We start from the raw sequence: 117585 nt of genomic DNA on the forward strand, positions 1-117585 counted from the left end.
CCAGAGAGGGAAGAAGAGAAAGTAAGATACTTTTGTAATATTGGTATAATGAATGCATCATGAGTTGTATTAAATTAAATTATGCATGAGGGACAGAGATGTCACAAGCAGAGACAGCTGGGATGGTCAGGGTCAGAGGTTAGGAGGGGTAGCAATGGGGGAAGAGAGTGGAATCTCAAACAACAGGAAGAGGTCTCTCTCTCTCTCTCTCTCTCGCTCTCTCACACACACACACACACACACACACACATACACTGTGATGGTTACGTTGACCTCAGAATCTGACCGTAAGCAGGTGACAACCTCATACCTTGTGTACCTCTTAGCCTTCCATTTATCATTTTTCTTGGTCAGGGCTGCTGACCACTAAGTGTAGGACAGAAAACACACCCCAGACAGGGTTCCAGTCCATTGCAGGGCAACCACACTCACTCACTCACTTATCCACAATTAAAAGCAATAAAAGCAGCCAATTGACCTTTGCACATTTTTTGGAAAGTTTGTAGGAAACCAGCTCATGGAAATCCATCTAAAACATGCATTCTAAGACGTTCAGATTGTCATTTAATTGATTTATTTCTGAACACTGGTTATAAGCATTTATTTTACATTTCATTTTCATCAACTGATTTATCCTGGTTCCACCAGCAAGGAATATCCTGGACAGGGCACCAATCCATCTCAGTCCTTCAGCCATCACTTAAGCATAGCCAGTCATGTCTGTATAGCACTAAGATTTGAACCTGGATCTCAGCAGTGGTTGGCTAGTCTAACAGACCTATGTTTTAGAAGCCAGTGCATTGCACAGCTATGAAAAGTGTATATACATGATACGTAAAGATGTTGTGACATGTGACACCATTATTATTATTTTTTTTTTACATTTACAATTAAATATTTTATAACATTCAATCGGGGGTGTTCAAACTTTTACATATAGCCTTAGTTCTATTATTTCTTTCGTGCATAAAGCCTCTAAGTTTATAGTAACAGAAAGCACTGTTGACAGTGAACAGTGTTACCCATTTTTCAACAGCTTATAATTTACAGCAGCCCTGTTTTGGTAACCAAGTCTAAAAAATAAATTGAATAAGCCATTGGTTAAAACATATAAAATATGACCGTTTAGACAAATATTCATTCAGCATAAGCTGTTTGGATTTATTTCCGACATTAGTAAAGAGATCACTGTTCCATGTACTTTTTTTAATGAGGGCAGTCAAACAAGATTTATTCATATGGGCACAATGAAGTGACAAGCTAGTTAACTGTAAACATTAAACAGCATGATAGGTTGGCACGCTGGCTTGGTGGATAGAACTGTCGCCTCACAGCAAGAAGGTCCTGAGTTCCATTCCCAGATGGAGCGGTCTGGATCCTTTCTGTGAGGAGTTTGCATGTTCTCCCCATGTCTGTGTGGGTTTCCTCAGGGAGCTCCTGTTTCCACAGTCCAAAGACCTGCAGGTGAGGTGAATTGGAGATACCAAATTGTCCATGACTGTGTTTGACATTAAAAACTTTAACTGATGAATCTTGTGTAATGAGTAACTACCTCTTCTGTCATGAATGTAACCAAAGTGTAAAACATGAGGTTAAAATCCTAATAAATAAATAAACAGCATTATAAAACTTTCTACATCACCATATTATTAGCATATTTTTAGAAAACCCAAGTAAACAAGACTAAAAAACAAGAAATTTTTATTTAAAAGTTCTAATCATTTGAACAGTGGTCCTGATGATGTTACTGCACTGATGCATGAAATTTTGCTATAATTTAAAACACAATTTTAATAAAGTCAAAGTTCTGACAGTCGTATTGTAATTTCTTTAAAGAATTTTAGAAATGGATTTCAGGAAGCCTTTAAAAAACCTATTGTTTTAGAAATTGTGTATTGAAGGTAAAAAATTCCTGACACAGTATGGAAGTCTGCAGGTAGCCTAATTTCTTTGCCCCTTGGGTGCATGTAGGCCTCCCTAACTTCCTTAATTTTGCATTCATCCAGTTGCAGAACTGAACACTTCCTGACCCCTTTGCTACGATTCCAAACAGGAAAGGAAAGGTATCTGTATTTTATTTCCTTAAGCAAATTTAATTTCCAGAATGGCTCAACAGTGTTAACTACAAAACATCTATAATACTATAGAGTAGCATTTACCCATATGTTCTATCTACAGTATATCCATATATTGTTTAAAATAATTTATATATTATAAATAAAAATAATATACTAATATATAATATATTTATAATAAAATATAATTCATAATAAAATAATTGTATAATTCACATTACATTTTAGACTCAGAAAGTATTGAATGTGTTTTGTTATGGGTTACCATAACTTACCTAATGACCGCATTGGTATTTTGTTGGGTTGCAGCGCCCTCTACAAGCCTGATTTGTTATGACACCCTTGTTTGCACTTACAGTATGCCAAGACGTGTCATTTATAATTATTTTATATTTTGAATCCTCAAGAAAATATTAAAAACGCAGAAAAACATATCTACAACTTAATTACATTATCAGGATATATAAATATCCACGAATTTGTACTTTGTAATTACAGGTTAGCTAATGCTAATAACTTACAAACTTTATTTTCAGAAAAGTTAGACATGGTGTAAAATGTAATAAAACAAGAATATGTCATTTGTTCACTCTCTTAAACCTTTATTTAACAGACTAACGCACAAAGAAATAACTTTTATTGTTTTGGCTCACCAAGTTAATCATAGTTAAACAAAATTTGAATTAGATGCTAGTAACACTTATTTATTCAATTTATTTAATTCTTATATTTTTCATATACTTTATGTTTAGTGTTTATTTAATGTTTATTGTTGCACCATGGGTCTGAAAGTAACGTAATTTCAATCCTCTGTATGTCCTGTACATATTGCAGTGTTGACAATAAAGCAGACTTTGAGTTTTGACTTGACACTGCCAAGTTGGAACAGGGCAAAAAAGGTGAAAATTTTATAGAATATTCAACTTACACCATTTTAAAAACATTCCACAATAAGCAGGTGAATTAATAGGTAATAGGTGAGGGTATTATGATTGGGTATAAAATATGAATCCTTCAGAGGCTCACTTTGAACCAAACACCATGAGAAAATTGGCAATCAGTTGAAGAAGAATATTTCTTAATGCAAGATTGCTAATAATTTCTTGTAATTGTCTTTTACCATCTACCGTACATATATTGTGAAAAGATTTAGACAATCCGGCTAGATCTCAGTCTGTGTAAAGCAAGGCTGTAAACCACTGTTGAATTTGTGAGACATTCAAGCTCTCAGATAGCACTGCATAAAAAGTCATCATGCTACTGTGCTAAATATAACCACATGGGCTCCGAAGTACTTTGAAATGCTGTTGTCTCTTTACAGTTTACCACTTTACCACTGCCTCAAGAAATAAAACCTTAAACTTTATAATGCAAAGAGAAAGCCATATATCAATTCTGTAGAGAAACGCCACCAAATTCTCTGTGTCTGAGCTTATCTTAGATGGACCAAAAGACACTGGAAACAGTAAACAGTGTGGGGGAAATAGAGACGTCAAAAACGTAAATCACACCCAGTAATTTGGTAACATAGAACCAGTGCTTAGGTGGCTTAGTGATCTATTACGCTAGCCCACCACTGCTGTGATTTGGAATGGCCAAAGCCCTGCAATATTCCTGCCTTGTGCCCAGTGTTAAATAGTGGAATCGGACCTGTGGCATCCCTGGCCAAGATAAAGCGGTCTCAACCCATCACAACTAAAGTAGTTCAACAGAACAATTGATTCAAATTCCACAAGTTAGTCAGTAAATTGGTCTGGCAATAGGAGGCCTTAAGTACATCGACAAACGTACATTTCATACTAGCTTACTAAACAGTATTTCAGGCGCCCAGGTGCTAATTGGCCACCATATCTGCAGGGTGGGGACCGGACTATATGTGGGTGGGTGGGTCTTCATACGCTGTGTAAGGACCCTGATTGGCAGAAGAGACGCCCGTACAGGAAGCGCGGATGAGAAGAGGAGGGCTGTACACGTGTAAAGAAGCGTGGGCAGCGGTGTGCTCTCCTTGGATGCAAATCTGGAGTCTGTCAGCAGCGGAAGACAAATTGGATGCGCTATATCGGGAGGAAAATGGGAAGAAAATGCATTTTTTTTTAAAACAAAAGAAAAACCCAGTATTTCACACTATACTTGTTTCCAAAGTACTGCATTCATGTCAAATAATTTCCATGCCATTTTTATTTAGATTGAATTTAGATTTTTTTTTGTCATTTTCCTGTGTAAAAATTAAGCCAAAGTTTATTATTTTACTTAATTATTTTTCTTTGAGGTGAAAAGGGGACATTTGGTAAGTGACAACTTGGTTCAATCCTGTCTGTAGCGTTCTCTTTAACATGTTCTCTTATATCAACGTGTTTTCCTCTGAGTATGTCCTCAAAACTTATTAAAAACATGCAGAACGTGGATTGGCTAGCCTTATGTCCAGTGTTAAATAAATGAATAATAATGCATCTCTGATTTTCTGGTGCAGTTCTTAATTTCCCCCATGTGAGTCGCTGTTGAGTCAGTCTCCCAGTCATTAGGAGGCCTGTGGTACGGCTGAATACTCATACTAGCGTACTACATAGTGTGTCACGCCATAGTTTGTGTACTATTTTTCCGTAGTACTTAGTGCTTTAGCGTGAGGTTCTGTAGAATTTTCGAGCGAAATATTTACCAAAGAGATTTTAATGAGCCGCTTTAATACTTAAACCTAGGAATGTATGCGAAAAGCACGCAAAGTGAAGGATTACTAAAGCTTATTTTGCACTTGTCAGGGTAGAAACAAAGCATGCTGAATGTTCACCGAATGATTTTCATAGTAAAAGGCCATAAAGTTGAATGAACACTATCCTGTATATGTTTAATCACCCTTAACTGTTGATGGTCAATGGCTTGTGGAAAGAATAACATGGTGGACGAGTTAAGACGGTGTCGTCTCCTCCACTTCACCCCTCCCTGAAGAAAACCGGCAGGGTGCTTGGTAAACAGATAATAATCTATAATAGCATGTAAAACATGAACATGTATTACTTATTACGAGATAATTACGAGAACATTATTTGTCTCTTGCGTCTCCGTTTTGTCTGCATTACAGCACTGCTGTAGTAGGAATGTAATGTTACAGTGCAGAGTCCTGTGTTACAGTCTGTTCTGATTTACCTCATACAGCGTTTAATAAATAACATACTGTACAGCGTTATTAACTGAAAAGATGACTTTAATGGATTACATTTGAAGTATGTAGCTGTTATTTCTCGTATTTTGGGGGTAAAGATGGCTTTTAATGAGCAGAGCGCATGAACTTCTCGAGTGTGACTGCCGCCTTGAACGTTGTTAGAGATTTTAACACTTTGTGGCCTGTTTTGAAAACTGACTCCATTTTGAAGCGAGTGACAGAATAACGAATTCATTGTATGTATGCTTGGTGGACCTTTAACGTCAAGTTATCTTAATATAAAATAAAAAATAACTATATTATCATATCATTGGAAAATATAATATCTGCAGCAATAATTAAAGTGATAGCTGAGATTGAGGGATGTGTGCATAAGTAAAAACAATTGTCTTGCTGTATGTTAAAAGTGCATTAACATTAACTAAACATTTTTGCTAGTAGTTACATGATGAACAAAAAATGTAAGCCAGTACCCAAATGAGTCCACCATGTTTTCGTTTGTGAGCAGTTAAGACTGTAAAAGGTGTAAAAGACTCTTTGGTGGATATCTGTGACATAACCTGGATGCAGAATGTAAACAAGCCGGACTGGCTCTTCCGCAGGCTTGTTATAGTCCTACATTTGCTGTGATTGCACTGTTTCAACAGTTCAGTTTATGCTTTCTAAATATTCATGACTTATTTGTAACTCTAACAACAATGAACTATTGACCAGTATATCTCAAGAAGTAATTAACAGTAAAGATCTGACTATGTACAGTTAAAAGAATATGTTTATTTTTAACCAAATAAATTTATCATTAACCAAATAAATTTAACTGTAATGATGACAGAGAGAAAATGATAGTACTCATCCAACTGTGAAGCATGGTGGAGGAAGCATCATGGTTTAGGGTACTTTGCTGTACAGGGCCAAGATACCTTGCAATTATTGCATGAACAAGTAAGTACTTTCTAAAAGAGAATATCAGAATAGTGGTCCATCATTAAGCTTAATAAATGTTGTAGATGCAACATTACAACAAAAGTAAACTTCAACAAAGAGTTTCATCATAGAGAGGACATATAAAACATTAACTTTACATTTCTCCCTAGATGTAAGTGAAGAAGTCAATGTGATTGTGTGAAGCCCTGCAAAATAAATAAATAAATAAATGATGAATATTATTGTTAAATTTATAAATGCCTGTATTCTGAACAGGCTACAACAGTGTGCACTGGTTTTGAACATACATGTTTAAGCCATGATACAACTGCTACGACTGTGGCCTAGATCATCTCGTGTTGTGTACCTGCTGGAGATAAAACAGCAAAAAGCTAGCTTTACTGCCAAATGCTGGTTTATTGCTGGTTTAAACTGGGAAATGTTGGTTAAACAGCTTAATGCTATCAAAAATCAAAATGCTGGTAGCGACCAGCAAAAAACTTGGTCAAAACACAGTAAATACCGGTTGCTGCCAAGCAAAAACCAGCATAATCCTTTTTAAAACACAACAAATGATATTCACTAACCAGTCAAAGTAGTATAAACTGTTCAAAGCAACTAATATGGGTGACTAACCATTTACATTTTCGGCATTAAGCAGACGCCTTTATCCAAAGCGACTTACAGTACTGTGACAGTATACAGTCTAAGCAATTGAGGGTTAAGGGCCTTGCTCAAGGGCCCAACAGCAGCAACCTGGCAGTGGTGGGGCTTAAACTAGCGACCTTTTGATTACTAGTCCAGTTAGGGTGGCCACATTCATAGTCACAAAAAGGAGGACATTACACCCCAAAAGGAGGACGTCATACCAGGAACAGGGGGACATGATACTGCAACACACAGAATAAAACCATATCCCATATAACAGAGTTTTTGACCAATTTAAGCAAGAATTCTATAACAAATTACTGTTTTACTCACCATGTTGTGTCTACTTTTGATATTTAAGTCTGTTCCTCGCCGCCTCCAAAAGTTTACTAATTGACTCAAGTAGAGGTGTATGCAGAACAGAGCGAGCGGGTGGGCGAAATTCAACCACCCAATCACCTTCTGCGATTGGCCAGCGGTGGGTGAGCATTTGTTTTGACATGTACCTGAGACAATGACAGATAATATCGATCAAAAATGTAACCAGTTCATTCCAAAAGGAGGATTTTTAAGTGTCCGTCCTAGCGTTGCATGGGTGGAGGACTGGCAGCTGAAAAACCGGACTGTCCGACCTAAAGCCGGACGGCTGGCCACCCTAAGTCCAGTACCTTAACTGCTAGGCTACAACTGCTACAACTAACCAGTAGAAACCAGCATTAAAAAGTGAACAACTTAAGTGCTGGCTAACATTTGCTTGTCTGTCCTTGTCTGGCCTCAGTTAATAAACTGTTATAGTTTTAGGACCAAATGGTTTTGGACCATGCTCACCAGGTAACTTAGCATTAACCAGCCCAGTTTAAACTGGTCACCAGAAACCAGCTAGTGCTGCTTTGTGCTGTTTATGTCAGTTCTGAATATATTGGTAACATTTTGTATTTTGACTTTAAAAAGACTTATAATGAGCAGAATGAGCATTTCTCGAGTATGTTCACTGCTACCTGACTGCTATTAGAGATTTTAACACTTGGTGGCCTGTTTCATTGACAGACTCCATTTTGAAGCGCCCTCACAGGACCGGTGTAAACAAAGCAATAACGAATAAATATGTTGTTAAATGAATTCGTTATCGCTTTGAGTCTTCGTTCATAAAATGTATTATATGTTTAAAAATACGTTGGGTGAACAGGGTATAAACTTATAACGTGAGTTTACTAATTATTTTAATATAAAATGTAAATTTTATAGTGAAGTACAGTTTAAGCGAATGGCTGGTATGAAATGCTAGCCGGATACAATGTGTTTTAATGGATATTGAGAAGTGGAGCTCAGGCTATGCAGCGCAGTACAGAGCCGCGACGGATTGGCTGTTCACATACACACTCATACACACAGGCAGGGGCTGGAGACACAACCGGGGCAGGTCGACTCGCAACCATCACCGTTCCAATAGGGGGGAAAAGTACAAGCTTGGCGCCAAGCACCGTGTCAGTAAAACAGCACGAATTGAACCGGTTTGTCCGTGTATTAGACGTCTGGCTTTTTCTGTTTTCGTTTTGCAGCTTGTAGAAATGGGCGCTAGCCTCACTGTCAAAAATATGCTCAGGTTTCTCGGCCTAGTCCTGCTTCTGCTGCTGCTGGGATTTGCACAGGCGCTCTCATAAATTGGAAAAAAAGGCCATTTCGAATCCAAAAGTGCGACCTTCTTGGTGACCAACACCACGACCGACGCGTGAATGGTAAGATTCCACTCGCGTTTTGTAACCACATGTTTTTTTCACTGTTATAACGGAATTGACCACAGGTTGATCAAGGTAAGGCTCAGTGTGTAGGGTTGTGTGTGTATGTGTGAGGACTTGTGGGCTACAGTAGCCTGCTGATGTCTGAGAAGAACAGTACAGGCTAAACGTGTATTACAGCCAGATGTGATGTGATATCTTAACCACATCTTTATTAACTTCCTTAGAAAGATGCAAGTGTGGGAGCTGCACTCGCTTTTCAGCGTCAGCATACTCTTGTCATATATGTGCGCCTGACAGGTATGGTAGATTAGGACTTGACTTTTATAGATCCGTCTGTATGCCGATGGCTGTTGGTGAATAACACTACAGCCCAGGCGTTTCTGTGATGTTGAAACCCATCCTTCCACATCTTGTTCATTATCTAGTCTACAATTTGCAAGAAAATGTGGGGGATGAGTCGGAATTACATTGACTTTGGCATTACTTGTATTCAGCCTACAGTTGTAACAATCAATTTTACTTTCAGTTTCTTTACCCAACACATTGATTAATTTTTCACAGTCCAGACTGGAAATCGTGTAAACCTCTGTCAGGTTGTAAGAGACTGGTGTGGGTTGTTAGAGGTGCCCTGACCTTTAAAAAAAAAAAAAAACAGACCCACCCAGAGGTGTTTTTTGCCTTGATTTGTTCAATGATTGAGAAAAGGAAAAGCAAAGAAGTGTAGTCAGATAAAGCATAAAAAGAAAATTGATGTATTGTGATATGTACAAAGCAATGTTTCCATAACTTAGTGTGCACATATACATGAAGTACATATGCATACATACATGCTAGTGACTTTTCTCTTTGCATCATCAATGGCTTAGCTGCATGAATACAATAATTGTAAAGGTCGGTCGAGTAAGTGATACTTGACCTTGTTTAAATCTGCATCCGAAAGTTCTTAGACATGGGTCTGATTACTCTTGAGAAAAAGCTGTTTATGTAAATGATGCGCCAATCAGAACAAATTGTTAAGTTGCACAAAGTTGGAGACTACCATGTTTTAAAAACCAAGGCATGCATTAATCCACAAAAAGACAGTTTGTTTACAAACGATGAAGTCTTAGAAGTCTTGCAAGCAGGTGGGTGTTCTGCCAAGACTGCACCATAAACACAACATGAAATGCTAAAGAAGGAGAAAAAGAATCCAAGTCTAACGGCAGAAAGTAAACGAACAGTAGTCCTATGTAAAAGTGGATCTTTTGTTATTCTATAATGCTCAAATAAAACTGTTATAAGACCAAAAATATTAATTACTGTTTCATATGTTTAAAACAAGGTTATTCAGTGAGAGATTTAGATATACGTGTCTGTTTTTTGTGTCGCCTAAAAGAAAAATATGAAACAAAAATGGTTTTAATAAAAGGGCACCACTGCTCTCCAAAACACTGCTGTTTTGTAAAGGAAAACACAACTTCTGTTTCTGGTGGTGGGACTCCAGTGGCCTGCACAGAGCTTTGACCTTAAGCCCTAGCCTTTCCTGAAGAGTAATGGGGTTATAATTCCGTTTTAACATCCATTGATTTGGAATCAGATGTTCATGTCATCGTATGGTCAAGTGTTTACATAAGATTGGTAAATATTGTGTTTATGAGTATGCCTGACTGTGTATTTTGTCCCAGGTGCTTTGGCAGCAGTTGAAGCTTCTTACATGTACAGTCCATAAGACCTCTCATCTTATCACATGGAAAACCTCACCTGTATAGGTCAAGGCAACTGGCTTCTTCCATTGAAAGCACCAAACCAAGGCCCACTTTTTAATCTACAGTCCCTTAAAAAGTACTGAAAACCAACAGAAGAGCTACAGAAATGAGTTGACTCTGGCAGCCACCTGGTTGCCATTTTTTGTTCTTACATTTTCCTGGAAATCACAAAAAACAATGGACAGAGCTTTGCCTGACATTAGAACTGATGATAACACCTGCATGTCCCCTCCCAGTCCAGCTTTCAGCCTAGATTCATCCAGTCCGTTTGCAAATGGGTTACACTTCGAGTCCATTTTGTTTGAGGAGGAGGAAGACGAGAGTACAGACACAAGGTCTTCACTGGAAAGGCCTCGTAACAGCCCAAAAAATGACAATACTACATCTACAAATTCGAAGTTAAGTCTTAAGATTGAGAACTGTCTACCCAAAAGAGGAAAGGCCTGTAAATTAGAAGAGAAAATGGAAAACTTTAAGGTAGAGCCAGATGACCACTGCAATGCAGCCCCTCTCAAGTGTGTTCGTAGCAAGGTAACCCCAACACGTTTTCAATTTTTTATTATGTTGTAGGACAAATAGGGCTGTGAAAAAGCATTTCTTTCCCTTATTATCTCTCGACTCATTATACCACAAACATTGTTGCAAAAGGCTTAAAAGCATCAAGGTGTTTATTGGTAAATGTAAGCATGGCTTCATGTTGTTCCTGGTTACAGTGTTTTTTGCCATGCAACTATCGTTTCCCAGTCTCTTATGAATGCTGGTTTCCTGGAAAAGTCAGTGATCTTCCCTTGAAGGGGTTTCTCCTGGAGTGGCCACTTTTGGGTGGAGTCATGTTTAAAGTTTTCTCCATTTGGGCCAAAATGGCTAAGAGTAATAAAGTCTGGGTCTGTCTAGCCTAATAGACATACATAGTCTATTCAGTTTGGTGGGTTGAATAAGTAACTATAAGTAACCCAGACCAGGCAAAATCCCACCCCCACCTCCACACAGTGCTTGCTGGAAACAAGGCTCCAAACTTTGGCATTCAGTGCAGGGACTCCAAATGACAGGCATTGCAACAAGCAGGTTGGAGTACTTATTCTGTTGCGGAAGGTTGGCTGTGTTGTCAAGAAGCTTTAAGAACAAAGGAAGATTAGAGAACAGATGGATGGATCAGATCACTGAAGACTTGAGGCTAGTGAACATCATCCCCAAAGATGCTTCAGACTGCAAGAAGTAGAAGAATGTAAACGAGTGGACTCTGCAATGAGGTGGGAGACCTACTTGGAAAGAGAGAACAGTTGCTTCTTCACTTCACTAGTTTGTGTTTACTCAGTTGTCCTTGTCATATCAGATTAGGTTTAAAGATCTAAAACAATTAGAATTAACATGTGAAATAGTAGAAATCAGGAAGGTGACAGGTTTTGTTTAATGTCACTATGTTTACATGTCTTTTGCCACATTGATTTAGAAAATTGATGTCTTGATGATGTGTTTTTAACAGAAAACCAACCCAAAGTCAAGGGTTCTTCCACCAGTGAAGTACCTAGAAGGTGAAGTAATATGGGCCAAGTTCAACCGCAGGCCATGGTGGCCATGTCGGGTGACTGTCAATTCTTTGTTGGAAACATATCACAAAATACAAGGTATGTTAATGTCTTTAACAGTTAACCTTTATATTCCAGTGGCACACATGAAAATACATCATTATTTTTATTAAGTATGGATTTTGACTCCTGGCGACCATACGGATAGTATTTCTCCAGAACATCTTGTCTTCTGTTTGGCTGTTTAGGCTTCTTAATGGCTCGTTCATGGTTTTTCTTACCGAATCCACCCATTTTGTTGCTGATGGCCTCTTCCTCTATTATATGGAAATGAAAATACATAACATTAATACAAAGTTAAAATGGTTTGTCTTTGGATGTTAGAGCATTCTACCAAATTAAAATCTTCTATTTCTTTGAGGGACAAGTTATGGTCCGGGTTAGATTTAAGGTCTGTTGAAGACTGTGGAAGGTAGTTTACCAAACTATACCAAAATAGTCTGCACAGTATGTGTGGAGTTATTATTATGTGGAGTGTGCTCACCACAGGATGCACCTGATCTTGTAGGACCACTGTGTCTAATGATTGTTTTTTTATCAGGTGACTTTCTGTGTATCAAAAAGGCTGATCATTCATTTGATTTCTTCTGGGCTGTGTTTATTTTTAGAGATAAGCGATAAACTCTGCCGTCATTATTACATCAAGACTTTTGGAGAACCTGAGGAACTGGCATGGGTCTCTGAGAAAGCCACCAATATGTTTGTGGGTGGACATCAGTTTCACAGTCTCCCTGGCCCCAAGAGAGGTGTAAGTCAGAAAAATACATATGTTTGATTAACCGTAACACATTTGTAATAATTATATGAGTGTTTGTGGTTTCATGCTTGTGCCATTAGGGAATTATTCAGAGACTTAAGCTTTTACCACAGAGTTAGGCAGAAGGAGAGTGTTAGTAAAAAACCAAATTCAGGATTGTGATGAACATGCTATTATACAGCTTTGCCAGCAGATGGCGTCAATCATGTTACAGTGGTACCTTGAAACTCGACGTCAATTGGTTTTGGGAGTGGTGCTGAGTTTAAAGGCGTTGAGTTTCACGGTATTTTTTCCCATAAGGATGTATGGGAAACCACACTGCTCAAGCCAAGTGCTGAATAATACAGCAGTCGCACACACGTCGAGTTCAAGGGTACAAACTTCTCGACGAAGGGCATCAAGTTTCAAAGATTTCGAGTTCAGGGGACGTGGAGTTACAAGGTACCACTGTACTTTATTGATCTGCCAGTAAAGCTGTGAAATTGCATGTCCTTCACTTCTCATTAGTTAAGTTGCATGCTCTATTTATTGAAACATGGAGCAGCTAGGAAGCTATATGTTCACACAAACTACTCGCTTACTCGAGGCAAAAATCATTGCATTGTTGAAGCTTGACTGTATTTTGTGTTATAGTAGAAGAGTAAATTTGCAGGCTTTCTATAATAGGAAAAATTACAGAATATTTTATGCTCTATGTTATTAATGAAATACCTAAGATTCAGGTAATATTTATTGAAAAGAGATGATGCTACCGCTCAGAGGAATAAACTGTAAATCTGATATTGCCATGGCGTTTGCCATAATCAGATTCCCGAAGCACTGTACTTTAGTACTCAGGTTTTAACTTTGGTCATCAAATTATTGCTAAAATCTGATTTTCTGCAACACATGATGTTGTACTTGATGAGGTACTTTGTTTACCTCTCTTCTAGGTACCCAAGCGATTTCTGAGGTCCTGGAATTCTAGTGTGGCTAAAGCAGAGGCACTTTTCCTAGGGAAGCCCAGTAAAAGCCCATTGACATCTGAAATTACGGAAGAGAGCTCAGCTGATGAAATCACAAACACACAAGAAGAAGAGTCATCTATTATTTCATTGCCTCTAAGAACCTCTGAAGGTGGGCATCAAGTCAATGGAAAGATTTCACATAAAGGTCCGAAGACTGTGGATAAATCTAAATCCAAAAAGAAGCCACGAAAGTCATCATCCTCGCTTTTTACAAAATGTAAGACATTTTTTGGGGAAAATGCAAAGCCCAAAGATCCAATGGACAGTCCCTATTCCGACATCGACTCTGTGCCGCAGATCCGCCGATGTTCCAAAGGCTGTGACCAGCCTGCAGAGAATTTTACAGCTGATCACCCTGCAAAACAAACCACAAGTCCGAATGATAAAGAAGTCAAGAAAAACACAGATGTTCATGGTGGCCTATGGTTTAGCAAATCAGGGAAATGTCAAGCCAACGGGGTAATAAGTCGGGCAGGAATGAAATCAGTTAATTGCTCTTTTGGTAAGGTATCTTGTAAAATTAAAATGCAAGACACAGTGAGTACGAAACTAAAAGACAATCAAGTACCAGAACACCTATCCACCACCACACCAAGTCTTGAAGATCAGTCTGAACCCAAGAAAACTCTTGACAGAGGAGCGGCATGTCTTCCAGCCAGTAGTCGGTTGATGACTAGAGCTTTGAGAGCATTGGAAGAGGCTCAGCTCCAGCTACCATCTAGCCAAAATCAGGAGCAAACACAGCACATACCTGACATACGTGTCACTAGATCTGCTGAAAAGAAAAAAGCCAAAGTAAGGACTTCAGCGAGAAAGCCAGCAGATGCAAGCCCTAAGGATGTAGAAGCGAGTGAAATTCCTACAATTTCTTCAGAGCTGCCTGCATTGACAAATGATAAAGATGCTGTCAGATCAGAGGAAGCATGTTTAAAAACTTCTGAAAGTGTTAATCATGATAGATCAGAATGTAAGCAAGAAAATCATGTCACAGATGAATCAGGTCATTCCGCTGCTCCTCAGTGTCAGATCAATCTGACAGAGTTTGAAGACATGAAAGAAATAACGTTCAAGTCTTTGGAAGGGAAAATGGATGGAAAGTCTATGACATTTCGACCAGATGCAAACTATAGATTTAGCACTTACTTGATGATGTTAAAGGATATACACGACAGCAGAGAAAAAGCTGGTCGACCCTTGATAGTGGAGCCTTTACCCTCAAAGATGCTCATTAAAGATGAGCCATCCCTGCCTTTGAAAAAAAAAAAGATTGAGTTTGTCAATGTTAAAGATGAAAATAAACACTCATCATCACTAGTATTTAAAAAGTGTGGACAGGTCAAAACAAGCTTTAAATCTAAACAAAAACAGCAGAACACAAAAAAAGTTCCAAACAAGGACATTAAGATCTTCCATGAAGAAGCAACCAAAAGCTGTATAGAGCCAAAATGTGGTAAAAAACCTAGCAAAAAAAATCAACCTGTAATCAAGAACAAAGATAATAATATTCTCTTGCCTTGTGAGCAGTCAACGTCTCTATCTAACTTGAGCCATCTCCAAGAGGTCCAGGAAAGCAAATTTCTGGGCAGTGTACCTAAAAAGCGCTGGCAAAGGTTTGACCAAGACGGTGGAAAGCTGCTACATACAGAAGTCACAAGTCAGTTGGAACAGTCACAGATCCCACCTTTAAAACAGAAAAGTCTTTTAACACCTGGGACAGAAGAGACAGTTTCATTGGCACCGGGGACGGAGATAGTCACAAACACAGCAAACGGTGCTTGCGAAGATTCTAGCTCCCCCAAAGGTAAGCAGCAATGACAATGTGATTAGGTACACTAGTGAGCCCTATTCAGATTGGATTAGATTTTTACAGAGGATGCATGTAGTATAATTTTATAAGAACAGGTGTCTTAAACATTTTGGTATTGATATAAAAGCATTGTTAAGTAGGGTGACCATACGTCCTCTTTTTCCCAGACATTGGACCAAAAAAAAATGCATCTAAATCATCAAAATTGTTTGGGATTCAGCTTTTTTAGTCTGTCTGCACTAGGGCTGTCGCGGTGACAGAATTTCCCCTTGCGGTGTTCAGCCTGTCTCAATATCGCGGTATGCGGTTATATCGCCATTTTTTAAAATTTTTTTTAATTACTTAATTTATCTGGATTTTAGAGCTATATAAACAAGCTTTATTGTTAGGCTATGATTCGGTATATTATTGCTTTATAATGACAAAGATGGGACAGCTTTAAGACCAATGAAATGCGTGTTTATTGTTAAATACAGAACAGAGCAGGGATGCGCGTCTTTTCTCTATAAAAAAAAAGGTTTAAATAAGCTTCTAGCTTAGGCTAGATATACACTGTGAAACAAAAAAAAAGTGTTTAGGCTAAATATTTTAAATGCACATCTAATCAAAATATGGTAAAAAAATAGAATAAAGAATAAAGTCTGTAAGAGTTTAAACCTGCGTTATCATGCGCGCTAGACGAACCAACATGTTCACCTGATGTGTTTTAGAGAGGATCTGAGTGGGGTAGTGATGTTCCCCTCGGTACTAAAACTCTCTCTGATGGTGCTCGTTGCATTAATACACTGTAGATGTACTGTACCTGCATGCGACTTTAGAGATCAGAGAAAGTCTAGCCTGGTTATCGCGCCACTATTAACCATCTATTTAGTAGGTATAATTAATATAACAATATATACTACATTTCAAGTTATTATTCGTTTCAATAAATTTTTATTCAACAAAAAAATGCATTTAAATAATTCCAGCAAGCCAACAAGAGAGAATCTGCAGGCTGCAATGCCATATTAACTGTCAATTAAGTGTTTTAGTTCGCCAAGGCTGTTTAAATGTCGTCTAAATTACATGTATATTATTGAGTGTGAACTCAATTTAATCATTAATAAACTTGCCTATAATTCCTGTTGCGATTGTTTACATTTTAAAACACAAAGCCTGACACTCAGCAGCAACGCATGAGAACAGGTTGCGGGAAAATGTCGCTCTTAGCTAATTTTCATTATGAATTTATTTAACATTTATTACGCACGAATGTAAGCGTATAAAACAAGATGGACCCTGCAACAATAAAAAAAAAGAGAAGAAAGAAAGAAAAAACGTGAATATCGCGGTGTTGCGGTTGCTTGGCATGCCCTGCGGTTGGCTGGTCTATACCGCGATATTTCAAAATTGCGGTTAGCGCGACAGCCCTAGTGTGCACTATTCTTTTTGTGCACTGATTTCACCTTTCTCTTTAGGTCCAGCCTTCTCGCACTTCTCTTTAAAAATGCCCAAGCACAAATTAAAATTCACAGGCTAATTACAGAAAACATTCGTGCTTTTGTCTTGGTTGGGATCCTTGGGAAGCAGAATGCATGTCCTGCAAAGTGTTAAATAAAGGTACCAGTTCAGCAAAACACAAAAATGCAGCTGAAGGAAAGAGTTCGTCAGGTAAAAACCGGGTAACACAGAAGATGTTGTTACTGCTGCAGAGGGAGTTTTTGCATTTCACATCACGAAGCATCACAACAGCTGCGGATTAATGGACTGCACGTCTGTTTTGTTAAAAGGCCTGATTCTGAAAGAGCGAGAAAATTTTCAAGTGTGCATACTAAGATAGAGGTTATTGTTATAGCCATGATAGCACCACATTATTATATAATGACCTATTTTATTGTTTTTTGTTATTGTTTAGGGCTAAACGCTGAATTGAAAATAAAAAGATGATCTGACCATAAATGCATTTGTTAGTTGTCTTGTTAAAACGTAGCTGTTTATTTATTAAAGCTCAATAACATAGTTGCATTGTTATTGATGCATTTGTCAAATATTTAAAATCCTACTTTATACACATTGCCATGGTGCCACCAATTACCCCCCACCCCCGAACCAAACTTTTAACCCAGTGCAGGTATTCGTCTGGCCCATGCTGACATCCTGCCAAGTGTTCTCTGTTTTGAAATGATGTTATTCAGTTGTCAAAATGAAAATAGTACGAGGGATCTTCAAAAAGTTTCTACACTTTTATATATTTGTTGGAAGCGGTGAGGGTGAGTGGAGTAGTAATTGGTCGTGTCTGAGAGACTGGGAGAGAGCTTATAGTCCGGATTTAGCGCCATCTGATTTTCACCTTTTTGGACACTCAAAGAAGCTTTAAGGGGAAGAAGATTTTCATGTGATGATGTGAAAGCAGCGATGCATCAGTGGCTACACTCTCAACCAAAAACATTTTTTGCTGATGCCATTAAAATGCTACCACACTGGGAAAAATTCATCGCAAAGGAAGGTGACTATGTAGAAATGTGATGTCATTTGTTTTTAAAATTCTTAATAAATCGAGTTTTTAAAAGTGCTAAAACTTTTTGAAGAACGCTCGTATTTCTTATGTGCATCTGTTATGAGTACATTAACCATTTCAAACAAAGACGAACTGTCTAAATTGTAAGAACTATAAAAACCTTAATCAAAAACCTCAATACAAACCTCAATCTCAGAAACATCAAAACAGTAGGTAATATGCAGATAAAAAGCTTTGTTTTTTTGATTTGGGAAATATTCTTATTCTGAGCCCTCGGGTGAAAATATTCCAGCTGTTTTGTGCATTTTAGATGAAACTTAAGTCAGAGTAACATCTGAAAATGTTTTTTACATGCTCCAGTGTAAAACTAAGCCTGTCTGAATAGGGTCGGAGTACGTCTTGGTAGATGGTAAAATTACCCTCATATAGTCGTGTTTGTTTACAATGATTCTTATGTTGCGTTCTTATATGTGGCAGAGGGCAAACGTATCCGAAAGCCGAGCAAAAGACTCATAGAGTGGACAGAGGAATACGATCAGATATTTGCTGCCACTAAGAAGAAAGCAAAAAAGAAGCCTGAATCCTCACAGAAGGTAATTCTACACACGGGTGGGTATTTTCTCTGTGGAGTGGAATGTGGAGATTTTAACATGTGCTTTCTTGATTGCTTTTGCCAGACTATAACACACGACATTGAGAATAGCACTGATAGGTCCCCAGAGATACAGCAACATCAAGAAACAGTACCAAGCGTTCAAAACTCCATACCTGAAATCCAGAATCCTCCTCCTGAAGAAAGGTCTAAAAGTCCACCCCCGGTAGAGAATCCTCCATGTGAAGAGAGTCCGGCCATGGCTGCAGACACACCTATTCCACCTCCAGAATCAGAAACCTCCTTTTGTGCAGAAAAATGCATTGAGGAACAGCTTCTCGATAATTGTTCAGCCACTAGTAAGTAGTTTGTCCTTTTATTTTCACACTTTATCTTGGTTGGGGTCACGGTGGGTCTGACACTAACCAGAAACACTAATTTTGAGGCAGGAATACATCCTGGACGGGATGTCTGGCCATCACAGGGCATCACACACTCTTAAATTCACCCACTTCTACAAACCTCTGGGGAATTTAAAGCAGAAAACCACCAGCTGCATGTTATGGGGAGGTGGGATGGAATTGAATTGCCTGGAGGATCCACTTGAACACATCCTATTTCAAAATAATGGGCATTAATATGGAGTTGCACCCACACACACAATCACAGATGCAGCAGCCTTTACTTTTCTGGCAAGGCTTGTGCCCATTCACTCAAATTGTGAGGTCACTGATTGAACCATTAAACAACAAGAATTAGGACACAAACAACATGCAATTTTTTTTGGAGTGGGGGCATGGAAGGGGGAATTGGAAAAGAGAGGGCACACCCACCCTAAACAATAAATTAGTTCCAGGTCAGGCCTTTTCGTTCAACATCAGTGACTAAGCTCACAAAAGCTATTGTGACTAAATGTCCAAGGACACAGTCCAAAGTCTTTGCAGAATATCAGAGGCTGTCACTCTTTATTTCACCTGCCAGCAACAGACTCTCTTAGAGAGCTCTGTCCTGTACCAGTGAGGACTCTGCCATGTAGAGAAGAAGAATGCCTTTATTTGTCATATATACATATACAGATGTACAGTACAACGTAATTCTTTCTTCACGTATCCCAGCTTATTTGGAAACTAGGGTCAGAACGCAGGATCAGCCATTGTATGCCGCCCCTAAAGCAGAGAGGGTTAAGGGCCTTGCTCAAAGTCTCAACAGTGGCTGCATGGCAGAGCTGGGATTCGAACTCTCAGCCTTTCAATTGATAGCCTAAAGCTCTACCCAATAGGCTACCACTGTCCCCACTCATAGAGTCAAGCTCTGTCCCTTATAATTCATCGACCACTCTCGCAGGCACCTCGACCTCCCTCCGTCATGCCTGGCTCGCATGGCCAGGTTGATAGTATGGCTGAAACACCCATACTCCGTAGTCTGGAGTGTCTCCAAATACTTGAACTACTAAAAAGAATTGATCACATTTGTTTAGTTATTTGTTTATTAAATATATAAATGCATATGAATATAATTGCATAAATGCTTTGTTTTGCCAGACAAGACAGGTAATTCGTTTGTTTAAATGTTTGTAAATATGTGTTTTTCAGGCGATGACATCTGTTTAAGCACGAAGAGACAAAGGAAGCCGACCAAGAAAATTCTAGAGAGTTCAATAGAAGCTGAGTCGATTCCAATACCAAAAAAGAAGGTACAGAATTATTTATTTGTGAACAAAATGTAATGATGTACTACATTTATGTTATTTCTGGTGTATCATAAGTGAACAGCTGTGACTTGGCAGATTAATGAATTAATATTAGAACCTTTTATAGGTGAAGACTCAGAAAAACAGTTCATCTGGACATGCCACTAATTCAGGTTAGTCCTTTTGTACATATTTGAAATTAATGTACATGTTTTATAGACAGTACCAATGTTTTTTCTGTAGTGTCCCTTAGGCTCAGGATTGCATCCTATCCTGGGGTGTGTTATTGCATTGCACCCATTTCTTTCATGGAAACTGGACCCACCACGACTCTGCACAGGACATTGGGATTTCTGTGGTAGTGGGCTAGCGTAATTCCTGCGGCCCTGGATTTCTGTGGTTTGGGCTAGTGTACTTTACCGCTTTGCCACCCTAACAAATGAACTAATTGTATTTGAATAAGTTAAATGTAATTCCAGTTTGACAGCTGTTTTTTGTGTCACTCTACATTTTTCTTTGTGCTGAATGCAGGAATCGGACAGTCAAAAAATAAAAGCAAGCATCCTGCTGCACTCATTTCTGAAGTGAGTTCCCCAGTGCCAGAAAGCATCGATAAAGAGGCAGACGCTACCCCTACCACCCATGACCAGCTTAACCCAGAGGTCACCAAGGATGGCAAAGACAGCCAGGAATCTAAGGTCAGTCCAGGTCTCTCTCTATGAATGTTTGAGACATATGAAATGTAATAAAGTATCTAAGAAAATCCATCATGCTGAATTGCTCTTTATTTTATATGATTTTATTTACATTTCATATTTAAATTTTTTATATTTCAGTCGGTAGAGCCAAGTGTTGATGAGTCTGAGGGTAAAGATGAACCTGCTGAAGAAGTCTTGCCCAATAACAGGCAAGACTTTTCAGGGGATAAAGTTGCTGGGGCCTTAACAAAGGACAGTATATGTCGGGTAAGTTATTTATACTTTGTTCTAACAGCCACTTGGAACAACATTGTACAGGCAGTATTAATTTGTATTTGTAAAAAAAACAATGTAGCCAAAAGTATGTGGAAATGCCTTCTAATTCTTATCTTCAGGTGTTTGTTTATACATGTATAACATTAGTTTGTAGATGGTCTAGAAGTCAAGCAACGCAAACCAGGGTTTTGGTCAGATAGCACACTATCTTTAACAAGCAAGCAAGAAGCGCCTACGTCTGAGAGCGAAACGCTGAATGTGGTATCACCTTGTTGTTGCTTCAATGAGTACAACAGGTTTCTCTGTGTATGGTTATGGTTTCATGCAAGTGAAAAGAGAGCCAGATAGCTGCTAGTCTGCATCCTTCTTGTCTAGCAAGGATGTTATCCATGAGGCGTAGTTTTAAAATGCCGGCCTTCTCGCACAGCATTAAGGATTAACCGGTCCAATGCTCTTTAACTGAATGGGCACACATTCCCACAGACACACTCGGAATGTGGCTTTGGAATGTGATATTAGGTGTCCACATACTTTTGGCGGTATAGTATCTGAGAGTAACCAGATATATGAGGCTTATTTTAAAGGCATCTTGTCATATAAGTAAAGTAAATGTGAAAGTGATACAGTTCTTGTTACTGTTGACTTTTTGTAATTCAGTATAAAGATGTTTTGGTTGACTATCATGAAGACATTGTAATACTTGTGTGTTTTAGGTGTGTGAAAAGCAGGGACAGCTGTTTACCTGTGAGGGCCAGTGCTGTGGTGCTTTCCATCTACAGTGTGCTGGTCTGACAGAGCCTCCGACGAGAAAGTTTCTGTGTCAGCAGTGCACTTCAGGTGTGTATTGATTGAATTGGTGGAACAGTGATCAGTCATAAAAATAACATTATAATAATATCCAGGAGCAACCATTTGGCTCCAGAACAACTGTAATCCCTTATAGACTGCTGTCATAAAAGATGTGTGATGTTGGACCATTATTCAAGGGGAAAATCTTCTTAAAGTCTTTTAAGTGTTAAAGAAGATGGACATGCAGTATCTAGTCCAGGCTCTAAAAGCTTTTATTGTTATTAAATAATTTATAAATTGTTAATTGGGGAGGCAATGGAATGTACTTGACTTCATCCTGGTGTTCATTAAATATTTCTGGGTGGCACAGTGGTCTATTATGCTCACCACTGAAATCCGGGTATGATTCCCAGCAATGTTATTGTCCAGCCAGGTGTCTACACAGACATAAGTGGCTAGGTCTGGGGAAGGGTGATGGAGTGCAATGGATTGGCTCTCTGTCCAGGACACATTTTCTGACTCGTTTGGACCCACCACGACCCTGAACAGAATAAAGCAGTTAATTAAATATAATTTTAGCATTATGTATAAAAGCACCATGATCCTGGAATATAGAAACCTCATCAGCAAATAGTGTTTGCACCATAGGGTGCACCTGGTCCATTGGTACTGATGACTTTGAAGAAATGGCTGCTCATACGATTACAATTTTCCCTCTGTTGTGGGAGGCATAATTTGGCTTTGTATTATCATAAACTCATCCTGACCATGTTAGTTAGGGGTTCAAGTTTTTTGCTCCTTACACCACCTTGCAAGGTTTCCATTGGTCAGACATGGCTTAAATTCCAGAATTGTGAAGTTTATCATGTGCTTTTTTGTGAGGACTGTGATTTTACAGTGGTTATTTTGTGGGCTGTACATTTGGCCTATTTAGCAGCTATTTTGTCCACCCCAGTACATTTCCGGTGCATAGTAACCAAAACAAGTGTTCCTGCCTTTTAGGTGTACATGAATGCTTTGTGTGCAAGAAGCTGGGAGATGATATGAGGCGCTGCATGGTTTCTTTGTGTGGAAAGTTCTACCATGGAGAGTGCATCGCCAACCATTCCCTCATAGTGCCTCTAAACCGTGGTTTCCGCTGTTCCCTCCATGCTTGTCTCACTTGCTTCTTCGCCAACCCAAACAACCCATCAATCTCTAAAGGTAAGTACATCATACTAGCTTTGTCATTTACTTCATTTACTCAGTATTATAAAGTAAATAAGCCTTAGATTTAAAGAGACGTATACATGTACAGCAGTGTGGAAAAAGTAGATAAAAATGAAATAATAATACACACACTAAAACACAGCAAGCATATCAGAGGAGAGTTGATGTGGATGGTCATCTCTCCTTTTCCTTTTATTTATTTATTTTTTGGCAGGTCGACTGACGCACTGCGTTAGATGCCCAGTCGCCTATCACACTACTGATTACTGCATCCCTGCTGGATGTGTCGTACTGAGCAGTAGCAGTATTGTCTGTCCTAACCACTTTGTTCCACGTAAAGGATGTCGCAACCATGAGCATGTGAACGTCAGCTGGTGCTTTGTTTGCTCTGAAGGTACGTTCAAGAGTCACAACTTCTGTTTATAATAATTTCCCTTTGAGTTCTACATTTCTAAATTTCATACATTGGTATTCAGAGTGAAGATCTAGAACCTAATAGTGTCTGAACAGTTTTATGAGCAGTGTGCAGAGGCAGGGTTTTTTGAGTGTCTGAACTTTGGTCAGCCACAAAACTTCGATAGGCCGCAGCATTTAAATACTTCTCGGTTAATACTGGGATGTAGAAGAACATTCGCCCCACCATTACACCATCACCACCAACCTGAACTGTTGTACTTTGGGTCCATGGATTCAAATTCTGCCCCCGACATTAACTTAATGCAACAAAAATTGAGATTCATTTGACCAAGTGACATTTTTCCAAGCCTGAACTGTCTAGTTGAAGCAGCATGTACCCACTCTAGCCTCCTGTTTTTGGCAGATGGGAGTGAAACCCAATGCAGCCTTTTGCGGTTGCCACCCATCTGTTCTAGGTGTGGCAAGTTGTGCATTTTCAAATACACTTGTGCTCACCACAGCTTTGCTCAAACCCATCTGGTCACCTTCCACTGACCTCTCTAATCAGCAAAGCATTTTGTGCCTGGAGAACTGCTACTCACTGGATGTTTACTGTCGTGCAATAAAATAGCAGGACAATTTCTGACATACTCAGTCCAGTCTGTCCAGTTCCTAGTCACCTGTATTACATTTTTCCCTTATTATAATGTCTGAACAATTACTAAAGCTCTTGATCTGTGTTTGCATCATTTTTAACATCACACTGCTGCCAGACCATGGACATGAGACTATGAGCTTGTTGGATATCACATTCCAAACCCATGGGCAATAATATAATTCAATGCTGAGAAGAAATGTTTGAGTTTCTTTTTTTTTTTTTTGTGATTGCAGGTGGTAGTCTTCTTTGCTGTGAGTCCTGTCCTGCATCATTTCACCGTGAGTGCCTAAATATCGACATGCCCGAGGGCAGCTGGTACTGTAACGACTGTCGAGCTGGGAAGAAGCCACACTACAAGGAGGTTGTGTGGGTTAAAGTCGGTCGATACAGGTCAGCATCACATAAACAAACTCTAATGCATTTCAACATGAAATTGAAACAAAGATTTTTACTTTGCCTTACACTCTTTGTGGTAACACATGGAGTAAATAAAGAGAAATAATGTAGAAATGTTAATGTAAAAAGGTAGCTGAAAATACTCTTTTCTGCCCTGTGCTGTCAGGTGGTGGCCTGCGGAAGTTAGTAATCCTAAAGACATTCCAGAAAACATCCTGCGCATGAGACATGATGTTGGAGAGTTTCCGGTACTTTTCTTTGGTTCCAATGATTACCTTTGGACTTACCAGGCTCGTGTTTTTCCATACATGGAAGGAGATGCCAACAACAAAGAAAAAATGGGAAAAGGGGTTGACTCTGTTTACAGGAAAGGTATTATTAAATGTTATATGCTGTAGCCAGCGAAAGCAAAATTATATTATATTTATACACAATGCACTTAATAGAATCTTGCCAAGAAGAGAGATACAGCCTTTTAAGTATCATTATTGTTGTTGTTTATTTTGTCAACTGTGCTTTTACCTTGCTTGCCCTTGATCGGCCGTATTGGGAAGCCTTTCAGCTTATAAACAAAAATAATGTATTCAGTATAGTTACTTGTGTTTTATTCTTTAATTGCTTCATCCTGATTTATCATATTCTGTATAGAAGTAATATATGATCAAAGTATGCTCTTCTCATGAGTGTTAAACTGACACTCCACAACCCAGTCACTCCTATTCTGGCTAGAGCACAATCACAGGGATCTTAAGCAGTGCAGGGGTGGTACAAGCGGCAAAGAATTGGAATAGGTGAATTAGCAATTATTAGATTGGGAGGAAAATTAAGAGAAAACTTCAGCAATACAGCCAAGCCTAATACACCTGGTCATTGATGGTTAGGGGTGGTTTTATTTTATTCATCTATGGTGTAGAGGGGTATGGAAAAATTGTTCATAGCAACAGGAAGGCTACCATGAGAAATGTTGCTGTTTACTATCACCGACATTAGCTTTGACTTTAGAAGGTTAAAAGTACCCATTGGTGCACAAACAGAGACCACTAATGTCATTATATTCTCCTATAATAAAGAAGGTGCTAGAGCTGAGATTTTGTCTCTGCTTGCCCAGCCTTGGATGAAGCTGCTGTAAGATTCCGAGAACTGCAGGCAGAGAAGGAACTTCGTCAGCTTCAGGAGGACAGGCGAAATGACAAGAAACCTCCACCGTACAAGCATGTTAAGGTAGTAAGCTTCATTAGTGGACATTTATTCGGACAGATTTGGCTATACCTAAATAAACTGCTGAGAATAAATGCAAGCTAATTTTAATGGGATGGCATGTGAGCAAGGTGCTTAACCCTCATTTGCTTCAATGTAATTAGCTAGAATTGTAAGTTGCTTTGGATAAAGGCATCGTCTAAATGCCATCAATTTAAATGTCCTGTCCCTCACCAGGATAAAGCAGTGGTAAATCATGAAAAATGAAATGGCGTTTATATACATTTGTTTTTTCATGTACTGTGTATTTAACATGCTAAACTAAAATCATACATTGTTCCACATTTCGATCCTACAGGTGAACCGGCCGATCGGTAAGGTGCAGATCATCACGGCTGACCTGTCAGAGATCCCACGCTGCAACTGCAAAGCCACGGACGAGAACCCCTGTGGCATGGATTCAGAGTGCATCAACCGAATGCTGCTGTATGAATGCCATCCTCAGGTTTGCCCAGCAGGAGAGGGCTGCCAGAACCAGTGCTTTACCAAGCGGCAGTACTCACAGGTGGAAATCTTCAGAACGCTATCACGGGGCTGGGGTCTACGCTGCTGTCATGACATCAAGAAGGTAGTCTTTAGTAATGATTGCATGACATGTAACATTTATTCATGGACTTAGATGTTTCCAAAATCAGCTCATTAAAACCAGATTGAGTAGCCTTTTTCTTCAGTCATAAAATAGTATGCACTCTAGCGATAAAATGTATGCTTTGGTTTGCTTTTTTTGTTCAAATGAAGTCAAAATTTAAACGACACTGGAATAAATTTGACTAATTATTAGAATAAGTTAGACTAATTATTAACAAGTCACATGTGACTTGTTTTCTAGCTAGTGTGGGTCAAGCCTAGTGGACAGAGCTGTGGGTTACAAACTGAAAAGTTGTTTGGCTACATGGCAAAGCTGGAATTCGAACACTATTGGGCCCTTGAGCAAGGCCCTTAATCCACTCGGCTCTAAGGGTGCCATTCCAAAGAAGCTGGGATATGTGGATAAAGATCATTGTACTGTACATGGGTATATGTAAATATTACTAATCTGCCGAAGGGTGAAAGAGCAGTGGGGAATTGGATATGACTAAAGTGGGAGAAATAAATATAAGAAAATAAATTAAATTAAATTCTTTCTCATCAAACCAAATACTACTCTATTACTTGTAGAATGAAATGACCATCACCATTATCTGTGCTTATTATTTACATTAGGAGTTATTTATTTATTAGGATTTTAACGTCATGTTTTACACACTTTGGTTACATTCATGACAGAAACGGTAGCTACTTATTACACAAGTTTCATTAGTTCAAGTTTAATATCAAACACAGTCGTGGACAATTTTGTATCTCCAGTTCACCTTACTTGCATATCTTTGGACTGTGGGAAGAAACCCACTCAGACACGGGGAGAACATGCAAACTCCTCACAGAAAGGACCCGGACCGCCCCACCTGGGGATCGAACCCAGGACCTTCTTGCTGTGAGGCGACAGTGCTACCCACTGAGCCACTGTGCCACCCACATTAGGAGTTGAAAATATTTATATGTTTATATATGGGCATTACACCCAACTTGAATGGACAATGGCAGCTACATATCACAGTGGCAGTATTATATTGTTTACATGCCAAACTTTATAGCCAAACTTATTGCTGTTCAGTAAGACTTCCACCAGATCTTTTACTTTACATTTAGTCCCAAATTCTAACCCTTCAGAGCCTTTTTCTGTTTTGCATCAGGGGGCATTTGTAAGTGAGTATGTCGGTGAGGTTATTGACGAGGAGGAATGCCGGTCTCGGATCAAGCAGGCTCAGGAGAATGACATTGGGAACTTCTACATGTTAACGCTGGACAAGGTGATGAATCCATCTTTGGTCATTGTAAACTTCTCATATATCTGGCACTTTAAAAAACCTGCATTTGTTTTCTCAAACATCCAAACTTTTGTCATAGGACCGCATTATTGATGCAGGACCCAAAGGAAATGAGGCCAGATTTATGAATCATAGTTGCCAGCCAAACTGTGAGACCCAGAAATGGACAGTAAATGGGGACACCCGGGTTGGACTTTTTTCACTGGTGGACGTTCCTGCTTGTAAGATGAGCAATCTGATATTTACACTGAACACCTGAAATGTATACATTTTAATGTTGATAATTGGTGACTGTTGTAGTACATTCTCAATATATACAGTGTATCACAAAAGTGAGTACACCCCTCACATTTCTGCAGATATTTAAGTATATCTTTTCATGGGACAACACTGACAAAATGACACTTTGACACAATGAAAAGTAGTCTGTGTGCAGCTTATATAACAGTGTAAATTTATTCTTCCCTCAAAATAACTCAATATACAGCCATTAATGTCTAAACCACCGGCAACAAAAGTGAGTACACCCCTAAGAGACTACACCCCTAAATGTCCAAATTGAGCACTGCTTGTCATTTTCCCTCCAAAATGTCATGTGATTTGTTAGTGTTACTAGGTCTCAGGTGTGCATAGGGAGCAGGTGTGTTCAATTTAGTAGTACAGCTCTCACACTCTCTCATACTGGTCACTGAAAGTTCCAACATGGCACCTCATTGCAAATAACTCTCTGAGGATCTTAAAAGACGAATTGTTGCGCTACATGAAGATGGCCAAGGCTACAAGAAGATTGCCAACACCCTGAAACTGAGCTGCAGCACAGTGGCCAAGATCATCCAGCGTTTTAAAAGAGCAGGATCCACTCAGAACAGACCTCGCGTTGGTTGTCCAAAGAAGCTGAGTGCACATGCTCAGCGTCACATCCAACTGCTGTCTTTGAAAGATAGGCGCAGGAGTGCTGTCAGCATTGCTGCAGAGATTGAAAAGGTGGGGGGTCAGCCTGTCAGTGCTCAGACCATACGCCGCACACTACATCAAATTGGTCTGCATGGCTGTCACCCCAGAAGGAAGCCTCTTCTGAAGTCTCTACACAAGAAAGCCCGCAAACAGTTTGCTGAAGACATGTCAACAAAGGACATGGATTACTGGAACCATGTCCTATGGTCTGATGAGACCAAGATTAATTTGTTTGGTTCAGATGGTCTCAAGCATGTGTGGCAGCAATCAGGTGAGAAGTACAAAGATAAGTGTGTCATGCCTACAGTCAAGCATGGTGGTGGGAATGCCATGGTCTGGGGCTGCATGAGTGCAGCAGGTGTTGGGGAGTTACATTTCATTGAGGGACACATGAACTCCAATATGTACTGTGAAATACTGAAGCAGAGCATGATCCCCTCCCTCCGGAAACTGGGTCGCAGGGCAGTGTTCCAGCATGATAATGACCCCAAACACACCTCTAAGACGACCACTGCTTTATTGAAGAGGCTGAGGGTAAAGGTGATGGACTGGCCAAGCATGTCTCCAGACCTAAACCCAATAGAACATCTTTGGGGCATCCTCAAGCGGAAGGTGGAGGAGCGCAAAGTCTCGAATATCCGCCAGCTCCGTGATGTCGTCATGGAGGAGTGGAAAAGCATTCCAGTGGCAACCTGTGAAGCTCTGGTAAACTCCATGCCCAGGAGAGTTAAGGCAGTTCTGGGAAATAATGGTGGCCACACAAAATATTGACACTTCAGGAACTTTCAATAAGGGGTGTACTCACTTTTGTTGCCGGTGGTTTAGACATTAATGGCTGTATATTGAGTTATTTTGAGGGAAGAATAAATTTACACTGTTATATAAGCTGCACACAGACTACTTTTCATTGTGTCAAAGTGTCATTTTGTCAGTGTTGTCCCAAGAAAAGATATACTTAAATATCTGCAGAAATGTGAGGGGTGTACTCACTTTTGTGATACACTGTGTATATATATATATATATATATATATATATATATATATATATATATATACAGTATATATATATATATATATATATATATATATATATATATAAAGAAAATCTAACCAAAGTACAAGGATTTGACATGTCAGTTTTGCACTAGTGCTAAATGCTGAGGAATTCTGAAATTCTGTTTTTTTTTTATATTCAACTTTTCACTTAAATTATATCGTAGTGTTTCGATGTGGTTTAATTACATTTAATGCAATTACTTTTTCTTTAAAGGTACTGAGTTAACATTCAACTATAACCTCGAGTGCTTGGGCAATGGCATGACTGTGTGTAAATGTGGTGCATCAAACTGCAGTGGCTTCCTAGGTGTAAGACCAAAGGTAGGATATAAAATAGGATCAGATTTTGTTTACTGAAACCCCTCTGTCCAAACACAGACTCTGCCACTGTGCATAAAGAAGACATGGTTTGACATGTTTGGTGTGAAAGAACACTTTTGGAGTGTATTATAATGTTGATTCCAAGCCAATTCTTTTTGTTCTACATCAATGCCTGACCTCACAAGAGCTCTGTTAACTAGGGATGTAACGATACACTCTACCCACGATGCGATGTGATTCCACGTTACTGGGTTCACGATACGATTTTTTCTCTGAAGTTGAAGACAAATTTCCTTTTATTATTTCTCTTAAAAAAGAAGATAAAATACTGCATTTGTGCCTCTTTTATTTATCAAAATAATGAATGCCCTTTTATTTCTGAGGTAGGTACAAACAATGCAAAACAATTTTGAATTAAGCCCAATTTGGCTGAAAAACCCCGAATTTGGCAAACAGGCGTATAGCGCCAGTGACGTCAACCAGGCGAGGTGTATAGCGCCAGTGCCCTCTGCTGTTTAAAGTGAATATCGATTTGAATCGTGGAATTTTTATATCGGTTATTAACTGTCTTGTGGTAAATCGTTACATCCCTACTTTTAACTGAATGGGCAAAGGTCTCCACAGGCACCCCAAATTTGAGCAAGCTGGAGGACTAGTCTCTAAATAAATGCCAAGCTTATGGCCGGATGTCCACATAATTTTTACCAATTAGTGTACAGTGTTAATCTTATTAACAGTACAGTAATTGCTATAACGTTTGTACGTTTCTCAGAACAACAATTCTTCGGACGACAAAGGCCGTAAGAAGAAGAAAGGCAATATGAAGCGCAAGTCACAGCAAGAGGTGACCAAGGAGAGGGAAGACGAATGCTTCAGCTGTGGAGATGGAGGGCAGATGGTTTCATGTAAGCGACCTGGATGTCCAAAGGTTTATCATGCAGACTGTCTCAACCTTACCAAGAGGCCTTCAGGTCAGTATCAACTATATACAGAGTGACCTTTACCTGTCTGACTACCAAAGCTATAAAATTACATACACATGTAAGGGACATCATGTGATCTGTTCTTTGCTTATAATTAATCAGAATCAATTAATAAATTAAAAATAATAAATCAAGGTGCTCAGGTGACACATCTGTAAAACGTGCTACCGGCAGGCTGGGCACCTACGCGAACAATTGTTGACTCATTCATAATTGATGCAATGACGACCTCTGCTGGCTGATTGATGCCGCCTGCACAGAGTCGGGAAATACGTGATCAGGGTGTGCCTCTCCATACACAAAGCTGATTCACATATGTGCAGGTAAAAAGATGCTGTCGGCTACTTCAAACGTGTCGGAGGGGGTGTGTGTTAGTCACGGCTCTTCTCAGTCAGAGTGGAGGTTAGCATCAGTAGAGGGAAAGCATAATGCATTTAGGTAATTGGACATGACTAGATTAATCAGATAAATCAGAAAACACCATTTTTCATGGACACACATGCTAATAGTGAGAAGCAATTTGAAATAGCGGGTTGTATAAAGGAGTTCGATGTGTGCGATGTGTGTGCAGGTCGTTGGGAGTGTCCCTGGCACCAGTGTGACCTGTGTGGTCACGAGGCGGCCTCGTTTTGTGAGATGTGCCCCAGCTCCTACTGTCTGGAGCACCGTGACGGGATGCTCTTCATCTCCAAGCTGGACGGTCGTCTCTCCTGCAGCGAGCATGATCCATGCGGACCTGAGCCTTTAGAACCGGGGGAGATCCGCGAATACATCCCGGAACATGCCGATGCATACCCAGTCAAAGCTTCTACTCTGTTGAGAGAGGGAAATCCCAACTCGGTTCCCGAAGCCTTAGAAACGTCACTGGTGTCCTCCAGTCCTCCTTCCAGTCCTTCACTTGCGATTGACGTTGCTGTTAACAGAGCCTACTCGCCCGTATCTTCATGTGGGGAGGAAGAAGATTTGGTGGAACAGGAGGAGATGGAGATGGAGAGAGTTAGGGTTATGGAGGAAGCAGAAGAGCACGGCGAGGATGGTGATGAGTCTCCAGTAGAATCACGGTATAGAAGAGGAAAGAGTATGAACGTTACCTTAACTGTATAACATGTACAATACTACTTCTAAACAATAGTCTATACTGTGCAGTACAGGAGACAAAATTGTGTTAGCCGTTAGATGCTCCTTGGAGACAGAATGACAGACATCTGCAGGACCAGAGCGGGCGGCATAGCGGCACAGCAGTTGGTGTTGGTGGTGAGCAGCTCCATATTCCAAGGTAGATCCAAATTGCCCCTAAGTGTAAGTAAACAAATAACGTGCAATGCACTTTAATGGACTGTCATTGTCATTACCTTGCCTGCCTTGCAGTGTTCCTTAAACCCACCACCACCCTGACCAGTATCATTTTTTCTAGATGCTAAATGAATGTATGTTGATCTGGGGTTCTTAGACTTCAAACCTCTTTGCACTCATTTGGTCTTGGAGTTACCTTGTACAGACTAATCACCCTGGAAATTAGTACACCACCTAGTGGAGGGGATGAACCACTTTTAAGGAAGTCTCAAAGAGATTCAATGGTTTAAAAATATCTTGGGATAAGTAGATCCCAAACAAAATGCACTTATTTTTTATTTGTGTTTTTTTTTTTGTCTGTAGTTTTAAGGCTGTAATGAAAAACCTCTTTTAAAAAGTTGCACCTTATGAATGATTATCTCAAAACTCCTCGTATCAAGATCTGAAAAATAGGAATCACTTAAAAGCTTAAAACACTTCAGCCGGATACACTACAACAGACGTTCTCAGCCAGGGGGCTGCATCCCAGTAGGGTTCCCAAAGTGATCTTATGACGGTAATAAATAACTTAAAAGTGTAGAGAAAATGATTACACATTCAAGCAACAAACAAAAATCCTCACATTCATACACTATATGGTAAATTGTACATGGCAGCCTGACCATAAGCTTGTTGGACATTCAATTCTTAAACCATTGCCGTTAATATAATATATTATTGCTATCCCATCGATATCCCAATTAATCCCAAAGGTGAGGGCCACTGAAGGTCCTCCACATCAAACTCATCAAATCATGTCTGGCCCTTTTTTTGTGCACAAGGCCGCAGACATTATATCACTATACAATTAGGCACTCGGCTGGTGCAGCGGTACATTACACTAGCCTACTACCACTGGGATCAAGGGTTGGACATCCTCAGTGTTGCTATCAGCTGGTCAGTCATTTACATACAGACTTAATTGGTTATGTCCGATATGTGAGGCCCCACAATGAATTAGCGTCCTGTCCAAAGTGTCTTACTGCATTGAGTTTATTGATTCTGAACCCACCACGTCCCCACATTTTGCCACAAACACACAAATGTCAGTCAGTTATGCTCCTGCTAGATGTGAACCTGTTCGGAAATATTTTTCACAAGCCGTTCAGATTGCATTCTGTAATGTCTGCAACTAAAGTACGTAAGTACATAAGTAAAGAAGCCTTTCTAAGTAATAGAAAGAAATAGAAATATCTCTTTTCAATATTCAAAATGTCTATTCTTTTGAAATGCAATGTCCAACAAACTCATGGTCAGGTGACACATCTTTAGGTGTGGATGTCCTGTCGGATCTTGTATGCTCAGACGATCACAGTGCACCCTGTTTATTCTGATAACATAGCATGGCCAGCTGCCTTTATTTAGAAGAGCTACAGTGGGGGACCGAAAGACTAAGACCACCAATGAAAATGATTCTCACTCACTTTCTTATCCACTTGTCCAGTTAGGGTTGTGGGGGGGTGCTGGAGCCTATCAATGGGCGCAATGCACAAAGTAACACCCTGGACGGGGCGGCAGTCCATCGCAGGGCAGACACACACACACACACCCATTCACCTATAGGACAATTCGGTGTCTCCAATTAACCTGACTGCATGTCTTTGGACTGTGGGAGGAAACCCACGCAGACACAGGGAGAACATTCAAACTCCACACAGAAAGGACCCAGACCACCCCGCCTGGGGATTGAACCTTCGAGGCCTTCGTGCTGTGAGGCGACGGTGCTACCCACCAAGCCACTGTTCCGTCCTGAGAATGATTCTATTTTGCATTTTTTAATTTAGTCCATGAAAGTCAGCACTTAATATTTTTGGTTTCAGAGTAGTTGTTGTAAATATTTGAGGTTTGATATTTGTAAGACATTATATAAATGTTTAAATAAATAATTTAAAAAAGGCAAAATAGAGGCATATTCACTAATGGTTCTAGACTTTTGGTCCCCAACTGTATGTGTTTATTTAAAGAAAAATTGTAAATGTGGCACATCCTACGATTGTTTTGTTTTGTTTTTGTGCCTAAATAGTGACCCCTGCAGCTGTGTGTGCACTTTTAAAGTCAGAGTAAGAATTGGATCTGGATTGTAAGTGTAAATATGCCATTTTAAGCTGAGATATCAGACTTGCTATGACATTCAGGTATACAAGACATCATCAAACCCATATTTCATTAGAGAGGATGTTGAATATAAAGCACTAATTTCGAGGAGTGTTAAAACTGAGGAAAAGTCTTCCCTGTTTATGAAGCAGCGTGACGACAGCTGTTTTAAGGTTGCTAGTTCTAAAGTGTTTTGTTGGCAAAACTGCACATATTCGTACATGTAAAGGCAGTCCTATTATCACAGGATCACTAGTTGGGCTATAGACCACAGCATAGCGGGATAATAGCTGCTGTCACATTGCTAATGTTTTAAAGTACTGTGTGTACATGCACACTAATTATCAGATTCTAATCAGATGATTTCTCTGATTACACTGATTATTTAAATGTTTTTTTGGTTTTTGCCCGGCCAAGACAAATTGATTTCTACGCAATAATCACTTTGATAAAAGAAAATAATAACAATAATCAGACTATATCATCTTTGATATAGTATATATAATCACACTGCTCTCAGTAATCACTTTGCTTGTTAATTAGTGGCTTTAAGTTGGGATGTCCCGATAACAATCCACCTAAAAGATTCCCAATGCGTTAGACATTTTGTATTACCTGCTTGCACAAATTACTTGGATCAGCTGACTGGATCAGTATTTTATCAAGAGAGAAAATGGAACATTTAAAATAATGCCAGTGTTTGAGCATGCACCTTCTTGTGAGATATGTGACAATACACAGTACCAGATTGCTGCCCAATCTGTCGCCGAAATCTTACTTTGGTGGTGTTACATTTCTTAATGCTTTACAGTTGCGGTCCGATTTTCAATGATTTCTGCAATTGTTCTGTTGACTAAATTGACTAAACAATAAGAATACTGTCAGAAATCTGTCAGTGAGTTATTTTATATGTTTATTTTGGGTAAATATGACAGTAATATTTAGTTAAATGTCTTTCAGCTCTTTTTATTATAACCAACTGCTTTTTATGATCGTCGACAATCTTTTACACAGCTCTACTGTGCAGAATCAGTATTTAGTAGTTTAATTACATTGACTTTTTAGTTCAGACCATATATTTGTGATTGGATCTGAAAGAAAAGGCCACCCTAAAAGCTCAATTTTAGCTTGATGTAGCCATTTCAGAATGAGTTTTGACATGTTTTGGATCATCGTCCTGTTGGAGCACCCAGATGCGTCCAAGATTTAAGCATTATCAGTTAATCTGTCTTCGTTATTATACTGTATTATTCACTGCATGAAAAGCACTAGTTCCACTGACAGCAGCAAAACAACCCTAGAGTATAATTCCTTCAACACCATGCTTGACTGGATAGACGGTAGACGATAAACAAATATCTGTAGATCACAAATTCTTGTCCCAAAGTCAGAAACAAACTTCAGTCAAGTTTTAAGGAGCAGATTTTGACATCCATGACAATATGAAGCTTGCTGTGATTCGGCAAATTCTGATTTACAGAACACCTCTTTTGTTTTGGGCTGGTTTTGGTCATTCAGACACTTTTTTTTTTTTTTTTTTTTGCAAGGTGAAGCCGCTCAGGTGGCGCAGCGGTAAATACGCTAGCACACCAGAGCTGGGATTTCGAATACATCATATTGAATCTCAGTTCGGCCATCTGTCTGGGCTGGGCGGCTACATGAACAACGATTGGCCGTTGTCCATCCAGTAGGGCGCCGGATAGGGACCTCATAACTGATGCAATCACGACCTCTGCTGGCTGATTGATGGCGTCTGCACAGAGTAGAGGAATAATGCTGATCAGAGTGTGGCTCTCCGTGCACAAGGCTGATTGGCATGAGAACTCACCTCGAACAGGTGAAAAGATGCAGTCAGGTACTGCTCCGTACTGCGTGTCGGAGGGGGCGTGTGTCAGTTCGCTCTCCTCAATCAGGGGCGGGGGTCAGCACCAGTAGAGAGGAAGCATAACGCAATCGGGTATGTTCCATGTACTTTAGATTATAGCTTTCTGAGCTCCAGTTGTAATGATTGTAGCTTAGTCTAATCGCTGCCCTGTTTATTTGGGCACCAACTTTAGCCAGAAGATTACCAATGACATTGTTACTAGTTACATGACAGCTGTATGTAGATGTTTTACCCAACAAATTTAATAGTGTTATTTTTTTTAACCTCAATAAAAAGCTTTATTTGGACAAAAAAGTTGCAGAAATCATTGAAATCCCAAGACTGCCACATTATGTATGTCTCTAACAAACGTATGCAAACTTAATTACAGCTGTAAATGTGTTTGAGGCAGAAACTTGACTGATTTTTAAAAATATGTGGGTAAATGGTACATCTGTGTATATTTGTACATTATGTTTTTATAAAACTGAAATTATGAGCAGATTCTGATGCTTGCTAGCTCGGTGTAAGTCACTGTAAGAATGTATACTGTAACTGTTCAGACGTTTTTACCCATGACCATGTATAAAGGTTTAAATAATAGTGTGGTTCATCCCTGTAATCAGACAAGATCTCACTGCATGTTCGCTTGCTCTCTCCGCCCTCTGAAAATCCTCAATGAAAAATACTAGATTTCCAAAGTGTTGGAACTTAAGAGTAGAGAATCAGATGGTTGCGAGAGCGTGATTAAAATGGACACTGTACTCGTATGTGAAACGGCAGTTTTTTTACACTTCCCGGCATATCTCTCCACCTGCTTTGCTTTATCAGATGTTAGAAAGCAAAATCCTGCAGCCTTGTACGAGCATTTCATTGTGCTGTAGCGCTTTGTACATAATAAAGACAGTACAGAACGATTCACATCGACTCTGAAACACTTTGTACACTTTGTCAGTAGTAACACACTTGATACACCATTTTGCCAAAAGTATGTGGACACTTGATCTTGAGCTTGTTTTACAATCCATTTCAAAACCATGGGAACTAATTTGGAGTCATACCTTCCCTTGTGGTTATAACAGCCCCTACTTTTTTAAAAAGGCTTCAACATCATTTTAGAGTGTGTTGGTGAAAATATGGACCCCATTCAGTTAAAAGAGCATTTGTAAGGTCAATGACTGGGTGTGGCTGAAACACCTTACAAAAGGAAACTGATTTACAAGTAAATAAAGGTCATTTGGCTGATCTGAATGATATGTAAATGAGAGGCAAGTGCACCACTGGCACCTGAAGATGATTTATCAAGTGTTCAAATAAGCAAGTGTTTTATTTTTATAGAATCAAAATCGGACTGCTGAATTTGACTGCTTCTAATTCAAAATCAGACCACACTTTTCAAAGCACATGTCCAAATAATTCCACTCACCAGAAGCATTCTCAGCACTGCAATAATACTAACGTGGTATTAAAAGGGTAGTGTGTTGTACTTGTTTTGAGTGTAGTAAGTGCAGTAGTGTTGTTGGGAATACACAGGTTTTTAATTAGTTAAGAGACTATGACTATCTTCTTGTCTTTTATCTGTGGACACGTTCTGATCTCAAGATACTGATGGCTTAAAATTTTTGGTTGGAGGGCTGTTCTCCTCCCGGCGTTGGCACTGAGGTTTATGTTTTGCACCTGCCACATTTACATCATAAGCTACCATGTTATTATTGAATTTGTTTCAATGCAGCCAATCTGGTCAATGAAGGTCCCCATAAATGGTGCAAATAAGGTGACAGTGTACAGACAAACAGATGGACAACAGTCAGTAAATGTATACCCACAACATTTAGCAGTAACTTAAAAAACAGACCAGACATGTGTACCTAATAAAGTGCTTGGTGAGTGTAATGTTCATGTACACAATACATTCATGTTTAGCAATGATTTTTATATTTAGAAAGAAAATCCCATTCACGACACGTCCAAGTAAAAAGTTAAAACAGATAATTATATTTTCATCACTGTAATTATGAACATCACATTCAACATGTGCTGCAAGTCGGCTCCCAGTTGGATAAATAAATTAGGCTGAAGTTGACGGCAAGCACATCTTTTTAGATTTCCAAAAGGCCAACATCATCTATAAACTCAATGAACTTAAATTTAAAGCTCACACAAATCCAGGAACTTGCATTGATAGGTGCACCTTAAGCAAAGGAACTTCCAGTATAGTATATGTAAATAAGCCAGCTCTCAGACTCCATGTGACTGTGAGCCATGTTTGCTTTTACATGAATATATGCAGACAGAACTTATAGAACATTCTCAGTTTGTCAGTAAATCTGTAGTCATCCTGTCAAATAAAACACCTCAGCACTGAGCTTCAGCCAGTTCCACACCAAAGTCTTGGTGGTCCAGCCTCCTTCTCCAACAAGGTTCGAAACCTTCCAAGTTTGGTTTAATGGTGGCAGGGAACAACGTGTTATTGAGACAGATATGAACTCGCCTCTACTCTGTGTCTCCTGAAAGCGAAGCTCAGAGTAATGATGGCAGCAGTAGTCCACTTTGTCCCAAACCTTACACTACTGTACACAATAGTATGTCTAATAAATGCACTACAAATGGTATGTAGAACAGAATGCAGTAAGAAAAACAGCCAGGTTGCCACTCATTTAAGTGTATGTCTCACCACTAAAGACAACAATGCCGTACATTGAAACAGCTTTCCTAAAGTATGAACTGTTCAGTTTGAGCAGACTGTGCTGCACCATTAGAAGCAATCTCTGTTTAGAAGGTAATAGTAATTAATGTACTGCAAAACACATTCAAAAGAACCAAAGGAAATGGTAAACCTATTTCTAGAATATTCATTTGAAAGAGTAGGTTGTTTGAAAAGTTGGAAATGTTGTCTTGTCTTGTTTTCAACTGTTCAAAAGCATTTATCACAATGCCTTTCCCCAGATGTCAAATCTTGTTCGAGAAGACGGCTGGCTGTGTCCTGGTTCCAATCATTTTATCAAGACTGGTGTCAGAAACAATCAAAAAGCAACCACACACATAGCTCAATGCTAAAAAAAAACGATAGATAAACCAGGCAAGCTAAACGTGAGAGTATGGCACAGTAACTTTTACCATGTGTGTAAACGTGAATGGTCACAGACCAAGAAATGTCAAACATCTCACTGCAGTTATACCAAGTGGGAAAAGGCAATGAGGAACAATGATCATTTCCATGCACTGTAGTTTCCAGTTCTTACTTCCTTTCCTGAACAGAAGGAGGAAGTGTGTCAGTGTTTTTCTCCATCAGTGTTGTCAAATTTTTCACCTTTCGCAATACAGCTTGTTTACCCACATACTTAATGGCAAAAAATGTTCTTTTTTTTTTTTTAAATAAGAAAGAAAGGGACAACCAGGTAAGACAATGCAACACACCGTCTCCTGTATTGGATCAGTTATGGCAGCAGGTATAAATATACGAGTCTTTCTTTTGGCTCAGGTTCACTCCTTTCTCTTCTGCAAGAAAAAGCAACAAGAAAAAAGCAAGATTAGATTTATAAAAATGTCCAAAGCTTTGTATTGTTATGGTGTTAACTTTATGAGCATAAGTCCTGTTCACGTATGGCAAGGAATGGTAGTTGTCAAAGTATAAAACTGACATGCTAGAAGTTACATGAAAGCTGATCTTAGATCAGATCAAATTGTGACATAGTTGTTGATGGCCGACAGGTTCACATAAATTATTCCGATACTGCTGATGATCTGGGATTCCTTGTTCTGTCTATTTAACTGCTAACTTTTCTTTTAGTTTTTAATACACTGTCACTGGACCAATTTCAAAATGTTCAGTGTGATTGTGTAATAAAGGACTGGATACAGCTTTTTGACTGGACATAAGGTGCCCATGTGATGACCATTCAAAGACTAGCAAGTGGCAACACCATAATAACCACCGGCAACCACCTACCGGAGTAACCCTTTAGCAACATTGTAGCAATCAGATAGAACAATCATAGCAACCTTCTGGTAACACCCTAGGAACACCCTGAAATACCACAGCAACAACCTTGGCTGGGTCACGAGCAAAGAAAAATGGTTCGCAGACAAAAATCATAAAAATTAAATAAACAAATGCTAACAGGCACATAAAAAAATAAACTTGTACACGAACACCCCATGTAAAGGCTTTACGTTACACCTTGTAGACCACAGTGGGACCAAATTGCCACCAATTTCATTACTGATGTATATTTTGTCTTGTGTTTTGTTTTGATTAATTTGATTATTATTTTTTTTTTTATATATATATAAATTTGATGTGTCCCCTGGGTTGCGGTAAAAATCATGGACAAAATGTGGGTCACTTGAAAAAACGTTTGAAAAACCCTGACCTTTGAAGGAGCGTCGTTTCGAATCCAGCTCTGCCTTCACCGGTCGAAAGGCTGGGCGGCTATATGAACAACGATTGGCCTGTTGTTCAGGTGGGGGGGGGCGGGACTTTAGACCGGAGGGGATACTCTCTCAGGAATGGGGCGGTAACACTGTTACAGTAGGCTTGCACATTTGCCAGGCAGCCACATACATAAAAATGCATTAGTGTGTGGAATGTGCTAGAATTGTTCTGTAGGCCTATAGCAAAGCATCACTGGATAAGTGACATCCTCTGACATTGTTCAAACAGTGAAAAAAATTCTATGTATGATGCCTGCATCTCCTTTTCTTCATTACAAAGTTATGAAGCCAAAGCCACCAAACAGGCGAGACGAGGCGAGGCAAGTTGTTATTTTGCCAACTTGAAGGGCACAATCATATACAGATATTACTTACACTTTTGGTTTGAGTGTATATAAATGTGAACAGGGCTTCAGTGTTTGTGTTGTGTCTCTTACCTGACATTAGCTCAAAAGCCGAGTTACTGAAGTCCTCTGCTACTTTCATGAAGAGTGTATCTAGGACAAAGTGTAAAAATTCAATTTTACTGTTTGCTTACATATTTTATGCTTTTCTACATTTAGAGAAAATTCCATACTTGCTTACCAACATTGTGTCCTGTTTTGCTAGAGGTCTCAAAGTGCTGTGCGCCAATTTCTGTGAAGTAGCGAGGACACGGCTTTATTACTGTTCACTGAAATGTCAATACTGATGGATCAATCAAAACACCTAGCATAACATGATTATTTACCCTCCACAAAGTCCTGTACATCATGATAATCGACTTGTCGGGCACTCCTGTCAGCTTCAATGAGGTCATTCTTGGTGCCACACAAATAGATCTTGCAGTGCTATTAATAAAAAATAAGGAAACAGGTCAAACAAAGTTAAATGTATCAGGTTTAAAATGACATGGCACATATCTTTGTGTCCAAGGTCATTATTTTCTAGTGATTATTATTTAATACATATCACATTTTCTACACTTACTTTGTGAACAATACCCATGTTTCTATGTATCAAAATTTAGGCAAGTCAGGTGGCACAACCATCCAAACAAGTCTACAAACGCTATTTCTAGAAAGCTGGGATATTTTGTAAACAGTGATTCCCTCCCATGTTACCAATTCATTATTGTGGAACGTTTCAGAACACTATAACTTCATTGTATTTTGTAAATATAAACAGATTTAGAGTTTAATCCCTACAACTCTGTCAAAAGGTTTGGATTTATCGGCATTAAGCAGATGCTTTTTATCCAAATCGACTAAAAGTACTGTGACAGTATATTGTCTAAGCAATTGAGAGTTAGGGGCCTTGCTTAAAGGCCCAACAGTGGCAACCTGGCAGTGGTGAGGCTTGAACCAGTGACCTTGCTATTACTAGTCCAGTACAGTGGTACCTTGAAACTCAACGTCAATTTCTTCTGGGACTGGCATTGATTTTAAAAGACATTGAGAAGGTATTTTTTCCCATAAGGATGTATGAGAAACCTGTTAATGCGTTCCATGGTCCCGCAGACTTGCATATATTTTAGGCTTATGGAAAATAATTGGGTTGTTTTTGACACTTATACACTGAAAATAACACAAATATAATATAAAAACACTGAAATTAAAAGCTGATCTCACAATTTTACAGAACCTTGAGCTGCAACACAAGTTTAAAAGTGAAACAGTGAGGAAAATCCAGATAAACACAGATACGTGTGGAGCTTTCAGAGTGGGTTTGACGGTTATTCCACACAAATGCAGATTCGTCTCATATGCACACTTTGATGATGTTTTACCGCTCAAGCCGAGCACTGAACAAAACGACTGTTCATTGTTAATTTAAAATTAAAAAGCACGAACACGTTCAGTTTAAGGGTAACATTGAGTCCAATTTTTTGTGTGTTGTAGGGATCAAACTTTAAATCTGTTTATATTTACAAAATACAATGAAGTTATCAGTAAAAGCACTGGAACTCTTTTGTGATTTTGTGATTAGCAAAAAAATAAAGGTAATTAACAGATTACAGATTCTTCCATTCACTGTGTTTTACTTAATGTTCCAACTTTTCTGGAAATGGGGTTTGTTTTTTTGTTTGTTTGACTCTTAACGCCATGTCAGCAGCTATAGTCAGCAGGGTTGAAGTAACATGTTTACAAAGTCAAAGTGGCGGTTGATTTGTTTCTCTATAGGAATTTATGAAATGACTTTAAATGGATTAGGGTGTTGTTTGAGTAACTGTGAGGGTGTAGAATTTTAATTGTTTTTTATATCTTATATGGCGTTTTTAGGCCCTTTTGCTTCTAAGAATTTAAGCAGTTTTTTTTTTTTTTTTTTTTGGTGGGGGGGGGGGGGGTGTTGTGCAGAGGTCTGGAAAGGGGGTTTGTAAAATTATTAACTTCTTAATTAAAAAATGAATTCATGAAAACATTACAGGGGTTTTGGTTAAGGAACTGAAATGTTAAACAGCCTCAAACAATATAATAGTTTGGGTTTTTTTGTTTTTTTGGTCTGTTTTTAATTTTTTCCCTTTTTCTCCCCCCTCAGCGCATCCAATTGTTCAATTTGCATCGTGCTTCCTCTCTGTCTATGTCGAACCCTGCCCTGACCGAGGAGATCGAAGCTAACCCATATCCCCTCCGAAACATGAGCAACAGCCGGATGCATTTTTGCCACCCACACATTGATGAGTGTGGCACCACCCAGCGTTGCGTGTGGAGAGACACACCCTAAGGGCACTCTTCCTCATCTCTGTGCAGGCGCCTCTGATCAGCCAGCAGAGGTCGTAATCGCATTCAGACAGAGAAAAACCCACATCCGGTTCTTTGTCCCGCCTCCCCAACTGAGCAACCGGCCAATCGTTGCTCATACAGCCACTCAGCCTCGAACCGGTAAGGCAGAGCTGGATTCGATATGATGTACTCAGAATCCAGCTCTGGTTGCAGCATGTCTTTTTTTACCGCTGTGCCACCGGAGCGGCACAGTATAATAGTTTTGAAGTGTCTAATTGCACCAATAAAAAAAAAACACAACTTTTCCAACAACTAGAAATGCTAGAAATAAGTGTTTACCTCCTCACAGGTCTGTAGCTCCTTTACCCAGAATCTGGCTCTCTGGAAACTGGTGTTATCAGTCAAGTCTAAACATGAAAAGTTCAATAAATCATGATGAAAGTAATAAGAACGGGATGTTTTTACACAAAACCTCAAACTAAAAATCACCTGAAAGATCATTTTAGATAAAAAAAAATGTAAACAGTGAGATTATCAGCACTGCTGATGATGCTTAAATATTTTCATCTGAAACATTTACAGGACATGAAACTCACATTAGCTTACATAACAAATACTACCTGAAGGCGAATACCTACAACTTCCTTAAAAAAAGGAACTGTACCATAACACACAATAGCAGCCCGGGCTCCTCTGTAGTAAATTCTACTCATGGCCTCGTAGCGCTCAGATCCTGCCGTGTCCTGTACAGAATGATACAGAATGTTTGACTTCTCATGGTTTTACTGTTTGTGTTGGACTAGTTAAAAGTCATCACAAGTTGTCATGACATGACTTACCCATATTCCCAATGTAATCACTTTGTCACCAACGTTAATAGCCTTGGCAACAAATGCGGCACCAATGGTCTGTTAAAAACATATGACAAGAATGTTATGAAAAAAAAAAAAGAAAATTGTGCAAGATTAAAATCTACAAATCATCCAGAGGTCTTACACAGACATCTGAGGTGACGTGTTGAGCAATAGTGGGAAACTTAGTGCGCTAGGAATTACCGCAGTAGAGAAAAACAGTTGGGAAATCATTGGCACTAAAATAGTATTGTGGTATTAAATAGTACAATATTGGTACTACAAAGCTTCATACCCAGCAGTGTTAAGGTTACTGTTTAGGAAAACTATAAATCAAACTGGCAAGTGTTTAACTTACGACATTAAATAATTGTAGAAAGTAAGAAAGTCTGTTTTTATCTGTTTTATTTATAAGGAATGCTAGTCTTCTCAGTGGATTATTTTGAATATTCCATTTAATAAAAACTATAAATCTCATTTCTGAAAAGCTGGGACATTTTGTAAAATGCATTAGAAACAAGAATCTGTGATTTGTTACCATTAAACCTTAATTTAACTGACAAACATCTTAATGTTTTGGCTGACCAACCTGCTATGGCTCTTATCATGGCTGAATAAAGGGTTCCATCAAGTCAAAGTAGGGGTCGATTTGTTTCTTTTAGGAGTTTACAGGGTTAGGGTGTTTGTGAGACTGTGAGGGTGTAGAGTTTAATTGATTTTTTACTATCTTATATGGTGTTTTTAAGTGCTAGTGCTTCTAGGAATTTAAGCAGTTTTTGGAGGGGACTGAAGTGAAGATTTCCTTGTAGTTGTTTGCATTGTAGAATTTTGTTCTGGTGTTGTTAATTTTTTGGCATGCATAGAGGACAGAGGTTACAACAGAACGTATAAATACAATGTATATTTTGTTTGCTTAGTTTTAATTACATTATTTTTTATTTTATTTGTAAATTGTTTCCAATAAATATAACCAAAGTAATAGAATAAACTACTTAATAAATGTACAATGCCATGAAAGCAAAATAACATCACAATAAGAAAAGCATCCACAGCATCCATACATACATGCAGTATTTCTACACACATGCAAAAACTGGATTTAGGTCTTTATACTTACATTCTGATAGGGTCCGACAAGGAAGCGATGGTGAACATATCTCTCCACCAGACTGGTTTTGCCCACACTCTCCTTGCCCAGCATGACCACCTTGGCATCAACACGCATGGTCATAGTCTGTTTCTAATAATGGAAATAAATCTGAAAAAAAGAGGAACATACATAAATACTGAAGCTGTGGGTTAAATATGTTCCACCAAATACTGAAGCTGTGGGTTAAATATGTTCCACCAAATACTGAAGCTGTGGGTTAAATATGTTCCACCAAATACTGAAGCTGTGGGTTAAATATGTTCCACCAAATACTGAAGCTGTGGGTTAAATATGTTCCACCAAATACTGAAGCTATGGGTTAAATATGTTCCACCAAATACTAAAGCTGGGGGTTAAATATGTTCCACCAAATACTGAAGCTGTGGGTTAAATATGTTCCACCAAATACTGAAGCTGTGGGTTAAATATGTTCCACCAAGTACTGAGTCTGTGGGTTAAATATGTTCCACCAAATACTGAAGCTGTGGGTTAAATATGTTCCACCAAATACTGAAGCTGTGGGTTAAATATGTTCCACCAAATACTGAAGCTGTGGGTTAAATATGTTCCACCAAATACTGAAGCTGTGGGTTAAATATGTTCCACCAAATACTGAAGCTGTGGGTTAAATATGTTCCACCAAATACTGAAGCTGTGGGTTAAATATGTTCCACCAAATACTGAAGCTGTGGGTTAAATATGTTCCACCAAATACTAAAGCTGGGGGTTAAATATGTTCCACCAAATACTGAAGCTGTGGGTTAAATATGTTCCACCAAATACTGAGTCTGTGGGTTAAATATGTTCCACCAAAAACTGAAGCTGTGGGTTAAATATGTTACACCAAATACTGAAGCTGTGGGTTAAATATGTTCGACCAAATACTAAAGCTAGGAGTTAAATATGTTCCACCAAATACTGAAGCTGTGGGTTAAATATGTTCCACCAAATACTGAAGCTGTGGGTTAAATATGTTCCACCAAATACTGAAGCTGTGGGTTAAATATGTTCCACCAAATACTAAAGCTGGGGGTTAAATATGTTCCACCAAATACTGAAGCTGTGGGTTAAATATGTTCCACCAAATACTGAAGCTGTGGGTTAAATATGTTCCACCAAATACTAAAGCTGGGGGTTAAATATGTTCCACCAAATACTGAAGCTGGGGGTTAAATATGTTCCACCAAATACTGAAGCTGGGAGTTAAATGAATATGTTCCACCAAATACTGAAGCTGGGAGTTAAATGAATATGTTCCACCAAATACTTAAGCTGTGGGTTAAATATGTTCCACCAAATACTGAAGCTGGGGGTTAAATATGTTTCACCAAATACTGAAGCTGGGGATTAAAGGATTATGTTCCACCACATGCTGAAGCTGGGAGTTAAATGAATATGTTCCACCAGATACTGAAGCTGGGGGTTAAATATGTTCCACCAAATACTGAAGCTGGGAGTTAAATAAATATGTTCCACCAAATACTGAAGCTGGGAGTTAAATAAATATGTTCCACCAGATACTGAAGCTGGGGGTTAAATAAATATGTTCCACCAAATACTGAAGCTGGGGGTTAAATATGTTCCACCAAATACTGAAGCTGGGGGTTAAATATGTTCCACCAAATACTGAAGCTGGGGGTTAAATAAATATGTTCCACCAAATTCTGAAGCTGGGGGTTAAATATGTTCCACCAAATACTGAGGATGGGGGTTAAATAAATATGTTCCACCAAATTCTGAAGCTGGGGGTTAAATATGTTCCACCAAATACTGAAGCTGGGGGTTAAATATGTTCCACCAAATTCTGAAGCTGGGGGTTAAATATGTTCCACCAAATACTGAGGCTGGGGGTTAAATAAATATATTCCACCAAATACTGAAGCTGGGGGTTAAATAAATATGTTCCACCAAATACTGAGGCTGGGGGTTAAATAAATATATTCCACCAAATACTGAAGCTGGGGGTTAAATATGTTCCACCAAATACTGAGGCTGGGGGTTAAATAAATATGTTCCACCAAATTCTGAAGCTGGGGGTTAAATATGTTCCACCAAATACTGAAGCTGGGGGTTAAATAAATATGTTCCACCAAATACTGAGGCTGGGGGTTAAATAAATATATTCCACCAAATACTGAAGCTGGGGGTTAAATATGTTCCACCAAATACTGAGGCTGGGGGTTAAATAAATATGTTCCACCAAATTCTGAAGCTGGGGGTTAAATATGTTGCACCAAATACTGAAGCTGTGGGTTAAATATGTTCCACCAAATACTGAAGCTGTGGGTTAAATATGTTCCACCAAATACTGAAGCTGGGGGTTAAATATGTTCCACCAAATACTGAAGCTGGGGGTTAAATATGTTCCACCAAATACTGAAGCTGGGGGTTAAATATGTTCCACCAAATACTGAAGCTGGGGGTTAAATATGTTCCACCAAATTCTGAAGCTGGGAGTTAAATAAATATGTTCCACCAAATACTGAGGCTGGGGGTTAAATAAATATGTTCCACCAAATTCTGAATCTGGGGGTTAAATATGTTCCACCAAATACTGAAGCTGGGGGTTAAATATGTTCCACCAAATTCTGAAGCTGGGAGTTAAATAAATATGTTCCACCAAATACTGAAGCTGGGGGTTAAATAAATATGTTCCACCAAATACTGAGGCTTAAAGGATTATGTTCCACCGAATACTGAGGCTGGGGGTTAAATAAATATGTTCCACCAAATACTGAAGCTGGGGGTTAAATAAATATATGTTCCACCAAATACTGAAGCTGGGGGTTAAATAAATATATGTTCCACCAAATACTGAAGCTGGGGGTTAAATAAATATATTCCACCAAATACTGAAGCTGGGGGTTAAATAAATATATTCCACCAAATACTGAGGCTTAAAGGATTATGTTCCACCGAATACTGAGGCTGGGGGTTAAATAAATATGTTCCACCAAATACTGAAGCTGGGGGTTAAATAAATATATGTTCCACCAAATACTGAAGCTGGGGGTTAAATAAATATATGTTCCACCAAATACTGAAGCTGGGGGTTAAATAAATATATTCCACCAAATACTGAAGCTGGGGGTTAAATAAATATGTTCCACCAAATACTGAAGCTGGGGGTTAAATATGTTCCACTAAATACTGAAGCTGGGGGTTAAATATGTTCCACCAAATACTGAAGCTGGGGGTTAAATAAATATATGTTCCACCAAATACTGAAGCTGGGGGTTAAATAAATATATTCCACCAAATACTGAAGCTGGGGGTTAAATATGTTCCACCAAATACTGAAGCTGGGGGTTAAATATGTTCCACCAAATACTGAAGCTGGGGGTTAAATATGTTCCACCAAATACTGAAGCTGGGGGTTAAATATGTTCCACCAAATACTGAAGCTGGGGGTTAAATATGTTCCACCAAATACTGAAGCTGGGGGTTAAATATGTTCCACCAAATACTGAAGCTGTGGGTTAAATATGTTCCACCAAATACTGAAGCTGGGGGTTAAATAAATATATTCCACCAAATACTGAAGCTGGGGGTTAAATATGTTCCACCAAATACTGAAGCTGGGGGTTAAATAAATATGTTCCACCAAATTCTGAAGCTGGGGGTTAAATAAATATATTTAATCAAATACTGAGGCTTAAAGGATTATGTTCCACCAAATACTGAAGCTGGGGGTTAAAAAAATATGTTCCACCAAATACTGAAGCTGGGGGTTAAATAAATATGTTCCACCAAATACTGAAGCTGGGGGTTAAAAAAATATGTTCCACCAAATACTGAGGCTTAAAGGATTGTGACTAAGATGAACTTAGTCCAGTGGTTAATGTGGAAGTAAATACTGTAATAGTAGCTGTTAAAATAAGATATTCTAAAAGTAGTTACCCAGACGTGATGATTTCACAACAAAACTTGAATTATATTCTACAAGTTTTCCCACTTACCTTATTTAGTGTAGTGATAATGTTGACAAGTGTCAGAGGCTGTTACAATCTCATAGTGAAACTGAAAGCTCTGGTGATGTATAAAAGATTATGAGCTTTGTTTTGTGGCTACTAAGTCATACAACAAATATTAGCATCGGGCTAAAACGCCTATGCTGTTCACCACTGTCCAGTCAGCTAGCAGGTAGCCAGGTATGCTAACTATCCACTAACCGACTTATTATCGCCAATTCAGATAAACTATGCTAACGTAACGTATTTAACAAACTCCATCACATCCTTTAGCAAATCGACTCTAAATTGCGTAACTGTGTTAGCGTCAGTTTGCCACCCCGACCGACCAATGTTTTCTCACATACAACCGCTGAAACCAACACCCTCCTATGCGCAGCTACGTGAAACTAGGTCCCGTCCAAAAACCAACACTCGCACTACTAAATAGTGACTCAAATTAGTACACCACCAATAGTGTAGTCACCTTCTATATAGTCAATAACATGTGATTTGGGACGCAGCCTTATCTTGACGCGTTAATCCAAAACATTTTATAATAAAAGTCCAAAATGTGGCAATTGAAACAACAATATTTTTTTTTACTTTTTTTTTTTTTTTTAATCAACAATATTACATAAACATACATATAGTATATATGAACACATTATAAAAAAAAAAATATGCAGAGAAATAAAAAATATAAACATAAAAGAAAAAAACAAAGCCAGAGGAATTACAATCATCTAAAATAAATCTTGTACCAAAAGTATATTATATCAAATGAAAGTCAATAAAAGATAAATAAGTAAATGAATGAAAATCTCCTTAGAAAATGCTATCCTTATATAAATTTAAAGTGTTTTAAAACAGTTACCAATTTACATAATTTCTTATTTAATGCAGGTCTCAAAGAATTAATTGTTTGTAAATATTTTCAAATCTGAATTTATAAAAGAAATAAAAGATGGCAATTTTTTAGCATTTTTAACTTTATGAATATAATATTTAGCTAATATTATTAGTAAGTTAATTATATAAGACTCAATCGGCTGGAAATTAGGGTTATCAAATATATAATAAATATATTGACTTTTAATTGGAATATCTTTGCCAGTTTTTTTCCCCAAATCCCAGAACACAGAACAGATCAACCCAAAAGGAAAATGTATAGACACATTCAAAAAATAAATGATTCATGGATTCACTAAAGCATTTACAGAAGATACACCTATCAGAAATGTTAATAAATCTACTCAATCTAGCACTGACTGGGTAGCGTTTATGAAGTATTTTAAAAACATCTCTTATTTTTAAATTTATATGATAAATTCCAAATTAACTGCCTTTTTTAATATCTCCAGGTATGTGAGAGATAGTTCTTAAACTAAAATTTTGAATAAGAAGGTATTCAATATATATTTGTTATAAATATTTTTATCCATTATATTAAACCCTTCAATATATATACTGTACGTATATTAAGATCTAGGGACAATGTGTTGTTGGGATTGAAAAGAAATTACCTTTAAGAAGAGAAAAAAAACCATCTGGAATAGCATCACAATTTTTTTTGTATTGTATTTTTGAACAAACGTTCCCATTTATATCACAAAAGTTCAACATTTTTATTAAGTTAATGGTGAATAAATATTAAATTATTTTCAAACAATGATTGAACAAAAATTGTTTTTCCTTTATAGACTATGTGTTCATTACAACAATAATAATAACAATAATAACAATAAATTAATTTTTTTAAATAAATTAATTAAATAAAAATAAATTAACAAATAATTATTTTTTAATTTCCCTCAGGATCAATATTTCTATCTATCTATTTATCTGTCTATCTAATAATAATTATCACTATATTAATAATAATTATTATTATTATATTAAAAGTAATAATAATTAGTAGTGGTAGTAATAGTAGTTAGTTTGTTTGTTAGATGCCCTGTCATTTTTGTTCAGAACTGTGACCATATAACAGATCGTTTAATAAAGTTAGACTTTGTAGCATTATTAAGATTTATAGTTTTTGTAGTTGTCCTCACTATTCACTATTAAATCATTTACTTCATTTAGAAACTTAGGAGTTTCCAATCAGATTCCTGAAACACAAGTTAACCAAGTGATCGAATTACAGCCATTATCTCTCGGAGAAATCATTCATTTATTGCTGTTTTACCACTGCTTTATTCTATTCAGGGTCGCGGTGGGTCAAAGTTACTGGGCGAAAGGCAGAAAACTCCCCGGACAAGTTGCCAGTCCATCACAGGGTAAACATACACACACACATTCACACACACTCACTTTTGGGGGACTTTAGTATCTCCAGTTAACCTGACTGCATGTTTTTAAACTGTGTGAGGAAACCCACACAGACACGGGGAGAACTCCACACAGAAAGGATCCGGACAGCTCCACCTGGGACTCGAACACAGAACCTTCTTTCTGTGAGGAGACTTTTCTTGTCGCCGGTTAGAAAAACGTGGGCCGGAGCAGCATGTAACAGGATGTGACCTCACCAAGATGGATTTTGGGGGCGGGCCTTGAGAGCTGTTGTAAAAATGGCGTCTCCGAAAACGGTTCCCAAAGATGCGCAGGTACAGAGATATAATGTCGACAAAGTAAACTATGTTTATGCTGTTTTGTGTTGGTTTGTTTTGTTTTACAATAATGCGAAGCAAAACACTTCGGCTGAGGTGCAGGAGTTTAATAAAACGGGCTGAATGAATACACGGTGAAAGCGCGCGCAGCTAGCCTCACTGCTAATGCTCGGCATGTATAAATACAAGCTGCCTGCTTGTGCTTCAGATAAACCAAACAACCTGTCGAAGCTTCTGCCGTTTAATCTATTGATTATAATAAACATTTGTCATGTACAATATGATTCTCTGTTAGTGGTTGTAATAAGAACAGCTTGACTGTACAGTTTGACTTATTTAATGTTCTTAATCATAACTGTAACTGGAATAGGCTACTGTATAAACCGTGCCTTAAAAATCGCTTTATTTACGCATTAATGTTTGTATAGTACATTGAGGTCATATTTTAGGTACATTAAAGTAAAATGGGACCAAAGATTATGAGTATTCATTAAGTAAATTAGATTAAAGCACAAGCAAACTGCTAAATAAACTGCATTGAATACAATGTACAAATAAGTAAAATAGATTATTCTAAAAGTAATAGGCTGTGTAAAAGTGCTGTGCTAAAATACAGTATACAAAAAAAATGGATTTAAAAATGTAAACATTTAAGTTAGGTTGTCCTGGGTTCGATCCCAGGTGGGGCGGTCTGGGTCCTTTCTGTGTGGAGTTTGCATGTTCTCCCCGTGTCTGCATGGGCAGCTCCGGTTTTCTTCCACAGTCCAAAGACATGTAAGTGAGGTGAATTGAAGATACAAAGTTGTTCATGACTGTGTTTGACATTAAAACTTGTGAACTAATGAATTTTGTGTAACAAGTAACTACTGTTTCTGTCATGAATGTAACTAAAGTGTGTAAAACATGACGTTAAAATCCACATTTAGGTTTAAGATCTTTTGCGAGTTTATTCCAGTTGTATTTAGTTTGGATCAGATTAGTGATCTCATCACATTTTTCATTCTTTCATTTTCACGAATCGCTTTTTCCTGGTAAATAAAGTGAAAGGCAGGAGTAGGTAGACATTGGACAATCGCAATACGCCTTCAATCAGCAAGCTTTATGTGTGTGAATGTACAGTTGCAATCAGAAATATCTGATTTAGTACCAAGTAAGGCTTATCATACTGTATTGGACTTCATTTTCATCAACTGCATTATCATGGTCAGGCTCCATTGGGAAACTCTTGGACGCAGGAATACCCCATGCAACAGCCGACCCCAACTCATGTTTGTGTAGATGCTCGGCCAGCTAAAATGTTTTTTGTTTGTTTGTTTGTCTGTTTTGTAAAGGTCATGATGCAGATTTTAAAAGACATGGGTATCACAGAGTATGAACCAAGAGTCATCAACCAGATGCTGGAGTTTACATACAGTAAGTAATTGTTGTATGTATGTTAGTCATTGTAACAAGATTTCATCCAACTTTCATACATAGTGTGTTTCACTTCTGAGTAAATTAGGGGGTTTTTTCTAGTGAAAAAAAATGTAAACATTTTTACCAAAATATGGCTTTACAGTTTTGGTAATATGTGAGCAAACAAATTATTATGATGCATGCATCACAGTATTTTGTGATTAAACATATTTGTTGTATGAAACATGTATTTTTGCAGTGTTGTTTAGGCCTCATTTCAAGGTTAGTTGAATATGTTGATTTAGAAGTAAAGTGTAATTGTGCATAAAATGTGCAGAAGTTTGTAGCAGATGTGCTGACTAAGGGTGTCTTAGTCAGCATGCAGTGTTCTGCAGAAGACTGTATGTCACAAAAAGGCAATATGCTATTTTTTTTCCAACTAGGTCAGTTCATTCACTGAGCTCCAGTACCATGTGCTAAGATCCATGCACTCAAGTCAACAATTAAATATTTGGTAAAGCAACCTTGTTTTCATGCACCCAAAATGGACTTTTTCCACCCATTATTTAAAAAAAATTAATAAAATAAAAAAAAAAAAAATTTAGACACACTGTTTTATTTATATATATATATATATATATATATATATATATATATATAAAAGGTTTTTATGCTTATTGTCAGTTTTTAATGTTTTATATTTTATAATAAATCCTTAAATAATGTCATACTCATCATATCTGTTTTGTCAATAATTGTACAATGTAATAATTCTATTATATTGTACAATTACATTATCAATTACATGTAACAATTAGGGGTGGGCGATATGGCCCTAAAATAATATCACGATATTTCAGGTTATTTTTGCGATAACGATATTTTTGGCGATATAACAAAACACTGAAAAATATTTTATTTATTTCGAGAAAACACTATTGCAAAAAAATATATAATGTTCAGGTTTTATTTAGAATTAATATAAGTTAACACATTGTAAAAAAATGTAGGAAGTATATAAGAATTACACACTTTTCTTTATTTTGTCTTTCCAGTAAAAATAATGTAACATAATGTAATGGCGAAGTCAGACGATTTTCATAGGGGTGGCCAGACTGAGACCATTGCTCACACAGGGGTGGCACAGAAACTGATACTTTTTTTTATGTGGTCACTCATTTATTTACCTATACAGGCAGTGAGTGCCATGTAGAATTACATCACGAATACCTGCATACTAATAATAAGCTTTTTTTCTCTTTCTATTTTCACTGACAAGTAAAAAAAAAACAAAAGAAAATATAGCCTATAACCTTAACATTATGAGAAAGAATTTCAAAGATATTCCTTTGCAATACTTGATCATTTGGCTGCTAACTTGTGTGTAATTATGACACTCAGTTGAACCCCAGAACATGCCAGTGTGAATGCATGGAAAACACATTTTAATTTTCTTTTAACAATATGATACAGACTGACCAACACTATTAAGCCAAATAAGCATTGAAAATTGACTTTACTTTTAATAGCCTTCTACAATGCTGGAGCTTTTTAAAACGGAATATTTTCTTTTAAATAGAAGTGTTATTTAACTGCTATTAAATTGTTTGGCGGATAACCGCCCAACCTGGCAACACTGGAACGCGCAGAGCCCGGTGGGCCTTTACTCGTAGCGCGCCACAATTACTACTAAGTACAGTAGTAGTATTAGTACTAAGTAATAGTAGTACTACATCTGTGTTGGTGGTTGACATTATTGTTAAGAGTATTCCTGCACTGGTTGGTGGAGGTGCTCGGTTGAATTGCGTCCCTGTGTAAACCTGCGTGCAGAAATACTTCCGCAAAAAAGTTGCCGGCGGGTTTGGGTTGCCAAAGATTAATTTATGGTGGATTTGGAGTTTTTGGAACGAGCTCCTCCACCGCAGAGCCGCGTTCCGCCATACTCGTTACTGTACCCAAATGACCCACGTAACGAACGTACGCCATTTGCGTAGCTGTGTGACGTCATTACGTAAAGTACGCAGAATATCGCTTTTATCCCGATATGGTACTTTTTGTATCGTTTGAAAATTATACCGGTATTATCGTGAACGATACGATATAGCACACCCCTAGTAACAATTGTACAATATCTGTATAGTCTTGTTTGTATATTGTATTGTTTGTATATTGTAGAGAGATAACAGCCAAAAACTAATTCCTTGTGTGTGTATACATACTTGCCGAATAAAGCTAATTCTGATAAGTCATTTTGAGTTGCATTTTATGTATACAAGGTGCTTTAGTGTTACTGTTTCACCTCTTGTAGGATATGTAACAACTATAATCGAAGATGCCAAAATATATGCTACCCACGCTAAGAAGTCAAACGTGGATGCAGACGACATAAGGTTAGCCATCCAGTGTCGAATGGATCAGTCCTTCACATCACCACCACCACGAGATGTAAGTCACTCTCTCTCTCTCTCTCTCTCTCTCTCTCTCTCTCGCTCTCGTAGAATCTGTATACAAGAGTTCTTTCAAATCATGCAGTACGGTCTCTTATTAAACAATGTCTTTTTTTTAATATATAAAGTTTCTCCTGGAGGTTGCAAGACAGAAGAATGTGACCCCTCTGCCTTTAATTAAGCCGTATGCAGGTCCACGTTTACCACCAGATCGCTACTGTTTAACTGCCCCAAACTACAGGCTCAAGTCTCTGCAGAAAAAGGTTAGTTTAAATTGATTTTATCCAGTATGGTGCGAATGAAGAAAAATAATTATTTGGAAAATGGGACATAAGCCTTATTCGGATTGCATACATTGATCAAGGGGGACATACAATTGAAGTAAAAATTTTGCATGCACTTAAAAAAGAACCTTTGTTATTGTACTTTTGAGATTTTGATGATTAATATTTTAAACAGTTTTTATTCATAAATATGCACCATAAACACAGTTAATTAAACATTCTGATGGTAGATTTGAAATAAGATGTTGGCAAACAGTTCATTACAGGCACTAAATAACATGCTAATCAAAAAACAGAGTTGCAGGTGGAATCTTAAAGCACTTCTTGACAACATTAGTATAGTTATTTATTCACATGCAGTTTTTTAATTATCTGACCGTGGTTGTCATTTGGAGACATGAAAAAAAATAAGGAAAATGACTTCATTAAACACATTCAATCAGAGAGGGAGCAATAAATGTTGTTAAAGAACTACAAAGCCTCAAGTGATTCCAGGATTAGTAAACATGAAATTGCTATCTATAATGTAAAGCCAGTCCCAATTTCATAACTCTTTAGTCGCCATGCTGTATATTTCCAAAACATGTCAATACAATGTCATGCTAAATTTAAAGTTGTATGAAACAATTCAAGGTTTTTTGAAATAGTATATTTCAGCAGATAAGGTGTGGCTTGATACTATTATTGTTGCTCAGGTGTCCTCATCAGCAGGCAGAATAACGGTGCCACGGCTCAGTGTGGGAGCGGTTACCAGTCGACCAAGCACGCCAACTCTTGGTGAGTCAAACCTGTTGGATGTGACACACAAAAATAGTCATTTGTGTTAGGCCAGTGGTACCTTTTTTTGCACAACGGACCGGTGTCATATAAGACATAATTTCACGGACCGGCGGGGGTGGTGAGGTTTAAAATAGAATAACTACTACTGTACTATGAGCTTTTTAGCTGCAACGAGACGCTGCTCCCACCTAGGGGTGATTAGAAACAATAACACCCGAAAAAAGTAAGGTTTTCATTGCTGATGTAGCAATCTGTAATTATTTATTCTTTCTGTGCGGCCCAGGAAATAAATGACCCACGGACCAGTACCGGTCTGCGGCCTAGTGGTTGGGGACCACTGTGTTAGGCTGCATAGTGTAATAGCCAGAAATAAGCATTGATTTGAAACAATGGATATCCAAACTGAATTTGGGAATTGTTTAAAGAATCAAATATTTAAAAATTATATAATATTAAAAGTGGAGATAGACATTCTTTGTGGGGAGGGTGCGTTTTTTGGAAAACTTTCACTTCGCTATGGGTGGCAATTACATCCATTCAAAATATAATCTACAATACAAAGTGTGCTTCAGTCGTCAGTCAAGGGGTCTGAATACTTTCTGGAACTGCTGTATGGATGTTATCACAAAGGCATTTTTCTTAAATTTGGATGTATTAAATTCCCCTGTGCATAACACTCTTGTTGGCCAACAGTGAGCCCTAACATAACAGTTGAAGTCACTTTTTAAGTATATTTAGGTTCAGATATACAACTTGGAAGAATAAAATCGAAAAGAAATGAGAGCGACATCAGCAAGTTGTTGTCTGCTACTGTGAACATAGGGTTATTTTTAGGTCAATATATAACTGCCAAATGTAATATATCTCTTGTGATTATCCTCAGCTACCCCGTCAGTGCAGACAATAGGCACAAAAGTAGGAACACCTGTATCACTAACAGGACAGCGCTTTACTGTTCAGATCCCCTCCTCACAGACTACAACTACCAAGTTAGGTCAGTGTTTCATCATATTTCCTCATCATGATAGATTTTTCATTTTATGTCATTTAATCAGTTTTTGTCAATTGATGTAAATATTTTTTTATACAGCTACCCTGACTACTCCAGGCACGGTGCAGAATGTCCTCATCAATCCCTCCCTGATTTGCTCCAAGAACATCCTCATTACAACCAACGTAATGCCTCAGAACTCATCCAGCGAGTCAGGCTCGCTGAAAAGAAAGCATGAAGATGATGATGATTATGATACTTTATGACACTGTATATAAGCTGTGATACTTTAGTAATTTGGTTGCCTGATTTTCTTGTAAATATTCTAATATGCTTTTGAGATTTGTTTTCAGTCTGCACCATCACGTAAACCAGTAACTACAGTAACAGTGCTATTTTTTGTAAGTAAATAATAAAATCTTTGTGAAATGTTTTAAGGTTCTTGTTCAGAAATAGTATGATTCTTATTATTTTATATTAGACAAGAATGATAATTGAACCTGAATTCTACTTACTATACTGTGTCCAAACATATATTAACAATATTTATCCAGTTTAAAGGGTGAACAAAGAGATGTAGAAGTAAGAGCTGTCCCATTTTACAAAATTCTGCAAATTCATTCATTTTACAAATATGCATCAAATTTGTAGATGTTTTATCACTATATGTGATTGTTCATGTAACCAAAATTGGCCAAATCTTTTAACAGATTTGTAAACAGTACAAGTCTGCATTTTATTACAGTCTGGGCTACTTTTATATTGGGACAGAAATTCAACATGTGTTTGATCTGATTCAACCTCAGTCTTAACATTCAGATTGGAATTCAGGAGTTTGCACTCTTGTTTAACTACCAAATATTCATACTTTTTTCAGTCTCTCCCTTTTATACATCCCAAATTGGATATACCCAATTAACCCGTGCCCTTAAGTGACCACTGCTATTTCCCAGCTCACTGCTCCGTCATCACTTGAAGACACTGACCGCTACTTTTTATCACCGGGCATCCTTTTTGTCATGGGTAATGTGTCATGAATGTAAGCAAAGTGTAAAACATGAAGTTAAAATCCTAAAAAGACATTGTTTATACTGAGTATACACAGATCCTTTAAACATTAAAGCCACCGATTATCTCATAATGGCACCTGTCAAGGGATAGTAACAAGTAAACAGTATGTTCTTAAAGTTGATGTGTTGGAAGTAGAAAAATGGGCAAGTATAAAGGTATTTGTGACTTTGATAAGAGCTGAACTGTGATGGCTAAAATACTGGCCAAAGCATCTTCAAAATGTATTGTGGGGTGTTCCCAGCATGCAGGTTGTACTTACCAAAAGTGGTCCAAAGAAGGACAACAAATGAATGGAAGATAGGTCATGGGCATCCTGATACACTTGGGTGAGGGATAGCCCATAGGAAAGATCCCACAAAAGAGCTACTGTGGGACAAATTGCTAAAAAGGTAACGCTGGGTATGGTAGAAAGGTGTCAGCACTTACATTGTAACACAGCTTGGTGTGTATGGGCCTGCATTGCTCAGAACTGACGAAGAAATAGCACTAGAATGTACTATGAGCGGAAGGCAACTGGTGGGGGCAGTGTGATGCTTTGAGCAATGTTTTGCTGGAAAATCCCTGGTCCTGGTATTCCTATGGATGTTACTTTGACATGTGCCACCTACCTTACCAATGTTGCGGTCAATGCCACTGCAAAAAATATTTAGGGATGGTTTAAGAAACATGACAGAGTTCAACATATTGACTTGGCCTCCCAAATTTCCAAGATCTGATCCAATCTGATTGAGCATTTGCTTGATGTGCAGGATAAATTTAAATCCATGGATGGTCCACCTGACGACTTGCACAACTTAAAGCATATGTTGTTAACATATTGATGCTAGATACTACAGGACACTTTTGAAGGTCTTGTGGAGGCGATGCCTTTTGTGTCAAAGCTGTTTTGTCAGCCCAAGGTGAACCTAGACAATATGAGCCAAGTGGTTTTATTATTATGGCTGATTGTGTATTCATATACACGCACATAAGTAACAAAAACTAGTGAACAAATGCTCGTTTCCTCCTCTTGCGTTTTATGTTTTTACAAATGAACGTTTATATACGAGGCAGGCACGTGCACAGACATTTTTGGGGGCAGGTGCTCAAGCCAAAAAAAAGGGCACCCATCACCAAAATTCTTAATAAAATTAAATAATAATAAATAAAAAAAACAGTAGAATATTTAACTTATATATTTATTTTGTTAACACAATCAGTACACATCTAATCAAATAACTCAAATTATCAAGCTGCATAAATAAATAAAAACAGGTAAAAACAAGGCCATATTGTGCGCGCTCTTTAATAACCAAACATCTCATACTGATACAGCTCCCTCATGTGCTTTACTGGTAGATGGCCTAATCCAGGATAAAAGAGAGCTGCTACCCTGAGCTGCTGCTGTAGTTCCTTTTTTTCTGCTTTTGTAACCTTTCTTTTCTTGGCATTATGCTGCAAAATTTATAAATGAGATAAATCAATGTTGTGCATAATAATCAAGAGTGACTTACTGAAGGGGAGAACACAGTATACATCATTTTACTGTTTTCTGACAGAGTTGAAGCATTACACTAATAATATACCATTACTAGTATCAATTTACCTCACCAGACTGTCATGTAGCTCAACTTAAGACCTACCTTTGATCAGAAACCCACTTTGGGTGGTTAATGTTAACAATGAGCCTATTATTATGCCAATAAAATCAAATAAACAGCAAAATAACATTTTCATATTTATTCATCATTTTTTGTACGCTGTTCTATATCATAGAGCATTATATTTAGCCTTCTACATATATTAGTTTGTGATGTTAATTACCTAGCAAAATTATTCCTCATTTGTAAACCTCAACTGTTGAAGAATAAATGCTTGCATGAAAATAACTCCTTGACTAAAGGTGACTTTTCCTACACAGCGGTTTGGCCAGGATGCTGTAATTATATAATATTGTGTGTTTGTATCTATTTTCAACACTTTACTGTCAGAGCTACTTCACATTCTCCTGGAAATTGTTTGTGCTCATGATTTTTTTTTTTCTTCAGGCTTTCACATCAAAATAAGTCAGATTTTAAATGAAACAAAACTAGTGAACTTGTCTCAACTTGTCTTTAAATTCTCTGATTATCGGGGATCAGATCGGGGCAGAATTCTCACAAGAACTCAAATAAATGCCGTCAGATATCAAAACACTTTTTTTTCTACACTATTGATGAATGTAGAAAAAAATTGGGCTCCAGCAGAAAGGGCACTTTCCTCATCCAGGGCAAAAGGGCAGGTGCTTGAGCACCACTAGGGGTCTATCTGTGCACGTGCCTGATACGAGGGATCTTGTTTTATATTTTCGTTGGAACGGTGAGGGCTGGAGTAGTAGTAATTGGTCGTGTGTAAAAGACTGAGAGAGCTTATAGTCTGGATTTAGCGCCATCTGATTTCCCACTCAAGGAAGCTTTAATGGGAAGAAGATTTTCATGTGATGATGATGTGAAAGCAGCGGTGTATCAGTGGCTACACGCTCAACCAAAAACATTTTTGCTGATGGCATTAAAAAGTTGGTACGACGCTGGGAAAAATGCATCGTAAGGTCACTATGTAGAAAAGTGATGTAATCTGTTTTCATGAAATCTTGCCTATGGTGCCAAGTATACTAGAACAGACCCTGGGACAGTGGGAGTCTAGTGGGTAAAGCTTTGGGCTATCAAGTGAAAGGTTGAGACTTGGAATCCCAGCTCTGCCATTCACCCACTGTTGGACCCTTGAGCAAGGCCTCTATTAGCATATCGTATTATTTATATTAATAGCATTTAGTGTTTATAACTATTGGGTGGCGGTTTAAATTATACATATTTTACTGTAAATAACTTGTGTTTTACTTTGTAATAAATACATGCGTCTTAAATAAGGGTTCAGTGCTCCCTTATTACATTAATGTTTTTTAGCCATCTGATAATATCAGAAGCGACTTACAGTTGTACTCATAATAAACCACAAAGGCCACCGTTTTGGCAGTGTTTTATAATTATATATGTATTATAGTTGTATGCACAAGTATGGGCAGTGTAGTAAACGATTATTGTTCAAATGAAGACGAACATCAAGCTGCTGAATACATGATGGTATTGACAATAGTTCAGTAACCCTGTTTAGTCATTTATAGTTGGAAATAAATCAATAATTTATTGTGTCATCATCAAAAATCACTGATTCTATTTCTATTCATTAGGTTAGTGAGAAAACAAAACGGGTATTTTACAGCATTGCCGTATTTAACCATTTTTGCCAGTTTAATATTAAGAACGTATACGTGACGTCAGCAGTGATGCGGGCCACGCGGTGATGCTGGAACGTTCGTTCCTTACTTTAGCTGTGACGTCACAATAGGCAGCACTATTTAAGCGAGCGGATCAGACGCACTGGTTCATTTATTCTCTCACTGCACAGAGTAACAACCTCTTCGTTTACAGCTTAACGTAACAGGGTGAAAACCAAACAATGTAAGTATAATCTGCTATAATATCTGCTTATTTAGTGTGGTACAGTTAAGCATGTTTAAATTAAAATGATTAGCCTGTAAAAAAAATAGTCTATATAAAATTATATTTGATGTGTTTGTTTTATGTCCAATAATGTTGGAGTATTTCAACATTGTTACCTGGGGGCAAGGACGGATTAAGGATAGTCTGGCTAGGGCCCCCAAGAGGCCCTGGGGTCAAAGTCCCTAATAGTCAGAGGATCCTTAAAATGGAGGGCCCTCGGAAATAAAAATATATTGTATCATAAATGTTGATAGGCATCGCAAAATGTTTTGGGCCCCCTGACCTCAAGGGCCCCTGGGCGCTGGCCCCACTGGCCCGGTCAGTAATCCAGCCACGCCTGGGGGAGGGATGGCATTAATGAAAAAATACAAAAAATAATGTATTTTTTTAATTAGCACCACTGATATTTTTTGTAATTTAATCTTTTTTTTTTTTTTTTTTCAGATGTCTGATGACAAAAAACCTCGTAGTCCCATACCTAAGCCGTATTTTGGAGTCTACTCCAGGGGCAAACTGGAAAAGAGTGTAAGTATTAGAAACATTAGAAACACTAGAAACATTTGACTTGATAAGATTGCTGCTTATTAAAAAAAAAGCTTTGCATCTGTGTATTTAATGTATCGTCTGGATTCTTCTGACAGTTTTTTAGGAATTCTCCAGATTTTGACTTGTCGGATCCCAACATACCTGGAATGGCGTACAACGACTTGCACGATCCACAGCTGAAAGCATTCTTTCAACAACCTGAGAGGAAACAACAGCTAATTAATCAGGGCCTCATTACACATGATAACAAAGTAGATAGTAGCACTGATATTAGGCACTTTTTTAAAGGAACATGTTATTAACTTTGAACAATGTTTTACTCTTTTAGATTTAAAATACAAAAGCTTTGTTACAGTACATCTATGATTTAAGCATTTTAGCAAAAAACATATACATATAGTATAGTAAACATATATACATAAGTCTGTTTTTCTGTGCTAAAAATGTGTAGATTTTAGAAGAGTGGTAATACTGTATTTTCATTCAGCATAGTCTAAACTAGTTTTTCTTTTATTTCAGGTGCTATGCACTCTGGGAGAGTACAAGCGGTACAAAGAATATTTAAAAAAATGTGGATATGAGCTGGTAAAAGTGTTTTCACCAAGAACTGGTAATGTTAACAATAAGATGCATTTAATTTCAGTATGAGTTGTTTCAAAATGCATAATATTATACTGCACCACTCTTAATGGATGTACTCACTCACAAAGCACTTGTATGCAGTCCTGTCATTGCAGTGACCTGGTAGAGGAAGATTTGGAGTCATGCTTCATAATATCCGCTTGGCCTGGGCCATCTGACCCAATTTACTCCAGTGTAATATCTAAAGAGTAAGTTGTTAATAGTAAGCAGAAAAATAACATTAAGAAAGTAGAACTTTGCATTAGTGTTTTTTGCAGACTAAACTTGAGTATACGGTATGTTTGTTTGTTAGGTGCATCATTGTGCCTTCTAAGGAAGCTGAAGGTGTTGAGTTTACTTCAGAAGTGGAGAAAACATCAGCTAGTAAGTAATTGTGAAATGCTACATGAATTATTGCTGCAAAAGTATTGGGACACCTGACCATGACATTGTTGGACAATCTATTCCAAACCATAGGCATTTATACTATTTTTTTTTATATCAATCACTCTTATACTTTGGAATACCTTGAAGTGTGTCTATTGGAATGTGTGTCCATTCATTCAATGAAGTCAGTGATGTCAGGCCTGGATAGCAATCCAAGTTTAATTCATGCCAAGTGTTCATTTGGGTTGAGAACGGGGCTCTGTGTAGACAGCTAGAGCTACCTTTAACACAACTAGTCAAACTGTGTCTTTATAGATCTTGCTTTGTGCTCAGGTGCATAATCATGCTAAACGAGAAAAAGGACTTCGCAAAATTGTTGCCACAATGTTAAAAATGTATTTACCTTATTTAATTCTTATACACCTAGCAATGGATGTAACAGAAGTGACTAATTATTAGGAGTGGTGTCCACATAGTTTTGCCCTCATATGTATATGTATAAATGATTTATTTCTGTGTTTCAAAGGCACCAAAACCAAGAAAAAAAAGGAGCATGGGCCGTCCTCAGACGAGCATGGAAAGCTGTAAAACGTACTTTCAGCTGTACTGGACACACCAAGATTTCACCTGTTGATTTCACCTGCTGATTAACATCTTTCAGTTTAATGCACTGTGATTCTGATTCAAATAAAGAAAGCAATAAAAAATTTGGTTTGCTGTGAATTGATTGTCATGTGAAACAGTACAAAGTATCATTGCAGCTTTTTTATTTGGCAAATAAAATTGGGCATATAAGCATGTCATAAGTGTTGGGCAAAACTTTTACCATGTGCTGTGTTTAGAGGAGTTAATGTTCCAGCTTGTTTGTGGGACAAAAACAGGCATAAATTCTCTGTGCTAAAGGCAAAATGAGTTCTAGAGTTCTTTACCAGAGGTGCTAATAATTGTGGCAGAGACTGTACAGAGCTGATTCATTTAATAATAATACTTTCAAACCTCGTCGCTCAAGCGAAAGGACAAAGAGGGAGCAATAAGGTACATCATGAATTTTACCATTACTGAATGCATGATGCCCTTTTTTACACTTGTAACATTAAGTGGATGTGTGTTTTTGAGGTCTGGATAGGGTAAATCATGATTCTTCAAGCCAATATCAATAACTTGCTCTTTTAGTATAATATAGGTGCAAGTTCTGCTGAGCGGTATGATGGTACATTCGGTAGACTGTCTTTGATTCCTCATACTGTATGGATTTTTCAAATACTGCCATACCGTAGCACAGCTGTAGGCTTGAATAGGCAGCAACTCATACAATATTGTTCGCCACCAAAAGCACTATGGAGCGCCGTGCAGATTAGATACAGCTTACGAGTTAGCCAGGTAGCGTTAGCATGGTAGTGTTAACAGATGAGAGAGGTGTCCTCGATATGATGGGGGAAAAATAAACAAAAACAGAGAGAGGATGAAGAGAGGAAGACCAAAGATGCACCAGAAGAACCTGCCAAAGAAATGAGGCGTGTCTGCAGTTTAGAACAGACTAAAACACTGTGTGGTTTGTCGAGCCACAGCTGCTGCAAACAACAACATTAGGAACGCAGTAACAATCTACATATGCAAGGACACGATTCCTCTGTAGACAGTCGAGAAAGAAGCTTTTAGAGCAGTAACTAAAACACTGGATTCCAGGTATGTCTTACGAGGCAAAAATACTTCAAGTCAGCCGCTATTTCAACATTAAAAGCAAACTGGAATCGGAGATATATAAAGTCGTCATGGGGTCAAGTTGTACAGTGGAGTTGAAATTAAAATGTTGCATATTCTATATGTACTTATGACAGTAGAATAAGCCACAGACATATAAAAAGTCCCAGTCATACAAAAAAACCAACATATCATGATATACCGTGAAACCGTCAGAATCTTAAAAAATACCGTGATACAAATTTTTGGTCATACCGCCCAGCCCTAGGTGCAAGTAAAAAGGCATGGGTTTGGTGCAAGCTACATAAATTAATGCATCATACTACTATGGACATCTCAACACACCTTGATATGTGGTTAATAACACACACACACGGCAAAACATGTTACATGATGTTCTTTATGCATGTTGTTTTACCTAAAATATGGTTCTGATTTATTATTATAAAGAATGAAAATAATAAATGTTAAACAGCCTAAATAAAACATTTTGAAAATATTCCTATGACGGTGTAAGACCCATTATATTTTTATAGTTGCAACCCTAACAGCCTACCCCCCGCTCCCACTCAGGTAAACACCCGCCATATAATCCCTCCACCCTATGCCTTCCGCCAACCTGCCAGCCCAGGGTGTTCATTATTTCCAGTTCTGAAAGTTGGCAACCCTAGCCTCTAACCCTCTCTGCTCCAGGGGTGCTGTATAATGGTTGACACTGCGCTCTGACCCCAGCTTTGAAACGAGCTGTGATATGTGAAAAAGGGATTTTGTTGTGCTGTACATGGGTGATTCTTCAATTGGGGGAACTTTTACGTCCCTAGGTTATAAATTTGTGTTAAAAATACTTTATTACAAAACAAATATTTTAGGTATTAAAAAGATCATTCATTGCATTACTAAAACAAAAATACATACCAAAATAATTATGATTTCTATTTTTTATGATGATTTAAACATCAATATTTTGCTACTTTGGCCTTGTCCCCAACCCAGACTTTAAAACTTCTCTGCTCTAATAAAATGCTAAAAAGTGATCAATTCATTATAAAAATCACAATAAGAGTTTTATAATAACAAAATGTATTTTTTTTCATATTTGTACAACCTATGCATATTTTTGAGCAATATATTACTGTCCCCAGCATTATCGTCATTACCGCGTGTGGTTTCTGTAGGAAATCATTTGAAGGTAACACTTGTTTATGTTGTAACCATGGAAACACAGACTTGCAAGGAAGCACATGCCAGCCATGAGAGAAAATTTGGAAATGTGAGTAATTTAATCATGTATTCCTCCTGATCATAGAGTATACTTATTCAGTGTCATTACCATTTACATCAATATAGCAGTACTTTACCAAAAAAAAAAAAAAAAATGTACACATCATTTATATGTATTTAAAGTGCATCTTGTACTAGCTGTTGACTAGCTTTAGCAAATCCATGGCCTAGCTAGTTTTTTTCTTAAAAAAAGTAAAAATTGTCATTACCGCAACACGTCATTACCAACACATAATGACATTTTGCTATGCCACTTCACAAATAAATATGAAATATTAAAATTCAATTGTAGCCATCATTAAGTCTTTGCTCTAAAGCATGTAAGCATTATCTTGACATAATTAAAACTAAATTATTACAAATTTTATTTTTCAAAACTTAAGATGGTAAAAAGAGCCCGCAATTGAAGAATCACCCACATCTGTTTATGTACATATGACAAATGGGCATACTACAGTATATTCTAAAGGTGCAATAAGGCTGAGGTGAGGGATTTGTGCTGGTCACTGGAAGTCTTCCATTTCTTTATAGAACTTTATTTGAGCTGGAACAGAAAAAGTCACACAGTTGAACACAGAAGTATAGAAATGATTGACTTTTATACACCTAACAGCAGTGAGTGAGGCTTAATGACCGAAACTCAGTATTAAAATGAAAGCGTGGTTGGTTCTTTCAGGAGGTACCATCATTACGTGTCTGTTGTGTATATTTACACCCCCATTACGTAGTTTAGGCAAATCACCTTCTGATTGGCTAAAAGCATGTGCGTCATCGTAGGCGAGTCAAATAGCGTTCCCGGCTGCTCAGACCGCCACGGCCATGTTGTTCCGGAGGGGGTTTGGGGGGGAAATGTCGGAGCGGAGTGTGTACTCTACCGTACACACACAAACTTACACATAAACACTGTTCATATGCGCTGAAGTCGTTGTTTACTACCTGTTAGCTCAAGAGCTTTACCATGAGCCGTCCGTCCTCGGCTGGTGGAGCGGCGGGGGGACTCGGAGCCGGTAAAGTAGGAGGAAATAAACACGGAGGCTCGGCGGCAGCAGCGGTAGGAGGAGGAGCGGCGGCGGCAGCAGCAGGCGTAGTTACGGGCTCGGTAGCCGGTTCGGTTCCCGCAGTGGCCGCCGTGGCTTTACCGCACTCGGCGTTAGCCGGCCAGTCTGCCGAGCTCACTGCGCTGTTCGAGTGCCCGGTCTGCTTCGACTACGTGCTTCCACCTATTCTACAGTGCCAGGCTGGGCACCTAGTGTGTAACCAATGTCGCCAGAAGCTAAGCTGCTGCCCGACCTGTCGCGGCCCGCTCACCCCGAGCATCAGGAACTTGGCCATGGAGAAAGTGGCGTCCACACTGCCCTTTCCTTGCAAGGTAAGTCACCTAGACTTGTATTAAAAACTACACTGTGTTTACACTCTGTCAGGCAAGTCAAACTGGCCAAACTGGTCAAAAAACCCCCCACAAAAGTATCTGCTGTAAGTCTTATGTACTGCTTTATAGCAAAATGTGGAGAGGAAAGAAGCAAACTGTCAAACTTTTGAAAGTTTTGGTCTTGCTGGAAATAACAAGTGTCCAAAATCTTTTAAATTTTGTATTAAATAGTAAAACTAAACTTGGTTCAGAATGTGGTATACACCGATAAGGCATAACATTATGACCACCTCCTTGTTTCTACACACACTGACTGTAGTCCATCTGTTTCTCTGCATGCTTTGTTAGCCCCCTTTCATGCTGTTCTTCAATGGTCAGGACCCCCACAGGACCACCACAGAGCAGGTATTATTTAGGTGGTGGATCATTCTCAGCACTGCAGTGACACTGACATGGTGGTGGTGTGTTAGTGTGTGTTGTGCTGGTATGAGTGGATAAGACACAGCAATGCTGATGGAGTTTTTAAACACCTCACTATCACTGCTGGACTGAGAATAGTCCACAAACCAAAAACATATCCAGCCAACAGCGCCCCGTGGGCAGCGTCCTGTGACCACTGACGAAGGTCTAGAAGATGACCAACTCAAACAGCAGCAATAGATGAGCGATCGTCTCTGACTTTGCATCTACAAGGTGGACCGACTAGGTAGGAGTGTCTAGTAGAGTGGACAGTGAGTGAACACGGGATTCAAAAACTCCAGCAGCGCTGCTGTGTCTGATCCACTCATACCAGCACAACACACACTAACACACCACCGCCACCATGTCATTGTCCCTGCAGTGCTGAGAATGATCCAGTGCTGAGATGTAGAGAAATAAATGGACAGCAGTCAGTAATTGTAGAACTACAAAGTGCTCCTATATGGTAAGTGGAGCTGATAAAATGGACAGTAAGTGTAGAAACAAGGAGGTGGTCATAATGTTATGCCTGACTGGTGTATGTGCTGAGGTCAGTTACTAACCCAGCTCCAGGGGTGCTGTACAATGGCTGACCCCGCGCTCTGAGTAAGTGTAAGCACATGGTCTGTATTGCAGCTGATATTTCCTTAGATCACTGCTGCTAATGTCCAATAATTCACCTCAACACTAGTTTTAATGCAGATCTTCCTCTCAGGGTCCCACTGGACTCCTTGTCAACAATGAGTCCCTGGAGTCATTTCCACTCCTCACTGTATTTACTCCATCCTTGCACTGAGGTTTTTTCTTGTCTCTAGTTCATGTGAGCATATGCCTATTGGGAATATCACTGTATGTGTAAGTTTTCAAAATACGTAAGGAATGTATCAGAGTTTCTAGATGCAGCGTGTAACCACCTATGTTTATTGGTGTTGTCAGTTGTGTCTGTTTCTAGGATGCCACTGGGAGTTATGGGCTTCTAGGTACCATAGGGAATTATTGGGTTCTGGGTATTATATAGTGAAACAAAGAGACACAGAATTAGCAGCATTAGCATAACATAACATTTTGGCTACAATAAATTAGTGGATTTGAGCCTGATTTTTTGAAGTAAGTAACTTAGAGTTTTTATGACATTGTCATATTTTACAAAAAAAAAGCCAGTGAGTGAACACAAAAAAAACGTATGGATGGTAACAAAAAATGTAAAGTATGATCATTTGAGCTTTAAACATTTTACAGCCAGTGAGCAAAGAGGAGATGTTTAAAATACCACTCTATTTAGTAAATTCTTTTTTTCTTTTCGGCTGCTTTGGTATTTAGGGGTCGCCACAGCAGATCTGGTCCACATACCAGACTTGGCACAGTTTTCATGCTGGATTATTGGGGCTTTGGACCGGCAATGAGAGCACACTGAGAAGTGCACCTCTCAATGGCTAAACTGTTTCAGCCATCCTCGACTGGCCAATATTACAGCTGAGATTCAAACCCCCTGGATAGAATGGTACTAAGTCTTGCCATTGAAGTTGGGACATTTTAGTAAAATGCAGTAAAAAGTAGAATTTTTGACATATAAAATAGAAAGAAAAGATTTCCAAAGTTTTCACTGATCAACTTATTTGTACTTTGTAAATATGAACGCATTAAGACTTTGATACCTGCAGCACACTGTGTTCCATCACCTCTCTATTGATGAGACATCTGAGAACATGAATTGTGGAATTTTTGTGAAATTCATCAACATTCTTTCACTGATAACAGTCTGGATGGTCTTTTTTAATCTTTGCCACAGAGAACTTGACTGTTTAACCCAGAAAAAGCTGAAATGTGGACATATCTGACCACAGCACACACTTTCGGTTCATCTGAGAAGAGCTTGAGCCCAGATATCTTGGCAGTGTTTTTGTATAGAAATGATGTTTGGCTTTCTCTTTGTGTAATAGAGTTTCAGGTTGCATGTCTTGATGCAGTGGCAGACTGTGTTAAGTAACAACTGTTTTCCAAAAATTTTCCAAGCCCATTTTGCTATATTTAGCACAGTATCATTATGGTTTCTTATGCAATGCATCTGAGAGTTTGAAACGTCATGCACATTTAACACTGGTTTGCGGCCTTGCAGTACACCGACTGAGATTTTTCCAGATCGTTTCACGATGCATCGCGATGCAAAAATGTAGCGATGTGCATCGTGGACATCTGCGCGATTGCACGTGCGTTCTGTAATTTATTAGTGATGGGTCGGTCGCGAACAATCCGGCTATGAGAGTCGGCTCTTTAAAATGAATGACAGAATCCTGAGCCGATTCGTTTTTTTTCCGGGGTTTTTTCCGTTTCCGTGGTGGCGTTAGCAGGAGGGGAGGGGTTACAGACGCACACACACGCACACACACACACACACACACACGCACACACACACACACACACAGTGCGCACACGAACAGGAGGGAGAGAGATAGAGAGCGCGAGAGAGAAAACTTGATGAAGTTCTTTTCTAAAACAGGGCAGATCATAACAGAAAGGAGAAACAGGATCAACCCCTCAAAGATGAGCTCCTTGTTTTTTCCTGAATGCCAATCTTCACTAAATACTTACAAATACTGTCACCTGGATGCTGCTTTTTGTTTTGCACATTTTCATTTATATTTTGTTGATGTTGTGTTGTTTCACTGTAGATGCAAATTTACAAATAATATACACAATCAGACCTTTTTGTCTAATTAGATGGGTCTTTGTTTTTGTATTTTATAATTTATTGTTGTGGCACTCTGTTCCACGTTGAGTATATAAATAAAGCCATTTAAATAATAAACATTTAATACAATGTTTTTTTTTTACATTAGTAATTCATTTTACATGTAATTTGTTAATAAATTAGTTCAAGCAACAAAAAAAAATCTGTTTAAAGACTCAGCTCAGCTCAATGAGCTTGTTTGATTACATAAGATGGTGATAAGTAACTTAAATTTGGTAAACCTGTTAGGTTACAGTAAAGTACTCTGTTCTTGGTAATTACCTTTAATTGCAGGGGACTGAAGTTTTTTTTTGTTTGTTTAAAAATTGAAAATGTGCATTGTTTTGCACTGTTTACACTTAAAAAAAATCGTGAGAAAATCGAATCGTGAGCTCAGAATCGTGAATCGAATCGAATCGTGAGCAGAGTGTATCGTTACACCCCTAGCTATGACCCATCATTGCTTGCACTGACTGAGCCTTTGGTACTTTTTTTTTTACTTTAACACTTTAAACACTTTGCTGGTGGGCAGCACCGACGAGTTCTAATGGAGGTTGAGTGTTCATTCAAAGAACATTTTATCAGTATTAATCCTGGTTGTGCTGTCCTACAAATGTAGAGGATGTGTATATTAGACAACATACTAACTTTAAATTCACTTTGTATAATGTAATGTGGAGCGTGTCAGTGTTTTTGTGCGTTTGTGCTCAAGCATGTTAATGTAAGGTCACGTTATTCCATACAGTTGTGATTTCGCTTTTCCACACCATACATCACATCAGTACCACAGTGGAGTAGGCTAATGCTTGTAATTACTGGGATTGCAACCTGCATTGCAACCACAAATTTGTTCCATTTCTACCAGTCAAAAAGACAAAAACCAAACGACAGGCTGCATTGACTAAAACACTGGAGTTAACAGTAATTTATACAATGTGTGTTATTCTCTTGTCAACATGAACATTACTGTTCAGTTACATAACTAGACAGTAGACAGATTAATTCTTATTTAAGTGGAGAACGAACAAACAATAATAAAAGTAAATAATAAACTCTATGAAACACTGGTGCTCATAGTCCTGTACAAATGAAGCGTTTTGGGCTGACGGCATGGTCAGGCTCTTTACGGACACAGTTAACCATGTCTGAGGGTGGTTCGATTCTGGATGAGAAATAACCTCTTTGCTGCAGCTACAGCAACTCCTACTGTTTGTTGCACAATGTGGGTGAAGTACTACAGTAACCCACTTATCTACAGTGGAAAAACTCACCAAACCAAGATGTCCCTGTGCAGTGAGCAGTGCCTTTACCCACGATTCTGGATGTTTTCATTAGATTGCGATCGAATAAAGAGAATTGACTTTAGTAGTTGGTTCCATCTACAACACATGGACTAAATGTATTCATTATATTTGTATATGGTACACACAATTCTTTTTTTATCCATAATCCCTCCACTTCTTTACATATCCAAAAATGTCAGTATAGACACCTGGCCGGCTAATAGCGCTGCTGAGATTCAAACCCGGATCTCATCAGTGGTAAGACAAAAAAACGCTTCACCACCCAAATCTACCTAAATAGTTGAATGAAAACCTAGAACATCCAGTGGCGGTTTTGAAGCCCCTGTGCGTCCACATAATTGATTGGGAGTTTTTCAAACTGTCACCCGAGTAGTGTATTTAGCTGCTTTACACTTCGACATCTTGGACACTTTGACTAACCAATTGCTAACTGAATTGCCGTAGGATTGCTTGGACCACCTCATAGTGCAAATTAACCAGTGAACGTGAGGCACTTGAATGCTGTGCGAATGAAAAATGTTAAATCATCAAACACAAACCTTAAATTATGAATTTCTCTGCAAATTACATATTAAAAAACTGCTTTTGTGAAAATAGCTTAAAATCTGTAGTTCTTCCTTTATAAACCAGACTTTTAAACTTCATTTTTTTTTAATATAAAAAGGCACAGCTTCAGATACTTCATGTAAGAACGTTATGAAAAGGGTTGCAGCCTTGAATGCAATATTCCAGCACTTACAATAGTATTGTATTCATTTTCATGCTCTTAGACAAATGGCCTATTACATCTATCGGTGAAATGCACACAGCTTGCACAAATCTCCTCCATTCTCTCGCTCTCAATTAAAGCGAGAGGGATTAATGAGAAACCCCACACTGTTTTACAGGAGCCGAACTGATAGCCGAATCAAAAGCCCGTTTTAACACCGAGCTGTTTCCGCTTTTCTTTTGCTCTGCCTAATCACGAAGGCTTTTTCATCATAACGCCGGGGCAATGAATATGACCAGGCCGTAATTAATTTCACAGATGAGTTGCTTGTGTGTGTGTGTGTGGGGGGGGGTGGGGGGGGGGTCTGTCAGTGCGCAGCTGCAGGTGAGTATGTCTGACAAAAGATGCACTCAGCGTGGTGATGCATCCTTTTTAACATGTGAAAAATTTGAAATGAAGGATTTGATGAGAAGGAATGAGCTCTGTTTGCATCAGCTAACACATTTTAACCTATATCAGAATATTATCGATGTGTAGATCATGTACTTACATGGCTTACATGCATAGCTGCATCACTAACATTTATGTGGCTGCTTTTCAGCTCCAGGTGATTCATTTTATTCAACTGATTGTGTTTGAGTTTCCATGGTGGCGCAATGGGTAGTGTTGTCACCCCACAGCAAGAAGGACATGTGTTTGATTTCCATGCTGGCAACTCCAAGAACAAGCAGTCAGGCTTATTAAAAACTACTAGAAATTTGAGTGTTTATGTGAATATTTGTGCCCTGTGATGGACTGGCGACCTGTCCGGGAAGTTTCCTGCCTTTCCCCCAGTGAATCAGACCCATGTGACCCTGAGCAGGATAAAAAGGTGGTAAAGCAGACAAAGGATGTATGAATTAATAAATGAATGAATGAATAAAGGTAAAGGCGTCCTAGTGAGTTTTTCCCCACATAAATTCTCATCAAAAATTGGCTTTACGTTAGATAAAAGTATCCTGTCCTAAGATTATGATTCCATGATAATTGACATAAGTGTTTGTCAAGTGTTTATTGGCAGCTGCTTAATAAAATTGGTGGCGGCACAACAGCTTGGTGGGTAGCATTGTCTCCATACAGCAAGAAGGTCCTGGGTTCGATTCCCATGCATTATGCATGTTCTTCCTGTGTGTGTGCATGAGTTTTCTTCGGGAGCTCCCTGGGCGGCACGGTGGCTTAGTGGGTCACACTGTTGCCTCACAGCAAGAAGGTCCCGGGTTCGATCCCCAGGTGGGGCGGTCCGGGTCCTTTCTGTGTGGAGTTTGCATGTTCTCCCCGTGTCTGCATGGGTTTCTTCCGGGTGCTCCAGTTTCCTCCCACAGTCCAAAGACATGCAAATGAGGTAAATTGGAGATACAAAATTGTCCGTGACTGTTCGATATAACCTTGTGAACTGATGAACCTTGTGTAATGAGTAACTACCGTTCCTGTCATGAATGTAACCAAAGAGTGTAAAACATGACGTTAAAATCCTAATAAACAAACAAACAAACAAATCGGGAGCTTCCGTTTCCTCCCACAGTCCAAAGACATGCAAGTGAGGTGAACTTAAGATACAAAATTGTCCATGACTTGTTTGGTGTTAGACCTTGAACTGATTAAGCTTGTGTCACCAGTACCTGTCCTGTCATGAATGTAACCAAAGTTTGTAAAACATGACGTTAAAATCCTAATAAATAAATAAAATCAGTCAAGAAGGGTTAGAATGATTAGCATTTAAACTATTTAAGTAGATTTATTATTTATTTGTATATTGCATTTAAATTTATTGGGCTGATTTAAACTTCCTGGGGATTGTGGATGCGTTTGTAGTCGGTTGGGTGGGTGGCGAGTTGCATGAGGTTGGAAACCCCTGACCTAGTTTGTAAAACGACTGAAACAATACTGACTCCTTAAACTTAACATTGTGGTATACTGGTACATTTAAAAGACCTGTCATTATATTACGTGCAAACCTCATTACCAGAGGTGTTGGCATCAGCTTAGTTTACGTAGGCAAACTTGTTTAAGAGTAGCAATTGTAATTTGCATGGCTGTTTTATTTAATGTTGGATATTACTAGGGTGGTTGAATAACTATCGGTCAACAGTATTCATAATATTTCCTGGGCTCACACTGCTTTATCCTGATTTGGGTCACTGGGTCTAGTTTCCCCACAATCATTGGGCACAGTGCTGCAACACACCTCAGACAGGATATCAATAAATCACAAGGCTTCAGCCACCCCCTCTCCATCTTTTCAGATGTTGCCAATCAATGCCGTCTATGTGTACACACCCAGTCAGTTGATATCACTGCTGTGAATTCGAACCCTGGTTCCCAGTGGTAGTGGGCTAGCATAATTTACCACTGCACCACCTAAGCACTCACCCAATGCTAAAACGATGGTCAACCAAAAGTAAATCTGCATCATCTGTTATTTTGTTGGGAACTGATTAAGTCCTTGATTAGGTTAAGCTGGGTCTTGACCGTGTAAGTTCAGGTGCAATACTGGAGAACATCCTGGGCAGGTTGCCGTCCCATTACAGACAAGAATTAGACAACAAGTTGGTCCATTTAGGAGATAGGGGGAAACCAGTATGGACAGAAAAAAATTTAACTTTTAGACGGTTTAAACTAGGGCTGCAACTATCGATTAATTTTGTAATCGAGTATTCTATCGATTATTCCAGCGATTAATCGAGTAATCGGATAAGAAACACTTGCTTTAATAAAAAGCAAAAACAAATACATATAACATTAAATAAGACATGTCTTTCAAAATAAACTGTACATTTTTATTCCTTGTGTACAGGACAGTATAAAGAGACCATTTTGATATGCAAAAATAAATACATCAAAAATAAATCAAATACTTTAAAAATGTATACAGGCAACCTAAAACTGAGGCATAAATACTAATAAACAATAATACATAAACATAAGCCTCTAATTTGTGCAACTTTCAGAACTAAAGGTTTCAGCTACAGCTCACACAGAACATAAAGCTTTAATATTTTGTTGGGAGGTTTTGTGGCATTTGTAGGAGGTTCTGTCAGGATTGTATCTCCTAGATGAGGTAGATTAGGTGTTTGTGCACATGTACATGTGTGTTTACCTAAGTCTTTAAAAAAAGCATGTGGGGGTAGTCCGCACTATCAAATCTCGGCTGTGTCCTAAATCGCACTTTCATACTGAACAGTACGCGGGAGCGGCGAGCGTGTCCAAAAAACGTAGTATTCATTGAACTGTACGTGAAAAGTACCTGGATTAAGTCCTGTTAAGTACTGTTTAAGTGTGAGATTTCACCTGCCCACAGCGTGAACGCGTTGTGCAAAAGTGCGAAACACCGTGAGCTGTATATAGTCGTATGGATTAAACGATGCCTTGATGGGAAAAATTTGAATCGATGATTTTTAGTAATCGAATTACTCGAGTTTCTCGATGAATCGTTTCAGCCCTAGTTTAAACCCAGGTCTTCAGGATCCAGAAGCTGTCTGACCTACAATATGTGAATAACCCATCGTCAACTAAAAAGTGACCTGTTCTTCTGAACTGCATGCTGAGCAGATTGCAGCTGCAGTCTGTGGAAAACTGTATTGACCTGCAGCACTGCATCAGCATCTACGAGTGTTTGAGTGTATTGATACGACACACTCCAGCTCCCTCACGTGCTGACGGCAATATTTGGCATTTAGATGCATTTACTCTCACAATTCCCTGGTCATAGCTGCAAAAACGTGACCCCGTGCTTTGCGTCCGCGTCTTCCTTGGGGACAAGCAGTCACGGCTATGTTACTATCAGGGCATGAGACGGCTCTTGAGCTCTGGACATGATGGGATGTTCTAGTCCACTGAGCCTGAAAAAGGATTGTGAGTTATTTAGTGATTTAGTCTAAACACCAGGGCTGGCTAATTAATCATTCTGGCTAACCGGCAGTAATGAAGCAATTAGTCTTTGAAAGCATAAAGGTCCTGAGTGGCGAACACTATTAGATGTGTTTGGCCTCAGCTAGACCTGTCAGTTGTTGATTCAACTTTGCCTTTATAATTAAAATTCTATTTTGGCCAAAAATATCATCTGCATGCAGACATAATTAGCTAATTCTTGGGAAGGGGATGGCTGAGGCCCTGCGTTGGATTGTCCAGGTTGTGTTACTGCATTGCAACCTGTGATTCCAGTGACACTGGACCCACTATGAGATTGTCCAGAATAAAACATAAAACATAAAAAAAAAAAAAAGAAATTACAAAAGAAACTGTATCCTTTCCTACATTTAAACAACAATTATTAACATTTTAAATGTTTTTATTGACTATAACAGGGGTGTCAGGGCGTCTCATTTTTACCGAGGGCCACATCTGCATTATAGTGGCCCTCAAAGTGCCGATTGTAACATATTCTGTTGTGATTGCAGTCTGCCTTTTAATTCTTGGACAGTTTATTATTGGAGGCTAAATTCTGTGTTTAGTGTCAAAATGCCAAATTTATACTGTATATTTATAATGTAAATCTACATTTATATTGTACTCCTTTACCACAGACACAGCCTCATAACACAAGAGATGTACCGGTTTCTCTTCTTAAAGCACAGAACTTGTATTCACTTTCCCATCTTTCATTAAATGACCTTCCTTCTGCTTCAATTTCCTCTACTACACTTTGGGATTGTTTGTAAATATCTTTCAACATCACTTGTTGGAAAACTGCCTTAGTTAAATGCTGATGTGGAACCACTGCCATCCAGTGGCGGGATGCGGTTCACAAAATCTGCATGCATTGTTGGAGATGCAGTTTATGTACGATTTTACAGGGTATTTTAAGACAATCATACGTTTTTTAAGCTCTCGCCTTGAGTTTGACACATGTGGACTATGACATCTCTTAGGTAATAATTGTTTATTTTTTTTATTTTTTTATTTATTTATTTATTTTTCTTCCCCCAGTTTTATCCCCCAGTCTAGTCGTGTCCAATTACCCTGAATGCATCCTCTATACTGATTCGACCCTTCACCGCTGACTGAGGACGCCTCTCAACTGACTTGCGCCCCCTCCGGTACGCACAGTCAGTACAGATAGTGCATTTTTCACCTGCACGAGTCGAGTTCATACACTTGACGGGCACTGTGTACGGAGGGCCACACCCCCATCAGCATTATTCCTCAGCCCTGTGCAGGCGCCATCAGTCAGCCAGCAGGGGCCGCAGTCGCACCAGTTATGAGGACCTATGATCCGACTTTCTTACCCTCTAACCCTGAACAACAGCCAGTCGTTGTTTATACTGCCACCCAGCCTAGTCGGAAAGGCAGAGCTAAGGTTCGATACGATGTATTCGTAAAATCCCAACTCTGGTGAGCTAGCGTACTTTACCGCTGGGCCACCTGAGCGGCAACATAATGATGCAATTTCCTTAAACTGAGAACTTATGGGCATTAGTTGATGGTTCACTGATAATAAACAAGCTTATAGAGTCCAAAATATAAAACACCTAACTGAATTTAATTTCAGTGATGTTCTTGCTAAAGAAGGCTTGCTAACAGCTAGCTAGATCTTCTTCACCACAGTGGATTTGCCATGACGTCCCACATCCTTTCACTGCATGAGTCTCAAGTCTGCATTCCATCAGCAGTGATAGAAAATTCTTGAATGCTAGATAGATTGGATGAACGGCCCAGCCTGTTGGTTCTATACATGTGTTTCTTTTTCTTTGCAATTTCTCATTCAGTTCCATCCAGCCGTTCACTCATGGTATGTCGTAATCAAAAATCACTTTGAGGCATGCTGGTTGAAGAATAGAAGGCACTGTGGGGGACACACAGCAGGGACAATTGTGGCTCTCAGCTTTTCCCAAGAGAGAGTTAGATACATAATGGGGGCAAATTAGATAGGGGTGCAGCTGAGCCATGTCTTGGATTTGAAAAATAAGATGTAATTGGTCGTTGGACAGATTGCTGTGGATCCCAGTGGGATTTGTCGTGGATACCTTATGGCTGCGTGTATGGCTGCATTTGGAGATGACTTCATTACATTAAGAGGGACGTATTTAGGCAAGGGGCATGTGCAGCAGCGATGAAACGCAGGATACACACCACAATCGATTTCTAGCATGCAGTATACATTTATAAGATTTTTTGGATTAAATTGGAAAGTCACTTGGGAGCCAGGCCTTTTTTCCTGCTCCTGTGAGTAAATGGGCACAAATTCATCCAGACAGACTTCCAGAATTTTGTGGAAAGCCTTTCCAGAAAAGTGGAGTTGATATGTCAATGCTCAGTGTTTTAAAATGGGATGTTAATGAAGCTTATAGTCTACGATACTATTTGAAACAAACCATTTGTATTGCTTAGCTTAAATTAAGGTCCTGCACAAGCAGCACATTGAGCTGTCAGAGTACAAGTAGTGTAAATAATTAGTACAAAATCCAGTTGGGTCCAATCAACTAAACTGTAGCTGCTGGATCACATACAGCCAATGCCAGTGGCACTTTTATTCAATTCTATGTGAGTACTGTTCAAATACTGTACACTCATTTGTAATATTGAAGCAACAGTAACAGGAAGGTACATGCACATAACTGGGTTCCTATCCATACTCTAAAATGCACTTATCATTGTTATACAGGCTAACCAAACATACAAAGTTAGTAACACTTAGTAACACAACTTGCAAACTGTCCGATTTACTTACATGCTGGGCTGTTTGTGATGCAATGCACATATGAATACAGAGCCTAAGTAACTGTTTTAGCAAGTAAATGAAGTGTGAATGTGTTTGCAGTGCTATAGTAGTAGTACTAGGTAATACTACCTCCAACCGTCCACCTGAGAAATCTGCCAAACACCTGTTATAATAAAGCACACCCTGATAGCACCCCAAATACACCAAGAAAAGACAAGTACACATGCCTGAAACTATAAAAGAAATTCTTACACAAGACAAACCTACTCATAGCCATAAAAATGAAAATATAGAATTGCCCCAAAATATGAAGACAAGATCAAATCAACAGACAGAAACATAACCCCTATCTTGCCATTAAATGACCCATTAAATGTGTTAAACATGGCGTTAAAACCCAAATAAATACATTTTGCTACTACCAAATTTTGCACCAAAATCTATTTTTAACTTGTACATTTGTAATTTATCCTGTGTACTATGTGTGGATTTTATAGGACCCAATGTTTAATCCGGATGGTCCCTTTTTAATCATTGTTAAAGCGTTTATTTGCTTCAACCAAATTAATCATGAAAATCACATATCATTATGCACCGCTCAGATAATAACTCAAACTGAAGCAATCAAATCCAAATTATCATCTAGGCTTCCCAAGGAGGGTGGGTCCTCTCAAGGTTTATTTTAATTCGTAATATTCATAATGTTTTATATTTTTTATGTTCAGGGAGATATTCCTGTCCCTGTTGCCTTCGGCTTGATCATTAGAGGTTTTTGGTCCTGGAATCTGCAAAGCTGTTGTTGACAGATCAGTTGGACTGGGCTTGACTTGGCATTTACACTATTGTCTTAAGTGGCTGCATGAAAATATAGTGATATTACCACAAATGCTACATTTATGGCATTTAGCAGACGCTTTTATCCAAAGCAAGTTACAGCTGTGACTAAATACAATGCCAGCAATTGAGGGTTAAGGGCCTTACTGACGTACCCAACAGTGGCAACCTGGCAATGCTGGAGCTCAAACCAGTGACTTTTTGATCAGTAGTTCAGTAACTTAATCGTTGAACTGGGGTGGCACGGTGGCTCAGTTTGACATTAAACACTTGAACTGATGAATCTTGGGTATGAAGTAACTACTTGTCCTGTCATGAATGTAACCAAAGTGTGTAAAACATGACATTAAAATCCTAGCAAAAATAATAAATAAACTGCTGAGCTGTTCCAATTTTTACAATCATTGCTTAGAGGCTTAAGAACAAGCACTAGGGATGTCCCGATCACGTTTTTTTGTTCCCGATCATTAATTTTGATCCCGATCCGATACCGAGTCTCAAATCGATACTTGTATTTTCTAGATATTGTCTAGATAAGAACTAGATAATACTGTTCACACAGTGCACACTTCAAGTACATTACAGTTATTCAAATTAATCCATGTATATGTTTAACAACTGAATAGCTCTGCAGTGCTGTAGGAAAAAAATTGCCTGCATCCAAGCTATTGGCTTAATGTTCTTTTATTTTTACAAAATAAAAGTAAACAAACTTAGTGCAGCATTGTAGTAGTAAAACTAGAACACTCAAAATGAAGTGAAGGTTCTTTTTGAGGTAAATCAGCATCTCTGCCGTGTTAGCGGACAGCCGGTTCCTCTTCTCATCATATAATAATAAACTCGCTGTATTCGACTGAGTGTTTATTTTTTAGGTGCCGTATCAAATTGATAGTAATTGTAGCTCGTAGCCACCGTACTTGTATGCAGGTTGTAACTGTAACAAACTTTTCTGTGGTTGTATCATGACAATGGTTTGATGGACGTTTCTACGCGAAGTGAGTGTGTTTTGACCCTTTGGGGCTTCCATAGTGCATGGAATAGCGTGCTTGGCTAACGCGATGACTAGCTGTCCGTTATTCGGTACGTACCATAACAGAAGAAGTTAATACAGTGTTTTGCTCCCGACAATACGTGACTATACCGTGTATATTATTTCCTTATTAAACGAGTGCATCACTACGTTGTTTTGTAAACCGGAGTGATCCTTGACTCACACACCATATAAATAGTAAAATTCTACAGTAATGAACGCAGCTCTGCTCCTACCGCCTCGTGAAACGCTCGCATTGCAGACGTTACACTTCGCTGTTGGACATGTTTCACTTTCCAATTCAAACTATTTCCACACAGCGGACATGCTGACGTAAAACAAAGGATCGGGCTTAGGATCGGCCTTAGTAAAGCCGATACCGATCAGTTAAACAATGCCTTGATCGGGCCCCGATTCCAAACTTTGAGGTCAGATCGGGACATCCCTAACAAGCACATCTCAAAAAATTCGACAGTACTTCCAGAGGTTGTTCACTTTCCCATTTTCACCTTTAAAACAGGCGGCAATCACTAGCAGTCAGCCTGTTTTAATGTATTCATCACAGCCACTTATGTTTTTGCATAATGAATAGAAAGTAGGTGAAATGTTTTAAGGCTAGAGTAAGAATGTAAAACATCTTTTTGAAACAGGGTTTGGCAAACCCACCATACACCAGAGAGTTGTGCACCCCCCTTCCCCCTCAATCCTTTGATTTATTTCCTTTTCATCATTTACATTTCTCACTGTCGACCTGACAATCTGCTTCACCCTCTCAGGGGTTCCACTCGTGTCTGTGGCAGGAATCAACGCCTTTTGGTGTTCACGCAAGAGACTGACAGGGTGGGCGCCGAGACCGAATGATTGTCCAAGTGTGTTGGAGTGTGTGCTAGTGTGTTTTTGGCGGGCTGCCAATCTCTGTCTACTAGCGAGCGGTGGGGTGATTGACAGCTGGCTGCTCGGTTGATGAGGTCTTTGGGGTGCTTTACAGGCAGGAGTCGAAGCTGCCTGGAAAGCAGATGATAACGTCTGGGCTTCAGATTGCTTTCAGGTATTGATTGGGGCCCATGGCGTCATCTAGATTGTGTAGCTGTGTGTATAAATGTGTGTTTATTGTGCTTGAGAGCAGGGTTTAACTGGAGAGAGTGGTTTAACTGGAAGTTGATTTGTTTTAGTGGCACATGTGAAAGGAATAAGACAGACTAAGGACCATGTAATTTATCTTTATTTATATGGCAGTGTATCCAATTTAAAAAACAGTCTCTTTCAATCTGATATCATTTTAGCATTAGCACTGATTTCTGATTATTATCTGAGAAGAAACAAGCCTGACATAAAAATGTAAGTGCCTGAATCTTTGCAAAATGGTTTACCTTGATTACTGTTCTTATTTTTAATTGTAATAATTATCAATCATTGCGTTTTTAACTTTTGCTTGTCACTGATCAGCCATTCAGGTGAAATCTTTTATTCACAGCTGTTGGTTATATATTAAAATAATAGCTTTACAGTTTCTTCAGTGTAATGTCTTTCTTACTTCATCAACAAATCTGGGGGCACTCAGGTGGCACAGTGGTAAAAAATGCTGGTAAAATACGCTAGCACACCAGAACTGACATCTCGAACTTGTCGGTTAGAATCTCAGCTCTGCTACCGGCAGGCTGGGCGCCTACACGAACAATGATCGACTTGTTCGCAGGGCGGGTGCCACAGGGGATTCCTCACGACTGATGCAATTACGACTCCCGCTGGTGATCGATGCCGCCTGCACAGAGACCGGGGATAATGGGATCTCTGTGCGCAAAGCTGATCCATATATGAACCCGCCTCACGGCGAAGGGGGTGTGCATTAGTCACGGCTCTCCTCAGTCAGGAGTGTGGTGGTCAGCATCAGTAGAGGGGAAGCATAATGCAATCGTGAAATTGGATACGATCAGATTGGGTGGAAAATCTCGAACTCTTACATTTAAATCTCAGCTCTGCTATCGACAAACATGATTGGCAATGTCTGAGGGTGGGAGGGCCGAAGGGATTCCTCAATTTGCGGTCTATGCTGGCTGCACAGACACAGGGATTAACTGATGTCCTGGACATATGTGGCTCTCTGTAAGCAATGCCGATTCCTTTTTGAACCCGTTTCATGCAGGTAAAAAGAAGTGGTTGGCTTCTACACAAAAGTCTGTGGGGGCGTGTGTTAGATACGACCCTTCTCAGTCAGGGTAGAGGTCTGCAGCAGTAGAGGATACACAACTGGGTTACTGGATAGGACTAGAGAAAATGGAAAATGCATAAATATAATTAAAAAAAAAAGATGTTTTTATGCAGACCAGAGATTGATTATAATGAACACAACTCAACAGCAGCTTTCATGCATGCCAAACCAAACGTTCTTTTATAATCGTTATTTTAAAGCAATTAAATTTGAACTCTAAATGTCTTGTTCACTCTCTGTTTCCCCTTAAATCCACATGATTTAACACATTATTACATTTACTTGCTTCTCTCTTGCCCCCAATTTCATCTCATCTCCAGTGCATATTTCATTTCTCATTATAGGGTCCTAATCAAACACATGTGTCCTCTGGACTAAGGTACCCTGTGCTCCACTGGTGGGTGGGTGCGTGCGTGTGCGCATGTGATAGAGATTGTGGTATATGCCGGCATCTCTATCGCGGTCCCTTTAATATTCTAACCTCCTGATTGTGCTGCCACTCTTGCTTTGCAGCTAAAAATAGATTGGCTTTTTCACAACGGGGATGCCAAGAGGTATGGCGCTTATCTGTATGAGCGTGTAAAAGGGGAGGCGGGGGTGTTTGTGTTCTTGGAATTCAGCAGAAGCAACCATGTACATTACTGATTGGGAGTCATTGTTTAAGTTGCAACCAAGGATGACAACAGGGATGTTAAGAGGACAAGGTGAAAGTGTTAGAAATAGGTCCAGTCCAGAAATAGGGCCAGTGATAGCTCAGTGGTTAAGGTACTGGACTAGTAAACAGAAGGTTGCCGGTTCAAGCCCTGCCACCACCCAGTTGCCACTGTTGGGTCCCTGAGCAAGGCCCTTAACCCTCAATTGCTCATCGTGTTCCGCTCATTGTGTAAGTCGCTTTGGATAAAAGCGTCTGCTAAATGCTGAAAATGTAAAATGTAAATGTAAATGTCTCATCTAATTTTAGGACGAAATGCAGAGCGTTTTCTCCAGAGCAGACATTCCTAAATCCTACAGCCTGACAAGTGGTTGGGAACAGAAACAGACATAAAAGGATCTGAATTGATTTCCCAAAACGGCTGCAGTGAAGGGAGAAAGGGAAACCCGAGGGGAGGAACGGTGGGGGCACCACTTGGTGAGGCACACTTCTCCCCGCCCCCTTCTGTAATGCGCGAGTGAGCTGCCAGTGCTGCAGTCCTGAATGTTTTTCTCCTTCATTCGCCCCCCTCCAGAGAGCAGCAGAAAGAGAAAAGAGAAGAGGGAAATGAAAAGTGAGAGGATGAGCGAATGCGGGTTTATTCAGAAGACCTTGGCGTCACCTGTTGTGTGGAGAGGCGACTAGCGCGTGGCGCGTGTGCGGATCGTACTGTTGCTCTTGTCGGGCTTTTGCTGTCGTTCCACACCTGTGAGAGAGGGAATCATTTCAGGGGCATTTTTAAGGCACTGGCACTCGTACCAGGAGCTGCAGTTTAGAAAAACTGAGGACGCTTAGCAGTGTTGATGAATTTACCAGTTCTTTTCTAGATAGAGGTAGAGTGGTAGAGTTACTGGTCAGTTATCGAATGCCAGTCAATATATAGGAATTGTGAAGTGTTTTTTGTTTTTTTAGTATTAGGCTGTGTTAGCTCTGAAGTACTTCATCTACAGTGATAGTTGTTTAGCGCCATACGTTGCCCAGTGTAGGTCAGTGCTTTTTATAGCACTTGATTCCACTGATAGATTGATTCGATCGTTCCGGTGCCGGACTGCCCCCGTCTGTGTTTGACCGAGCGCACAAATGAAACAGCCTGGTCTCTAATAGCTGGCCGCATGGTCCTTGTTTTGGCAGTCAAGGAGAAACAGATGTCTCTTCTACGCTTTCCTGTGCAGGGCACAATGCATCTTTGTCAGCATGAGAGTAAACAAGAGGCCGAGCGAAGGGCGTAATTGCTGAGTTTGTTTTCACAGAAGAGCAGCCCTACACACGTGGCAACGCTTTGTTTGGCACCACAGAGTAAGCGAGTGTGTACAGCTCACTGCTTTTGCGAACAGCTCGGGCTCAGGTGGTTTTCCTGTTTGCTTCTTCAGTCGGCATCCTTTTCAGACAACGACTGTCAATTTAGTGTCTACAAACTTAAGGTCAAAATAATCAGTTTTAAAAGCGTGCTGTGGGAATGCTTTGCCCAGCTTCTTGCCTTCCGCTCCTGAGGGAGCTTTCGCAGTGGCGTTGCCTGCTCACTTGGCATCGACGGCGTGAAGTTTGTGCCACAGGCACCAGCCGCCCCATTTGTCCGACCAAACCATTGCCAGGGAGTGAGGTGAGTATCGTCCCTGAGGCAGCACGGTTCCTCAGAGGATTTCATCATGCACTTTCAGTTCAATGGCAATGAACCCAACAATTTGTTGTTTACTTAATGGAATGTATGCTTCTGTCTTTCTGTTTTTTTAAGTATAGGTGTTGACTAAGAATTTCTTATGAGGGTATAATTTTCTTACTTATTAATGTTTGTACGATGTTTGTCGTTATGTATATCACTGCTGGTTTGTTTTGCTCTTTTACAAGCACCCTATTTATACAGTGTATTCTTCTTTATAGTATTGATTATGAAAATATTCATTTGATATGCAGTTTTTAAAGAATCCGTCATGTAATACAGAATAAATAGTATTAAGAGACAGTTCACCATAAAATGTTATTTAACTGGTGCAATGATGCTACCATAGTGTATGTTGGACTGGTATTCATATATCAGGAGCAGAATTATATTTGTTGTTAGTACACATTGTAGGTACACATTGTACAGTTAAAGATTCAAGCCCCCCCCCCGATAACAGGACACTGTCCAGTTTGTTTCTGTTTAAAGCACTATTTTTTCCTAGTGCTAATATCCAAGTGTATAAAAATTTGACCACACTGCTGTACCTCATATCCTACTATACTCATTCCAGTACTAAAATGCTCCTCCACCCATGTATATCTGGTAGGCTGGCATTTAGGGCTCATTTTTATTGATGGGTAGGGTAGAATGGGTGGCAGATTATAATTTTATACTCTTAAAGTACATCTGTATTGTAGGTGTAGCTCATATAGTAGCCAATTAAATTTTTACTTTTAAACTATTACTTTTAAAATTGATGAGGCTAATAAATTGTTATCAATTATCTATCATAGTGGGTACCGCTTTCTTGGAATCACTGAATCCAATGTAATAACACACCCCAGACAGGACGGCAAACCATTATGGGGCTTCAACATAGCCAATCAAGTCTGTATGTAGATGCCCAGGCGAACCGATGGCACCGCTGGGGTTCGAAAACCTGGATTCCAGCAGTAGTGGGCACGTGTAAATCAGAGTTATTACAAATGATCAGGCATGTAACATACTGGTATGAGTGGTATACAGTGAATCAGAATCACCACTGTTGTTTGGGGATTAAACAATGCCGATGCTTGTTTACATTAGGTACACACACATTTAACCTACACAATGAAGTGCAAGCATAGCACATGCCTTATTTTGCAATATTGATCTATTTACTGCCTGTTTGTGGAAATGTGCACAAACAGTGTATTGTGCCATACTCCATCTTATTATTATATCATGATAATTACTCTTAATGTGATATGTAACTGAAAGCCATGAAATTCTGCCATATTACCCAGCACATGTGGTAGAGCTATAACACATTAAATGTATTTAAATACAGTTATAGAGTCACTGTGGTGTTAAAATGATTATAAACTGCATAATAATTATTTACTGTATTTGTGTATTTTTAGTTACCTTTGTTGGCTAGAACAAATTGCATTAAAATAGTCAGTTATGGTTTAATCTTTGTTTTACTAGTGCATTACTAGAACTGAAAATGTCTATCCTTAATACATATTTAATATTTATTGCACCGACTGGTGTCCTACAGTGCTATTTATGAGAAATACTGAAATAATGGAAGGGAACTAATAGCCCAACCGTGGGTTTTGATTCTCGCTTTCTTTGCCGCCATTCAACTCCTCTAATCAAATTACTTAACCAAAGCCATTTCAGTGCTGAAACTTTTAGCTCAATTGTTATTGATTCCAGATAAGAGAGGCTGGGTTTGGCCATAATGGCCCCTTCCCGATTGGGGATGGGGGTGTCAAATTTCACAAATTTTACTGATGCGCCACTGACTCACTTTGTGCTGTGCCATTTCATGCTCCTTTGTGGTCCGGCTAACACACTTCTGTAATTACAATCCCCATTTCCTAGCAGCGTCAGCACAACGTAAACTGCTTTCATCTTATAGAAAATTATGAAGCGCATGGCATCAGTTACCCTCCCTCCATTTTTCTCCTGTTGTTTCCGTGTCCTTGGGCATGAGGGAAAAGGAAAGGTGACTGTATTGATGGCATCTTGACTGTTTAAGGTTTTTTCTCAGGGGTCCTTGAAACAGGCGCACATACTTATTCTTGCACCATTCTTCACGCTGATGTGTTACTGACACTTGATGGAGACTCTGGGTCATCCTGTCTTTTCAAACCAGAAGACCTGACAGTCATTCTGCCACACTTTATCTTGAATGTCAGTAGCCAGAATGTTGTAAATGCCACAGTGATTTATTACCATATTCTGTTATGGAGGAAGCAAAATGGCTAAAGAAGTGAGTTGACTGAATCTGATTCCACTTGGTATCTAGCTGTTTCTAGTTATTTTACCAACCTCAATTTTGCTCTGACTTTTTATTTTTCAATCTCTACTAGAAGAACAGGCATTCCCAAGATCACCAAAAGTACACATCTACCACTGTTAACATCACCTCCTTAATTATTTCATAGAGGGGAAAACATTGTCTTGTAAATAGGGCCTACTAAATTTATGGGAAGACCAGGATTTTTAAAGAAAAGTGCCACTTTTCATGGTAGTCATTAAAAAAACTCATAAATTGAAGCTACAATACACAGCACAGCCTACCTTAATGGCTGAATGTAAACCTACAACATCCAGCGACAGTCCGTGTGTCTGTGTTTTGACACCCCTGCGTTGCCACCGGTTGACTTGGCGCCATCTAGCGGACATAACTGGCAGTGCCTGCAGGGAGGGATTACCGGACTATGTGGGCCTTTAAAACACTGTGTAAGGACCCTGATTGGTGGATAGAGGCACCTGTGCAGAGGAGGCGTGAGCAGCAATATACCGGGGATCCCCAGCAGCGGAAGACAAATTGACAACACTAAATTGGGAGAAAATGGGAGAAAAACACATAAAAAATATAGCCAAAAAAAAACGACTCATTTTTGGGTTCTTGGGTGGCGCCATACTATAACACGCAAGCCAACCCCTGCCGAGACCTCAAGCTCTCACATTCAAATCTCACCTGTGCTATCAGCCAGTCTACACAAACATTATGGGCTATGGCTATTGTCTGAAGGGGGCGGGCCCAAAGGATTCCTCATTACTGCTGCAATCTCTGTGTAAATCTGCCTTGTGCAGGTGAAAAGAAGTGGTTGGCTGCTGCACAGTTGGGGGGGGGGGGGTGTTAGCTGAGTAAGCAACAGTAGAAGAGATACAGTTGGGTTATTGGATATGACTAGATTGGAAGAAATAGTGACAAATGTAGAAATGTATAATTGAAGTAAGCGAGTTTTAAGGTGAAGACTGGAAGGGAAGCTTTTCTCTCAGCTTTTTTTCAGCTGAGCTTGTACTGCTGTGTCACAGTGATTTAGTGATGCAGTGACTGGATAAGATGTGTGTGCCTGTAGGCGTGTCACTAAACATCTACATTTTAGCCAAAGCTACAATTAAAACAAGGTGTGACTGAGGTTTTCGCATTTGTAAACAAAATACACAAAGTCTAGTGCATTTCTAGCATTCTGCACATATAAATATTATTTTTAAATGATACCTTTTTTTTTAAACAAAGTCAAACACATCCAGTCTTCAAATGCGGCTTTGCTTGCCCACTGGCCTCATGGGATGTAATTTACAACTTCAATGCGGGAGTATGTCAATAATTTAGTAGCCAAGCACACAGTCTTCACAGGGCTAATCTGGCACAAAGTCAGTGTACTGAAAAAAGGAATTTTAAACAGAATTTTCTCTGAAGTTCCAGATGCTGCTACAGTTAAAATAAAAAGCTGAAGCAAAGCAAGGGTAGGGTGGAGAACAGAAGAGCAGCTACAGCCACTGGCAAGTTATTTTTCATTCATATTAAATCATTAATCAGTGTTGTAACTGGATTCCTCTCATTTTTTATTTATTTCATAAATAATTCATTAGGAATATTAATAAAGATTATTGGTGCCGTGTTACTGTCGTATGATTTAGGATGGGTGATAATGAATACTATCCATCAAATTATTTATTCAGTGATGTTATTCTACCAAACCGACAGAGGAACCACATTGAATAAAAAATACTTTGTGTGCTTAAACACTTTCAGTTGCTTCTAGATGTTTCTACTTCACAATAATACCACTTAAATAGGGGCAAATGGAAACTGAAAGGGAAGGAGCTTGACTTTAGAATTACCCATTTTACTGGTCAGTGTTTGTCTATAGAGATTACAGGTTATATACATAATTTTATGCACCTTCTAACAACACTAAAATGCTTCATTTAATTAAAAGAGAGGATAACATAATGAATCGTATCACAGTCTTAGCCCTTTTTGGTGTCCAGACTTGACTGGAACACACAGACGAACAATAAACCATATGAGATTCACCCCAACATGAGGAACAAACCTTAAATACACTATGGAAAACATACAGATCAAGTTATCTACACTAGATGTAGAATAGGCCATTCTGGACTAAAGCACCAACATCTAATATGCGGAGAAGACCCCACACTTTGTGAAGAATGTCAGGCACCCATCACCATAATAATCCTAAATGAATGCACAACAGTACAATACAAGGACTGCATATGGTTAAATATTAAATAAAACCCTGACCCAAGATAATACAGAAGTAACTCTTAAATTTCTTATTGATATAAAACTAAAAGTCACATATAACACAAGACCAATAACTAGAGCCCAGCTAAATTCACTGGAAAATGTCCTTAATTTCACAGACCTCGTTTTTCACAGATTTCACGAATTTTTAAAGAAAAGTGCCACATTTCACAGCAGTCATTAAATAACGCTCATATATTGAATGATGGAATAAATATGATGCATGTGTTTACATTTGCAGTGCAATTTGTCCCTTTGGGGATTCCATAATCATTGATAAAATGTGCTTCTCTACACACGTGATCATCTCTCTGTAGTCGTTGCTGCGCCTCAAAAGAACAAGCCAGTAAAGTATTATGCTTTATTTATTAGGATTGTAACATCATGTTTTACACTTAGGTTACTTGTTACACAAGATTTATCAGTTCACAAGGTTATATTGAACACAGTCTTGGACAATTTTGTATCTCCAATTCACCTCACTTGCATGTCTTTGGACTGTGGGAGGAAACCGGAGCTCCCAAAGGAAATCCACGCAGACACAGGGAGAACATGTGAACTCCAAACAGAAAGGACCGTCCCACCTGGGGATCGAACCCAGGACTGTGAGGCGACAGTGCTACCCACTTAGCCACCGTGCCGCCCGTTTGTCTATGTACAGTTTATTTCTTTCTTTATAAACTCAGCAAACTCTAAAGACGCTCGGTTACACTAGGACCACCTCATAGTGCAAATTAACCAGTAAACGTGAGGCACTTGAACGTTGTGCGAATAAAAAATTGCTAAACAGAAACCTTAAATTTAGAATTCTACAGCAAATTGCATATTACACAGGAAAAGGCTCATTTCACGGTGACGCGAATTAGACAGCCGTAAATTAAGTACGGCCTTACCAATAAAACAAGCTCCAGATACAGGTTCCTGCCATTAATATCACATGTGAAAACATGGCATTACAAAAACAAACAAAACAGAAACAAGAACCCTAAAACAGCTCAAATTCTAAATATACTGACTAGAAGAGACCATTCCACACAGAGTAAAATTTTTCATATAGATACTAAAGTTAATTCCATTTTAGCCTCCCCTTGTTCCCATAAGCTCAAGTAAGGGTGTTATCACCAGCACACTGCCTGCAGGATTACTGGACAAAATCCTGTCTTCCTCTCATTAAAAAAAGATAACAGGACATCCAGCTGATAGGAGAGCGACGTTTACAGCTCTGTAGGTCAAATTGTTTGGCAAAGATAGAAGAGGCTGGAAAATCCACATGGATTAAAGATATGCTTTCCAGGGTATTTGGACACGGTTCATGCGTTAATGAAAATCACGGTCAATTAGGGTGACAAAATGGGCACCTGTGAGATGTGATAGAATGCTTCTTAAGCCATGGGCTTATGACAACAAATGGTGTCATGCTGAGATGTTTGGAGCTTCTGGGACCTTCTGCACTGCAGGATAACAGCTGTCAGTCACTGCTTCTCTGTTTATAGGTCATTGTCTGTCAGGAAGTTTAATAATTCATTTGGTTGGTGTTAAAGCATGGCCTTTTGAGGTTTGGTGGGTCTGAACACCATAATCTTAGACATGTTTTAAACAAAACTAGTCAAGAAAAGAAAGAGTGTGGCAATGAATACACGTCTTTATTAGATTACAGTCAATGACAAGTCAAGTGTGTAGTAGCTTTTTAGGTAATTAAATATATACATAATTGGTTACGGAGATTCTTGAAAACTAGGAGACACAAAGGTTTATTATTATTAGGGCTGTCGCACTAACCGCAATTTTGAAATATCGCGGTATAGACCAGCCAACCGCAGGGCATGCTGGACAACCGCAACACCGCGATATTCACGTTTTTTCTTTCTTTCTTCTCCATTTTTTTTATTGTTGCAGGTCCATCTTGTTTTATACGCTTACATTCGTGCGTAATAAATGTTAAATAAATTCATAATGAAAATGAGCTAGGAGCGACATTTTCCCGCAACCTGTTCTCATGCGTTGCTGCTGAGTGTCAGGCTTTGTGTTTTAAAATGTAAACAATCGCAACAGGAATTATAGGCAAGTTTATTAATGATTAAATTGAGTTCACACTCAATAAATACTTGTAATTTAGACTATATTCAAACAGCCTCGGCGTACTAAAACACTTAATGACGGTTAATATGGCATTGCAGCCTGCAGATTCTCTCTTGCTGGCTTGCTGGAATTATTTAAATGCATTTTTTCGTTGAATAAAAATGTATTGAAACAAATAATAACTTGAAATGTAGTATATATTGTTATATTAATTATACCTACTAAATAGATGGTTAATAGTGGCGCGATAACCAGGCTAGACTTTCTCTGATCTCTAAAGTCGCATGCAGGTTCAGTACATCTACAGTGTATTAATGCAACGAGCACCATCAGAGAGAGTTTTAGTACCGAGGGGAACATCACTACCCCACTCAGATCCTCTCTAAAACACATCAGGTGAACATGTTGGTTCGTCTAGCGCGCATGATAACGCAGGTTTAAACTCTTACAGACTTTATTCTTTATTCTATTTTTTTACCATATTTTGATTAGATGTGCATTTAAAATGTTTAGCCTAAACACTTTTTTTTTGTTTCACAGTGTATATCTAACCTAGGCTAGAAGCTAATTTAAACCTTTTTTTAATAGAGAAAAGACGCGCATCCCTGCTCTGTTCTGTATTTAACAATAAACACGCATTTCATTGGTCTTAAAGCTGTCTCATCTTTGTCATTATAAAGCAATAATATACCGAATCATAGCCTAACAATAAAGCTTGTTTATATAGCTCTAAAATCCAGATCAATTAAGTAATTTTCAAAAACAACAAAAAAATGGCGATATAACCGCATACCGCGATATTGAGACAGGCTGAATACCGCAAGGGGAAATTCTGTCACCGCGACAGCCCTAATTATTATTATTATTTACATTATTTACTATTTTCTCTCTACAGACAGCTTGACCCATTATCTACTCAACTACACATACACAATTAATAATAAATATTAACAATCTTTTTTTTCTTATCATGCATACATTTTGTTCTAGTTCTTTAAGCATCACTGATTATATTGTTATTCTAGCAGCACAGTGGCCCGATTGGTAGCACCGCCGCCTCACAGCAAGAAGGTCCTGGGTTCGATTCCCAGATGGAGCGGTCCGGGTCCTTTCTGTGTGGAGTTTGCATGTTCTGTCCGTGTCTGTGTGGGTTTCCTTCGGGAGCTCCGGTTTCCTCCCACAGTCCAAAGACATGCAAGTGAGGTGAACTGGAGATACAAAATCGTCCATGACTGTGTTTGACATTAAAGACTTGAGCTGCTAAAGCTTGTGTAACCAGTAATTATTTGTCCTGTAGAACATGACGTAAAAATTCTAATAAATAAATAAATTATATTATTATTCAATCCACCGTCTTTACTACGTTACATTTATTTAATTCCATAATCAAAACATTTTGCAGTAGAAATAACGTAAATAATAACAGACAGCAATGATTTCCAATTCCATATTCAATTAAAATAGTACAAAAACAAGATATTTAGCTCCTTAACTAAAAATTTGACCATTGATGGAAGGATGGATGGATTGGACGGATGGATGGACGGATGGACAGAAAATATGGCAACAATTGGTATGGTCTATTTCTTTTTTGGTCTTGAGAACATACAGTCCATTTCTTCCACAGCTTGCAGGATGGACTTGTCAGACCACAGTTCATGTTTCAACTTCAACATGTTTCATCTCAGATGCCCAAAATATAATTCTATTTATGTTCATTACAGATACATGAAGTTTTTGGTTTTTTTTTTTTTTTAATGCAGTGCCGTTTAAGGAATCAGAAGTCAAAAGCATTAAGTATTGGTTCTTTAGTCTCTTTGAATCTTTTAATAACATTATGGACTGAAGTAGGTGAAACATACATTTATTACAATTCTGTTTGGAGAAACATTGGTTACACAGTCTTCTTGATTTTTCCTTTACACCCAATTATGACACTGTTACCCAGTTTGTGTGTGTGTGTGTGTGTGTGTGTGTGTGTGTGTGTGTGTGTGTTGCGTGCATCAAATCAATATATTTATCAGGTTAAAAATTGAATCTCTTATTTTGCTGTTTCGACAAAATAGATTTAAAAGGCAGTTTACAAAGCATGGCTTTTCTACTTATTTGCATTTTACCTTCTGCCACCCTCACCCCAAGTCCTAGAGAGGCTCATTAATTTTAAGCTGTCACTATAAAAATATCCTATTGCTAATAGAATTGTAATATAAATACACTATCAAAATTGGTTTTGCACTATTAAACATTTCAAATTAGCTTTATTTTAATAATTTACTTTATATAGCTCCTTGTACCTCAAGTGTTGCTTTGCATTCACTACTACAGTATAGAAACAACAATAGTAACACTGGCTCACACACACACACACACTCTCTCTCTTCAACAGAGTCTAATCATGTAGCTATCAGGTTGGTCCTATTAACGTTGATTTCTGTAATAAATTAGATGCAGTGCAGATAAATGATACTACTCAAGCAGAAAATATATGTACATCAGGAACCACAGAGTACATTCACTATTGATTAATATTAATATAAGATTTGAAGTGCTGGGTTTTCTGCTTTTGATCAGAAACTGATTCCCTTGGGCACTCGGGTGGCACAGCGGTAAAACATGGTAGCCCAACAGTGCTGAGATCTTGAGCTCGAATTGGCTTTGGGAGAAAGCAGATAGCTGTTTTTTTTTCAGGGTTGTAGAAATGGATCCCCTTAAACAGCTGAATGAACAAATGGTCTCAGCAGTGGGAGTGACTGCAGACATACCAAAACATTTACATTACACAGCAGTGTATTTTAGTGTAAGGAACTGTGCATAGGTTGGGTTACCATCGGTATGGAACTCATTGGGGTTTTGTGTGTGTGTGCCATCTTTTTGCTTGGTGAAATAAACAATCTTGTTTTTAAATGGCTTCAAACCAGATTAGGTATGAGTTTTTAAATCCGAGGTTGAAGTAAAATCAGCAGGAAATATCATGTGTCTAACAGGCAGTAAGCATTCAGGCAACATTATTCCTTTCATCAAAATGACCTCTAAAAATGACCAAAGGTCTAATGCTCCCCCATCTGTCATCTTTATCTGCCATTCTTAACCTTTATTGTCACTCTTCCTGTGCCCCCACATTTTTAATAGTGTGTGGATCTGAACTATCCCACGATCAGCGAGTTCTTTGTAAGACTCCGCTGAGCTGATGGAAAAAGCTTCAGTTATCAGGCTACTGCAGGATTTGTGCTTTTTATTGATGTCCAATCCAATCCAGTGGGTTTATTAGAACAGTAATTGTTGACCGCAGTGTGCAGTAAGACCTGCAGCGCTTGCATTTCCAGTAAAGGTGGGAAGATTAGGAACATTCATATTTGACCTTCACTGATCTCTGCTGTATAAAAGAAACGAGCCTGCCTGCTGTGCACCAAAGCTATTTATCTTTGCCTGACTGACCTGGGTCATCGCAGTCATATTTCCAAACAATGCAAACAATGCGGTCACCCAGCCATAAACAATAGGGTGGGTTCTATTCTGCCCCTTTTAATCCAGTTCTGTTAAAGGAGATTGTTGATTAATGTTACTAATTTATGGACTTTATTCTCACTTCCCTCATCACCTCATTTGCTGTTACACATTTTTAGTTTGACCTTATTTAATTTCATCATCTCACCTCTGTCCTTCTCTTGATGTTTCCTCTGGTTTTGCCTTTGCCTGTTCCTTCAGCTTCAGCTCCACTCCTATCAAATTCACCGTGATGGACTTTAGTTAATAATCCCATCTGCTCAGGTTTTTCACTTTTGCACACACACCCCAACCTGGGTTTACTTTTACTTATTCAGTCTTTCGTCTTCAGTTACCACTCCAGCCTGGTCAGAGTTGCATTGTATTCAGAGACTACATACTAACAAGATGCCACAGTCGGGTGACTTTGTCTTCATGCATTGTAAAATATTTATTTATTAATCATTTCAACAGCTACACATACCTGGAACTGTGAAAGAATTAATTACGCAAGAAAATATAAGTACAGTACAAGAACTTCCTTGCCAGTTTGGGAGGTGGTTGAAACTGGAGTAGCCAGAAGAAACCTAAGCAGACATTGGAAAAAAGGTGAAAGTGGAAATCAAACCCGGGTCATTTAAGCTGTGCTGATGCAGCAACGTTTTGCTGCACAGCTATGCTGCTATCTACTGTTTTTCATGTTTTTTAGACGTCCGATTTAAAACGTTGTGTTGACAGATGTCCAATTTCTTACTGGACAGGTTGAACTGACTTTTTTGGTCCAGGTCCAGTCTGAAAATGGACATTATGGTGGCATTCATTTTAAAAACATAGCAGTGCGTAAAACATTCAACAACCCTACCAAAATGGTACTACTGTCTTGATGTAGCACAGCAGCCTGTTTTGGGTGTGTTGATAATGTTCTTCTAGACACCGTTGTCCAATTCGCTACGTCCTGACTGTGTCCAAGGAGGGTGTATATTTGCCTGACACACACTTTCTCCGATGTGCGTGCAGTCCACCAATCCCTTCCATACTTTGGTGGCTTCGCGTACGGAGAGACACTCCCAATCTTTGCACTCCTCCACTTTCTGTACATGCGCCCATAGGCAACTTACACAGCGTTGATGACCCCACCCCTTAGTCTGGTCTTTCCCACCTCACCCAGCAGACTGGAGGCCAATTTTGTGTGCTCCAGGCATTAACCAAGTGTGCCTGCTAGAGCAGTGGTCCTCAACCACCGGTCCGTTGGTCATTTAGTACCGTATAATAAATAATTAGAGATCGCTACATCAGCAATAAAAACACTGCTTTTTTACAGGTGTTTTTGTCCCCAATCACCCCTAGGTGGGAGCAGTGCCCACCCCTAGGTGGGAGACCCTGCCGGTCTGTGAAATTCTATCTTATATGAAACCGGTCCTTGGTGCAAAAAAGGTAGGGGACCGCTGTGCTAGAGGACACCCAGCCGAGATTTGAACCCAGGAGCTCAGAATCTCGCCGCTGGTGTGCTAGCGGATTATCCCGCCTTTTATAAAGACACGTTCTTCAGTTTGTTAATGAGCTTAACATTCAACCATCTATCAACTTCTATATTTTCTTTTCCATTTATTGTAACATGCCACCTATGATCTAACCTGCTTTTCCTCTTCTTTTTTAGTATGCCTCGGGGGGTTGCCTGTTATCGCTGCACCACAGTGAAAAGCCAGAGCACGAGGAGATCTGCGAGTTTCGCCCGTACACCTGCCCCTGTCCTGGTGCCTCCTGCAAATGGCAGGGCTCACTGGAGGCAGTCATGCCCCACCTCATGCACGCCCACAAATCCATCACCACGCTGCAGGGTGAAGACATCGTCTTCCTGGCCACGGACATCAACCTGCCCGGTGCCGTGGACTGGGTCATGATGCAGTCTTGCTTCGGCCACCACTTCATGCTGGTGCTGGAGAAACAAGAGAAGTACGAAGGCCACCAGCAGTTCTTCGCCATCGTGCTTCTCATAGGTACTCGCAAGCAAGCCGAAAACTTCGCCTACCGCCTCGAGCTGAACGGCAACCGCAGACGGTTGACGTGGGAAGCCACGCCGCGATCGATTCACGACGGGGTGGCCGCAGCGATCATGAACAGTGACTGTCTTGTCTTTGACACCTCCATTGCCCATCTTTTTGCAGACAATGGCAACTTGGGTATCAATGTTACCATTTCCATGTGTTGAAGTGGGTTGAGTTGAAGAGGTAATTTTCCAGGTTTTGAATCCTGGATGACATTTGTACCTCATTGAATGGAGGGTCGGGGAATGACAGGTGAGATGCATTTGTGTGTCTTCAATTCAGGTTCCCTCACATGGAAGCACCTCTAGGGTCATGTGCTATATGAATCAGAGAGATGTTCATTCCTGAGACCCATGATTGTTGGCCTGGCACAAGCACAGCTGAGATTTAATCTTAGCTTGTTCAAGAAAATAAAGCCTCAGCTCAGCTCTCTGCCCTGGTTTAATGAGTAGGGCAATGAACAAAACCCTGCATAGACTGGAATTCATGCCCAAGCCGCTCAAGTCAAGGTCCAGCAGCAGTGGAGCTACAAGAAGCTACAAGATTGCTAACCAACTGGTAGGGTATGCCTCGCAGATGTACAATTTAGGTGGTATCAGGGCCTGAAGCAGTCGTAGAATGGCTTGTGAAATTCATTTGCACTGAAAATCATGTCTATGTGAAAAGACTCAGATGTTTAATTCTAAAATGTACTCATAGGATGTGGCTCAGACTAACAAGCTAACGGTGTAAATGGTGAAAATAAACATTTTTGGCAAGATGACTGCATGCCTCGCCACTATGTCCGTCAGGCTAAAAGCATGACCGCGCTTTCTTAAAAGTAATTTATAGAACCCTCGTTGTACCACAGTACACATACAGAAACCTTGCGTGGTATGAACAAACTCTGTGAATAATAAAGTACCCCATAACTGCTAATGTTAAACTATTAAAAATGTTTGTTTGTTTATATCGTGATATATATATTGTTTATGCCCGATTACATCATGCTTCCTCTCCACCAATGCCGATCCCTGCTCTGATTGAGGAAAACGAAGCTAACCCACGCCCCCTCCGACACGTGGGCAGCAGCCGTATGCATCTTGTCACCCACACTTTGACGAGTGCAGTGCAGCTCAGCACTGTGTACAGAGAGACACACCCTGACAGCACTCTTTTCCCATCTCTGTGCAGGCGCCTCATCTCTGTCAGCCAGCAAAGGTCGTAATTGCATTAGTTATGTGAGAGTCCCTATCCGGCTTTTTAAAATCCCACCCCTATCTGAACAACAGGCCAATCATTAAACTGTTCAGCCCAGCCGGCAGGCAGAGCTGAGATCCGATACGATGTATTCGAGATCCCAGCTCTGGTTCTAGCATTTTTCTGTTTTTACCGCTGCACCACCCGAGCGGCCGGTTTGTGAACATCTTTGTTCTTATTAAATATCCCAAGAATGTCCACAGATCTAAACACTCTTATACTTTTGCTGTTCCATAATAACAGACATTTGCAGCTAGCTGGTCTATGTTCACTCGTTAGACATGAGTGGAATTTACATTTCAGTAGAAGTTTGATTGTGTCTCCTTTATTGAAGTAAGGAAAATGCAGTACACAGTTTTGAAACCACTTCAGATTACAGCCTTGCAAGCAAGCCAGCTAGCTGTGTACAAAGTCACATTAGTTATAATGTTGGTACAACACCAGCCTATGCTAAGCTAAAGGATAGTGTAGGCTGAATAGAGTCTATGCTAAGCTACAGGATAGTATTGGCTGAATATATAATTGTAAAATCAGCCTTGCTTCACATCAATACATTGTCAGTAGCTATACAGTCATTATACCACAACAAAAGCAAACTGATGCAGGTGGCTTGGCACACAACTACCCTGTATGGACAAAAGTATTGGGGTACCTCTTCTTATGATTGACTTTATGTGTTTTAGCCATAACAATTGCTAACAGGTGTAATAAATCAATTATTTAAAAGAAATTATATGCCCCCAACTGCAGCCACAGTTTAGGGAAGGCCCATTCATGTTCCAGGATGACTGTGCCCCTGTGCACAAAGCAACCGAGTCCTGACCTTAGTCCCACTGAACAGCTTTGGAATGAACAGAAACATTAGGTACCCAGCCATACAAATGCTCTTTAGACTAAATGGGCACAAATTCCCACAGACATTCTTTATAGTTGTATGAGAAGCCTTCCCAGTAGCCTGTCTGTTAAAGCTGTAAAGATCACATAGGTCACTCTATTTTAATACCATTTGTTTTTAGAATCCGACAAGGTCATATAGTGTAAAATCTAATACAGTATAGTACACTTGTTAGTCATGGGTCAGCTATTCTTGATGTACATAATAAATTAGTTGCTAAGCATCAAAATAAAACATAACAGCACATTTATTTTGGTATTGCTACCACACATGTGACACTTGCACTTACTAATGCCAATCAAACTAGATTGGTTGTAAGTAGTACTTAATTTCATAGTACTTAGACATCACGATTTGGTCAGCACACTGCCAAAATATACCTATATAACAAACCTACAAGTTCCCTAAGATTCAGATTATCAGATTAGATTAGTTAAATATCAGTTTCAGATTGGACATAAAGTGATTTCTGTGGTCAATTTATTTTAACAGAATGCCAGTTTATAGAATCAGACTAAGCCAGATTTAGGTTCAGGGGTACTTTAATAAGGATATTGATTAAATCAGCAGCTATAACTTTTTTTGGCTGGTGACCCTCTTTTTATAGGCTAAACAAGGTTTTTCTGCCTGCCCTATCAGCTTATTTTCTCATTGCATTACTGTAAAATGTGCATATTTCACAAAATTGAAAATTTTAAATATGATAATTAAAATTTTTTATATTGCCACACATACCACTCAGCAAATTTCATTGTATGGTATTAATATCAAAGAAGGTTTAATCACATTTTACGATATTTAGCTAATACTGAGTGTCGGAGAAGCTTTAAAATAAATAGCCAAATGAATAAAATTATATAATTCTTAAAAATAAATTATTAATACGTTCACAAATTGGATTTGTGAATTAGTCATATATAAATGTTTAAATTAAAAAAAAAAGCCCACTTTAGTGGTCTCCACTTCATTGTTGAGAACTGCTGGGTCAAGTTCTTATGGCCACCACTAAAACTCTTTTCCCAAACTAGCATTAGGTCCAGTCTGTGATAAAATAATGTATTTATAATCTTCTTCTGCTTCTGAAATAAATCTCTCTTCATATACTGAATCTGATACTTGGTGGTGTGGTCCTCAGACATCACTCTGGACTTGATGACTGCATGTAAAAAATACGAGCCTGCATGACATGATGAATGAGCATCAGCTAAGCGTGTTGGATGCACATATCATACAGAGTTGGACTGGATTAGAGTTTTAGCCTGTGTTTGTTCATACTTCTATCTGAGGTAACATGGTTTTGTAAATATTGACAGAATTTAGTTTTGTTATTTGCTCTGTTGTTGTTGTTATGTCTCTTTAAATGAATTGTTTAGTCTAGATTTGTGCTCCAGCTTTTTTAAACTGCAACAGATTTGGGACTATTTTCACTTTCTAAGTCGACCTACAGCGCCTTACTCGTACACAAAGCCGAACTCTCAGAACCTCACAGGGCTCGGATTTCAGGTCTCCGATCCAAACTGCCAGTGTCTTTAAAGGACTGATTATACGAGACATTTATCGATGGTTTTGTAAGTGAAACTTCACAGCAGTAGCAGTACTATCCACACAACCCGACCTACACACAGAATCCTCTACGAAAACTACTCAGATACCTCCGTCGGACATGGACTGCACTTCTCATTGGACCCTGGTGGTCTTCAGAATGCCAAAATTCTTACAGCTTAGTCAAAATGATTCTGCTCTTTGTTAAAATTCTAATTAAGTTAAATAAATAACCTAAATTACAAATAAGCATGTATTCATATTTTTTTTATTTGAACATATACAGTTGTGTGTTTCTTAATGTAAATGTTGTGTAAAAATAGAAGGAAATATGTTTTTTGTAAGCTTTTGTGGTTCTGGTCAGTATCTTCTTCCCAAATGTGGTTTTATTCATCCAGTTGTCATGGTAACTCAGCCTAATAATTAGAATGAACAATAATAGGCTTAGAAGTGATACTACGAATGTTGCGCTACTGTTCTTGATACCTGCCATGTTCTATTACAGTTTAACGAGGCGATTAAGCATTGTGGGCTTCAAACTTATTCAACCCCCAATGCAAACTAGGTTGATTAGCAACACTAATCAAGGGCTTCATTAATTGCATCAGGTGTGCAAACACCTGGACTGGCTGAGGGTTTGTTGACTGTGATGTTTGATTGCATGTTAGGAATATGGCAAGTCAAGAGAAGAGATAATCAAAGGCAATCAAAATAAATGTTACTAGGAATACATCTGGAAGCGTACTTCACAAATTTAAAGTTAAAGGAACACTGGCTGCACCAGCTACTGTATGTGTGGCAGAAAGAAAAATCGATCACCGGTTGTCACCAGTTTCTTGGGGAGGCAGGTGGTCAGAAACCCTCGAGTGACTGCAAACGACCTGTAGCAAGTTTTGGTGGCAGAGACACTGAAGTTTCAGTTGGCATTCTAAACGCTAAAGGTGTCCATGCCTAAACTCCAAGATGTACACCTCTGCTGACCCGAAAACACAAGCAGTCCAATATGCTTCAACCATATAAGTAAGCCACAGAAGGTTCAGGACTCTGTTCTATTGAGCAATGGAACTTTTCAAGCCTATGGATCAGTGATATGCTTGGAGGAGGAAGAATAAAGCATATGCTGAAAAGAACACCCTGTCTAAAGTAAAGCATGGTGGTGGGCCATTGACTGGAGAAAACATCGTGTCTTCTGTGAGGAAGGTAAAGCGTGGGCATCATTTGGCGTTCCACATTTGCAACTGGTAAAGCTATTCATTTAATTCTATCCTGCCTTTTAAAAAATCTTGGAATGGACTCCCTTTTAATGGGATTTCTATTAAAGGCACAGTAAAATGTTTGTGTTTGCTCTTTGGCCATAGCTTAAGAAGGAAGATGTTTCATTTTTGTTAATTATGTAGTTCTAATTTGTAAAAAAAAAAAAAAAAATAAGTCAATTTTGGAAGGTTGTTTCATATTTTTGTCGTTTGGTTCTAATAACTTCCGTGGTTGTTTTAATTGTGTTGGTCTTTGATGGAGGAATACAGTAAGAGTAGCCTGGTCCTCTGTCATGCTAAGGCTTTTCTTAGGAATCTCCCCCTGGCCCAGGTAAACATGCCAAATGTCCTCCTTTACCAGTGAAGGTGTTGGTGCAGGAATCAATTTGAACTTTAAAACTGCCTGGTTGCTATGACCCTTAATTACATGTTTCAATGCATTATCCTGTAACTTTTGTAAAGCAATTGATCAAGTATATTGTGTTATTTAACATTTCATACAGTAATGGTGTGTTTGTCGTTGATGTACCATTGAAACCACCAAGAAATGGTCTGTGGGGTGACTAGTGACACAAAGCAATATTAAAATCATACATATAATAAACATAAAAAATTTAGAACAACCAGGCAGATAAATGACCAATTTATAAGTGCTGCTGCAAAGAAATAGATTTTAAGAACACTTGCAGATTTTATTCACCAATCAGGTTAAATATAAATAATATTAATCTATCAAAAGCTTTAATTATACAAATTATAACAATTAGGCCTTTGCATTTATGAAATGAACCCTTGTACATGTGGAAAAAATAATACATAACCTATTTTACATCCTGTTATCTGAAAGTAAAAATCCTGCATCACCTCTAAATTTTAATAACCTTATGTTTTTACTTTTATTTACCAGCTTATCTTCCATTAACACTGCATACGATTTTACAAAAATAAAATGACACCATTTTGTTTTTGCTGAGAGGAAATAAAACAATGTACTACCACTAAATCACTTTTGTGTTTTGTTTCACTTGTATCATTTGTATTAATATTAAAATCTTTCTACGTCAAATCAATTATGCATGTATAAAAAACATTCAAGTCTTGTTTCAGTGGTGCCTGTATTCTTTGTCATAGTTATGTTTTCTGTCAGCATCTCTATCTCTTTCCCGATCGCTCCCCTTCTCCCTTTCTCTTTCTTTATAATTTCTCTCTTTATCTTGGTCCCTTTCTCTTTCTGTTTCCCTACCACTGTCCCTCTCTCTGTATCTGTCTGTATCTCGCTCTCTCTTTTTGCCCCTATCCCTTTCTGGTTCCCTATCTCCTCTGTCTCGCTCTTGTTCCCGTTCTCTGTAATTTTCACTCCCCCTGCTGTCTCTCTCACGCTCACCTTCTCTGCCTCGTTCCCTATCGCTGTTGTCTTTACTCCTGTCCGTCCTTCTTTCTTCCTCTCTGTCTCTCCTTTCACTTCCATGCTGAGATCTGGACCTGTCCGGTTCCTCTGGTCTGTCCTGCTGGTTTCTCATCTCTTGACCTCTGGACTCTGGTGCCCCTTTCAGGGTGTACTTCTCATAGCCTGTGTCCTCCTTCTCCTTCTTTACCCGTACTGGTGAAGTGGATGGAGATTCAGCTTCTGTGGCCTTCCTCTTTTCTTTCTTTTCCTTCTTTTTCTTCTTCTTTTCTTTTTTATCTAAGAGTTAATAAGATGGCATGTCTATGAACAGACTCTCAGCGAGAATTATGAGTTATGGATTGAGATTGCACCATATAAAAACTGTTTTACCTTTTTTTGGTTTCTTGGCAGGCAGGAGGGAATCTTCTAAAGACGCGGGTGAAGAGGGCACTTTGGGAGCACACCCTTCCTCCCTAAGCTTTTTGGTTATATCGTCAATGTCGTCGGAATCTTTAGGGGGGCGATAATTTGCCACATGGTCCACTCGTAATGTCCGACCTTTGATCTGTAGAAGCACAGATGTAGTGTAAAGTGATGTTAAAGATGAGTTTAATGGCCCCTAACCCAGCCATTTAAATTCACAGTAGCCCTGTGTTTACCTTTACAAGTAAAGTGACGTGGTGAGGGATTTAAACCCAACAACACTATACCTACTGCTGAGCAGGATAATTATATTATACCCTGTCACAATTTTGCTTCCAGCACCATTGCAGCATTACTGAAAGTGAATGAAATTATAAAGAATATACTGTATGATATAGTAACTGATATGAAATGAAACAACTGATATGCTTCCAGCTTTGTGGGCCAGTTTGAGAAAGGGCGCTTCCTGTTCCAGCATGACTACTTTCCCTGTGCATATACTAACGTCTATAAAGACATGGTTTGACCAGTTTGGTGAGGAGGAACTTCAGTGGCACGCAACGAGTCCTGAAATCAATCTAACCGATGAGCCCTGTTAGGATCTGAACCTTTTGGATTAATTGGAATGTTGATTATAAGCCAGGTATTCTTAGTTAACATCAGTGCCCAACCTTTCAACAAACTGGGCAAAATTCCCACAAAGATACATAAAAACATTCAAAGGTGAGAGGATGTGTTAAAATAAAAAATAAAGTTAACCCCCAAAGTAAAGAACAGAAGGAATCAAGGCTATAAGCCAAAAATACAAAAACAACCTTTTAGTTAGTATGTTCTCAATAATGCTTTCCTACATTTTTACAGGAGGGCTTTCCTATAACCTAAATCCTCCAGCTATACTGTGCCAGCAGGACTGCACCAGCCTGGAGGTCCAGACTTGTACAAGGTACCACTAAAGACAGACTATATTGTACACACATTTCTATTCATCTAATAATGATTTTTACCTTCATGCCATTAAAGTTATCCACTGCTAGGATTGTGCTTCTTTGATCCTCGTAACACAGGAAGCAAAACCCTTTCGACTTGCCCGTCTTCTTATCTCGCACCAAGTTAATGTTGGCAATCTCACCATACCTGACACACACAGAAAAAAAGTGCTGCAATAAACCAGACAGAGGTGAAGAAAGAAAAGTGGTTTCTGTAGAGAAAGACCAAGGATGGAAAATTAAACTGGACTTACTGAGAGAAAACACAGATGATGTCTCCTTCTGTCAAATCGAATGGAAATCCACCTGTAGGTGGATACAAAGGGATATAATTTAATCTAACAGGTATAGAAAATCAATTACATTAAATGAACAAGATGCGACCAACTTTGTGGCAATAGTTTGGACAAGGCCCTTTCCTGTTCCAGCATGAAATTGACAACGCAAGTCATAAAAACTTAGTTTGATGAGTTTGATGTGGGGGAACTCCAGTTGTCCTGACCTCAACCCCACTGACCACATTTAGGATGAATCAAAAGGCATACAAACACTACCATAATGCCAATACTGATCTTGTTCACTTACCAATGAAGATCCAGGCGCTGTCCCTGTACTGAACATGCCATGACACTGAGTCTTTTATTCCCAGATCAGCTTCTCTTTCATTTAGTTCATTGATCAGCTTCACCTTTGTGAGTGGACTGTATGAAGAGGTAAAAAATATCACTGGTTAAATGGATGCAAACTGGGGAAGATAAAGAATGTCAAGTAATTTTTGGTAATTCCACCTTGATCATTATTTAGATTGGGTAATTGCTACTAGGGCGGCACGGTGGCTAAGTGGGTAGCACTGTCGCCTCACAGCAAAAAGGTCCTGGGTTCGATCCCCAGGTGGGGCGGTCCGGGTCCTTTCTGTGTGGAGTTTGCATGGGTTTCCTCTGGGTGCTCCGGTTTCCTCCCACAGTCCAAAGACATGCAAGTGAGGTGAATTGGAGACACTAAATTGTCCACGTCTGTGTTCGATATAATGTTGAGAAGTGATGAACCTTGTGTAATGAGTAACTAGCATGTCTGTCATGAATGTTTGTTTGTTTGTTTGTTTATTAGGATTTAACGTCATGTTTTACACTTTGGTTACATTCATGACAGGAACGGTAGTTACTCATTACACAAGGTTCATCACTTCTCAACATTATATCGAACACAGACGTGGACAATTTAGTGTCTCCAATTCACCTCACTTGCATGTCTTTGGACTGTGGGAGGAAACCGGAGCACCCGGAGTAAACCCACACAGACACGGGGAGAACATGCAAACTCCACACAGAAAGGACCCGGACCGCCCCACCTGGGGTTCGAACCCAGGACCTTCTTTGTCATGAATGTAACCAAAATAGTAAAACATGACATTAAAATACCAATGAAGAAACAAACAATTGCTACTAGTAACTTGTTTACTGTTTAGCATGAGTAATTATTGTCTCTTCCATCTTATTCGTTGTGAAACTTATTTATTATTTAGTGGGTGGTCGTTTTTGTTATTTCCAACCTGTTATTTATCTGGAGTTCATAAATTATGTTACTCCCTACTTTTGTTAATTCCAGTGATTTTCGCTACAAGCAAAATCAGCATGGATCGATTTTCTTCTTTCACTTAGTTTATTGTTAACCAGAGGTAATATATATGTAATATATATGTTATCTTTACCTATTCCTCATAAAATAGCAATGATCATTTATTGCCTACGCCTTGTTCTCATTTATCATGGGAAATGTCTGGTACTTCATTCTTGTTCATTGTTAAGTAGGGTTTCATTTATTACTTCTGCCTCGTTTAGTATTAATCCAGGGTCATTTATTATCTAAATTAACTGTATAATAAATCATTATGATTTTGTTACATGATAAAATAACACGAAGATAATAAAACTGTCGTCAAATCACGTCATGTCCATGCTTTTCTGTTCTATTTTATTGCTTTGCATATTTTAGTGAACTGTGGAATGGAGAGAGAAGGATAATTAACAGAAAGTATAAATAAAAAACAGAAAATTTATGTTTTAAATTCTGTATTTTTATCTCTGCTTTATTACAACTTAATCTAATGCCAGTATGCACTGTTTGCATAACTTAATTGAAGTGCTATTTGGAAAGCTACACGCTAAAGTAATGTAGCACACAGAGCTCTGAGGACTTTATGGCTAAGCTAGCTTTACGGTAGTTTTTTGGTCTTTTAATAATTTTACACATTATAAGTTATGCAGAGTAATAACATTTGAACTATTTATTTACAAAACATAAACGTTACTTACTTCATTGTAGGTTTATACTCTCACAGACATGGATGTAATTCCGCGAGTGTTTTTTAAACTGTGGTCGGTAGCAGTATATTCTTCCGGGTGGAAAACCGCAAAGGATTGTGGGTATTGTGGTTTATTAAGTATCAAAACAAATATGGTCGAAAATAGTAGCATGTAGAAATTGTTTTGCTAATATATAAATTATGTTATTTTAGTTGTTGTTTTTGGTGATGGTAATGTAACGTTACAATGAAATATTGTCTATAAGAAGACAATTTTCATGCTTAATTTTATTTATTTATTAGAATTTTAACATAATGTTTTGGACACACTGGTTTTAACGTCATGTTTTTGGACACACTTTGGTTTTAACGTCATGTTTTGGACACACTGGTTTTAACGTCATGTTTTGGACACACTTTGGTTTTAACATCATGTTTTTGGACACTTTGGTTTTAACGTCATGTTTTTGGACACACTGGTTTTAACGTCATGTTTTGGACACTTTGGTTTTAACGTCATGTTTTGGACACACTTTGGTTTTAACGTCATGTTTTGGACACACTTTGGTTTTAACGTCATGTTTTGGACACACTTTGGTTTTAACGTCATGTTTTGGACACACTGGTTTTAACGTCATGTTTTGGACACACTTTGGTTTTAACGTCATGTTTTGGACACACTGGTTTTAACGTCATGTTTTGGACACACTTTGGTTTTAACGTCATGTTTTGGACACACTTTGGTTTTAACGTCATGTTTTTGGACACACTTTGGTTTTAACGTCATGTTATGGACACACTTTGGTTTTAACATCATGTTTTGGACACACTTTGGTTTTAAAGTCATGTTTTTGGACACACTTTGGTTTTAACGTCATGTTATGGACACACTTTGGTTTTAACGTCATGTTATGGACACACTTTGGTTTTAACGTCATGTTTTGGACACACTTTGGTTTTAACATCATGTTTTTGGACACACTTTGGTTTTAACGTCATGTTTTTGGACACACTTTGGTTTTAACGTCATGTTTTGGACACACTTTGGTTTTAACGTCATGTTTTGGACACACTTTGGTTTTAACGTCATGTTTTGGACACACTTTGGTTTTAACGTCATGTTTTTGGACACACTTTGGTTTTAACGTCATGTTTTGGACACACTTTGGTTTTAACGTCATGTTTTGGACACACTTTGGTTTTAACATCATGTTTTTGGACACACTTTGGTTTTAACGTCATGTTTTTGGACACACTTTGGTTTTAACGTCATGTTTTGGACACACTTTGGTTTTAACATCATGTTTTACACACTTTGGTTACATTCATGACAGAAACGGTAGTTATGTGTTACACAAGATTCATCAGTTCACAAGTTTAATGTCAAACACAATCATGGACAATTTTGTATCTTCAATTCACCTCATTTGCATGTCTTTGGACTGTGGGAGGAAACCGGAGCTCCCGGAGGAAACCTACGCAGACACGGCAAGAACATGCAAACTCCACACAGAAAGGACCCGGACCGCTGCTTCATTTTACAAGCATGACAATTGTAGTTTAATGTTGACCACGTCTGGCTTAATACTTCTGAGATAATTAGATTAGTAGTATTGTTTCCATGCTGTTGTTTTTTTCGTTGTATACCCCGTAGTTACTAAAAATCGTGATTTGGTTTGACTTAAAGCAGGTCCTCATTGTAGCCAGCAATACATTAATTTCAATGCAAATAAACAAACACATTGGTTAAAAATATAGGTTGCTGCTAAAAATGTCTAAAAAATACAACTTATTCAACAATTATTGAAAAAGACTTGAGTATTTGCGCTTTGTGAAAAAATAAGTATTGGTTCACCCTACAATTTCAGCCATTTTTAACAAAAATTGTTGCCCTTTAGTTTTAGACATGAATGACATTCAGCTGTATTTGACAGTCCTCGTCAAGCATCATCGCCAGACCTCAAACATTGTATTTTGAGTAATCGCAAATTCTCAAAAACATTAAACCCATTTGGGAATCATTCTTTTAATATGGGTGAGGTGAGACCCATAGAAGACCATTTATAGGTCCAACAGAATTGATGAAATGAGACATGAAAAGTGCCATATTTAAACCAAACTACTATAGATTGTAATAAGGTCATAAACAGGATTACAAAAAATGAAAGACCACCACAAGGGCAAATTAAAAATCACCCATTTGTTGCTACTGCTGTTGTTTACAGTTGTCATGGTGTATTCACAGCCTCACCTTCAGTGACTACTCCTACTTTCACTGGGACCCTTGTGCAGTTTTCTATGGAGAGTTCTGGATTTGAATACATACTGTACTTTCCTGTAGGATACTGTTCAATGACAAATGGGCTTAAAACGTACCATAAAATGCAATCAAAATAGGTAAACATTTCACATTAACTGTGAACCAGCATTATAGTGTGTATGACATGCATTTATATAAACTACAGTTTATTTAATATATCTTTATTTGTTTTATGCTTTTAAAATTGCATACATTTATTTTTATACAGGATTATTTGTCTTACCACCCAGAAATATTGGACACAATTACACAATAATAAAATGTTACTATTACAGAAAACGCATCTGTGGGATGTCTATATTGTATAAAACACTTGAAAATACAGGTATGTACAAACACGTCACAGTATTAATCTAACTACATTCTTCTTAACTTAGTTTTGACACACTGCCCTGTGCAATTTTACAATTTACCTAAACTAGCTTATAACTTGTTTAATGTACTTATGAACTGGCTAGTTACCTAATGAAAATAATCTGTCCTCCTGACCTACTAAAACTTAACATGCATATAAAAAGTTTACAAGATGTGAATATGATAGCACTCATGGAAAGAATTTTATGGTCAGTTATAACAAAGATTAAGTTATTTGGCCACAGTGATCAGGAAAGTGTTAGCAGGCATTCAAAAATGACAATAATGTACCTACTGTCAAACATGATGCTGGTAGTATTATAGGTTTTGGGTCTGTTTTGCTGTCAGTGGAACTGTTGTATTGGATAACATGTACTGGCTGAAAACAAAGATTACCTCAAAAGTCTTGAATGTTTAATACAACTGGAAATGACTCAACAGGAAATGACTCAAAACACACTGACTAAATAAGGAATTAACCTTAACCCTATTCGGGAATATGTAAACTGTACTATACAGGATAATGGCTAATAAAAACAGCAAATTGGGATTAAAACAAACTGAACAGATGCAGTAATATTTTCACAAATGCCACAATAAACCCATATTTAACATTAAAGCAAGCTATTGGAAGAACACTATTAAATACAAAATACAAAGTTATACAAAATTATTAAGAAATTACTGGACAAGCATTAGACCAGTCAGGTAAAAAGTCTACTACAAACTACAGACTTACATTTATAGAGCAAACAAAAAGAATAAAAAAACCAGACAATATGCTCCCATGCTTTCTGTTGAGAAAAAGTGAGCCAAAAGTAAATAAAGCCATCTGTTCCATTACGTGGATGAAATGGGCAGACTCTCATCCATTATGTGATACGACTCTTCCATTTGTTGGTTGATGTCAAAACACTTAACAGTTTCCCCATAAACACTGGACTAAATGAAGGATGTCCTTAATTGCTACAGAGAGTTTTAAGATAATGCAGAAGTGGTGAAAGGTATTGTAGCAGGTTTCCTAAAAATGAACTGGCAATGATCGAGTTCGTTTCTGCTTTGGCTGGCAATTGTCTGATCTCCATGTCCTTCTGAGGCATCAGAGGCTTTACTGCAGCAGTGACTGGCCTTAATGCAAGAAAAAATGGCACAGAGTTGCTGTCGGACCTCCTTTTGCCAGAAGGCATAGACAAGAGGGTTGATCAAGGAGTTGGAGAGCGCCAGCATCCATAGATGGTTTTCTAAAAACCTGTAAAGCTTGCATGATGGGCAGAGAACCTGTACAACACTGACCACAAAGAAGGGGCACCAGCAAAGAGTGATGCAGCCAATCAAAACTGCGACAGTCTTCAGGGCCTTGACGTGCACCCAGTAACGGTTTGGCAGGACGCAGCTGGAATTCACTTGCGTGGCTTGCTGAATGCGCCGCTGATGGCTCCATGCAATCTTCAGGATGTCCAGATAGAAGTAGATGAAGACCAAGAGTATGGGGAAGAATACAATACAAAAGACTATGATAATGCTTTGTGGGTTGATTACTGAGAAGAATGTACAAATGCTTTCATAGTCACCGTGCTGCATATCCTCAACCATATGAGGCAGGAAGCCAATGGACGCAGATATCAACCATAAGCACAACAAGGCTCCAATGATCGTCTTTGTTCCCATGACTTGAGTGTAGCGAAGAGGCAGTTTGATAGCAATGTAACGATCAAGTGAGATGAAAAACATGGTGAGGATGGAAGCAGTAGATGGTGTGATGACAAAAGCCATTTTTAACAAACACAATTCCTTATTCATGGAGGACAGACGTCCTTTCATGGCATAACTGGCAAGAGCAGTAATAGCCAGACCGACTAGGATGTCAGCAACAGCCAGGTTTAGGACAAAGCACCAGTTCTGACTGCCCCTCTTCCATATCAGCAAAACCAAGGCAATAGCTACCAGGATGTTGGTGGAGATGATAAGAATGGATTCCATGCTGAGGATCAAACCTACGATTTCTCCATTTATAGATTCCTGGGTGTGAGTTGTAAAGACTGGAGTAGTCGAAGTCACATCCCTGAAATAGTCCCTCACAGAGTATACAGTTCCATTCTTTGTAACCATTGTCAAATTTCTGTCCTCGATGTCTGGAGAAACGACAGACTTTACATCATTTACAGCTCAAAATGATTTAATAAACTCGTGAAGCAACAAAAACAATGTCGGGTTTCAGATGCCAGACTCTTGTCTGAGGATGTCTCTTTGTTACTGCAGCATTTACTCAGCTACAGTTGAGCTTTTACTGGTCCGACCCTTGTCCAGTCTGGCTGTCATCCAAGTCCCATCAGTGGATCTCTAGTGCATACTTCCTGTTTAAAGATCCTTTTTCATTACTCTTCTGTGTTGTGTGGATTTCAAAACATAACCCAAATATGTGTGTTAAATAGAAAAACAGATAAACATCTGAACTTCAGATATCGTGTTAGCAATGAATTGCTAAAAATACCTCCTGGGAAAAGTTCCTTTTGAATATATTTGTGTTTTCCCAGTTCTGTTAGGAAAGGGATTACAGGTTAATAACATGATGCCTGTCTAATAATCCTTGTGAAACAATACCACTACCATTAACAATACCACTAACATTTCTTTTTGAATTCGGTTGTCTGTTCTGTATTTTATTTGTAGTATCTAGTTCTGATTTCTTAAAAAAAATACCAAAGCAGAGTCAGAGTTGCGGCTGCCAGTATGATTAATACTTTTTCCCCCAACAAAAAAACCTTATCATCTGTAATAATTTATTTATGAATAAATCTTTCCAAAGCTCATCCAAAAAATCTTTTTGGAGTCCTTATTGTAAATGCTCTCAGCATGGGAACTTTCCATTTCCAGTCTTTAGGGTAACAACAGCACCATTTATTTTTAGTATAATTTACCAAATATGTGTAAAACCTTGTGAACTAAATATTAATTGTACTTTTTTTTTAATTTACAAGTACTTTCAATTACTGATTTGTTCTGGTCTAGGTCATAGTGGGCACAAATGAAAACATATGCTGGATAACACACTGGACAGAGTGCCATTCTAGGACAGAGCAATATACTACATTAATTTACTTACTTACTCTTAGGAGTAAGTACCTGCGGAAACGCCACACAGACAGAGGGATATCATAAAAAAGTATTAATAGATACTACTAATAGATATTGACCCTGTAACCTAATGACTGGTTGCAACATTTAGCTGCAATTACTGCAACTAAACTCTTTCTATTATTTGATATTAGTCCTTTACATGCTGTGAAGAATGACTCACAATACACAATACAATTTCAGAATCAGAATCTTTATTGTTTGCCAAGTACCAGATGTACAAGGAATTTCTTTTGGTGCAGGTGTCAACAAACATTAAATAACAGAAAAGAAACACTATATATAAGCATAGAATAAAAAATATAGCAGTGACATGAACAGTACAGCATCAGGCATTGTGCAATGAAGATGTGCAGCACAGTACACTGACAGACTTTAAGTAAAAAAAATAGAAAAGGTATATTATATATAAACATAGAATAAAATAAACAATATAAAATAAAATAAATTGACTGTTGGTATAATTGTCGTGAGACATAATAAGGAACATGTTGTCCATAAAGTTCAATTTCTCTTTCTCTCTCGATAAAATTTTATCCAAATTGGTTTGGCATTATGTAGGCGGCATGGTGGCTAAGTGGGTAGCACTGTCGCCTCACAGCAAGAAGGTCCTGGGTTTGATCCCCAGGTGGGGCGGTCTGGGTCCTTTCTGTGCGGAGTTTGCATGTTCTCCCCGTGTCTGCGTGGGTTTCCTCTGGGTGCTCCGGTTTCCTCCCACAGTCCAAAAATATGCAGCTAAGCTAATTGGAGACACTGAATTGTCCTATATGCACCTAGCTGCTAAAATGCACAAACCAGTGCATTGTAGTGCCGGTCCCAAGCCCGGATAAAATAGGGAGGTTTGTGTCAGGAAGGGCATCCAGCGTAAAAATTGTGCCAAATAAATGCAGATCACGAACGGGACAAAGGCAGAGGAAAAAGAAGTTTGGCATTATGTAGTACTTTTTGCTGTTTTCTTTTTTTTTTGTATTGTGGAGTCATAAGCAGTGTCCTTAATTGAGGCTTAAGACATTGCAGTTTTTGCTTTTTCAGGTCTCAGCTCTGCCATAAAAAACACTTGTAAATGTGCACTGGTCGGTAGTTTATTGCTCTTTGTATTTTAAATACTGTAAAGATATGTGTTGAAAAAAGAGAGTTGTTGAAACAATGTGTATTAAAATGCTTTACTTTCCTGTTAAAGTGCTTTTGTAGGTGCAGCAGTGGCTCAGTGATTAAGGTACTGGACTAGTAATTCCAGCCACACAATTGCCAAGTTGCCACTGTTGGGCCCCTGAGCAAGGCCCATAGTCCTTAATTGCTCAATTTCTATTTAATCATAATTGTTAGTTGGGCCACTGTTGGGCCCCTGAGCAAGGCCCATAGTCCTTAATTGCTCAATTTCTATTTAATCATAATTGTTAGTTGGGCCACTGTTGGGCCCCTGAGCAAGGCCCATAGTCCTTAACTGCTCAATTTCTATTTAATCATAATTGTTAGTTGGGCCACTGTTGGGCCCCTGAGCAAGGCCCTTAGCCCTTAACTGCTCAATTTCTATTTAATCATAATTGTTAGTTGGGCCACTGTTGGGCCCCTGAGCAAGGCCCTTAGCCCTTAACTGCTCAATTTCTATTTAATCATAATTGTTAGTTGGGCCACTGTTGGGCCCCTGAGCAAGGCCCTTAGCCCTTAACTGCTCAATTTCTATTTAATCATAATTGTTAGTTGGGCCACTGTTGGGCCCCTGAGCAAGGCCCTTAGCCCTTAACTGCTCAATTTCTATTTAATCATAATTGTTAGTTGGGCCACTGTTGGGCCCCTGAGCAAGGCCCATAGTCATTAACTGCTCAATTTCTATTTAATCATAATTGTTAGTTGGGCCACTGTTGGGCCCCTGAGCAAGGCCCTTAGCCCTTAACTGCTCAATTTCTATTTAATCATAATTGTTAGTTGGGCCACTGTTGGGCCCCTGAGCAAGGCCCTTAGCCCTTAACTGCTCAATTTCTATTTAATCATAATTGTTAGTTGGGCCACTGTTGGGCCCCTGAGCAAGGCCCATAGTCCTTAATTGCTCAATTTCTATTTAATCATAATTGTTAGTTTGCTCTATTTAATCATAATTGTTAGTCTTCTAAATGCTGTAAATGTAAACCCAAAACCACTTAACTTTAGTTCTATCTTAACAGTTTACAAACTTGAAAGCACTTCTTAAAAAGCTAATCAATAAAAAATAGGGAGGAAGCTGATTTATAAGAAATCTATGATAAATCTACTGCTAAAATGATGGAGGTTAAGAAGGCAGAGTTTTTTGTTCTTGTGCATTGATTCAAGGTTGGGTCAAGAGGTAAACAAATTACTTGTTAGTGACCATTAGGGCCACATTTCTACCCAATACACCTTTAATTTTTTTCTTTGAAAGAGCTCAGTAAATAATTTAAAGTAATTTTATTCTTGTTTTCAGGTATGTTCAGTAATTACCAAACATGACTGTACATCTACACCTAACATTCTCTACAACTCCCTCCTGTTCCGGAAAGATCTTTTCATGATGGTGATACACAACGAAGTCCAGCTACTCTCATCAGACAATGTGTGACTGCCATTTACCCTTGCTAGACTGTTCAGTACTATTGGAATCAGCTTAATCAGCAGTTATTTTGCCTGCTGCCCACCAGCCTGAACTGTTTACACAGAGCAGTGTCCACTACCCCTAGAAGGCCATGCTTATTTTATCTTTACTTGGCCAGCAGTGGACTATTCCTGAGAACTTAAGGTCACTTTGTAAGCTGATGTGAGCTTCTACAGGGGTGGAGATGTCT

The 117585-nt window shown here is 38.7% G+C and overlaps 6 protein-coding genes and 1 long non-coding RNA gene across 14 annotated transcripts; 4 read left to right on the forward strand and 3 right to left on the reverse strand.

Annotated features, from left to right (window-relative positions):
- Window positions 1-8224: 8224 nt before the first annotated feature.
- On the forward strand, window positions 8225-37294 carry nsd1b (nuclear receptor binding SET domain protein 1b). Its single transcript, XM_063012128.1, has 24 exons — window positions 8225-8540; window positions 10208-10819; window positions 11772-11913; window positions 12483-12622; window positions 13564-14919; window positions 14986-15439; window positions 18420-18535; window positions 18620-18893; window positions 20127-20227; window positions 20352-20397; window positions 20756-20922; window positions 21061-21189; window positions 21912-22035; window positions 22990-23190; window positions 23411-23590; window positions 24484-24640; window positions 24813-25018; window positions 25755-25867; window positions 26202-26471; window positions 27637-27753; window positions 27851-27992; window positions 29996-30102; window positions 30875-31073; window positions 31657-37294. Exons 2-24 carry the CDS (start codon window positions 10466-10468, stop codon window positions 32187-32189), a joined length of 5628 nt encoding a protein of 1875 aa, XP_062868198.1. The 5' UTR covers window positions 8225-8540; window positions 10208-10465; the 3' UTR covers window positions 32190-37294.
- Window positions 37295-38347: 1053 nt separating this feature from the next.
- Window positions 38348-49824, reverse strand: rab24 (RAB24, member RAS oncogene family). 3 transcript variants are annotated; one of them, XM_063011963.1, is made up of 10 exons: window positions 49472-49824; window positions 45480-45620; window positions 44351-44419; window positions 44146-44254; window positions 43851-43918; window positions 41540-41639; window positions 41395-41445; window positions 41247-41306; window positions 39793-39873; window positions 38348-39625 (listed from the first exon to the last, which is right to left on the reverse strand). In XM_063011963.1, the coding sequence occupies exons 2-9, from the start codon at window positions 45591-45593 to the stop codon at window positions 39809-39811; spliced, it is 636 nt and encodes a 211-aa protein (XP_062868033.1). In that variant the 5' UTR covers window positions 45594-45620; window positions 49472-49824; the 3' UTR covers window positions 38348-39625; window positions 39793-39808. The 3 variants fall into 3 exon arrangements, with proteins under 3 accessions (XP_062868033.1, XP_062868032.1, XP_062868035.1); XM_063011962.1 differs by lacking the exon at window positions 38348-39625 and having other exon boundaries at window positions 39775-39873; window positions 49472-49823; XM_063011965.1 differs by lacking the exon at window positions 38348-39625 and having other exon boundaries at window positions 39775-39873; window positions 44176-44254; window positions 49472-49819.
- A 2157-nt stretch (window positions 49825-51981) lies between these two features.
- On the forward strand, window positions 51982-58404 carry taf9 (TAF9 RNA polymerase II, TATA box binding protein (TBP)-associated factor). The gene is made up of 7 exons (XM_063011616.1): window positions 51982-52071; window positions 53406-53487; window positions 55778-55914; window positions 56045-56179; window positions 56896-56977; window positions 57864-57974; window positions 58071-58404. Exons 1-7 carry the CDS (start codon window positions 52036-52038, stop codon window positions 58235-58237), a joined length of 750 nt encoding a protein of 249 aa, XP_062867686.1. The 5' UTR covers window positions 51982-52035; the 3' UTR covers window positions 58238-58404.
- A 4606-nt stretch (window positions 58405-63010) lies between these two features.
- Window positions 63011-64806, forward strand: LOC134330092 (uncharacterized). The gene is made up of 6 exons (XR_010014974.1): window positions 63011-63085; window positions 63202-63357; window positions 63626-63716; window positions 63830-63936; window positions 64041-64111; window positions 64641-64806. It is a non-coding gene; the product is annotated as an uncharacterized LOC134330092 (long non-coding RNA).
- rbmx2 (RNA binding motif protein X-linked 2) lies at window positions 63843-109071 on the reverse strand. Of its 6 annotated transcripts, XM_063011040.1 has the most exons (8): window positions 108992-109071; window positions 107265-107380; window positions 106934-106985; window positions 106698-106827; window positions 105661-105835; window positions 105268-105567; window positions 97079-97145; window positions 63869-63929 (listed from the first exon to the last, which is right to left on the reverse strand). In XM_063011040.1, exons 1-8 carry the CDS (start codon window positions 108994-108996, stop codon window positions 63869-63871), a joined length of 906 nt encoding a protein of 301 aa, XP_062867110.1. In that variant the 5' UTR covers window positions 108997-109071. The 6 variants fall into 6 exon arrangements, with proteins under 6 accessions (XP_062867112.1, XP_062867110.1, XP_062867113.1 ...); XM_063011042.1 differs by lacking the exon at window positions 97079-97145 and having other exon boundaries at window positions 63843-63929; XM_063011043.1 differs by lacking the exons at window positions 63869-63929; window positions 97079-97145 and adding an exon at window positions 77494-77543.
- On the forward strand, window positions 67942-100340 carry siah2l (seven in absentia homolog 2 (Drosophila)-like). The gene is made up of 2 exons (XM_063011045.1): window positions 67942-68465; window positions 98567-100340. The coding sequence occupies exons 1-2, from the start codon at window positions 68055-68057 to the stop codon at window positions 99116-99118; spliced, it is 963 nt and encodes a 320-aa protein (XP_062867115.1). The 5' UTR covers window positions 67942-68054; the 3' UTR covers window positions 99119-100340.
- Window positions 109072-112633: 3562 nt separating the features above from the next.
- On the reverse strand, window positions 112634-113764 carry LOC134330859 (glucose-dependent insulinotropic receptor). The gene has a single exon (XM_063012129.1). The coding sequence runs from the start codon at window positions 113762-113764 to the stop codon at window positions 112634-112636; it is 1131 nt and encodes a 376-aa protein (XP_062868199.1).
- Window positions 113765-117585: the final 3821 nt, after the last annotated feature.

This window comes from Trichomycterus rosablanca, chromosome 16, assembly GCF_030014385.1.
Source record: "Trichomycterus rosablanca isolate fTriRos1 chromosome 16, fTriRos1.hap1, whole genome shotgun sequence".
NCBI lineage: Eukaryota > Metazoa > Chordata > Actinopteri > Siluriformes > Trichomycteridae > Trichomycterus > Trichomycterus rosablanca.

Bases quoted from the DNA above. Each gene is read 5' to 3' on its own strand.
- nsd1b (XM_063012128.1), top strand. From the start codon at position 10,466: ATGGACAGAGCTTTGCCTGACATTAGAACTGATGATAACACCTGCATG. The intron at 20,398-20,755 runs GTTAGTCCTTTT...TGCTGAATGCAG, and splicing joins TGGACATGCCACTAATTCAG to GAATCGGACAGTCAAAAAAT. The intron at 25,868-26,201 runs GTAGTAAGCTTC...TCGATCCTACAG, and splicing joins CACCGTACAAGCATGTTAAG to GTGAACCGGCCGATCGGTAA.
- rab24 (XM_063011963.1), bottom strand. From the start codon at position 45,593: ATGACCATGCGTGTTGATGCCAAGGTGGTCATGCTGGGCAAGGAGAGT. The intron at 41,446-41,539 runs GTAAATAATCAT...GCTACTTCACAG, and splicing joins TGTACAGGACTTTGTGGAGG to AAATTGGCGCACAGCACTTT. The intron at 41,307-41,394 runs GTAAGCAAGTAT...ACTTTGTCCTAG, and splicing joins CAAAACAGGACACAATGTTG to ATACACTCTTCATGAAAGTA.
- taf9 (XM_063011616.1), top strand. From the start codon at position 52,036: ATGGCGTCTCCGAAAACGGTTCCCAAAGATGCGCAG. The intron at 52,072-53,405 runs GTACAGAGATAT...TGTTTTGTAAAG, and splicing joins CGGTTCCCAAAGATGCGCAG to GTCATGATGCAGATTTTAAA. The intron at 56,180-56,895 runs GTTAGTTTAAAT...ATTGTTGCTCAG, and splicing joins TCAAGTCTCTGCAGAAAAAG to GTGTCCTCATCAGCAGGCAG.
- siah2l (XM_063011045.1), top strand. From the start codon at position 68,055: ATGAGCCGTCCGTCCTCGGCTGGTGGAGCGGCGGGGGGACTCGGAGCC. The intron at 68,466-98,566 runs GTAAGTCACCTA...CTTCTTTTTTAG, and splicing joins CACTGCCCTTTCCTTGCAAG to TATGCCTCGGGGGGTTGCCT.
- rbmx2 (XM_063011039.1), bottom strand. The intron at 106,828-106,933 runs GTAAGTCCAGTT...TGTGTGTGTCAG, and splicing joins ATCATCTGTGTTTTCTCTCA to GTATGGTGAGATTGCCAACA. The intron at 105,836-106,697 runs GTAAAAATCATT...GTGCTTCTACAG, and splicing joins ATAACTTTAATGGCATGAAG to ATCAAAGGTCGGACATTACG.
- LOC134330859 (XM_063012129.1), bottom strand. From the start codon at position 113,764: ATGGTTACAAAGAATGGAACTGTATACTCTGTGAGGGACTATTTCAGG.